At 42.3% G+C, this 140,722-nt stretch overlaps 13 protein-coding genes and 3 pseudogenes across 17 annotated transcripts in view; 15 read left to right on the top strand and 1 right to left on the bottom strand.

Moving 5' to 3' along the window:
- Nucleotides 1-13,161, bottom strand: part of paqr4a (progestin and adipoQ receptor family member IVa) — a 16,054-nt gene extending 2,893 nt beyond the window's left edge. Inside the window, exons 1-2 of the mRNA XM_026916889.3 lie at nt 11,318-13,161; nt 4,197-4,415 (exon numbers count right to left, since the gene is read on the bottom strand). Coding sequence (XP_026772690.3) covers nt 4,197-4,415; nt 11,318-11,531 — 433 coding nt within the window. The 5' untranslated portion in view covers nt 11,532-13,161. The remainder of the gene's footprint in view (nt 1-4,196; nt 4,416-11,317) is intronic.
- A 3,897-nt stretch (nt 13,162-17,058) lies between these two features.
- On the top strand, nt 17,059-25,427 carry LOC113528093 (perforin-1). The gene is made up of 5 exons (XM_026916425.3): nt 17,059-17,176; nt 22,215-22,770; nt 22,896-23,034; nt 23,200-23,414; nt 24,387-25,427. The coding sequence occupies exons 2-5, from the start codon at nt 22,241-22,243 to the stop codon at nt 25,264-25,266; spliced, it is 1,764 nt and encodes a 587-aa protein (XP_026772226.3). The 5' UTR covers nt 17,059-17,176; nt 22,215-22,240; the 3' UTR covers nt 25,267-25,427.
- A 3,003-nt stretch (nt 25,428-28,430) lies between these two features.
- LOC113528094 (perforin-1) lies at nt 28,431-31,205 on the top strand. Its single transcript, XM_026916426.3, has 5 exons — nt 28,431-28,531; nt 28,793-29,385; nt 29,502-29,640; nt 29,789-30,006; nt 30,182-31,205. The coding sequence occupies exons 2-5, from the start codon at nt 28,868-28,870 to the stop codon at nt 31,059-31,061; spliced, it is 1,755 nt and encodes a 584-aa protein (XP_026772227.3). The 5' UTR covers nt 28,431-28,531; nt 28,793-28,867; the 3' UTR covers nt 31,062-31,205.
- A 3,670-nt stretch (nt 31,206-34,875) lies between these two features.
- Nucleotides 34,876-39,049, top strand: LOC113528235 (perforin-1-like; annotated as a pseudogene).
- Nucleotides 39,050-39,453: 404 nt separating this feature from the next.
- Nucleotides 39,454-43,175, top strand: LOC113528095 (perforin-1-like). 2 transcript variants are annotated; one of them, XM_034309711.2, is made up of 5 exons: nt 39,454-39,563; nt 40,764-41,316; nt 41,435-41,573; nt 41,727-41,944; nt 42,130-43,175. In XM_034309711.2, exons 2-5 carry the CDS (start codon nt 40,790-40,792, stop codon nt 43,007-43,009), a joined length of 1,764 nt encoding a protein of 587 aa, XP_034165602.2. In that variant the 5' UTR covers nt 39,454-39,563; nt 40,764-40,789; the 3' UTR covers nt 43,010-43,175. The 2 variants fall into 2 exon arrangements, with proteins under 2 accessions (XP_034165602.2, XP_026772229.3); XM_026916428.3 differs by having other exon boundaries at nt 39,504-39,563; nt 40,770-41,316.
- Nucleotides 43,176-53,474: 10,299 nt separating this feature from the next.
- On the top strand, nt 53,475-58,537 carry LOC113528092 (perforin-1-like). The gene is made up of 5 exons (XM_034309720.2): nt 53,475-53,532; nt 56,148-56,700; nt 56,819-56,957; nt 57,111-57,328; nt 57,514-58,537. Exons 2-5 carry the CDS (start codon nt 56,174-56,176, stop codon nt 58,391-58,393), a joined length of 1,764 nt encoding a protein of 587 aa, XP_034165611.2. The 5' UTR covers nt 53,475-53,532; nt 56,148-56,173; the 3' UTR covers nt 58,394-58,537.
- Nucleotides 58,538-61,015: 2,478 nt separating this feature from the next.
- On the top strand, nt 61,016-66,056 carry LOC113528236 (perforin-1-like; annotated as a pseudogene).
- A 759-nt stretch (nt 66,057-66,815) lies between these two features.
- On the top strand, nt 66,816-70,960 carry LOC113528097 (perforin-1-like). Its single transcript, XM_053239330.1, has 5 exons — nt 66,816-66,887; nt 68,014-68,569; nt 68,690-68,828; nt 68,994-69,208; nt 69,926-70,960. The coding sequence occupies exons 2-5, from the start codon at nt 68,040-68,042 to the stop codon at nt 70,803-70,805; spliced, it is 1,764 nt and encodes a 587-aa protein (XP_053095305.1). The 5' UTR covers nt 66,816-66,887; nt 68,014-68,039; the 3' UTR covers nt 70,806-70,960.
- A 12,324-nt stretch (nt 70,961-83,284) lies between these two features.
- Nucleotides 83,285-87,385, top strand: LOC128319895 (perforin-1-like). The gene is made up of 5 exons (XM_053239327.1): nt 83,285-83,355; nt 84,441-84,996; nt 85,117-85,255; nt 85,421-85,635; nt 86,373-87,385. The coding sequence occupies exons 2-5, from the start codon at nt 84,467-84,469 to the stop codon at nt 87,250-87,252; spliced, it is 1,764 nt and encodes a 587-aa protein (XP_053095302.1). The 5' UTR covers nt 83,285-83,355; nt 84,441-84,466; the 3' UTR covers nt 87,253-87,385.
- A 9,548-nt stretch (nt 87,386-96,933) lies between these two features.
- On the top strand, nt 96,934-98,384 carry LOC128319922 (perforin-1-like). The gene is made up of 3 exons (XM_053239374.1): nt 96,934-97,469; nt 97,589-97,727; nt 97,863-98,384. The coding sequence occupies exons 1-3, from the start codon at nt 96,940-96,942 to the stop codon at nt 98,382-98,384; spliced, it is 1,191 nt and encodes a 396-aa protein (XP_053095349.1). The 5' UTR covers nt 96,934-96,939.
- A 442-nt stretch (nt 98,385-98,826) lies between these two features.
- Nucleotides 98,827-103,006, top strand: LOC113528091 (perforin-1-like). Its single transcript, XM_026916422.3, has 5 exons — nt 98,827-98,892; nt 100,075-100,630; nt 100,750-100,888; nt 101,054-101,268; nt 101,970-103,006. Exons 2-5 carry the CDS (start codon nt 100,101-100,103, stop codon nt 102,847-102,849), a joined length of 1,764 nt encoding a protein of 587 aa, XP_026772223.3. The 5' UTR covers nt 98,827-98,892; nt 100,075-100,100; the 3' UTR covers nt 102,850-103,006.
- An 8,748-nt stretch (nt 103,007-111,754) lies between these two features.
- On the top strand, nt 111,755-113,205 carry LOC117598761 (perforin-1-like). The gene is made up of 3 exons (XM_034309767.2): nt 111,755-112,290; nt 112,410-112,548; nt 112,684-113,205. The coding sequence occupies exons 1-3, from the start codon at nt 111,761-111,763 to the stop codon at nt 113,203-113,205; spliced, it is 1,191 nt and encodes a 396-aa protein (XP_034165658.2). The 5' UTR covers nt 111,755-111,760.
- Nucleotides 113,206-113,647: 442 nt separating this feature from the next.
- Nucleotides 113,648-117,843, top strand: LOC128319740 (perforin-1-like). The gene is made up of 5 exons (XM_053239064.1): nt 113,648-113,713; nt 114,914-115,469; nt 115,589-115,727; nt 115,893-116,107; nt 116,809-117,843. Exons 2-5 carry the CDS (start codon nt 114,940-114,942, stop codon nt 117,686-117,688), a joined length of 1,764 nt encoding a protein of 587 aa, XP_053095039.1. The 5' UTR covers nt 113,648-113,713; nt 114,914-114,939; the 3' UTR covers nt 117,689-117,843.
- Nucleotides 117,844-121,257: 3,414 nt separating this feature from the next.
- Nucleotides 121,258-130,705, top strand: LOC128319932 (perforin-1-like; annotated as a pseudogene).
- A 521-nt stretch (nt 130,706-131,226) lies between these two features.
- On the top strand, nt 131,227-135,107 carry LOC113528609 (perforin-1). Of its 2 annotated transcripts, XM_053239065.1 has the most exons (6): nt 131,227-131,316; nt 132,155-132,300; nt 132,716-133,267; nt 133,386-133,524; nt 133,678-133,895; nt 134,079-135,107. In XM_053239065.1, exons 3-6 carry the CDS (start codon nt 132,741-132,743, stop codon nt 134,956-134,958), a joined length of 1,764 nt encoding a protein of 587 aa, XP_053095040.1. In that variant the 5' UTR covers nt 131,227-131,316; nt 132,155-132,300; nt 132,716-132,740; the 3' UTR covers nt 134,959-135,107. The 2 variants fall into 2 exon arrangements, with proteins under 2 accessions (XP_053095040.1, XP_034165606.1); XM_034309715.2 differs by lacking the exon at nt 132,155-132,300 and having other exon boundaries at nt 131,251-131,316.
- A 601-nt stretch (nt 135,108-135,708) lies between these two features.
- LOC117598757 (perforin-1-like) lies at nt 135,709-140,564 on the top strand. Of its 3 annotated transcripts, none has more exons than XM_034309712.1 (5): nt 135,709-135,781; nt 138,156-138,713; nt 138,832-138,970; nt 139,119-139,336; nt 139,523-140,564. In XM_034309712.1, the coding sequence occupies exons 2-5, from the start codon at nt 138,187-138,189 to the stop codon at nt 140,400-140,402; spliced, it is 1,764 nt and encodes a 587-aa protein (XP_034165603.1). In that variant the 5' UTR covers nt 135,709-135,781; nt 138,156-138,186; the 3' UTR covers nt 140,403-140,564. The 3 variants fall into 3 exon arrangements, with proteins under 3 accessions (XP_034165603.1, XP_034165605.1, XP_034165604.1); XM_034309714.2 differs by having other exon boundaries at nt 135,740-135,781; nt 138,161-138,713; XM_034309713.2 differs by lacking the exon at nt 135,709-135,781 and adding an exon at nt 137,806-138,073.
- The last annotated feature ends 158 nt before the right edge of the window (nt 140,565-140,722 follow it).

The raw sequence follows: 140,722 nt of genomic DNA, 5'->3' as shown, positions 1-140,722 counted from the left end.
TGTGTGTGAGAATTAGTATAATCTGAAAGCAAGTTTTGTATTTGTGAAAGTCGGTTCCACCAGCGTCTTAGAGATCTGAAGTCGACTCGGATATCAGAAACAAACAGAAATGCAAAAGCTTTATTTATATACTGTTTGAATGTTAAAAGTTTAATCATTTTGCTATATTTTAGAATTTTTGGTTTAAAATCTCTCACTTTAAATACTTTAACATTTCAAAATCTAACGAAGGAGCGTGGTATATATGAGTTATCTATAGGCTTACAGTAGGTTTCACCCTCCGAGTGCTCCTGCCTTTAATAAAACATCCACATTAGGAGCTGAAAGTTCAACACAGGTTTATCTTTCCTTATTTAATTCCTAATTATAGTGAGGCATAAAAGGAATAAAACACTTTAGAACATGCTGTTATAGGAAAATAATCAATTTCAGGTCATTAACAGTAACTCCGCTTCACCACACCACGCCGTCAATCAATAAAACACAGATGAGTGTTTTATTCCTCTTACACCACAGCAATTTTCCAATGTTTACATTTTTTTTATTAATTAAAGAGCATCTTTTTTTTAACGAGTTTATAGTTACATTTAATGTTCCTGTTCTCACTTATGTTATAGCAGCTATAAACAGTCGTTCCCTCACCAGTCTCTCTCTCTCTTTTTTCTCTCTTGAAGTTAATAAACAAACAAACAAAAAAAAAAACGCAGCTTGTTACATCACGTTACCGAGAAACCGCAAAGAAGCGTAAACTCCTCTGTCCTGAAGATGTCGGAAAACTTAAAGTCACAGCTTCACCTCTGACTGTTTCAAAGCACTGACACTGGAGACTCCTTCCATAAACCTTTACATAAACATCTCCTCACTGAAAACTTCCCCATATCGACGATGAGCTGTTACTATAGAAACGATGACGTATTAGAACAAGCGCATTAATTATAAATAAACCTGTGATTTGCAGCTGCACTACTGTCAGAGCTGCTGTTATGGAGAATTAATCAACACCTTCTGACCAATCAGAGGCCAGAACTCGACAGCGCTCCACTGCCTCTTTATCTGGGATCACAGTAAATCACAGTAAAAATGTTTTGTTGGTGTAAATTAATTTATCTTGACACAACGTGATTATGCAACATTTTATTTTTCAATGTTAGACAACTTCTCTTAGATTTTACTTTAATTTCTTTGTTTTGCGTCTTGTAAATGTCGTAAACAAACACCTCGGGATGTTTTATAGGTTTTAAATGAATGACGTGAAGCACTGCTTTTTTTTTTTGGTGCAAAACTTCCTCAGCAGTTAATTCTGAAAATAAATTTATCACAGATTTTATTTGATCCGTTCTGCTTGTTACCCAGCGAGCGGCTGCAGAACGGCGCTTATGATAACAGATTCCCATCTACACCGGTGAAAAAAATTAAAAAGCTGTGAATAAAATGCACCAGGCGTTTTTTTTCCCCAGGCATGCATGCGGTTTATGCTGAGCAAATCCACGCTCATCATTTTCTCATCCCGCTTATCAGAAAGGACGCTTCGACACGACGCAGCGGAACGTGCTGGAATCGGGGAAGACAAATCAATCGGTGCTGGAGAGCTAAAACCGGACCTGTGAATATAAATTACTAATAATAGTGCGCGAGAGGAGTGCAGCGAGTCAGCAGGAAAAGGAGAAAGAGAGAAAAGGGGTGTGGCTTGATGGTGTGATGTAATGAGTGTGCGTTAGTCTCGCCATGACGTCGTGTGACGTTGGTTGGTGTTATTTCTGATGATGAAAATACTGACAGCAGTATTTTTAAAAAATAGTCATGATTTTTTTTTTTAATCAATAATGCATTAAATCATCATTCAATTTCGATTTTTAAATTTTTTTATATTTAAAAAGTTCTAAATTATTTTTATTGATAAAAAGAGAATAAAATGAATTTTACAATTTTAAAAATGAAATACAAAATTTTAACACCACATCAGCTGCTTCCAGTCAGTTTGTAATTATTTAAAATAATAATTTAAATGTTAGAAAATAGATATCACGATCTACAAGATATATAAATAAAAATGTAGCGTGATGTAATTTATCACGATATCGATATTACACTTATCGCCCAGCCTGATTTTCCAGAACATGTGGAAACCCTGTAATGGGGGATGGCACCAATCCGATACCCAGTATCACTGTCAGTATCATTATCAGTATCAGTGATCAGTATTGCAATCGTTACAGTATCAGTATCAGTATCGTTATCGTTATCGTTATCAGTATCGTTATCAGTGATCAGTATCAGTATTAGTGTCGTTATCAGTATCGTGATCATTATCAGTATCAGTATCAGTATCGTGATCATTATCAGTATCAGTATCAGTGATCAGTATCAGTATTAGTGATCAGTATCAGTATCGTTATCAGTATCGTGATCATTATCAATATCAGTATCGTGATCATTATCAGTATCAGTATCGTTATCATTATCAGTATTGTTATCAGTATCAGTAACAGCATCGTTATCAGTATCGTGATCGTTATCAGTATCAGTATCGTTATCAGTATCGTGATCGTTATCATTATCAGTATCGTGATCATTATCAGTATCGTTATCAGTATCGTGATCATTATCAGTATCGTTATCAGTATCGTGATCGTTATCAGTATCATTATCAGTATCGTGATCATTATCAGTATCGTTATCAGTATCGTGATCGTTATCAGTATCAGTATCGTGATCATTATCAGTATCATTATCAGTATCGTGATCATTATCAGTATCGTTATCAGTATCGTGATCGTTATCAGTATCAGTATCGTTATCATTATCAGTATTGTTATCAGTAGTAGTATCCTGATCATTATCAGTATCGTGATCATTATCAGTATCAGTATCATTATCATTATCAGTATCAGTATCGTTATCATTATCAGTATCAGTGATCATTATCAGTATCAGTATCGCGATCATTATCAGTATCAGTATCGCGATCATTATCAGTATCAGTATTGTTGTCAGTAGTAGTATCGGGCCGATAACAGCAAAAAAAAAAGGTGGGTCGGATAGCTGAGAAAACATATCGGCTATCGGACCTATAACAATTTGTATTGGAAATGTATGTAATGTATTTTTGGAACTGGAAAACGTTTACATAAAATTATAAAGAGACTTAAATGTTTTTTTTTCTTTTGTTAGGATAAATTTTTATTATTTATACTTTATGTTTACAATGTACTAAATGATTTCTGTGTGAAGGAGTTTAACTGTGAAGTGCAGTTTAAAAAAAACATCTTAACATCATATAATATTTTAACATAATATCGGAAGCTTTCAGTATCGTTATCGGAAAAGAAAAAGTGACCGAGTTAAAATATACGAAGAGCGCACTTTGCGCAGTTGTATATGATACGATTCGCGATGTTACGAAGTTACCAATATGGCGTCCAAAACGGGAAACAATAACGTACGCCAGCATGCGTAGAACAGACAGCTAGCAGTGTACGCATTACGTAAATATTGCATACGCATATTAATTTTTTTGGCTGTATGCGACTATATAAGTTACAACAGCTTCAAGCTAGCACTAGCAGTTGTAGCTACTGCAGCGCAATCAGATTGAAAAAAAAAAAAACGATGACTTTGACCTGGAGAAAATGATCGATCGAAACAGAATGAGGTAGCTAAAATGGCCGACTTCCCCGACCTCTATCTCGTCGCACCATTTAACTGTTGTCACGATCCGGATCTTTCGAGTTATGAGTTACTTCACAAGTGCAGATGATTCCTGTTTCGTTAATAACGCAGGCTCTCTGCGGGAAAAAAACCTGATCACGTGACCGGTGCGCTCTCTTTATCTTTCACCTCTATGGCTGAAGTGTTCACACCTTTCCCTCTAGTGGAGTGAGAAGGAAATGCAGGTGAGATATAAAATATCAAAAATAATTCTTTCTGACCTGACAGAACAAAAGAATATGTCGATATGTCAATATGTCTTTTTTTTTTTTTTTCAGATGAGCCAATCAGGACATGAATCGAAAAATGATTGACAGCTGTGCAGGTGTTTTGAGCTCTCCGCTTGAAAGGTGCTCTGATGCGTTAAATTGGAGTTTTTTTAGTTCGTTAATGTGAAATAAAGTCTCTCAATTCTTTAAACTATCACAAGTAAATAGATATGTAATATCAGTTAACTATAATCGTTAGGTCGGTGTTGAGGCTCTTACCCAGAGTGGTAATCATGCAGATGCCGCACATGTCTAAGGTGAGCAGTTTTTTGTAGACGGGTTCTCCGCCCTCGTGGTTCATGAACAGGTGATAGAGGACGGAGCCGAGCTGAGGAGACAAACAGGCCAGGAAGTGGACCACGCCCAGCCACGTCACACTGATCTGAGACCAGGGCATGTTGAGGGGGAGCAGCACCAAGAAACACAGCAGAGGGATGCCTGTCGACAACACACACACACACACACACACACACACACAAACACACACACAAACACACACGCAAACATGTCAGATGTTTACTGCGCAAGAGAGACTTGAAGATGATGGAAGGAAGCAAAAGAAATGATATACTATGATGTAATGCATGTGTGTGTGTGTGTGTGTGTGTGTGTACAAGCACACGATGATTAGCTTATGCTGAGCTTTATGGCTTAAGCCGAATAATCACAATGCACACACACACACACACACACACACACACAGAATAAGAGTTATGGAGGTGAATGGAACAGTGCAGGGTTTAAAGAAATCGGTGATAAGCTTTACACACTACAGCGCTGCTGAATTCTGCATTCTGATTGGTCAGGAGGTGTTGATTAATTCTCCATAACAGCAGCTCTGACAGTAGTGCAGCTGCAAATCACAGGTTTATTTATAATTAAAGCGCTTCACAGAGACACAACGGCGCTCTAAATAAACGGATTTTGTAAGAAAATCGTTAAAATGGTGACGTTTATTTTGTAACATTTATGGAAGGAGTCTCCAGTGTCAGAATCCAGAATTCAACAGCGCTGTGGGAAAGGCAGTACAGCGTGACGCGAACATCGGAACATATTATAGATTTCTTTAACGCGACACTGCGTCACACTTTAGCTTTATACACAGTATTTTAAAAATGACTGTGCTTTTATAATAAAATAAATGTTCTAAACTGCCTTATGTTCTGCTGAATTATTCATCACTAATCGATCTCTCTCTCTCTCTCTCTCTCTCTCTCTCTCTCACTATCTATCGTTCTGCGCTCTAACCCGAGCTCCTAATGGACAACGATTTTTCCGAGGCAGGTAAAAGCACGCCGTCCATCCAGCACGTCTATTTCGAGGCGTTTATTTTTCCCCGAGAGAAGAAACCAACAGCTGGGCTGCTAAACATAGAACACAGAAAGACAAACGTGTGTGTGTGTGTGTGTGTGTGTGAGATCAAGGATATTGTTGCATTAGAAAGACTAATGAAACTCAACTCACTTTATTAAATATATTTTTACATTAGGTAACATGTTTATTGTGGTGTGTGTGTGTGTGTGTGTACGTTAGCTCTGTTTCTCCTCGTCTGTTTAAACAGTGACGCTGATGAACAAAAGTGGAATCTGAGCTGATGAATCATCCCGCAAACCGCAGACGTTTGTGTCGATTAGGATAATAACGCGGGGTACGGATCAGATGTCACACAAGCTGAACGTTTCGAGTTGAGTTAAGCGTACATAGTGAGGATTTAATACTGAAAAGTTAATGCACGTCGGATATACACATTCAGACCTCTGACGTAAGTACAGACTTAAGCACTAGACAGATGTTACGTAAGAGTTACACACATGTGGGCGGAGTTTATGATCTCTTTCGACACCAGCTCGGAGCAGTATTCAGAGCCACAGTCTGACAGTTTGACCACAATATGTCACACTGGAATTTATGTTTTGGCTGTAAATATACTCAAAAAGCACGAAGAGTTAAATTTAAAGACCATGAAAAGTATTTTTCCCGCACAGAAGACATCAGAAAAGACGCAGATTAATCAGAGGCATTTCTTTTTTCTCAAGGACTGAATATTTTAGGGATAAAATGATGATTTCTCTGTAAGCGTAGCAGATGAGCGAGCGCTTGAAACCGTGTGCACGTTTTCTTTACAGGAGAGCGCATCAGATTAACAACAGCAAAATAGCAAATTAAAAGGGTGATTTAAAAAAAATCGCCTACATCATGCATGCGTTGCGATTTCATGACATCAAGTATCTTAGTATCTTGTGACTTTGTTAAGTTGCGCGCACGAGTAGCAGTCGGAGCCCGACGTAAAAAAATAAAATGAGAAATATCAGTATGTGCTGGATCAACTGCTATTCTATAAGCTGGTGGAAGCCATTTTGTTAAATGTTACAGTGATTAATGTGATCATTATTTCAGAGCACGCTGTCTTCTCGTTCACATATCATCAGAAATATCTTTTTATTTATTTTTTAAAATTCTCTTGCTTTTAACAGTAAAGAAATAAACACTTCTAAATTTCCTTCTATCTGGGAATTTACTATCCCAGATTTTTTTTTTTTTCAGGGTTAAAGGCAAGTGTTTGATATAGACGCTACTGAAAAAAAACCCGTTTCGGACACTTCTACTCTAGAAAAATCTTGGATTCCTCAGAGATTTGAACTACACGCAGGTGATTTTAATAATCTGAATGTGGAGCTCTGAACTTTCTCTGCGTGAATATTGACGTAATTTCGGACGTCATTCAGAAATCTGAATAATTGTTTACGTACACATATATACTTATACACATATATATTCATTCTTCTACGTTGATTATTATCTTTGTCTCTTTGTCTGGTTATATTATCCACACTTTACTTGAAAACGATCAAAGTGTGAAAGACCAGGCGTGTCGGAAATGCTGTTCTGACCTTCCAGAACTTTCAAGATGAAACAAAACACAAGCTCTGAACAACGAAAAAGAGAAAAAACTTCCGTCACAGAAGAAAGACTCTGAATCTCGGCGTTGTCGTCCACATCCGCCTGGTGATGTGGAAAGCAAATGTGAGCTCCTTAAGGGTGTGTTCAAACAAAACGCATGCAAAAACACTAGGCCTGCTAACACACACACACACACACACACACACACAGACATTTCAGCTAATCATAATATACAGATTTACAGCTCATGGTTTCTAAAGTATATCTTGTTTTTAATAAACTCAATAAGCCTCGCTAAATCATGACGAATCTCAAAATGAGCTCAAAAAAAAGTAACGTTTTTTCCTCCACACAGGAAAAAAATCCTGCAACACAACACGTTTATTCTGCCGTTTCCTGAAGCAACGTCAGCGTGAGGCTCGAGTTCAGCTGCGTCGCTCGTTTAAAGATGCACTTTTCCTGCTCGCATGACAAGAAAAAAAAAACAGCGACAGCTCACAGAACGGAGAACGCAGCGAATGTCAAGGATTCCAGCGGAGATGATTCTGTATCATCAAATTATACGCAAAAGAGGCAAAAAAAAAAAAAAAAAAACAAGAGATGAAAGGTGAATAAATTAAAATAAAACAAACTCTAATATAAATGAATAAACTTGCAAAAAGGAGCTAAATGTTGAAGCCTCTCATTTACATTCACAGCGATCAAACTGCAAAATATAAAACTTAAATAAAATTTTAAAACAAAACTGAATGAATAAGTAAATAACAAACTTTAAATAAACTTAAGCATAAATTAATAAACTTAGAAGTTTATTAGAGTAAGTTTAAAAGACTTAAATAAATGTTGAAGCCTCTTATGTGTTTGCAATGGTTAAAAAATTCAATTAATTTAAATAAATAAATAAACTTAAACTTAAATATAAATTAATAAACATGCAAGACAGAACCCATATTAATTAATTAAATAAAATGAACTGAAAAAAAAATCATTGATTAAATATTTTTGGCACTTGGTTAATTAAAAATGCTTTTTTTTTCTTTCCTTTTTTTTTAAATCCAAATTTCTTACATCTCAACCAACTTTACCACATCAGCGTAAAAGTGTTTAAAAAAAAAAAACAAACACTTTTTTAGTTGCAATATTTTTTTTCCTGAATTTTTTTTGCCTGTTTACTGATTTTATTTACATATAACTTTTTACTGGTAAAAAAAAATACACAACTCAGTACTTTGTATTCATGCTTAATAATCAGTTATAACTCTGATATTTAAAAGGAAAAAAAAGTCGTCTTTTATAAATTATTAGTCGTCTGTTTTAAAATCAGGATGATGTCGTTGTCTTTTTATTCCACTTCAATAATTTTTTTAATTATAATTTTATCCAGACTGATCTACAGACGAGGCAGAAACTGACGGCGATGAACAAGTTTCCATCAGCTGACCAGAAACGTGAGAAACATGAGAAATGGCGGTTTAGAGGTGAAATCCTGAGAAAGCCACAGATAAACACTCTCTTTCTCTCTTTCACACACACACACACAGTCACACACACACACACACACACACACACACACACTCACACACTCACACACACACACACACACACTCCTATGGGCGAATATGTACTAAACAGACGAGATTAGTTTTACAGAAATACGTCTGTTAAGATCGAGATTAGTGTAAATCTTGTCTTCGTGATGTACACACACACACACACACACACACACAAACACACACACACTGATCGCTTGTCCTTTATTATACAGCGTTGTTGTAGGGGGCGTGGCCACGCTTCATCATTAGCAGGTCACATGACCATAACGTACAGTATGTAGCTTGTACCTCTGCTAGGAACTCAACAACTCACCTAAAACCCCGCGTCTTTTCAAACGTAGTCTGTATTTTATTGTTTCGAGTTTTAAACTTCGCCGAAAAACAGCGAACGCTTCTTTTAACGCAATCATTACCGACATGTCAGTTAAGACGGGATACGTATTACCTGGAGTTATTTGTACAGCTTTTATATTTTAAATACAGCGTAATCTTTCCAGACGCGTGAACGCACAGCCTGTTCAAAAAAAAAAGAACATGACGATTTCGGACTCCGGTCTTGAATAAGGCTAACGTGAACCTCAATTGATCGTCTTCAAATCATTTAATTGTCTATGAGTTTCTGTGTCTTTTATATATGTTTAAATCACTTATTTATTTCAGTTACACACCAATTTAATGACCATCTTCTGAAACTCAGTCGCTACATATTAATGACCTGAATCCAAAATAAATCCATAAGTTAAATAAGACAAATAAGACTAGCCGTTCAACGTTCAAGACAAAAGTATATATGTTATAAAAGTATAAAAGTAATGGCACCCTATAAAAGGACGAGGGGTTAGTGCGTGTCTGTGGTAGCTGATGCGCTGCAGTGGCTGAGCTGCGTTATTGGAAGACTTGGAAGCACACCGCGCTTAGGAGGCGCTCTTTCACCGTTTAGACTACGTCCACATTAATCCGGATAAATATGAAAACTACACTTTCAGTTTAAAATGCTCTCCAAAAATCGGTTTCAAACGTTTTCCAAAAATTGCTCGTCTACACCGAAATGTCTGAAAACGCTTACAGCCCTATACTGCGCATGCGTAAAAACGTAAGAAATTCTGGCCTGCGTTATTTCCGTCAGGCGTTTATTTACTTTCCGTCTCTTTCAATTGATGCGGCGATGTCGAGGAAATGCTCAGAGTTTTGTAAATGAACAGAGGAAGAGGTGGTGGAGATGTTGCTGTAGGTAACCCAAGACTATAAAGTTGTTTGTTTTGAGTTGAATGGGTCACATGACTAAAAATACGTCATTGTTTTTGAATATCTCCGTTTTCTCAGCCCACACTATAATGTGAAAACGCGTTTTCAAAATTAAGTTCCGTTTTTCATTGGAAAAAAAAAAACGTTGTCTCGGTGTGGACCGAAGACCAAAACATATAGAAAAGAATGTGCTTTCAAATTTTTACGGATTAATGTGGACGTAGCCTCAGTCGCCATTTTGTTGTTTTCAGCTCACTGTGAGCCTTTATGGCGCTTTGTGGGCGTGGCTAAATGTAAATCATCTGTGATTGTGCTTGGTAATTTACAGCATGAGCGAGTACGAAGAGGAAAATCAGACACTTTTGTAAATATTGTGGGAATTTTTTTAGTTTGTTTTGACCACAAAAACATTTAAACACAACTTTAGTAAAAGACTGATTAATGAGGTCCAGTGCGTAACTGATGACAAACACATACCTGAACTAAAAGTTATTAATTTCGACTTAATTTAAGAATAAACAGGTTTTAAATCTACGCATACGACAGGAGTTAAGCATTTCTTGTGAGAAATTCACAGAATGAAACAGACGATAATTCGGTGTGTCATTTTTCTCAGATGGAGAGAACGAAAAAAAATCACAAACACAAATGATTTTGGATGAAAGTAAACTCACACAGGTCCACATTTAAATCTAATGCCGTCCGAATAGGGCTTCAGGTCACGGACAGGAGGCACATACCCAAATGAGTCGTCTGGGTTTAGTTTAGCTGACGTGTCCAAGGTGTGACAGAGAAACTTGTTTTTCTTACTTGCAAATTGCAAATAGAAAAAAATGGTGAATAAATGAAGCCAAACGTTTCGAAGTCGTCCGAGTTAAACGGAAAACAAGCCGACGTTTGGCGCCGAACGATAAAACGTAAAACGGTTACGTTACACTTTTCTGAGAGCAAAATAAATAAAATATACCAAGCGTTTCTGTTTAACTCTGTTTCAATTAGAACTGTTTATTTTCTATTATGTAATCGATTTCAAATAAAAGAAAAGACTTTTTTGTCCTTCATGAGAACTGAATATCAAGACAAAATATCGAAAAAGTGTCGTGATGTGATGATTTTTTGCCACTTCGTCCAAACCTTGATGCCAAAGAGTTTCAGTATAACTTTCAATCCAGTTTAAATTTTTTTTTTTTAATCTGTAATATATATAAAATTTAAAAAACTTTTTTTAAGCCTTTTTTTTTCTTTTTTACACACGACACTTCTCGCACTCCAACAGAAGTGGATTCCGAGGACGAGAAAGTATCGAGAAAGTATCGTGATGTGATGATTTTTGCCACATTGTCCAGCCCTTGGTGTCAAAGTGCTTAAAGCGACACGCTTCAAGTGTTGAATTAAACATTAAGACTTCTCGGTGAACCCAATCTCACCGTGTTGCATTAATAATAAATGTTAAAGTAGTGTTTACAGTGTGTAATAAGCATGCACTGGTTTAACTCTCTTAAATATCTTTCAGAAGCATGCATGCTTAGTGTAAGGAAAAAAAAAAATCTTTGAGTTGATGGAGTAAGAGTGAAATGCATTTTCTCCAGAGGAGCATTCAGGCTTTGTTGTTGTTGTTGTTGTTGTTGTTGCAGCACTCACCGTGTGTGTAGATGTTTCCCAGCTCATTGTGCAGGTAAAACAGGCTCCTGATGCAGTCCTGCACGGAGGAGATGGGTCTGTAGCCGGTCAGGACGTATCTATTGAACTGGAGGTGAGGAGGAGAGTTCGCCCAGTCCAGTAATCTGGGTCCATTTAGATAGGCCATTGCACAAACAAAACCCACACACACACATACACACACATACACACACATACACACACAACATGCAACACAATACACTGCAGAATCTCTCAGTCTGTATTAAACACACTGCTGACTGGTGCGCGCGCATCGGGATGTGGAGCGCGCGCCTGCTGCCATGGCGAGCTGAGGGGAATTAAAAAAAAAAAAAAAAAATGGAGCCGTTTTCCTGACTTCAGCCACAATTATCTCAAATGTTTGATTTGTTTTTATAAAAACAAACAACAAAATGTCACCTACAAAATAAAATCTGACATCCGACCTCACAAACACATCGATCTTCCGACATCTCCACAAAGCAGAGCGCTAACTCTGCTAGCTTAGCTAGCGGGCTAACCGCTGCCTCCTGACCGGCTCGCGCCTAACTGTCATTTGCATAAACGCTAATTAGCAACATTAGCATGTTGGAACGAGAGGACGGTTTAAATCATTTTTTTTTTTAAAAAGCCGAATTGACTAATCTTTTTTCCTTCCTTTTCTTTCTTATAAAATCGCCACTTGCTTGGAAAGTTTGATAAAACACTTTAAAAATGAATTAAATCTCATTTTCATCCGCTTTGACTGACTTCTTCACATTCACCCCACCTGCTATGCTAATGCTAACCCTAAGTTTCAAGTTCAATAAGTTCACCGTGACCTCAGATTCACTTAAAACCTTTTAAAAAAATAACATTTTAAGTCTTTAGAGACTAAAATAAAATCATAAAAAAGGTTCTAAGGACTGAGGAGTGGATTTCGGTGAACAGAAATGAATTATCTGTTTATAACACGGTAATTAACCAACTGTTAAAGTTTATTTCACCAATTTTAGTCAATTTATACACTATACCGTGTCGAAATTAGGTCATTTATTAAATTTAGTGTATTTAAGCATATGATTTATGTCATATTTTAATCTTGGTGTTCATTTGTTAGATTTTTTTCACGTTTTCAGTGTAAACCGAATAAGATTAGTTATAGATTAACGCTCTCTCATAAACATTACAGCTTAATAAAGTCGTTGTAATTCTTTTGTATTCAGTATGTGGTATAGTAAATGGTGTGAAAATACCAAAAATAAAAACAACAAAGAACACAATTTATAATAAAAAAAAAATCTCCATTCAATCACATCTAGAGTCAGTTAAGCAGGGTGTCCCCATACACGTGCACGCGCACGCACGCGCGCGCACACAAACACATACATACATACAGGCATACATACACACACACTCATAGCTAGCTAACATGTAGCCGCACTTGCTAACCCCAAACCAGCTGATTCGGTCAGATTAGCGAAATCATAACGTGAGATTTAATCGATATTCCTATTAGAAAATCAGGCAGAAAGTCACAGTTCAGAGCCAGCGGTCATGCCCGGTGCTGTTCGCCGCTATGGGCCGCCAGGCAGAGGGACTGGAGCTGGGCAAAAACCATAACACACTCCCCGGCTAGCTTGATTTTATTCCGAAAAATGGAACTTGGCGTAAAAAACACACACACACACAGGATCCGACTTTTCTGTGTGATTATCCTCGAAACAAATTTTGACCTCCAATCCGCCTAAAATCCCCTGAACATCTCTCTTCTGCCATCTTCTACACCGGCGTCCATATCAGTCGGTTTTTACTCGGTGCAGCGATGAATGAATCGAATGAATGAATCTGTTCAATCTTTGTGAACGACTCTTTGAAGTGAGTCGACTCGCAAGCGCAAATGATTTTTTTTGTTTGTGTGTTTGTATAAAATTGCCTTTCTGTTATATATTATTTAAATCACATATTCTTCTTTCGTATTTAAAACGGGAATAAATGTTTTACATTAAATAGGTGTCCATGTCAATATTTCTGGATGCTGATTCGACTGGTGAATCGAATGAATCACTTTGTATAGAGTCACTTAAACGAGTCTGTTCAAAAGAATCGAATCAGTAAAATGAGTCATAATTGCAAGCCGTATGAAGCGCTGATGATCCGGATCAGTTCCTCCCTTACAGAAGGACTACAATGATGAAATACACCACACACTGGCACTCCGTTCATGACTTGCACGCTGTGTGAGATCAATATGGTATTTTTGAGTCGTGCAATTTAGCATATTGAGCTTAGTGCTGTGCATGTAAAATGACATGGACTAACAATAGCAGCATGCAGCATGCATGGGTCAAATCCGGCCTGTGAATAAAATTTCTTATATTAATTAAGAAGAAGTATAAAGCAGTTTATTGTAACTGGGGTTCAGGAGATTTAATAAGCTCTAGAGAGACTAGAGGGGCAAAGCTGCATATCATCAGCATAAATTCTCAATTCTCACATTTTCCTTTTCTCCTTTGTTTGCTGGACACATGACAAAAAAAATATTCCTCTGAAATGTCAGTGTTTAAGAACAAAAATCAGGCTTTCTTCATTCTTTGATAAGGTTAACATTCCTTCAACTGATGGTGAAACAGCAGCTGAACGCAAAGCACTCTTTTCAGCTGAAGAGTTTAGCCGCAGTAATGTCAGTGCGGCTCGGATGGGTTTCCAAGCGAACTTTATAAAAGAAAGAAATTACAAATGAATTGGCTCCACTTTTATTATGTGTTTTTGAGGAATCTTTTTCTTCTGTTACACTGCCTCCAACTATGCGACAAGCAGTCATATCGCTTATTCTTAAGAAAAAAAAAAAAAGACCCTCTTGACTGTGACTCTTATCGCCCTATTTCTCTTCTTAATGTAGATAGTAAAATTCTTGCTAAAATACTGGCTCATGTTCTGCCTTCTATAGCATCCAGTGATCAAACTGGATTTATCAATTTGTTTTTAATATACGCCGGCTCTTAAATATTCTCTATGATCCCACCCCATCTGATGTTCCTCAGGTACTACTATCACTCGATGCTGAGAAAGCGTTTGACCGGGTGGAGTGGGACTATCTTTTCAAGTTTTGAAGAACAAAAAATCAGATATATTCTTTGCAGAAACAATAGAAATATAAGCCACACTGGTTAGACCACTAATACACTAATAATGAAGTCAGTCTAAATATCATGGGAACAACACAATATATGGCTTTATTGCATATTAGAACAAAAAGAGCTTGTTTATAGCACATCTAAACTCTGCAAGATGGAGCTATGGAGGAAGAAATCTCAAGACAGAGCCCATTGTCCTCTGGCCAAAGTTGTGACTCATGAGTTATATTAATATCAGATAGTCTAGGAATCATAGTTTATATGAACTGTAAGTTAAAGTTAGCTATAAGGATATGAAAATAATATCATGTACTGTAAAAGGGACACACTGGTCATAGTCAGCTGTAAATAAAAGAAGAGGAAGCAGGAACTTGTCTAAAAATACTAAACTCGAGGGCGTGGCACATTTTTATGACTGCAGTTGGTTCAGATTCTTATCAGTGTGACTAATCCTGGCCTGACTAATCTGTCAGGGTTACAGGTACATCAGAGGTCTAAGATCAAAATGATTAGGTAAGAAATGAACATGTGCATCAATATTTTACAGGGGAATCCCACTGAATCTTTTATGATCCCATTGAAAACATTTTACACTCATTAAGAATTAAACATTAAACATTAGATAAATGGCTCATTCTGCAGGAATCTACCAACTGAAATGTCTTTTCAAAATTTGTGATAAGTACCAAGTGGACCTACAAGGTTTAAAATGCAAGAATAGCCATTTTGTTTGTTTGTTCAAACTACCATAGCTTCATATGTACAGTTTTTATATGTACAGTTAATGATGCTAAAACAGTAAATCTGTCAAATCTTAGTACTATTTGTCCTCACACTGACCTGCACATTTTCCTCCACCTTGCACCGTATTTCCTCCAGCTCATAAATATCATAAAACATTCTCTATGAATATAAATCAGTGCATATATGGATTTATTATGGAAGGAATAAAACCTGACTGGCCATTCTGTTACAGGAAAATAATCCATGACAGGGTGGTATGATACGGCCCGATGTGAAGTGGACTGGATTATTTCCCTAAAACAGCACATCATGAAATGTTGTATTCCTCTTATACCACAAGCAATTTGTCAAGTATTTGTCAAGTATTACACATTGTACTTTTTATCTGTTTATATTTGCATTTACTGTTGCGAAGTGCCAGCAAAACAACTTAGTTCCTGTTCTCACTTACGTTATAGCAGCTATAAACAGTTGTTCCCTCACCAGCCTCTCTTTTTACTCTCTTGAAGTTAATAAGCCAAAAAAAAATAACTTAAAGCAATGCGTAAACTCCTCTATCTTGAAGATGTCGGAAAACACAACGTTATAGCTTTAAATCCAAATGTTACAAAGCGCTGACACTGGAGATTCCTCCCAAAAAATAAACATTTCCTTACAGGTAAACGATTACACTTTTTTTAAAAAATCTGTTTATGTGGAGTGTCTGCTGTACGAGTCCCTGTGAATGAGCTGTTACCATAGAAACGATAATGTATTAGAACGAGTGCATTAATATAAACCTGCGATTTGCAGCTGCACTACTGTCAGAGCTGCTATTATAGAAAATTAATCAACACCTTCTGACCAATCACAATCCAGCATTCAAAAGCGGTGTAGTGTAAATGTTAAATAATAAGTCTAGCTTCTGTTTTACAAGCTATACACTGTCGATTGTAGATACACATCTCTTTTTCATCTTTTGTTATTCTCAAACCTTCTAAACGTTTTAAACTTTCTAAATTATTTATTTAAGGCATTAGGCTACCGATTGAAAGGTTGTAAATCCCAGCATCACCAAGCTGGGTCCTTGAGCAAGGTCTTTATCCCTCAGCCGCTTAGTTATATCCTGTCTCAGTTGTAAGGGTGTTTTTACACTTGGTCCTTTTCAGGGGTCTGAACACAGTTCACTGGATTTTTCGGCCCGTGTGTGAACACTCCAAACGATCTCAGACCCCTTTAAACGTGAACCGAACCGAGCCCATCTCAGGAGGTGGACTGAGTACGATTCACTCTCAGCTTACGTTACGGTTCGCTAAAAACATGCATCCTGAACAGAAACCTTTCTCAAGTGAGATCTGATACACAGAGATTGTCATACAGGCCTCCGTACAAATCGAGCTAATCAACATGGCTGCTTCTGCTGGAAGAGGGTTAGGGTTAACTGTGTGTTGGTTTTGTTACTTATTTATTTTAAATTATAATTTTGCAGAAAGTTAAGTTTATTTGGTTGTCTAGGAGCTCGCGGACTTTGAGTTCTTGCATTTTTTTAAATTGTGTTCTCTATTTCTCTTTTGTAATTTTAAAAACATGTTGTACGGGAAAAGTAGCACATGTTTAGGGTCAGCCCTCTTGCGCAATTTTGCTGTACCCACGATGTACAGCATTGCAAGAGGAAGAAAGCAACAGCATGAATGCAAAGAGGTCTGAGACCCCGTTACTGCTAAATGAGGTTACTGTAAACCACTGAGTATCGAAAACATCATCTCCGCTAAGACCCTAAAACACCTCTGACTTTTACACCAATCATCTTTTACAGCATCCATCTTTCACACCATTCTGTCCAAACACCCACAAACCTAGACCTGAACATCCTGTCCCATGTCCTGCACAGGTATAAATAGCCCATGTAGAACTGAAGAAGAACATTTAGAAGGTTCTAGGAGGTTCATTTAGAAGACCTATTTAGCGTGCACAGGTCATATCTGCTCACACACGCATCAAGGTAAGTGCAACAACCCATAAGGTTGAATTACATCCACTCTTAATGGATATTTTCACAATTTTTATATAAAGATTACTTATTTATTTTATGCAAATCTGTTGAATGGTAAATATATTTTAGAACTATTGGTACAGATTTATTAATGTTTTGGGGGAAGAATCACTCTAATTATAAGCTACACAATGCTGATATCGAGCCACAAATTAATAAGGTAAGGACATAATAGTAAGAGCAATACTGAGAAATAACAAACTAGTAAAATGTGACACATCAAAATTCTCTATTTTTAGTCCCGGGGTTCGTCAGAACGAAGATCTATTTCTCTTGTATTACACACCCAATTTAATTACAGGCTTATAATTAATTAGGTTTTGTGCATTTGTCTTGGATTTACAATGCAAAAGTCACCAATAAAACACATGCATCATTGTGGAGCTGAGAGAAAAGTGTCCGTCTGGAGTTAAGCATGATGAGACACATCTCTAAGTGACAATGTCGTATATCTATCTTGAATATCTGCTGGTCTTACAGCCTGAGACACACTTTGCTTGCACAGCTGATGAGGGACATTTGTCTTAAACATCCTGTTTTACTGGAAAATATAGGTACTTTGCTTCACTTTTACTACATCCACAATCTGTACTAAAGTACACTATTTATTTAATGTGTGTAATGGATACAAAAAGTCTACACACCCTTGTTAAAATGGCAGGTTTTTGTGATGTAAAAAAATGAAACTAACATAAATCATGTCAGATCCTCACCTTTAATGTGAAATTGCAAAGTATACAAATAAAGGGAAAACGATCAGAAGCTTTTTTAGGGATAAAAGGGAAAATAAAAAAACTTACAATAACCTATTTGCATAACTGTACACACTCCTAAACTAATACTTTGTTGAAGCAGCTTTTGATTTTATTACACCACTCAGTCTTTTTGGCTAAGAGTCTATCAACGTGGCACATCTTGACTTGACTTGATATTTTCTCACTCTTTCTTGTAAAAACATTCTAGATCCGTCAGATTGTGAGGGCATCTCCTGCGCACAGCCCGCTTCAGATCACCCCACAGATTTTTAGTTGGATTCAGGTCTGGGGTCTGGCTAGGTCAATCAAAAACATTGATCTTACTTTGGTTAAGCCATTCCTTTGTTGATGTGGATGTATGCTTTGAGTCACTGTCATGCTGAACGATGAAATTCCGTTTCATTTTTAGCTTACTAGCAGACACCTGAAAGTTTGGCAGTAAAATCGTCATGATGCTGCCACCACCATGATTCACCAGGGGTATGGTGTTCTTTTGGTGATTTGCTATTTTTGCACCAAATATACCTTTTGGAATTTGTCTCATCAGACCATAACATATTTTTGCCACTTGGCTTGGGGTGATTTTGGGCTTGGATGTTTTTCTTGAGAAAGGGCTTCCATCTATCCACGATACACCATAGCCCAGACATGTGAAGAATATGAGAGATTGCTGTCACATGCAGAGAGTAATCAGTACTTGTCAGATGTTCCTGCAGCCCCTTTAATATTGCCATGTCTCTTTCCAGCCTCCTTGGTGTGATTTTGTCTTGTCTTTTTGTAAATTTTGGAGGGACGTCCTGTTCTTGGTGATATCACTGTGGTGCTCAATTTTCTCCTATTGGTGATGATGGCCTTTATGGTGTTCCATGGTATATCTAATGCTTTGGAAATTCTTTTGTACCCCTCTCCTGATCGATACTTTTCAACAAGTGAGATACCATGTGTAGACTTTTTATATCCATTATATATATATATTATTATATATATGGGGGCAGCCGTGGCCTAATGGATAGAGAGTCGGACTTGCAACGCGAAGGTGAACATGAAGGTCGTGTGTTCGAGTCTCAGGTCCGGCAGGGATTGTAGGTGGGGGGAGTGAATGACCAGCGCTCTCTCCCACCCTCAATACCACGACTGAGGTGAGACCCTTGAGCCAGGCACCGAACCCCCAACTGCTCCCCGGGCACCGCAGCAAAAAAAAAAAAAAAGGCTGCCCGCTGCTCCGGGTGTGTATTCACGGTGTGTGTCTGTGTTCACTACTGTGTGTGTGCACTTGGATGGGTTAAATGCAGAGCACAAATTCTGAGTATGGGTCACCATACTTGGCCACAAGTCACTTCACTTCACTTCACTATAGTGGATCGTAAAAATGAAAACTGATGTTCTTCTCAGCTGGATGAGTAAACTGCTTCTGAGGCTGTCAGAGATATAAATATACACTCACCATCCACTTTATTAGGAACACCTGCACACATCAGCCAATCATGTGAGAGCAGCACAATGCATAAAAAACCATGCAGATACAGATCTGGCACCAACAACCATGCCATGGTCAAAGTCATTGAGATCACATTTTTCCTTATTCTGATGTTTGATTTGAACATTAACTGAAGCTCTTGACCTGTATCTAGATGATTTTATTACATTGTGTTGTTGCTGTATATAAATTGTCCTTCCACTGGCAATTTTATTCCAACTGTATCATTTATAGTTAGCAGTATAATTAGCAGTTTTCTTTTTTTTTAAAGCAATCATAAATAGAGCTACCACACTTCACATTGTCTGAAAGTGCGAAAATGGCCCAGGAAGAAATCCCAGTAACACTTACTAATATGACTACATTTATAATAATAAAAAAAAAGAATATAGGGTGCCTATGGGTGCCTACTTAGGTGCTTGGCCCCCTAATAATCTATAAATATATTGATATATTTATAACAATATTTTTTATTTTAACATTTTATAAAACATTTATACATGTTAGAATTATTTACAAAAAAAAAAAGAAAATGCATTGCTCCTTATAATAGCAATGTCTATTATGCAAATGAATTCTTCTTATTATTATAAGCTATAAGTAGTCTACATAACACATTACCAGTAACAAAGAAACTTAGACGGTATGCCGTATTATGTTTAGACAGCTTACTAGTAGGCACCTGAAGGTTTTGCAGTAAAATTGACTGGTATTTGTAGCTATTCATGATTCCTTTCACCATGATAAATGCCCCAGTTCTGGCTGAAGAAAAGCATCCCTAAAGCATGATGCTGCCACCACCATGCTTCACCATCAGTAGTCCAATGTCCTATTACTTTTATTGTAGCATGTATTTGATCCAACACACACACATATATATGTGTATATATATACATATATATATATATATATATATACACACACACTGCCTGGCCAAAAAAAAGGTCACTGTTTGGGTTTAAATAAGCAAATACGTAAGAGTGATTTGAAAGAATTTGTAAGAAATGATTTGATCATTACTGCAGTGATTAATATGTTTCAGCTGGCAACAATTCTTTTAACCTTAACTGATGCAGTGTGTAGCTTCTCATTTCCATGGCAACCATGGCAGATTACGTATCCCGTGGTTGTGGAAAATTGTTGGCCTGCATCAAGCAAAGAAAACAACTGAAATGTCTAGTGCATTATTAAAGCCTGGAAGGATAGAGTGAAGTGAAGTGACTTGTGGCCAAGTATGGTGACCCATACTCGGAATTTGTGCTCTGCATTTAACCCATCCAAGTGCACACACACAGTAGTGAACACACACACACACACACACACACACCGTGAACACACACCCGGAGCAGTGGGCAGCCTTTTTTTTTTTTTTTTTGCTGCGGCGCCCGGGGAGCAGTTGGGGGTTCAGTGCCTTGCTCAAGGGTCTCACCTCAGTCAGACAGGATTTGGACTAAACAGCTGTGTGGCCACAAGAAAGCCATTTGTTAGTGAGGCTAATCGGAAAAAATGACTTCAATTTGCTAGGGAGCATAAAGACTGGACTGTGGAGGAATGGAAAAAGGTCATGTGGTCTGATAAAATCAGATTTACCCTATTCCAAAGCAATGGGCGTGTCAGGGTAAGAAGGGAAATGCATGAAGTGAAGTGACTTGTGGCCAAGTATGGTGATCCATACTAGGAATTTGTGCTCTGCATTTAACCCATCCAAGTGCACACACACAGTAGTGAACACACACACACCGTGAAGACACACCCGGAGCAGTGGGCAGCCTTTTTTGCTGCGCCGCCCGGGGAGCAGTTGGGGGTTCGGTGCCCTGCTCAAGGGTCTCACCTCAGTCGTAGTATTGAGGGTGGAAGAGAACGCTGGTCATTCACTCCCCCCCACCTAGAATCCCTGCTGGACCTGAGACTCGAACTCACGAACTTCAGGTTCACCTTCAGGTTGCAAGTCTAACTATCTATCCATTAGGCCATGACTGCCCCCTAAGTGATTCACCTGTCATGCATAGTGCCTACTGTACAAACCTCTGGAGGCAGTGTTTTGCATCAACTGGTCAGGTCTAGGCTCAGCCTCATTGTGTGGCAATAAAATGAAGTCAGCTGAGCACCTGAATGTACTGAATGACCAGGTTATGACCATGAATTGGCCACCACAGAGTCCTGACCTTAAACCCATTGAAAGTCTTTGGGATGTGCTGTCAATGAACAGACTTTACGGAGTGGTTAGACTCTCCTGTCCTCAATGCAAGATCTCAGCCAAAAATTAATAAATTAATGCAACTCTGGATGGAAATAAATGTTGTGAATTTGCATGAGGTTGTTAAAACAATGCCAGGACGAATGCATGCCGTAATCAAAGCTAAATGCAGTGCAACAAAATATTAGATTGTGTGACTTTTTTTTTGGCCAGGCAGCGTATATATATATATATATATATATATATATATATATATATATATATATATATATATATACATACATACATACATACATACATACATACAAGTTATTGTATTTATCCATTTTTATAAACATTATATTTATAAGGTTTTTCTTGAATTACATACAGTATGTACAGTAAATGGCTTCATTGAAAGTGTTATTGAAATTCCTAAGAAAAAGCAAAAAGTAAAAGAAATCATGTCACAGGAGAAATCTGCATTGAATTTAATTTCAGACTATGATGACTTCTACAAACTTGTTTTAAAGAACCAACAGCTACTGATACCAGCAATTTACAATTCTTTGATTACAGGAACTGGACAAGCGACAAATCCAGCCATGTTGCAGGCACTTCTGATTTGGGCCATGTTTGCCGCAACTCTCCCTCCCCCAACCAGACAGAGTTGCTTCAAGGCCAATGAGTCTCAGTGTCACGATGTGGACTTTGTTCCCGGATTTGACCTGGCAGGAGAAGGCTTTGACATCACCACCATGCAACGGAAAGGGGCCTTCGCCCTCGACATGAGCTCCTGGCTCCAGAAGGACAACTCCTGTACTCTGTGTAAAAACCCCTACATGGGAGGTCAAAAGCAGAAGCTCCCAGTTTCTGTGGTGGACTGGAGACCAAGTCAGAAGTGCAGAATTAAGGTGTCCAGCTCCGTCTACCAGTCCAGTGAGGCCCTGGTCAGCTCCAGCACCTCCTCTATCGAGAACAACTGGAAGTCATCCTTACAAATTTCCAGTATAAGAGGTGACGCATCACTGATGCTGGCAGGCAGTAACTCCAAGCTGGCTGAATATTCAATGGAGAAAACCAAAAAAGACAAGTTCAGCTTCACCCGCCATGCTGTCTCTTGTGGATACTACAGGTAGGATGTGAAAATTAGTTTTTTGTCAATTCCATATGTTGAAATATGTACAATTTATATTTAATTACATAAATGCTGCAAATTTGTTGTTATTTTTGTACTCTATTTTCTGGTCAAACTTCTAGATACAGGGTTTCGAGTCGTCCAATCCTGCACCCAGAGCTGAAGGATGAATTCAGAAGCCTCCCTGCGACATATGATAATCACACAAAGCAACTCTATTACAAGCTGATTGACAAGTTTGGTACTCATTACATCACAAAGGTGAATGAGATTTTCCACAGACTTTGAAACATACATGCAACTTGTTTTCTCCTAGCATGTAGGAAAGAAAGCCTTGTCAACTTCAGTTTTAGAGCAGTCCAACTTTTGTTCTAGAATGAATACAAGTGTGGTCTTCTTGACTGGAAATGCTGTGGCTGTGTGCAGGTGAGTCTGGGTGGAGAGGTTCGCTCTGTGACTAGCATCAAGCAGTGCCAGGCGTCCCTGCAGGGTATGACTGTGGACGAAGTGAAGACATGTCTGGACGTGGAGGCTTCTGCAAGTGTGGGAATTGTAAGCCTGCAGACTGAGGCGCATCACTGCAAGCAGGTCAAGGACAAGACTCTGAACAAAAAGAGCTTCTCCAGTAGCTTCAGTGACAGGTTTGTAGCATTGTTAACTTTTTCTGAGTAACTGTGGTTCAACAAACACCAGATTCCCAGAAGGGGCAGTGAAAATCACCTGGTAAATTTTTGTGCATGCCAAGACTTCAATAAAAGTCACAAAGCAGTAGCATTTGATGATACTACTGTAAGACCACAGAGAATTTGACCAGTCCTGGCCATGCCTGCAGAAAGTTTCACCGATCCTGCTCCCCTAGAAAATTTGGCCAACCCAAGCCGCTCCCACAGAAATTTTGACCAATCCTGCTACTGAAGAAAGTCTGACAAATTCTGCTTCCACAGAAAATTCCAAAGACCAATCTTAGCTGCTACCGTAGAAAGTTTCACCAATCCCTCTCCTGCTACTGAAAATTTGACCAGTCCCACCTGTTCCAACAGAAAGTCTGACCAATCCTTTGGGGAGTTTCACCGATCCCTCTCCTGCAGACGGTTTGACAACTCCTACTCTCTCAGAACGTCTGATTAATCCTGCTCCCATAGAAAATTTGGCCAATCCCACTACCACTGAAAATTTGACCAATCCCACCCGTTCCAACAGAAAGTCTGACCAATCCTGCTCCGACAGAAAGGTTGGCCATTCCCACCAACGTCTGCAGCAAGCTTGACCAATCCCACCTACTCCTGCAGAGTTTGACCAATCCTGCTCCAACAGTTATTATTATTTGAACCTACCTGTTATATTTTCTGACAGACAGCTGGTTCTACTTGTCAAAATCAAAATATAAAGAAATTAATTCAAGATGCCTTGACACTGATTAAGATAAAGCAGTTACTGAAGATGAATGAATGAAAGAAGTAAATGCATCATTAAGCACTGCATCATATTCACACTCTCATGATAGTGAATTTGGTCTTTGTTTGTCCTACAAACTTCATACCTGATTGATCTGCATTTATTTTAGAATTTATTCAGTACTGCTGACATCCATGTTTCTCTTCTCTTTCTTGAAGGGAAACAGATGTGATTGGTGGCCATATTCAGAATGTTGACCTCCTTTTCTCATCAAATAATGACCCAAAGGCCTATAAGGAGTGGATCTCATCTCTGCCCACTAACCCTGATGTCGTTACTTACTCACTTGAGCCCCTTCATGAGTTGATGCCAGCTAAGGAGCTGAGCCGAGAGCATTTGCGCAATGCCATCAAGGACTACATACTCCAGAGAGGCCTGTGGAAAAATTGCACGAGCCGTTGCAAGATCGGAGTGAAGACCGATCCTAAGGAGCCGTGCATCTGCAGCTGCCACAACAACCGGGATGTGGCCCTCAACTGCTGCCCCACTCAGAAAGGATTTGCTCAGGTCACTGTAACTGCAATCAAAGCCACAGGTTTATGGGGAGATTATTTTACACAGACGGACGGATTTGTCAAGCTCTTCCAAAATGGAAAGATCTTCCTGGGTCAGACACCCGTGATCTGGAACAAAAACTCTCCAACATGGAACTGGAATTTCAATCTTGGAACTGTGGACCTTACTCAGTTCAGTAGTGTGAATCTGGAGGTGTGGGACAGGGACAGCGGCTGGGATGATGACCTTCTCGGGAGGTGCACTGTTAAATTGAAATCTGGTGTTGAGAAAAATGTCTGTGCGCTCAATCACGGAATGCTGTATTATAAAGTGCAGGTGAAGTGCGTCCCTGGTTTGGCTGGTTCTTCATGCTTGGAGTACAATCCCTCTCCCATGGAGGCACAGCTGGATAAAGTGTACGTTTCCCGGCATGCTCGTCCGATTCCCAGAGGCATGCTGCTGGAGATGGGAGTGCTCCTTGATGAACGCATTCCCCGCTTCAACCAGAGCAACATTCGCAAAGCTGCAGGTTTTGAATTGTAGACCAATTGAGCAGTTTGTGAACCTATTGCAAATTCATGCCAGCTATTAAAATTTTTAAAGTACAATAGTTGCACATAATATTGGCACGTTATAACTAAATCTTTCCTGCTCATTTCTGCTGTCATTTACCTTTTTAAAGCCTAATAAATGTCTGAAGCAACCCTTTTGTTTTGTTTTTTTTTGTTTTTTTGTTGAAATATTCTTGAAAAATGCCAGACACTGTTTTGAGTGTCCGGTAATATTATGGGTTACATTTGCAATATGTAAAATGCATTCTTACATCTCAAGAACACCCACAAAGTCCACACGTCTTACAGAAAGTGAGAACTGCAACGTGTGGTTTTTATTTTGGCAGCCTGAGAGAAGACATTTCCACCAGGGCAGAACTGACTATTGCTTTCAAAAACTCTTTGGTTTTAGAGAGAGTTGTTCTATTAACATAAATAATTTTATATGTGTTCTTACACACATACACACACACACACACACACACACATTTTCATTACCTAGTGGGGGCACAAAGTAGAAACTGATACAGACTCCATTAGCACCCCCTAAATGCCAAATCATTTCAAAAAGTGAAAATTAGCTTTTCCCCCTCTTGTTGTTAATCTAGTTTACTATGGTAATTCTCATTAATTCTCACCTTAATCTGATTTACTATGGTAATTCTCATTAATTCTCACCTTAATCTGATTTACTATGGTAATTTTCATTAAACAGTGATTTCATTCAGATCACATTTGAATTTTTTGGTTTAATATGACTGGGCCTTTCTAATCTGTCCCAGCTCTCATCTGGTTTGACAGCTGCTAAGACATCCTTTTAAAAAGGAAAACTCAAAGAATCTGTACATGATCCTCACAAGCCCCACAACATTTTCTCTTCACTTCTTATCCACAGCATCTCCTCTGTCACCCTCCCACCTGACAGCTGATGACTTCACCACCTTCTTTGATGAGAAGCTGAAGTAAAATCTGCCTGCTCTTCACTCCTACCCCTGTTCCTACACTACACGTTCTGTTCTCTTCCTCTTTCTTTTGTATATTTTTCTCCTTTATTAACAAAATAGATCCTGCAGATTATCTTGTCCTGCAATCCCACCACCTGCCCACTGGATCCCATCCCTTCCACAATGATCCACACCATTTCACCAGACCTCTTCCCTTTCATCTTTACTATCATTAATGACTACATAACATCTGGTCATGTACCAACTCCACTTGAGGCAGCAAGGGTTATTCTTGGTATTTTTGGCACAGCATGGCAATGGTTTACTTCCTACCTGGAGGGATGGTCATATCAGGTGACATGGAAGGGATCCATATCTGCTCCATGCTGACTCTCCACTGGTGTCCCACAAGGCTCAGTGCTGGGTCCTCTACTATACTCCCTCTATATCTTGGTGAGGTCATAGTGGCAGCAGGGGTGTGGTCAAGCGTCAGCTGCAGACAGAAATGAGGCGGGTTGAACCCTGCAAGTAATGCGTGATGATTCTGTGTCGAGGTAATCCTCAAACTTAATGTCCGTGTGATTGATCAGTGGCTGCCGGCAGTTGCTGTTGTCTATGGCATCTTCAAATCCTGGTGATTGATCACATCGACAGTAAGTTTGAGGATTACGTCAATGCAAAATCATCAGGCATTACCTGCCGGTTCAACCCACCTCCTCTCCGCCCGCAACTGTCGCTCAACCACACCCCTGCTGCCACGGTCTTATCCTCACACGGGTTTTCATACTACTGCTATGTTGATGAAACTCAACTCATCCTCTAATTAGACATTCATGTTTCTGCATGGATTTCTGCATGTCTTGTGTACATCTCATCAGGGATGGCGGTTCATCAGCTGAATCTTAACCCCAGCAAAACTGAGCTGCTGTACATGGGTGAGCTTGCTGACATGGGAGATGCATTCCCTATGTCAAGATCTTGTGATCTCGCTGGGCAACTCGCAGATCTCTCCATCTGTCACTGCACACAACTTTGGGGTAACCATGGACAACCAACTCTCCCAACTGACAAATTTCTCCTAGCTGTCTGAACAGCTGTGTCACTGGCTGTCTTCAAATGAACACTGAAGACCTACCTTTTTACCAAGCACTTTCAGAGAAATGTCACCATTAAACTAGAATTAAATTTTTTTTTCTGATATTTATTGTTCTGTCACACAGTATTGTACTGTTAATTTTCGCACTTTAACAGAATTTGTGATTTCCTGTTTTTCACACCTCAATGCAGCAAAACTAGAATAGCCAACATGCATTTTGCAAAAATGCAATTCACTATTGGTAATCCCTACTTGTTCAACCGATTCGGACATCTAACTAAGACATGTCAAGACGTGGTAAAATAGGAAACAGCCCTCCTCACTTGCAAAAAGGACAGCAAGCCAGAATATGTTTTCTAAAACAAAAAAGACGATGCTAAATACAACAGTAATTCTATCAGTATTTAGTAAAAAAAAATGAGAGCAGAGAGATTTGCCTGCATGCAAGAGATTAAAAGGGATTTGAAAGCTGAGTTACTGGGTCTTATTAACTGTATTTATTGCATTTAGCTCTATGCCCAGAAAAAAAGTAGTGGAACTGTGGTAGGACAGCTAGTTTTCCATTAGCAAAAGCCTGTCTTCACCCATGTACCTACTAGTAATATGGCTACTAAGGTACTAACACAAAGATAATCATCTAACATTGCTAGCTAACATTATGGTAGCTACTTGTGTTGTTGCTAACCAGTTATTTAGCTAGGTGTAATTTTGAAAGTCCTACAGTTGCTTTCTGCTTGCCTACAAAGCAACTCTGTAAATCATGCTGGATAAGAGCATCTGATAAATGCCATTAATGCAAATGTAGTCCATACTCAAAAGGGTGAAAATATAAAGGGAATGCAAGGGTTAAATATCTTTACATGTACAAGCCTGAATTTGTTAAATACAAACTCAAAGTCTAGCCAAGCTTTAGTCACGTCTGATTTGGGACTTGGGAAAATGAGAACTGATATGTGTGGTTTTGATTTTGACAGCTTGTGGGAGGATGTGTCCAACAGCACAAACTGCAGACCAATTACTGCTTTTTAACTCTCTCATACCGCATTATTTCCCTTTTTTTCAAACCCGTCATTAAGTTATTGACATCTGCATAGACCATGTCTTGCACATGTGTATAAATACTCCATGAAGAACTCAAGATTTAGGAGGTTCTAGAAGGTTCGTTTAGAAGACCCACATAGGGTGCACAGGTTATATCTGCTCATACACACATCGAGGTAAGTGCAACAATCCCAAGTTTGAATTACATGCACTTTTAATGGATATTTTTGCAATTTTAATACATAGATTTAATACATATTGTATTTCAGGAAATCTGTTCAATGGTAAATGTGTTCCTATAAATACTGTCATGGATTAGAAACGATGTTTTGGGAACAAATCACTCTAATTATAAGTTACAGAATGCCTCAAATAAAGAAGGTAAGATCATAACAATGAAGGCAATACTGAAACACGTCAATGTTCTTTACTTTTAGTACCAGAGGTCCTCAGCACTTCATAGTCCTGTAATATTATATATCATAAGAACAGGACACACAACAAATCAAGCCATGCTGGTGATTTGGGCCATGCTTGCTGCAGCTCTCCCTCCTCCAACCAGCCAGACCTGCTTCAAGGCCAATTTGTCTCAGTGTCGCAACGTGGACTTCGCTCCAGGATCCAACCTAGCAGGAGAAGGCTTTGACATCACCACCATGCAACGGAAAGGGGCCTTTGTCCTTGACATGAGCTCCTGGATCCAGAACAACTCCTGCACTCTGTGTAAAAACCCCTACATGGGAGGTCAAGTGCAGAAGCTCCCAGTTTCTGTGGTGGATTGGAGACCAAGTCGGAGGTGCAACATGAAGTTGTCCAGCTCCGTCTACCAGTCCAGCGAGGCCCTGGTCAGTGCCAGCACCTCCTCTATCAAGAACAACTGGAAGGTAGGCTTGCAAATAATTACTCCAAAAGTCCAGGGATCACTGATGCTGGCAGGCAGTAACTCCAAGCTGGCCAAATATTCAATGGACAAAACCAAAAAAGACAAGTTCAGCTTCACCAGCCATGCTGTCTCTTGTGGATATTATAGGTAGGATGTGAAAACATGCATTTTGAAAAAGCCATATGTTGATTTCTATTTAATTATAAAAAAGACTGCATCATTTATCTTTCTTTGTGAGTTCTACTTTATGGTCTGACTTCTAGATACAGAGTTTCGAGCCGTGCACTCTTGCACCCTGAGCTAAGTAATGAATTTGAAAGTCTCCCTGCGACATACGATGAATCTACAAAGGACCTCTACTTCAGGCTGATTGACAAGTTTGGTACTCATTATATCACAAAGGTGAATGAGATAATAGATTTCTACAATAGAATATGGAGCAGACTCACCTACTGCAGTTTGAAAGTGATGAACAATGAATACAACTTCACAGTTTCAGAATGAATACACGTGTACTTTTGTTGACTGGAAACACTGTGGCTGTGTGCAGGTAAATCTGGGTGGAGAGGTTTACTCTGTGACCAGCATCAAGGAGTGCCAGGCGTCCCTGCAGGGTCTGAGTGTGGATGAGGTGAAGATGTGTCTGGATGTGGAGGCTTCTGTCAGTATGGGAATAGCTGCAAAACTGCAGACTGAGGCTCATCACTGCAAGCAGGCCAAGGACAAGATTCTGAGCAAAAAGAGCTTCTCCAGCAGCTTCAGTGACAGGTTTGTATCTCTTCCTCTCTGTAACCAACTTATTGTCGCATAATGTTGCAAATCACTGTTGATCAATAAGGCTCCCAAATGAACACTTGGGTCAGCTGGTTAAATTACTTCAAATAAATATTAAATTAAAATATTAGATTATTCCAAAAACATGTGCTTCTATCATCCCCAACAGGGAAACAAATGTGATTGGTGGCTACACTCAGAGTACTGACCTCCTTTTCTCATCAAGTAATGACCCAGAGGCCTATAAGGAGTGGGTCTCATCTCTGCCCGCTCACCCTGATGTGCTTTCCTACTCACTCGAGCCCCTTCACGAGTTGCTGCCCGCGAAGAAACCAATCCGAGTGCATTTGCGCAATGCCATCAAGGACTACATCCTCCAGAGGGCTCTGTTAAAAAACTGCACAAGCCCATGCAAGACCGGTGTGAAGACCAACCCTGAGGAGCCGTGCAGCTGCACCTGCCACAACAACCCGGGCGTGGCCCTCAACTGCTGCCCCACTCAGAGAGGATCTGCTCAAGTCACAGTAACTGCGATTAAAGCCACAGGTTTACATGGAGATTTCTTGGATGCGACAGATGCATTCGTGAAGATCCTCCTCAATGGTAAGATCAATGGAGGCCAGACATCTGTGATTCAGAATGACAACTCGCCCAGGTGGGACTGGGATTTCCATCTTGGAACTGTGGACCTTACTCATTTCAGCATTGTGAAGTTAGAGGTATGGGATGAGGACAGTAACTCAAATAATGACCTTCTTGGGGAATGCAATGTTCAACTGAAATCTGGAGTTGAGGAAAATGTCTGTGCACTCAATCACGGAGTGCTGTATTATAAAGTGCAGGTGAAGTGCATCCCTGGATTGACTGGTCCTTCATGCTTGGAGTACAATCCCTCTCCCATGGAGGCACAGCTGGAGAAAGCGTATGTCTCCCGGAACACTCACCCAATTCCCAGAGACATGCTGCTGGAGATGGGAGTGCTCCTTGATGAACGCATTCCCCGCTTCAACCAGAGCAACATTCGCAAAGTTAAAGGTCTTGAATTGTAGGCCAAATGTGTTCTTTGTACAACTAATACATATTCACACCAGCTATCATAATGTTTAAAGTAGAATAGCTGCAAATAATATTGGCACATTATTGCTAAACCTTTCCTGCTCATTTGTGCTGCCTTTTGCCTTTTTCAAAACTTAATAAAAGTCTAATGAAGCAAAATATTGCTACAATTGTGTAGTTTGTAAATTGCATATTAACACCAGCTATTATAATTTTTAAAGTAGAATATTTGCACATAATATTGGTGTATTATTACTATCTACTTTTCCTGCTCATTTGTGCTGCCATTGTCTTTTTTTTAAAGCCTAATAAGAGTCATGAAGCAATGTATTCTTGAAATATTGCTGAAGTATTCTTGAAAAAAAAAACAGATATTGTGTGGCATGTCCTATAAATGTTTTACATTTGCAAATTTTAAAAAGCATCAAGAAAACCTCCTCAAGAAAACCCGCAAGACTTACAGAATGTCAGAATTGCTACATGTGGTTTTGATTTTGAGAACTTGAGGGAAGATGTGTCCACCATGGCAGAACAACATAGTGGCTATTCTTTTCTCTCTTTGGTTCTAAAGAAAGCTTAGGTTAACATAAATCATATGTGTTTTGTTCTCCACTGAGTATCTAGATTTAGAGAATCTAGATTGAGAATCAACATCAACAACACTGCTGTAAAAAGGTAGACTTAAGAGGGTGGTTTGGATCCATGTGCAAGAAGTTTATTGCAAGCACACACACAATAGTCAAAGGAGTAATCCAAAAACAGAACCAGGTCATATGTGGTAGGTAAGAAATACTCAGAGTCCAAAACAATTCCAAAGTTTGATGTCAAGACACAGGCAGAGGTAGGTACACAGTAAATCCACAACAGGCCAAGATAAGGGCAGTTCCAAAAATCCACAAATAGAGATAGACAGGCAAAGCTCATACACAGGATCCAGTGAGAGTAACAAGGGCTCAGAACTTACTAGAATATATTGAGGCAGACTATAAGGCTTTGCTGTGAGTGCATGGTTTATATATGGTGCAAACAGTAAAATAGAAGCAGAAGAAGCCCTCCACAAAGTATCCCCTGAAGTAGTGGAACTAAGGAGCTCTCAGACACTGTAGGCAGGTGCTCCAACAACTGCCAGTGGGGGCAGAGGATTGGCTCTGGGTACCTGGTGTGAGCAAGTCTTTAGCATATTCAGCTTAGGATAAGTAGTGGCTCCACTCCTGCCGGTTGCTTGAGCAGTAGCTCCGCAGAAACCTCCCCACCTACCTATTCAGGAGTACACTCTGACTGTTAATCTGTGGATGATATCCTGAAGACAAACTGACAGTAATATTCAAGCATTTGCAGAAAGCTCAAAACTTGTGTGGTGCATTGAGCTCCCCTATCTGAGAATATATCTTCCAGGAGGCCGTAGAACCTAAATATCTCTTTAAAGTCAGTCACTGCAGTTTCCATGGCAGTGGAAAATTTAGGTAATAGCACAAGTCGGCAGGCTTTGGAAAAATAGTCAATGATGGTGAGGATTGTAGTATTGCCCTGAGATGGTGGGAGGTCAGTGATGAATTCACGTGCTATGTGAGATCAAGGACGTTGAGGAATAAATAAAGGTTCAAGGAGATCAGTGGGGAAATGTCTTGACATACATGATTGTGCACAAACTGAACATTCTCTCGCAAACCTCTCTACATCAGAGGCTAAATTTCTTCACCAGAATTTATAGTCAACTTACCTGGTGGTTCATTGGGTGCCTGGATGTCCCAAATTCAGCAAAATTGTGCACCCACTGGATGACATTTTCTCTCATGGAGTGGGGCACATAGGTTCTAGTAGGTGGACATTCTGGTGGAGGTGGATCACTGTGTTGCTCTCTGTTAATGTCGTCTATCATTTCCCAATGCACTGGGGCTACAATACAGGATTCTAGTCTTCTAGTGTCAGGAGAGGCATTTTCTAGAGGATTTTCATAAATACGCGACAAGACTACCTCTGTAGTTCTTTAGTTGTCTTTGGTTGCGGCTATGAAGTTAGTGCTTCCACTTTTGACTGGTCCATTTCCACACCTCTCTTATCCAGGATGTAAGCTAGGAACCTTACTGGTTTTTGGTGGAACACACATTTTTATATTTTTATGAATAGGTGATTGTCAAGAAGTTTTCTGAGCACTGATCTCACCTGCTGGACATGTTCCTCTTGGGATATCTGTACTTGACAGTGACATTGTTGAGGCTTCAATAGTGGATACAAGGCCAGAGTCCCCATCTTTTTTCTCTTCGAAGAAGAAACTTGTGACAGCTGAAGAAGTTGATGGGCAGATATACCCCTGTGCAAGTGCTTCACAATTGTATTCTTCCATTGATTTATTTTCTGGGATTGACAAAGGACATGCTCAGCATTTAGAGGGAGCAGCATCTGCCAGTAGGTTGATGACACAGTCCCAAGGACAATAAGGAGGTAGCTTGGAGGCCTTACCTTCACTAAAAACTTCAGCCAGGTCCTGATAGACTATGGGTATGTGCATCTAGATCAATAAACCAAGATGGCACCGCACGTGTGGCAGCCAGTCACAGTAGCTCTGCTTTCCTTTCTGCTTTTTTTGGTTTCTTATAATGTTTCTTGTCTTGTTTTTTGTATTTTTATGCACTTTATCAAACCCCTATGCAACTACACAACTAAGGGGTCCAAGCTGGCTACTTTTGCAGTATGCCTTGTACTCTTTTTTGGACTATTTGGAATTGCCTCTGGAGACCCCTTCAGTCACGGCTCCATTGTTTACACCCTGGATCAGCGGACTCACTGGTAACTCTGGATGGTTTTAAAATTCTATGGGCGGACAGGAAAGTTGCAGAAAGCAGTAAGAAGAAAGGAGGGGCCCTGGCGGTGTTTTTAAATGAGAAGTGGTGCAACCCAGCGCACATCAGTGTTAAGGAACAACGCTGCACCAAGGACATTGAGTTACTCGCTGTCAGCATTCAGCCATATTACCTTCCGAGGGAGTTTTCACACGTCATCACAATAAATGTGTACGTACCTCCTTCAGCCAATGCCACCGCTGCGTGCGAGCTATTACACAGTGTTGTAACTCAGTTACAGACCCGGCACCCGCAGTCTCTCCTTCTCATCTCTGGTGACTTCAAACATGCCTGTCTATCTTCCACTCTTCCCACATTCACACAATACGTCCAATGCCACACCAGAGACAATAAAACACTAGACCTGCTGTATGCAAATGTAAAGGGCACATACAGCTCCTTCTTGCTTTGTAAAAACAAGACAAATGTTCAAGGCTTAATCAATTATTAATGTTTATTTAAATTAGGTGTTGTTACACTCCTTATGTTACCAGGGGAATGAGGCCATGGGAGACAGGTGTGGCAAATCTCAAAAAGGGGCTTTAATGTAACAGAAGCTTTCTTTTCAGCCTTGTTCATCACACTCACCCTCACAGTTGGATGCACCTGCCCATGGCCCAAGTGGAAGTTCAGATACCATACGTCCACCCATCCAATTGCATTCATCCAACCTGAATGAAGGGTGACAAATTGGTGTAAACCAAACAGAGTGGAAAAGGTCACTGATAAAGTCACTGATAAAACAAAGACTGTGTGACTGTTAAGTGTAATACTTCTCTCTTTTTTAAATAAATATTATTATTATTATTTATTTATTTAGGATTTATTTTATTACAGACACAAAACTAACACCATAAAAAGTGGTCTAAGTATTTTATGCCTATGCAGTACAGTAACTATATATAGCTTTACATTTAAAAGCCTGAATTCTTTTATTACAGGAAAAGGATATGCAACAAGTCCCACCATGTTGCTGACTTGGGTAATGTTTGCCAAAACTCTCCCACCCCAACCAGCCAGAATTACTTCCAGGCTGATGAAACTCAATGTGTCAGTGTGGACTTCGCTTCAGGATCCAATCTAGCAGCAGAAGGCTTTAACATGAGCTCTTGGCTCCAGAACAACAAGTCCTGTATTCTGTGTAAAAACCCCTACATGAGAGGTCAAACACAGAAGCTCCTATTTGCGCAAGCCCCTTCATGAGTTGCTGCTAGCTAATAAACCAATCCAAGAGCCATCAATGGCTACATCCTCCAGATGGGCCTGTTGAAAAACTGCACAAGCCCATGCAAGACTGGTGTGAAGACCAACCCAGAGGAGCCATGCAGCTGCCACAACAACCTGGGTGTGACCCTCAACTGCTGCCCCACTTGGAAAGGATCTGCTCAAGTCGCCATAACTGTGATCAAAGATTTGTATGGAGATTCGTTTGGTCAGACAGACGCATTCATTAAGATCCTCCTCAACAAAAGTATCAACGCGGGGCAGATGTCCGTGATAGAGAGCAAAGTGCTCACTTGGAACTGGGATTTCCATCTTGAAATTGTGGACCTAATGCAGTACAGCAACTTGTAGCTGGAGGTGTGGGATGAGGACAGTGTCACAGATAACAATTTTCTCAGCGAATGCGCCACTCCACTTAAATCTGGAGTGGAGACGAATGTCTGTGCACTCGATTACAGAATGCTACATTATAAAATGGAGGTGAGAAACTGTATGTCTCCCGGCATGCTCGCCTGATTCCCAGAGGCATGCCGTTGGAGATGGGAGTGCTCCTCGATGAACGCATTCCCCGATTCAACCAGAGCAACATTCGCAAAGCTAAAGGTCTTGAATTGTAGACGAGTTGTGTTCTTTGCGCAGCTATTGCATATTCATGCCAGCTATCATAATGTTTAAAGTAGAATAGGTGCACATAATATTAGCAAATTATTACTAAACCTTTCCTACAGAAAATCTGTGTAGCTATGTGTGGTTTTTATTTTCACAGCCTGAGTGAACACATGTCCATGAGATCAGAATATCAGACTAACTATTGCTTTCAAAACTCTTCAGTTCTAAAGAAAGCTGTGAGATTAACATAAATCATATGTGTTTTGTTCTCTACACACACAATGAACACTCTACCAGTTCTGTACATCTAAGGTAATCTGAAAGCACTGATGAATAAACAAATCATGAGCAAAACGTACCAAAATGTAAGGTCTGAGCATCTAAGAAGCAAGTTGACAGTCGAAGTCTCCAGAAGAACTGTGGCTGCAAGATGCTCAGTAAAACTTACCGCTAATTATGTATATATATATATATATATATATATATATATATACATATATATATATATATATATATATATGTATATATATATAATCAGTGTGTGTGTGTGTGGATAAGTATTTACAAATAAATACATCAAACAATTACAAGATACAAGATTATTTCTTGCCACACACACACACACACATCTGTGTTGGTGGTGTACATTGTGATGTGTGATTAATGAAATGTTCATTAATGAGTCAGTACAAATTTAGGCAAAGAAAAAAGTGTTCAAATGTTGCGGTAGTACTGATGGATTAAACAGCAGCAGCAGTAGTGACTGGAGCTGATGTGTAACAGTAATGAATGCAGATATAACACAGTGTCACATTACGGTTTGTGTGAAAAAATACTATCGCAGTATAGACTGAGAGAAGCAGGGACTTTTCACCCGCGTCTGAAGAGCGAAGAGTTGAGTTCTCTGATGGCAGAAGGAAAGAAGCTCTTTCTGAAGCAGCATGTTTTTATCATCAAGAGTCTAAATGGGAGATTGCACTGATGGTTGATCATATCCAATTATTTTTAAGGCCTTGTGCACAGTGCCTTACTCTTGGTGTGTGAGTCAATATTGCCGTACCAGACAGTAATGTCAGCATATTTTGGATCATTGCTGAGTAGAACTCTATCAACAGCTACTTCTAAAGTCTATAATTCTTCAGTTTCCAGAGGATGTAGAGCTCTTTTGTGCCTTCTTGATGATGGTGGTGATATTGAGAAGTGCAAAAGTGCATGATCAGTATTACCAGGTGTGAAACAAGCATCTTTTCCTGTGGCCTTAAACTCACTTGTGCTGTGTTAATTTTAATTCCTCATGAAGGAGACAGATTTATTTTACTACAGATGCTAAATGAACACCATAAAAGTGGTGTAAGTATGTTTTGTCTATGCAGTGAAGCAACTTTAAAAAATTTTTTTTTTTAATACACAAACAGGACACGTCCCAAGTCCAGCCATGCTTTAGACACTTCTGATTTGGGCCTGATTGGACCTGCTTCAAGGCCAATGAGTCTCAGTGTGGCAATGTGGACTTCGCTCCAGGATCCAACCTAGCAGGAGAAGGCTTTGACATCACCACCATGCAACGGAAAGGGGCCTTTGACATGAGCTCCTGGATCCAGAACAACTCCTGTGGTGGATTGGAGACCAAGTCAGAAGTGCAACATGAAGTTGTCCAGCTCTGTCTACCAGTCCAGCGAGGCCCTGGTCAACGCCAGCACCTACCCTATTGAGAACAACTGGCAGTCAGACTTAATCGATCCAAAAGATCAGGAATCAAAGATACTGGCAGGCAGTAACTCCAAGCTGGCCAAATATTCAATGGAGAAAACCAAAAAAGACAAGTTCATCTTCACCAGGCATGCTGTCTCTTGTGGATACTAGAGACAGAAACCATTGGAGGCAGTAACTCCAAGCTGGGCAAATATTCCAAGGACAAGATTCTGAGCAAAAAGAGCTTCTCCAGCAGCTTCAGTGACAGGTTTGTATCTCTCATCACTGTCTCTCTCTGTAACCAACTTATTGTTGATATTGTTGCAAATCACTGTTGATCAATAAGGCACCCAAATGAACACTTAGTTCAGCTGGTTAAATTATTCCAAACATATAGAAAATATTAGATCATTCCAAAAACATGTTTTTGTCATCCCCAACAGGGAAACAAATGTGATTGGTGGCTACACTCAGAATACCGACCTCCTTTTCTCATCAAATAACGACCCAAAGGGCTTTAGAGAGTGGGTCTCATCTCTGCCCGCTCACCCTGATGTGCTTTCCTACTCGCTCGAGCCCCTTCACCAGTTGCTGCCGGAGGAGACAAAAATCCGAGAGCTTTTGTGCAATGCCATCAAGGACTACATCCTCCAGAGGGCTCTGTTAAAAAAACTGCACAAGCCCATGTAAGACTGGTGTGAAGACCAACCCTGATGCACCTGATGCACCTACCACAACGAACCAGGCGTGGCTCTCAACTGCTGCCCCACTCAGAGAGGATCTGCTGAAGTCAACATAACTGTGATCAAAGCCACAGATTTATATGGAGATTTCATGGGTACCACAGACGCATTTGTCAAGATCCTCCTCAATGGAGAGCTCAAAGGCCAGAGTGGGTCTCATCTCTGCCTGCTCACCCTGATGTGCTTTCCTACTCACTTGAGCCCCTTCACGAGTTGATGCCGGCTAAGGGGCGGAGGCGAGAGCATTTGCGTAACGCCATCAAGGACTACGTACTCCAGAGAGGCCTGTGGAAAAATTGCACGAGCCGTTGCAAGGTCGGAGTGAAGACCAATCCTAAGGAGCCATGCATCTGCAGCTGCCACCACATCAAGGGTGTGGCCCTCAACTGCTGCCCCACTCAGAGAGGAATTGCTCAGGTCACTGTAACTGCAATCAAAGCCACAGGTTTATGGGGAGATTACTTTAAACAGACGGATGGATTTGTCAAGCTCTTCCAAAAGGGAAAGATCTTCCGGGGCCAGACACCAGTGATCTGGAACAAAAACTCTCCAACATGGAACAGGGATTTCAATCTTGGAACTGTGAACCTTACGCAGTTCAGCAGTGTGAATCTGGAGGTGTGGGACAGGGACAACGGCTGGAATGATGACCTTCTTGGGAGGAGCACTGTTAAATTGAATTCTGGAATGCTGTATTATAAAGTGCAGGTGACATGCAACCCTCATTTGACTGGTCCTTCGTGCTCGAAGTACAATCCCTCTCCCATGGAGGCACAGCTGGAGAAACTGTACGTCTCCCGGAATGCTCGTCCGATTCCCAGAGGCATGCTGCTGGAGATGGGAGTGCTCCTCGATGAAAATTATTGTAGATAAGTGTGGTTTATTTTCACAGCCTGAGTGAACGCATGTCCATTAGATCAGAATATCAGACTGAATATTGCTTTCAAAAACTCTCTTTGGTTCTAAAGAAAGCTGTTAGATTAACATAAATCATATGTGTTTTGTTCTCTACACACACTATAAACACTCGACCAGTTCTGTACATCTAAGGTAATCTGAAAGCACTGATGAATAAACAAATCTTGAGCCAAACGTACCAAAATGTAAGGTCTGAGCATCTAGAATTCAACAGCATTGGAGTGTAATAATTGATAGTAACAGCCTAACACACAACACACACTCACGCATAAAATTTCACACTTTTTTTCAAGCCCCTCCAAATTTATAGACCTATTTATAGACCTATAAATCGTCCTGCCCCATGTCTTGCACATGGGTATAAATACCCCATGTAGAACTAAAGAAGAACATTTAAAAGATTCTAAAAGATTCATTTTGAAGGCCCATTTAAAGTGCACAGGTTTTATCTGCTCTCACACACATCAAGGTAAGTGAAACGAGCCCTACATTTGAATTAAGTCCACTTTTAATGGACATTTTCACAACTCGTTTTTTTTTTTTTCCCAATCACGTATATTGACTATTTGAGCAAATCTACTGAATGGTAAATATATTTCTAAACTATTTTCACAGATTAGGAACTATGTTTGGGGGTACAAGTCACTGTAATTATAAGCTACACAATGCTGATATCTATATCTATCTATCTATCTATCTATCTATATATATATATATATATATATATATATATATATATATATATATATATATAATATCTTACTCTTACATATATATATATATATATATATATATATATATATATATATATATACCAACATGTATATTGGTAGAACCAATATATATTGGTGTAAAGACCCCATACATTGTCATGACTGTATTATTTTTTTATAAATAAGTACATCAAACAATTACAAGATACAAGATTGTTTGTTGCCACACATCTGTGTTGGTGGTGATAATTTGGTTCACTAAACAAAGTGCAAGACAACAAGTGCATGAATGAAATATACATAAATGAGTCAGTACAAATTTTGCCAAAGACTGATGGACTGATGGTATTGATGGATTAAACAGCAGCAGCAGTGGTAACTCAAGTTGATGGGTAACAGTATTGAATGCAGATATAACACAGTGATACTTTCGCAGTATAGACTGTGAGTAGCAGGGACTTTTCACCCACGTCTGAAGAGCGAAGAGTTGAGTTCTCTGATGGCAGAAGGAGAGGCTCTTTCTCAAGCAGCATGTTTTTGTCATTAGGAGTCTGTGTCTTTAGCTAAATGGGAGATTGCACTGAGGGTTGATCATATCCAATTATTTTTAAGGCCTTGTGCACAGTGCCTTACTCTTGGTGTGTGAGTCAGTATTGCCATACTAGTAATGCAGGATGTCAGCATACTTTGGATCATTGCTGAGTAGAACTCTATCAGCAGCTGCTTCTATATTCTACAATTCTTCAGTTTCCAGAGGATGTAGAGCTTCTTTTGTGCCTTCTTGATGATGGTGGTGATATTGAGAAGTGCAAAAGTGCATGATCAGTATTAGCAGGTGTGACTATTTTATTACAGATGCTAAATGAACACCATAAAAGGTGGTGTATGTTTTGTCTATACAGTGAAGTAACTTGAAATTTTTTTTTATATTTACAAATCTGAATTTTTTAATGAAGAAACAGAACACACCGAAAGTCCAGCCATGCTTCAGACACTTCTGATTTGGGCCATCGTTGCCAATTTTTTCCCTCCTACAACCAGCCAGACCTGCTTCAAGGCCAATGAGTCTCAGTGTGGCAATGTGGACTTCGCTCCAGGATCCAACCTAGCAGGAGAAGGCTTTGACATCACCACCATGCAACGGAAAGGGGCCTTTGTCATTGACATGAGCTCCTGGATCCAGAACAACTCCTGTACTCTGTGTAAAAACCCCTACATGGGAGGTCAAGTGCAGAAGCTCCCAGTTTCTGTGGTGGACTGGAGACCAAGTCAGAAGTGCAGCATGAAGTTGTCCAGCTCTCTCTATGAGTCCAGCGAGGCCCTGGTCAGTGCCAGCACCTCCTCTGTCGAGAACAACTGGAAGGTAGACTTGCAAATAGTAACTCCAGCAGTTCAGGGATCACTGATGCTGGCAGGCAGTAACTCCAAGCTGGCCAAATATTCAATGGACAAAACCAAAAAAGACAAGTTCAGCTTCACCAGCCATGCTGTCTCTTGTGGATACTACAAGTAGGATGTGAAAGCTTTTATTTTGACAGTGCCCTCTAACGTTGCTTTCTATTTAATTATACAAATACAGCACCATTCATCATCGTTTTTGACTTCTACTTTATCATCTCTCTTTTAGATACAGAGTTTCGAGCCGTCCAGTCCTGCACCCTGAGCTAAATAATGAATTCGAAAGTCTCCCTAAGATATATCATGAGTCTACAAAGCACCTCTATTTCAGGCTGATTGACAAGTTTGGTACTCATTATATCACAAAGGTGAATGAGATCATTGTTTTCCACAGACTTTGAAGCAGCCTCGTCCACCTCAATTATAAAGTAGTCTATTTATGAACAATGAATACAACTTCACAGTTTCAAAATGAATACACGTGTCCTTTTGTTGACTGGAAACACTGTGGCTGTGTGCAGGTGACTCTGGGTGGAGAGGTTCGTTCTGTGACCAGCATCAAGGAGTGCCAGGCATCCCTGCAGGGTCTGAGTGTGGATGAGGTGAAGATGTGTCTGGACGTGGAGGCGTCTGTCAGTATGGGAATAGCTGCAAACCTGCAGACCGAGGCTCATCACTGCAAACAGGCCAAGGACAAGACTCTGAACAAAAAGAGCTTCTCCAGCAGCTTCAGTGACAGGTTTGTATCTCTCATCACTCACACTTTCTCTCTCTCTCTGTAACCAACTTATTGTTGATATTGTTGCAAATCACTGTTGATAAATAAGGCACCCAAATAAACATTTAGTTCAGCTGGATAAATTATTCCAAACATACATAAAATATTGGATGATTCCAAAAACGTGTTTTTGTCATCTCCAAAAGGGAAACAGATGTGATTGGTGGCTACACTCAGAGTGTTGACCTCCTTTTCTCGTCAAAAAATGACCCAAAGGCCTATAAGGAGTGGGTCTCATCTCTGCCCACTCACCCTGATGTGCTTTCCTACTCGCTCGAGCCCCTTCACCAATTGCTGCCGGCAAAGAAATTACTCCGAGTGCATTTGCGCAATGCCATCAAGGACTACATCCTCCAGAGGGCTCTGTTAAAAAACTGCACAAGCTCATGTAAGACCGGTGTGAAGACCAACCCTGAGGAGCCGTGTAGCTGCAGCTGCCACAACAACCCGGGCGTGGCCCTCAACTGCTGCCCCACTCAGAGAGGATCTGCTCAAGTCACCGTAACTGCGATCAAAGCCACAGGTTTATATGGAGATTACTTCACTCAGACAGACGCATTTGTCAAGATCCTCCTCAATGGTAAAATCAACGGAGGCCAGACGTCTGTGATCCCGGATAACAACTCGCCCACTTGGAACTGGGATTTCCATCTTGGAACTGTGGATGTAACTCATTTCAGCAGCGTGAAGCTGGAGGTGTGGGATGAGGACGGTGATTCAGATGATGACCTTCTCGGGGCATGCAACGTTCCACTGAAATCTGGAGTGGAGAAGAATGCCTGTGCACTCAATCACGGAGTGCTGTATTATAAAGTGCAGGTGAAGTGCATTCCTGGTTTGGCTGGTCCTTCGTGCACGGAGTACAATCCCTCTCCCATGGAGGCACAGCTGGAGAAACTGTACGTCTCCCGGAATGCTCGCCCGATTCCCAGAGGCATGCTGCTGGAGATGGGAGTGCTCCTCGATGAACGCATTCCCCACTTCAACCAGAGCAACATTCGCAAAGCTAAAGGTCTTGAATTGTAGACTAGTTGTGTTCTTTGCGCAGCTATTGCATATTCATGTCAGCTATCATAATGTTTAAAGTAGAATAGGTGCACATAATATTGGCACATTATTACTAAACCTTTCCTGCTCATTTGTGATGCCTTTTGCCTTTTTGAAAGCTTAGTAAATATCTCATGAAGCAAAATGTTGTGGAAATGTTCTTGATGAAAGTTAGATGTGCTCTTGACACCCACAAAGCCCATACAACCTACAGATAATTATTGTAGATAAGTGTGGTTTTTATTTTCATAGCCTGAGTGAACATGTGTCCATTAGATGTGAAGACCAACCCTGAGGAGCCATGAAGCTGCAGCTGCCACAACAACCCAGGCCAATAAAAATAATGGTTTACATTTGCAACTTTTAAAAAAAAAAGAATCTTCACACTGTTGGCACACCCACAAAGCCCACACAACCTACAGAAAATTATTGTAGATAAGTGTGGTTTTTATTTTCACAGCCTGAGTGAACACGTGTCCATTAGATCAGAATATCAGACTGAATATTGCTTTCAAAAACTCTCTTTGGTTCTAAAGAAAGCTGTTAGATTAACATAAATCATATGTGTTTTGTTCTCTACACACACTATAAACACTCTACCAGTTCTGTACATCTAAGGTAATCTGAAAGCACTGATGAATAAACAAATCATAAGCAAAACGTTCCACAATGTAAGGTTTGAGCAGCTAGAATTCAACAGCATTGCAATGTAATAATTAATAATAACAGCCTAACACACTACACACACTCACGCATATAATGCACGCTTTTGTTCAAGCACCTCCAAATTTATAGACCTATTTATAGACCTATAAATCTTCCTTCCCCATGCCTTGCAAATGGGTATAAAACCCCATGTAGAACTAAAGAAGAACATTTAAACAGTTCTAAAGGGTTCATTTTGAAGATCCATTTAAAGTGCACATGTTATATCTGCTCATACACACATCAAGGTAAGTGAAACGAGCCCTACATTTGAAATAAGTCCACTTTTAATGGACATTTTCACAACTTTTTTTTTCCCCCAATCACGTATATTGACTATTTGAGCAAATCTATTGAATGGTAAATATATTGCTAAACTATTTTCACAGATTAGAAACTATGTTTTGGGGTCCAAATCACTGTAATCATAAGCTACACAATCCTGATACTATATACAGTCAGGTCCATAAGTATTTGGACAGTGACAGTTTTAGTAATTATGCCTCTGTACTCCACCACAATGGATTTGAAATGAAGCAATCAAGATGTGACTGAAGTGTAGACTTTCAGCTTTAATTCAAGGGGTTTAACAAAAATATTGCATTAACCGTTTAGGAATTACAGCCAATTTTTACAGAGATCCTCCATTTTCATAGGCTCAAAAGTAATTGGACAAACTAATATAATCATAAATATTAGGATTATTTTTATTACTTGGAGGTAAATCCTTTGCAGTCAACGACTGCCCGAAGTCTGGACCCCATGGACATCACCAAATGCTGAATTTTCTCCCTTGAGATGCTTTGCAAGGTTTTTACTGCAGCCATCTTCAGTTGCTGCTTGTTTGTGGGTCTTTCTGCCTTCAGACTTGCCTTCAGTAAGTGAAAAGCATCTCAATTGGGTTGAGGTCAGGTGACTGACTCGGCCATTTAAGAACTCTACTGTGAAGCGCTCTCCTATCTGTGTTGCAGCATCTGACTGAATCTGAGCAGAAAGTAGCTCTATACACTTCAGAATTCATCCTCCTACTTCTATCAGCAGTCACATGATGTGGTATGCTTTGGATCATGAGCCCTTCCTTTCCTTCTCCATACTTTTCTCTTCCCATCATTCTGGTAAAAGTTAATCTTGCATCAGAACTGGTCAGGCTTTTTTTAGAGGTTTTTTTAACAAAGTCTAATCTGGCCTTTCTGTTCTTGAGTGTTACCAGTGGTTTGCATCTTGAGGCCATCCCCAAACTGTTCCCACAAATTTGGGAGCATGAAATTGTCCAAAATGTCTTGGTATGCTGAAGCATTAAGAGTTCCTTTCACTGGAACTAAGGGGCCAAGCCCAATCCCTGAAAAACATCCCCACACCATAATCCCCCTCCACCAAACTTTACACTTGGCGCAATGCAGTCAGGCAAGTACCGTTCTCCTGGCAACTGCCAAACCCAAACTCGTCCATCGGATTGCCAGACAGAGACGCGTGATTTGTTACTCCAGAGAACACGTCTTCACTGCTCTAGAGTCCAGTGGTGGCGTGTTTTACACCACTGCATCCGACGCTTTGCATTGCACTTGGTGATGTAAAGCTTGGATGCAGCCGCTCGGCCATGGAAACCCATTCCATGAAGCTCTCTACGCACTGTTCTCGAGCTAATCTGAAGGCCACACTAAGTTTGGAGATCTGTAGCTACTGACTCTTCAGAAAGTTGGTGACTTCTACGCACTGTGCGCCTCAGCATGCGGTGACGCTACTCTGTGATTTTACGTGGCCGACCACTTCGTAGCTGAGTTGCTGTTGTTCCCAATTGCTTCCACTTTGTTATAATACCACTAACAGTTGACCATGGAATATTTAGTAGTGAGGAAATTTCACAAATGGACTTATTGCACAGGTGGCAACCTATCACAGTACCACACTTGAATTCACTGAGCTCCGGAGAGTGATCCATTCTTTCACAAATGTTTGTAGAAGCAGTCTGCATGCCTAGGTGCTTGATTTTATACACCTGTGGCCATGGAAGTGATTGGAACACCTGAGTTTTTTTGCCGGGAGTTTCTTGCCTGCGTCGGCGTCTTAACTATACTGTTTCTTTCTTTTTTAAATCAATGATTTTGCCCTATCATTTTCTTCCATCTTCCATCCATCTCTTGTATGTTTCACGTTCTCTTGTACCGTATTTTGATTTTTTTTTCTCTCGAAGAGCGCTTTTGTATTTTGTCAAGACAGCGAGCGGAGAGCATCCACACTGGATCCACGCTGTCTAAAATAATATCAAGTCAAGTCAAGTCAAGTGGAGTTTATTGTCATTTCAGCCATATACAAGTACATAGTGAAATGAAACAATGTTTCTCCAGGACCAAGGTGCTACATAAGATGACACAGAACGACACAGAACTATGGGGACTACATCAATTAAAAATAAAGTGCACAAGTGCAAACGTGCGGAAGCACAAGACAGTACAATAACTACAACGCCAACAAGTACGCAGTTCTGTTTGAAAGTGACCAAGTGACAATAGTGCAAATAATACAGAGTTTGATATAAATAGCTGAAGTAATGTAAACATAATGGTATTGTATTATGTGTAAACATAATAGTAGCAGCAGCAGCATAAAACATGTGCAAAACGTGTAAAACATGTGCATGGAGGATGTTCAGTTGTGTGTATGTGTGTATATGTATGTGTGTGTGTGTGTTCCTTCCTTCAGTCCAGTTCTAGGTGTTGAGGAGTCTGATGGCATGAGGGAAGAAACTATTGCACAGTCTGGTCGTGAGGGCCCGAATGCTTCGGTACCGTTTACCAGACGGCAGGAGGGTGAAGAGTGTGTGAGAGAGGTGTGTGGGGTCATTCACAATGCTGGTGGCTTTGCGGATGCAGCTGGAGGTGTAAATGTCCGAGATGGAGGAAAGAGAGACCCCGATGATCTTCTCAGCTGTCCTCACTATCCGCTGCAGGGTCTTGCGATCTGAGACAGTGCAATTCCCAAACAAGGCAGTGATGCAGCTGCACAGGATGCTCTCAATAGTCCCTCTGTAGAACATGGTGAGGATGAAGGGTGGGAGATGTGCTTTCCTCAGCCTTCGCAGAAAGTACAGGCGCTGCTGGGCTTTTTTCGTTATGGAACTGGTGTTGAGCGACCAGGTGAGGTTCTCACAAAGAAACTTGGTGCTCTTGACGATCTCCATGGAGGAGCTGCCAATGTTCAGCGGAGAGTGGTCACTCTGTGCTCTTCTGAAGTCAACAACCATCTCTTTAGTTTTGTCCACATTCAGGGATAGGTTGTTGGCTCTGCACCAGTCCGTTAGCCGCTGCACCTCCTCTCTGTATGCTGACTTGTCGTTCTTGCTGATGAGACCCACCACGGTCGTGTCATCAGCGAACTTGATGATGTGATTTAAGCTTTGCATTGCTACACAGTCGTGAGTCAGCAGAGTGAACAGCAATGGACTGAGCACACAGCCCTGTGGGGCCCCAGTGCTCAGTGTGGTGGTGTTGGAGATGCTGTTCCCAATCCGGACTGACTGAGGTCTCCCGGTCAGGAAGTCCAGGATCCAGTTACAGAGGGAGGTGTTCAGGCCCAGCAGGTTCAGCTTTCCAATCAGGTGCTGAGGAATGATTGTATTGAATGCTGAACTAAAGTCTATGAACAGCATTCTAACATAAGTGTCTTTATTGTCCAGGTGGGTGAGGGCCAGAAGGAGGGCGGTGGTGATGGCGTCATCTGTTGAGCGGTTGGGGCGGTAAGCAAATTGCAGGGGGTCCAGTGAAGGGAGGCAGCAGGGTCTTGATGTGCCTCATGACGAGCCTCTCGAAGCGCTTCATGATGATGGGTGTAAGTGCAACGGGACGGTAGTCGTTGAGGCAGGACACTGAAGACTTCTTTGGCACGGGGACGATGGTGGTAGCCTTGAAGCACGTCGGAACAACGGTGCTGCACAGGGAGATGTTGAAGATGTCCGTGAAAACATCTGCCAACTGGTCTGCACATCCCCTGAGCACCCTGCCAGGAATGTTGTCTGGTCCAGCAGCCTTTCGTGGGTTAACTCTGTGTAGAGTCTTCCTCATGTCGGCTGTGGTTAGACACAGCACCTGGTCATTGGGAGAAGGGGTGGTCTTCCTCGCCGTCACGCCGTTCTGTGCCTCGAACCGAGCGTAGAAGTCGTTCAGCGCATCTGGGAGGGAGGCATCACTGTCACAGGCAGATGGTGGTGTCCTGTAGTTTGTGATGTTCTGGATGCCCTGCCACATGCGCCGTGTGTCTCTGCTGGCCTTGAAGTGGTTGTGGATTCTCTGAGCGTGTGTGCGCTTTGCTTCTCTGATGGCCCGGGACAGTTTGGCGCGCGTTCCTCAGTAGCGCGCGGACCTCTGCAGTCATCCACGGCTTCTGGTTGGAGCGTGAGGTGATGGTCGTGGAGACGGTGATGTCATCAATGCACTTGCTGATATAGCAGGTCACTGATGTTGCGTATTCCTCCAAGTCGGTGAAGTCTCCGTCAGTTGCCGCTTCCCTGAACATGTGCCAGTCAGTGTGTTCAAAACAGTCCTGAAGAGCAGAGATGGCTCCTGCTGGCCAGGTTTTCACCTGCTTCAGAACCGGTTTGGTTCGTTTGGAACAAATATCAACCCACCCATAGTGGTGGTTACACTTGATTTAATACTAACATTCAATATTAAATATTAAATAGGATTAAATATAGAAAATATAGTCTCATTTCCGCAGTCTGAAGCTATCTCAGATCATTACCTCATCTCATTTAAAATGTGTCTTAATCATAATATATGCACCTCACCACACTACCGCGTCAAACGTACTTTCACGTCAACAACTGCACAGAGTTTTATCAGTAATCTCCCAGATTTATCAACCATGATTGGATCACCGTCTGATCCCAAAGAACATGACCAGGCAACTGAATGCTTAGAATCAAAGTTCTGCAACTCGCTATATAAGGTAGCTCCACTTAAAAGAAAAATAATTAGGGAGAAAAAGCTAGCACCCTGGTATAGCGATCACACACGAACTTTAAAACAGACCACTCGAAAACTAGAATGTAAATGGCGTCAAACTAATGCAATAGTATTTCAAATAGCATGGAAGGAGAGCCGTCTGAGCTATAGGAAAGCTCTTAGTGCTGCTAGATCAATGTATCTCTCCACCCTAATTGAAGATAACAGAAATAATCCTAGATTCTTATTTAATACTGTAGTAAAATTAACTAGGAATAAAACCACAATAGAAACACACACACAATCATTATATAGCAGCAATGACTTCATGAATTTTTTCAATGGTAAAATTGAAAATATAAGGCAAGAAATTCAGACTACTAATTTAAAACCGGACAGTTTTATAACTAACCCTGTAGATGATAATATAATAATCTCAGATCAGCAATTACAATGTTTTACTCCCCTTGAAGAGACTGAACTAATTTCACTAATTTCATCATCAAAATCATCAACCTGTATGCTAGATCCTTTACCTACTTGTTTCTTCAAACAGATAATTCCTGAAACAATCAAACCTCTTTTAAAGATAGCCAATGCTAAGGGAAGAATTGATTATGTACCTAAATCTTTCAAATTAGCAGTTATCAAGCCCTTGATTAAAAAAACCTGACCTTGACCCCTGTCAGCTGTCTAACTATAGACCAATATCAAACCTCCCCTTTATCTCCAAGGTCCTAGAAAAGGTTGTAGCACAGCAGCTATGCTCATACTAACATACGAATAACAGTCAGGATTTAGCCCTCATCATAGCACAGAGACAGCACTGGTTAAACTTGTAAATGACTTACTACTGGCCTCTGATCAGGGTTGTGTCTCCTTGCTTGTGCTGCTTGACCTTAGTGCAGCTTTTTTTTTACCATTGATCATGCTATTCTCCTCGATAGACTAGAAAATGTAGTAGGCATTAAGGGAACAGCCCTTTCCTGGCTCAGGTCTTATTTGACTGATTGTTATCAGTTTGTAAACGTAAATGGTGACTTCTCTTCTCATACTAAGGTAAAGTTTGGTGTCCCGCAAGGCTCTGTTTTAGGCCCACTGCTCGTTTCTCTATATATGCTACCTCTGGGCAAAATTATTCGTAAACATGGCATTAGCTTCCACTGTTACGCTGATGACACACAGTTGTATGTTTCAGCAAATCCAGATGACAGATACCAGCTTAATAAAGTTGAGGAATGTGTAAAAGACATTAGAAACTGGATGCTTATTAACTTTCTCTTACTTAATTCTGACAAGACAGAAGTACTTGTACTAGGACCACATGCAGCTAGAAGTAAGCTTTATGATTACATAATGACTCTGGATGGCCTTTCTGTTTCATCATGTGCAGCAGTAAAAGACCTTGGTGTGATTATCGACTCTAGTCTTTCTTTTGAAGCTCATGTAGATAATATAACTAGGATCGCTTTCTTTCATCTCAGAAATATTGCTAAAATAAGAAATATATTGTCACTACACGATGCAGAAAAATTAGTTCATGCTTTTGTTACTTCTAGGTTGGATTATTGTAATGCCTTACTGTCTGGATGCTCCAGTAGATGCATAAACAAGCTCCAGTTAGTCCGGAATGCAGCAGCAAGAATCCTTACTAGAATCAGAAGATATGACCACATCACCCCTATCTTATCCACACTGCAGTGGCTCCCAATCAAATTTCACATTGATTATAAAATACTACTATTGACCTATAAAGCACTAAATGGACGCGCGCCACAGTACCTGAGTGAACTTTTGGTCTTTTATGATCCGCCACGCCTACTCAGATCAAAAGGTGCAGGCTATTTTTGGTACCTCGAATAATGCGTGCTACAGCTGGGGGTAGAGCTTTCTCTTACAAAGCCCCACAGTTATGGAACAGCCTTCCACTTAGTGTTCGGGACTCAGACACAGTCTCAGTGTTTAAGTCTAGGCTGAAAACATATTTGTTTAGTCACTATACAATGTATAGAGTGTTGTGGTGAACTGGATGTTTGGATGCTGTCGCCCCCCCACTCTCACGCGTTCACTCAGGTTTGTCGACGGTGGAATGGCTGGCTGCCTATTGTACTGTAATGGCTTGGGACTGCGGTTGCTGTGGTGGCTTTGGGGCTGCAGTTGCCACGAGCACCTTCATACTCAGGACTCCATCAGTGGACAGTGAATAGATTTTAACCAACCGGACTTCTTGCAAAAACTGTGATGAATTTACTGGCTGCACAATTGCATTATTTGTCCATATAGTACACAATAATAGAAGGGATTTATTTATAATTGCACTATCCGTTGCACCCAGATGAGGATGGGTTCCCTTTTAAGCCTGGTTCCTCTCAAGGTTTCTTCCTCATATCATATCAAGGAGTTTTTCCTTGCCACCGTCACCTCTGGCGTGCTCATTAGCGATAAATTCATATGTTTACAATATATTTTTTGTGAATCCATTTATTTCTGCAAAGCTGCTTTGTGACAATGTCCATTGTTAAAAGCGCTATACAAATAAAATTTAATTGAATTGAATAATTTGGAGGGGTGTCCCAAATCATTATGGGGCCTTTACACCTAGGAACCAGGCTTAAAAGGGAACCCATCCTCATCTGGGTGCAACGGATAGTGCAATTATAAATAAATCCCTTCTATTATTGTGTACTATATGGACAAATAATGCAATTGTGCAGCCAGTAAATTCATCACAGTTTTTGCAAGAAGTCCGGTTGGTTAAAATCTATTCACTGTCCACTGATGGAGTCCTGAGTATGAAGGTGCTCGTGGCAACTGCAGCCCCAAAGCCACCACAGCAACCGCAGTCCCAAGCCATTACAGTACAATAGGCAGCCAGCCATTCCACCGTCGACAAACCTGAGTGAACGCGTGAGAGTGGGGGGGCGACAGCATCCAAACATCCAGTTCACCACAACACTCTATACATTGTATAGTGACTAAACAAATATGTTTTCAGCCTAGACTTAAACACTGAGACTGTGTCTGAGTCCCGAACACTAAGTGGAAGGCTGTTCCATAACTGTGGGGCTTTGTAAGAGAAAGCTCTACCCCCAGCTGTAGCACGCATTATTCGAGGTACCAAAAATAGCCTGCACCTTTTGATCTGAGTAGGCGTGGCGGATCATAAAAGACCAAAAGTTCACTCAGGTACTGTGGCGCGCGTCCATTTAGTGCTTTATAGGTCAATAGTAGTATTTTATAATCAATGTGAAATTTGATTGGGAGCCACTGCAGTGTGGATAAGATAGGGGTGATGTGGTCATATCTTCTGATTCTAGTAAGGATTCTTGCTGCTGCATTCCGGACTAACTGGAGCTTGTTTATGCATCTACTGGAGCATCCAGACAGTAAGGCATTACAATAATCCAACCTAGAAGTAACAAAAGCATGAACTAATTTTTCTGCATCGTGTAGTGACAATATATTTCTTATTTTAGCAATATTTCTGAGATGAAAGAAAGCGATCCTAGTTATATTATCTACATGAGCTTCAAAAGAAAGACTAGAGTCGATAATCACACCAAGGTCTTTTACTGCTGCACATGATGAAACAGAAAGGCCATCCAGAGTCATTATGTAATCATAAAGCTTACTTCTAGCTGCATGTGGTCCTAGTACAAGTACTTCTGTCTTGTCAGAATTAAGTAAGAGAAAGTTAATAAGCATCCAGTTTCTAATGTCTTTTACACATTCCTCAACTTTATTAAGCTGGTATCTGTCATCTGGATTTGCTGAAACATACAACTGTGTGTCATCAGCGTAACAGTGGAAGCTAATGCCATGTTTACGAATAATTTTGCCCAGAGGTAGCATATATATATATATATACATATATAGGTGTAAAGGCCCCATGCATTGTCATGACTGTATTTGTTTTTATAAATAGGTAAAACATTGTGATTACAAGACACAAGATTGTTTGTTGTCACACATCTGTGTTGGGGGTAACAGTAATGAATGCAGATATAATACAGTGATACATTACGGTTTGTGTGGAAAAATAGCAGGGTAGCAGCAGGGACCTTTCACCCACATATGAAGAGTGAAGAGCTCTCTGATGGCAGAAGGAAATAAGCTCTTTCTGAAGCAGCATGTTTTTGTCATCACGAGTCTGTGTCTTTAGCTAAATGGGAGATTGCACTGATGGTTGATCATATACAATTATTTTTAATGCCTTGTGCACAATGCGGTACTCTTGAAAGTCCAATAAAATAATGGTTTACATTTGCAACTTCAGTTCACTGTGGGCTTTGTTGGCACAACCACGAAGCCCACACAACCTACAGAAAATTTCTGTAGCTACGTGTGGTTTTTATTTTCACAGCCTGAGTGAACGCATGTCCATTAGATCAGAATATCAGACTGAATATTGCTTTCAAAAACTCTCTTTGGTTCTAAAGAAAGCTGTTAAATTAACATAAATCATATGTGTTTTGTTCTCTACACACACTATAAACACTCTACCAGTTCTGTACATCTAAGGTAATCTGAAAGCACTGAAAAATAAACAAATCATGAGCAAAACGTACCAAAATGTAAGGTTTGAGCAGCTAGAATTCAACAGCATTGCAATGTAATAATTAATAATCTCAGCCTAACACACTACACACACTCACGCATATAATGCACACTTTTGTTCAAGCCCCTCCAAATTTATAGACCTATTTATAGACCTATAAATCGTCCTGCCCCATGTCTTGCACATGGGTATAAATACCCCATGTAGAACTAAAGAAGAACATTTAAAAGGTTCTAAAGAGTTCATTTTGAAGCTCCATTTAAAGTGCACAGGTTATATCTGCTCTCACACACATCAAGGTAAGTGAAACGAGCCCTACATTTGAAATAAGTCCACTTTTAATGGACATTTTCATAACTTGTTTTTTTTTTCAGTCTCGTATATTGACTATTTGAGCAAATCTATTGAATGGTAAATATATTTCTAAATTATTGTCACAGATTAGGAACTATGTTTTGGGGTCTAAATCATATAATCTAAATCATGTAATTATAAGCTACACAATGCTGATATCTATCTATCTTTCTATCTATCTTTCTATCTATCCATCTATCTGTGTGTGTATATAAATATATATATATATATATATATATATATATATATATATATATATATATATATATATATATATATATATACACACACACAGTCAGGTCCATAAGTATTCGGACAGTGACAATTTTGGTAATTTTGTCTCTGTACTCCACCACAATGGATTTGAAATGAAGCAATCAAGATGTTACTGAAGTGGAGACTTTCAGCTTTAATTCAAGGGGTTTAACAAAAATATTGCATTAACTGTTTAGGAATTACAGCCATTTTTTAGAGAGTCTCTCCATTTTCACAGGCTCGAAAGTAATTGGACAAACTAATATAATAATAAATATTACGATTATTTTTATTACTTGGAGGTAAATCCTTTGCAGTCAATGACTGCCTGAAGTCTGGACCCCATGGACATCACCAAATGCTGACTTTTTCTCCCTTGAGATGCTTTGCCAGGTTTTTACTGCAGTCATCTTCAGTTGCTGCTTGTTTGTGGGTCTTTCTGCCTTCAGACTTGCCTAAGTGAAAAGCAGCTCGATTGGGTTGAGGTCAGGTGACTGACTTGGCCATTTAAGAACATTTAATTTCCAAGCTTTTGGTTTGCTTTTACAGTATGTTTTGGGTTGTTATCTATCTCTACTGTGAAGCGCTGTCCTATCAGTTTTTCAGCATTTGACTGAATCTGAGCAGAAAGTAGCTCTATACACGTCAGAATTCATCCTCCTACTTCTATCGGCAGTCACATGATGTGTTATGCTTTGGATCATGAGCCCTCCCTTTCCTTCTCCATACTTTTCTCTTCCCATCATTCTGGTACAAGTTAATCTTGCATCAGAACTGGTCAGGCTTTTTTTTAAGAGGTTTTTTAGCAAAGTCTAATCTGGCCTTTCTGTTCTTGAGTGTTACCAGCAGTTTGCATCTTGAGGTAAACCATGTGTATTTGCATTCATGTAGGTGGCTCTTGATTGTAGACTTTGACAATGATATGCCTACCTCCTCCAGAGTGTTCCTGACTTGGCTTGATGTTGTGAAGGGGTTTTTCTTCAATAAGAAAAGAATTCTGCAATCATCCACTTCAGTTGTTTTTCTGTGGTCTTCCAGGCCTTTTGGTGTTGCTGAGCTCGCCAGTGCATTCCTTCTTTTTAAGAATGTACCAAATTGTTGATTTGGCCCTCCTAAATTTTCTGCTATCTCTCTGATAGGTCTGTTTTGGTTTTTCAGCCTAACGATGGCCTCCTTCAATTGCATCAACAGCTCTTTGGACTGCCCTAGTGGGAGTTCCCATAAACATCTATGAAATGCAAATTCAACACTTGGAATGAGCTCCAGACCTTTCACTCCTTAATTTATCATGAAATATGGAGGAAACAGGCCACAGCTGGCCATGAAAATGCTTATCAGCCAATTACTTTTGACCCTGTGAAAATGGAGGGACTCTGTAAAAAAATCACCAATGTATATGTATAGGTGAAAAGGCCTCATACATTGTCATGACTGTATTTTTTTTATAAATAAGTACATCAAACAATTACAAGACACAAGATTCGTTGCCACACATCTGTGTTGGTGGTGGTAATTTGGTTCACTAAACAAAGTGCAAGACAAAATGTGCATGAATGAAATATACATTAATGAGTCAGTACAAATTTTGCCAAAGCCTGATGGACTGATGGTATCGATGGATTAAACAGCAGCAGCAGTGGTAACTGAAGTTGATGGGTAACAGTGTTGAATGCAGATATAACACAGTGATACTTTCGCAGTATAGACTGTGAGTAGCAGGGACTTTTCACCCACGTCTGAAGAGCGAAGAGTTGAGTTCTCTGATGGCAGAAGGAAAGAAGCTCTTTCTGAAGCAGCATGTTTTTGTCATCAGGAGTCTGTGTCTTTAGCTAAATGGGAGAGTGCACTGATGGTTGAACATATCCAATTATTTTTAAGGCCTCGCACACAATGCCTTACTCTTGGTGTGTGAGTCAGTATTGCTGTACCAGACAGTAATGCAGGATGTCAGCATACTTTGGATCATTGCTGAGTAGAACTGTATCAGCAGCTGCTTCTATACTCTACAATTCTTCAGTGTGCAGAGGAAGTAGAGCTCTTTTGCGCTTTCTTGATGATGGTGGTGATATTGAGAAATGCAAAAGTGCATGATCAGTATTAGCAGGTGTTACACAAGCATCTGTTCCTGTGGCCTGAAACTCACTTGTGCTGTGTTAATTTTAATTTATCATAAAGGAGACAGATTTATTTTATTACAGATGCTAAATGAACACCATAAAAGTGGTGTAAGTATGTTTTGTCTATGCAGTGAAGTAACTTAATTTTTTTTTTTTATATATTTACAAATTTGAATTTTTTAATACAGAAACACGACACAGTGAAAGTCCAGCCATGCTGCAGACACTTCTGATTTGGGCTGTCTTTGCCAATTTTCTCCCTCCTCCAACCAGCCAGACCTGCTTCAAGGCCAATGAGTCTCAGTGTCGCAATGTCGACTTCGCTCCAGGATCCAACCTAGCAGGAGAAGGCTTTGACATCACCACCATGCAACGGAAAGGGGCCTTTGTCATTGACATGAGCTCCTGGATCCAGAACAACTTCTGCACTCTGTGTAAAAACCCCTACATGGGAGGTCAAGTGCAGAAGCTCCCAGTTTCTGTGGTGGACTGGAGACCAAGTAAGAAGTGCAAAATGAAGGTGTCCAGCTCTGTCTACCAGTCCAGCGAGGCCCTGGTCAGTTCCAGCACCTCTTCTATTGAGAACAACTGGCAGTCAGACTTGCAAATAGTAACTCCAAAAGTTCAGGGATCACTGATGCTGGCAGGCAGTAACTCCAAGCTGGCCGAATATTCAATGCAGAAAACCAAAAAAGACAAGTTCAGCTTCACCAGTCATGCTGTCTCTTGTGGATACTACAAGTAGGATGTGAAAATTTGTATTTTGACAGTGCCTTCTAACGTTGATTTCTATTTAATCATACAAATACAGCATCATTCCTCATTGTTTTTGACTTATACTTTATGGTCTGTCTGTTAGATACAGGGTTTCGAGCCATCCACTCCTGCACCCAGAGCTGATTAATGAATTCGGAAGTCTCCCTGAGACATATGATGAGTCTACAAAGCACCTCTATTTCAGGCTGATTGACAAGTTTGGTACTCATTATATCACAAAGGTGAATGAGATCATTGTTTTCCACAGACTTTGAAGCAGTCTCGTCCACCTCAGTTATAAAGTAGTCTATTTATGAAGAATGAATACAACTTCACAGTTTCAGAATGAATACACGTGTGCTTTTGTTGACTGGAAACACTGTGGCTGTGTGCAGGTGACTCTAGGTGGAGAGGTTCATTCTGTGACCAGCATCAAGGAGTGCCAGGCGTCCCTGCAGGGTCTGAGTGTGGACGAGGTGAAGATGTGTCTGGATGTGGAGGCTTCTGTCAGTATGGGAATAGCTGCAAACCTGCAGACTGAGGCTCATCACTGCAAGCAGGCCAAGGACAAGACTCTGAACAAAAAGAGCTTCTCCAGCAGCTTCAGTGACAGGTTTGTATCTCTCATCACTCACACTTTCTCTCTCTCTCTGTAACCAACTTATTGTTGATATTGTTGCAAATCACTGTTGATAAATAAGGCACCCAAATAAACATTTAGTTCAGCTGGATAAATTATTCCAAACATACATAAAATATTGGATGATTCCAAAAACGTGTTTTTATCATCTTCAAAAGGGAAACAGATGTGATTGGTGGCTACACACAGAGTGTTGACCTCCTTTTCTCATCAACTAATGACCCAAGGGCCTATAAGGAGTGGGTCTCATCTCTGCCCGCTCACCCTGATGTGCTTTCCTACTCACTCGAGCCCCTTCATGAGTTGCTGCTGGCGAAGAAACCAATCCGAGTGCATTTGCGCAATGCCATCAAGGACTACATCCTCCAGAGGGCTCTGTTAAAAAACTGCACAAGCCCATGTAAGACCGGTGTGAAGACCAACCCTGAGGAGCCGTGCAGCTGCAGCTGCCACAACAACCCAGGCGTGGCCCTCAACTGCTGCCCCACTCAGAGAGGATCTGCTCAAGTCACCGTAACTGCGATCAAAGCCACAGGTTTATATGGAGATTACTTCACTCAGACAGACGGATTTGTCAAGATCCTCCTCAACGGACAGATCCCCAGAGGCCAGACATCTGTGATCCCGGATAACGACTCACCCTACTGGGACTGGGATTTCCATCTTGGAACTATGGACATTACTCATTTCAGCAGCGTGAAGCTGGAGGTGTGGGACGAGGACAGTGATTCAGATGATGACCTTCTTGGGGCATGCAACGTTCCACTGAAATCTGGAGTGGAGAAGAATGCCTGTGCACTCAATCACGGAGTGCTGTATTATAAAGTGCAGGTGAAGTGCATCCCTGGATTGGCTAGTCCTTCGTGCACAGAGTACAATCCCTCTCCCATGGAGGCACAGCTGGAGAAACTGTACGTCTCCCGGAATGCTCGCCCGATTCCCAGAGGTATGCTGCTGGAGATGGGAGTGCTCCTCGATGAACGCATTCCCCACTTCAACCAGAGCAACATTCGCAAAGTTAAAGGTCTTGAATTGTAGACCAGTTGTGTTCTTTGTGCATCTATTGCATATTCTCATCATAATGTTTAAAGTAGAACAGGTGCACATAATATTGGCGTATTATTACTAAACCTTTCCTGCTCATGTGTGATGCCTTTTGCCTTTTTGAAAGCTTAATAAATGTCTCATGAAGCAAAATGTTGTGGAAATATTCTTGATGAAATTTAGATGTTGTGTTGAGAATACAATCAAATAATGGTTTACTTTTGCAACTTTTAAAAAGCATCTTCACACTGTTGGCACACCCACAAAGCCCACACAACCTACAGAAAATTTGTATAGCTATGTGTGTTTTTTATTTTCACAGCCTGAGTGAACACATGTCCATTAGATCAGAATAACAGATTGAATATTGCTTTCAAAAACTCTCTTTGGTTCTAAAGAAAGCTGTTAGATTAACATATGATTTATGTGTTTTGTTCTCTACACACACAATAAACACTCTACCAGTTCTGTACATCTAAGGTGCTCTGAAAGCACTGAAAAATAAACAAATCATAAGAAAAACGTACCAAAATGTAAGGTTTGAGCAGCTAGAATTCAACAGCATTGCAATGTAATAATTAATAATAACAGCTTAACACACTACACACACTCACGCATATAATGTCAAACTTTTGTTCAAGCCCCTCCAAATTTATGGACCTATTTATAGACCTATAAATCATCCTGCCCCATGTCTTGCACATGGGTATAAATACCCCATGTAGAACTAAAGAAGAACATTTAAAAGGTTCTAAAAGATTCATTTTGAAGACCCATTTAAAGTGCACAGGTTATATCTGCTCATACACAAGTCAAGGTAAGTGAAACGAGCCCTACAGGAAATAAGTCCTCTTTTAATGGACATTTTCATAACTCGTTTTTTTTCCAATCACGTATATTGACTATTTGAGCAAATCTACTGAATGGTAAATATATTTCTAAATTATTGTCACAGATTAGGAACTATGTTTTGGGGTCTAAATCACTGTAATTATAAGCTACACAATGCTGATATGTATATCTATCTATATCTATCTATCTATCTATCTATCTGTATATATATATATATATACACACACACACTTATATATATATATATATATATATATATATATATATATATATATATATATATATATATATATATATATATATAGATAGTCAGTAAGTATTTGGACAGTGACAATTTTGGTAATTTTGCCTCTGTACTTCACCACAATGAAATGAACTACATGAATGAAGCAATCAAGATGTGACTCAAGTGTAGACTTTCAGCTTTAATTCAAGGGGTTTAACAAAAATATTGCATTAACTGTTTAGGAATTACAGCCATTTCTTTTACAGAGTCCCTCCATTTTCATAGGCTCAAAAGTAATTGGACAAACTAATATATTAATAAATATTAGGATTATTTTTATTACTTGGAGGTAAATCCTTTGCAGTCAATGACTGCCCGAAGTCTGGACCCCATGGACATCACCAAATGCTGACTTTTTCTCCCTTGAGATGCTTTGCCAGTTTTTTACTGCAGCCATCTTCAGTTGCTGCTTGTTTGTGGGTCTTTCTGCCTTCAGGTTTGCCTAAGTGAAAAGCAGCTCGATTGGGTTGAGGTCAGGTGACTGACTCGGCCATTTAAGAACATTTAATTTCCAAGGTCTTGGGCTGCTTTCACAGTATGTTTTGGGTTGTTATCCATCTCTACTGTGAAGCGCTGTCCTATCAGTTTTTCAGCATTTGACTGAATCTGAGCAGAAAGTACAGCTCTATACACTTCAGAATTCATCCTCCTACTTCTATCGGCAGTCACATGATGTGTTATGCTTTGGATTATGAGCCCTCCCTTTCCTTCTCCATCCTTTTCTCTTCCCATCATTCTGGTACAAGTTAATCTTGCATCAGAACTGGTCAGGCTTTTTTTAGAGGTTTTTTAGCAAAGTCTAATCTGGCCTTTCTGTTCTTGAGTGTTACCAGCAGTATGCATCTTGATGTAAACTGTCTGTATTTACATTCATGTGGTTCTTGATTGTAGACTTTGACAATGATATGCCTACCTCCTCCAGAGTGTTCCTGACTTGGCTTGATGTTGTGAAGGGATTTTTCTTCAATAAGAAAAGATATATATAAGCGTTGAGTTCTCCGATGGCAGAAGGAAATAAGCTCTTTCTGAAGCAGCATGTTTTTGTCACTGGGAGTCTGTGTCTTTAGCTAAATGGGAGATTGCACAGATGGTTGATCATATCCAATTATTTTTAAGGCCTGGTGTGTGAGTCAGTATTGCTGTACCAGACAGTAATGCAGGATGTCAGCATACTTTGGATCATTGCTGAGTAGAACTGTATCAGCAGCTGCTTCTGTACTCTACAATTCTTCAGTTTCCAGAGGATGTAGAGCTTCTTTTGCACCTTCTTGATGATGGTGGTGATATTGAGAAGTGCAAAAGTGCATGATCAGTATTAGCAGGTGTGACACAAGCATGTTTTCCTGTGGCCTGAAACTCACTTGTCCTGTGTTAATTGTGCTAAAAACAAACCTAGCCGGCCGGCTCTCCCGTCCATCCTGCTCTCCAATGTCTGCTCCCTGGACAATAAATTGTATTACATCCGACTCCAGCAAACTATGTCGTGTGAATTCAGAGACTTCTGCGTGTTTGTTTTCATGGAGACGTGGCTCAGCGACAGAGTTCCGGACGCCGCCATTCAGCTAGACAGGCTAGCCTCATTTCGTGCCAACAGAAACACAGCTCTGTGTGGTAAGGCTCGTGGCGGCGGCTTGTGTGTTTACATCAACACGGAATGGTGCAAGAACTCAGTGCTAGTTTCTAGTTACTGCTCATCGCTGGTGGAGTTTGTGACAGTTAGATGCAGATAATTTTTTTACCATGGGAATTCACCACTGTCCTCTTAATCGGTGTGTACATTCCCCCCAGCGCTAATGCACTAATGCGCTCTGTGAACTGTATGGGGCTATTAGCGAGCTGCAGAATTCAAACCCTGACGGACTGTTTATTGTTGCTGGAGATTTCAACCATGCAAATCTCAAGTCAGTGCTCCCTAAATTCCATCAGCATGTGGACTTTGCAACAAGAGGGAAGAATATGCTGGATCTTGTTTACACAAACATCCCTGGCGCGTATCGGGCAGAGCCCCGCCCCCACCTCGGCTACTCAGATCACATCTCTGTTATGCTAATCCCAGCATACAGACCACTCGTCAGACGCTCTAAACCGGTTCTGAAGCAGGTGAAAACCTGGCCAGCAGGAGCCATCTCTGCTCTTCAGGACTGTTTTGAACACACTGACTGGCACATGTTCAGGGAAGCGACAACTGACGGCAACTTCACCAACTACAGGATAATATCACCTGCCTGTGACAGTGATGCTTCCCTCCCAGATGCGCGAGGAAGACCACCCCTTCTCCCAATGACCAGGTGCTGTATCTAACCACGGCCGGTGTGAGGAAGACTCTACACAGAGTCAACCCACGGAAGGCTGCTGGACCAGACAACATTCCAGCTGGCAGATGTTTTCACGGACATCTTCAACACCTACCTGAGCAGCACCGTTGTTCGGATGTGCTTCAAGGCCACCACTATCGTCCCCGTGCCAAAGAAGTCTCCATTGTCTTGCCTCAACGACTACCGTCCCGTTGCACTTACACCCATCATCATGAAGTGCTTTGAGAGGTTCGTCATGAGGCACATTAAGACCCTGCTGCCCCCCTTCACTGGACCCCTGCAATTCACTTACCACCCCAACTGTTCAACAGATGACGCCATCACCACCACCCTCCATCTGGCCCTCACCCACCTGGACAATAAAGACACTTATGTTAGAATGCTGTTCATAGACTTTAGTTCAGCATTCAGTACAATCATTCCTCAGCACCTGATTGGAAAGCTGAACCTGCTGAGCCTGAACACCTCCCTCTGTAACTGGATCCTGGACTTCCTGACCGGGAGACCTCAGTCAGTCCAGATCGGGAACAGCATCTCCAACACCACCACACTGAGCACTGGGGCCTCACAGGGCTGTGTGCTCAGTCCACTGCTGTTCACTCTGCTAACTCATGACTGTGTAGCAATGCACAGCTCGAATCACATCATCAAGTTCGCCGATGACACGACTGTGGTGGGTCTCATCAGCAAGAACGACGAGTCAGCATACAGAGAGGAGGTGCAGCGGCTAACGGACTGGTCCAGAGCCAACAACCTGTCTCTGAATGTAGACAAAACTAAAGAGATGATTGTTGACTTCAGAAGAGCACAGATTGACCACTCTCCGCTAAACATCGGCAGCTCCTCTGTGGAGATCGTCAAGAGCACCAAGTTTCTTGGTGTTCACCTGGCGGAGAACCTTACCTGGTCGCTCAACACCAGTTCCATAACTAAGAAAGCCCAGCAGCACCTGTACTTTCTGAGAAGACTGAGGAAAGCCCATCTCCCACCCCCCAACCTCACCATGTTCTATAGAGGGACTATCGAGAGCATCCTGAGCAGCTGCATCACTGCCTGGTTTGGGAATTGCACCATATCGGATCGCAAGACCCTGCAGCGGATAGTGAGGACAGCTGAGAAGATCATCGGGGTCTCTCTTCCCTTCATCACGGAAATTTACACCTCCCGCTGCATCCGCAAAGCCACCAGCATTGTGGATGACCCCACACACCCCTCTCACACACTCTTCACACTCCTGCTGTCTGGTAAACGGTACTGAAGCATTCGGGCCCTCACAACCAGACTGTGCAATAGTTTCTTCCCCCATGTCATCAGACTCCTCAATACTCAGAAACTGGACTGAAGGAACACACACACACACACACACACACACACACATACATATCTACACACACAACTGAACATCCTCCATCCTCTCTGCAATTTTTTTGCAAGTTTTTGCACATGTTTATGCTGCTATAAATACTCATTATATTATACTGTTCATAGGCTGCTAGTCTTATGTTTACACTTAAGTTTACACTATTTCAACTACTTATATTGTACTCTTGTACTCTTTGCACTATTTGTCACTAGGTTCACGTTTAAACAGAACTGTGTACTGGTTGGCACTATTGTCATTGTACTGTCTTGTACTGTCTTGTGCTGTCTGCACTTGTTTGCACTTGTGCACTTTATGTATATATTATGTAGTCCCTTGTAGTTCTGTGTTGTTCTGTGTCATCTTATGTAGCACCTTGGTCCTGGAGAAACATTGTTTCGTTTCACTATGTACTTGTATATGGCTTCACGGCCAATGAGTCTCAGTGTCACAATGTGGACTTGTTTTGACAGTGCCCTCTAATGTTGATTTCCAATTACTTATACAAATACAGCATCATTCATCATTGTTTTTGACTTCTACTTTATTGTCTGACTTCTAGATACAGGGTTTCACAAAGGTGAATGAGATGATTGTTTTCCACAGACTTTGAAGCAGCCTCGTCCACCTCAGTTTTAAAGTAGTCTATTTATGAACAATGAATACAACTTCACAGTTTCAGAATGAATACACATGTGCTTTTGTTGACTGGAAACACTGTGGCTGTGTGCAGGTGACTCTGGGTGGAGAGGTTCACTCTGTGACGAGCATCAGGGAGTGCCAGGTGATCCTGGAGGGTCTGAGTGTGGACGAGGTGAAGATGTACCTGGGACAGGTGATCCCAGGTAACGACTTGCCAAAATGGAACAGGAATTTCAATCTTGGAATTGTGGACCTTAATCAGTTCAGCAGTGTGAATCTGGAGGTGTGAAGACAGCGATTCAGATGATGACCTTCTCGGGAGGAGCACTGTTAAATTGAATTCTGGAGTTGAGGAAAATGTCTGTCCACTCTATTACGGAATGCTGTATTATAAAGTGCAGGTGACATGCAAACCTCTGTTCTTTGTGCAGGTATGGCATATTCTTGTCAGTTATCATAATGTTTAAAGTAGAATAGGTGCACATAATATTGGCACATTATTACTAAACCTTTCCTGCTCATTTGTGCTGCCTTTTGCCTTTCTTCAGTTGACAATTCTTCAGTTTCCAGAGGATGTAGAGCTGTTTTGCGCCTTCTTGATGATGGTGGTGATATTGATAAGTGCAAAAGTGCATGATCAGTATTAGCACATGTGACACAAGTATCTGTTCCTGTGGCCTGTGTTAATTTTAATTTATCATAAAGGAGACAGATTTATTTTATTACAGATGCTAAATGAACACCTTGAAAAGTGGTGTATGTTTTGTCTATGCAGCAAATTAAATTAAATTTTTTTAATATTTACAATTCTTAATTTTTTAATACAGAAACACGACACAGTGAAAGTCCAGCCATGCTTTAGACTCTTCTGATTTGGGCCGTCGTTGCTAATTTGCTCCCTCCTCCAACCAGCCAGACCTGCCTCAAGGCCAATGAGTCTCAGTGTTGCAATGTGGACTTCGCTCCAGGATCCAACCTAGCAGGAGAAGGCTTTGACATCACTACCATGCAACGGAAAGGGGCCTTTGTCCTTGACATGAGCTCCTGGATTCAGAACAACTTCTGCAATCTGTGTAAAAACTCCTACATGGGAGGTCAAATGCAAAAGCTCCCAGTTTCTGTGGTGGATTGGAGACCAAGTAAGAAGTGCACCATGAAGTTGTCCAGCTCTGTCTACCAGTCCAGCGAGGCCCTGGTCAGCACCAGCACCTCCCATATTGTGAACAACTGTCAGTCAGACTTGCAATTAATACCTCCAAAAGACCAAGAAATCAATGTTACTGGCAGGCAGTAACTCCAAGCTGGCCAAATATTCAATGGACAAAACCAAAGAAAACAAGTTCATCTTCACCAGGCATGCGGTCTCATGTGGATACTATGGGTAGGATGTGAAAAATTTGTGTTTTGACAGTGCCCTCTAATGTTGATTTCTATTTAATTATACAAATACCCCATGTATTCATCATTGTTTTTGAGTTCTACTTTATGGTCTGACTTCTAGATACAGGGTTTCGAGCCGTCCACTCCTGCACCCAGAGCTAAATAATGAATTCGAAAGTCTACCTGAGACATATGATGAGTCTACAAAGCACCTCTATTACAAGCTGATTGACAAGTTTGGTACTCACACAGAGTGTGAAGCAGCCTCGTCCACCTCAGTTTTAAAGTAGTCTATTTATGAAGAATGAATACAACTTCACAGTTTCAGAATGAATACACGGGTGCTTTTGTTGACTGGAAACACTGTGGCTGTGTGCAGGTGACTCTGGGTGGAGAGGTTCACTCTGTGACCAGCGTCAAGGAGTGCCAGGTGATCCTGGAGGGTCTGAGTGTGGACAAGGTGAAGATGTACCTGGGACAGGTGATCATTTGGCACGACTTGTCAAAATGGAACAGGGATTTCAATCTTGGACGAGGAGCACTGTTAAATTGAATTCTGGAGTTGAGGAAAATGTCTGTCCACTCTATTATGGAATGCTGTATTATAAAGTGCAGGTGACATGCAACCCTCATTTGACTGGTTCTTCGTGCTCGAAGTACAATCCCTCTCCCATGGAGGCACAGCTGGAGAAACTGTACGTCTCCGGGAATGCTCACCCGATTCCCAGAGGTATGCTGCTGGAGATGGGAGTGCTCCTTGATGAACGCATTCCCCGCTTCAACCAGAGCAATATTCGCAAAGCTAAAGGTCTTGAATTGTAGACTAGTTGTGTTCTTTGTGCAGCTATTGCATATTCATGTCAGCTATCATAATGTTTAAAGTAGAATAGGTGCACATAATATTGGCACATTATTACTAAACCTTTCCTGCTCATTTGTGCTGCCTTTTGCCTTTTTCAAAGCTTAATAAATGTCTCATGAAGCAAAATGTTGTGGAAATATTCTTGATGAAAGCTAGATGTTGTTTTGAGAATACAATCAAATAATGGTTTACATTTGCAACTTTTAAAAAAGCATCTTCACACTGTTGGCACAACCACAAAGCCCACACAACCTACAGAAAATTTGTGTAGCTATGAGTGGTTTTTATTTTCATAGCCTGAGTGAACACATGTCCATTAGATCAGAATATCAGACTGATTAGTGCTTTCAAAAACTCTCTTTGGTTCTAAAGAAAGCTGTTAGATTAACATAAATCATATGTGTTTTGTTCTCTACACACAAAATAAACACTCTACCAGTTCTGTACATCTAAGGTAATCTGATAGCACTGATGAATAAACAAATCTTAAGCAAAACGTACCAAAATGTAAGGTGTGAGCGTCTAGAATTCAACAGCATTGCAATGTAATAATTAATAATAACAGCCTAACACACTACACACACTGATGCATATAATGTCACACTTTTGTTCAAGCCTCTCCAAATTTACAGACCTATTTATAGACCTATAAATCGTCCTGCCCCATGTCTTGCACATGGGTATAAATACCCCATGTAGAACTAAAGAAGAACATTTAAAAGGTTCTAAAAGATTCATTTTGAAGACCCATTTAAAGTGCACAGGTTATATCTGCTCATACACACATCAAGGTAAGTGAAACGAGCCCTACATTTCAATTAAGTCCGCTTTTAATGGACATTTTCATAACTCATTTTTTTCCCCAATCACATATATTGACTATTTAAGCAAATCTACTGAATGGTAAATATATTTCTAAACTATTGTCACAGATTAGGAACTATGTTTTGGGGTCCAAATCACTGTAATTATAAGCTACACAATGCTGATATCTATATCTACCTACTGTTCTCTCTCTCTCTCTCTCTCTCTCTCTATATATATATATATATATATATATATACATATATATATATATATATATATATATATATATATGTATTGGTGTAAAGGCACCATACATTGTCATGACTGTATTAATTTTTTATAAATAAGGACATCAAACAATTACAAGATACAAGATTGTTTGTTGCCACACATCTGTGTTGGTGGTAATCTGGTTCACTAAACAAAGTGCAAGACCACAAGTGGATGAATGATACTGATGGTACTGATGGATTAAACAGCAGCAGTAGTGTGTAACAGTAATGAATGCAGATATAACACAGTAATACATTACGGTTTGTGTGGAAAAATACCATTGCAGTATAGACTGAGAGCAGGGAAGTTCTTTCTGAAGCAGCATGTTTTTGTCATCAGGAGTCTGTGTCTTTAGCTAAATGGGAGGTTGCACTGATGGTTGATCATATCCAATTATTTTTAAGGCCTTGTGCACAATGCCTTACTCTTGGTGTGTGAGTCAGTACTGCCGTACGAGACAGTAATGCAGGATGTCAGCATACTTTGGATCATTGCTGAGTAGAACTCTATCAACAGCTGTTTCTACACTCTACGATTTTTCAGTTTCCAGAGGATGTAGACCTTTTTTGCACTTTCTGGATGATGGTGGTGATATTGAGAAATGCAAAAGTGCGTGATCAGTATTAGTAGATGTGACACAGCATCTTTTCCTGTTGCCTGAAACTCACTTGTGCTGTATTAATTTTAATTTATCATTAAGGAAACAGATTTATTTTATTACAAATGCTAAATGAACACCATAAAAAGTGGTGTAAGTATGTTTTGTGTATGTGAAGTAACTTAAAGTGAAGTAACTTAAATTTTTTTTAGATTTACACTCTTACTTTTTTAATACAGAAAAAGGACACACTCCAAGTCCAGCCATGCTGCAGACACTTCTGATTTGGGCCGTCGTTGCCAATTTGCTCCTTCCTCCAACCAGCCAGACCTGCTTCAAGGCGAAGGAGTCTCAGTGTCGCAATGTGGACTTCGCTCCAGGATCCAACCTAGCAGGAGAAGGCTTTGACATCACCACCATGCAACGGAAAGGGGCCTTCGCCCTCGACATGAGCTCCTGGCTCCAGAAGGACAAGTCCTGCACTCTGTGTAAAAACCCTTACATGGGAGGTCAAAAGCAGAAGCTCCCGGTTTCTGTGGTGGATTGGAGACCGAATCAGAAGTGCAAAATGAAGTTGTCCAGCTCCGTCTACCAGTCCAGTGAGGCCCTGGTCAGCTCCAGCACCTCCTCTATCGAAAACAACTGGAAGACAGGCTTAAAAATACCCACTAAAAAAGGTCCCGCATCACTGATGCTGGCAGGCAGTCACTCCAAGCTGGCTGAATATTCAATGCAGAAAACCAAAAAAGATAAGTTCAGCTTCACCCGCCATGCTGTCTCCTGTGGATACTACAGGTACGATATGACAGTTTGTTTTGTCAATTCCATATGTTGAAATATGCACAATTTATATTTAACTAAATAAATGCTGCACATTTATTATTTTTGTACTCTATTTCCTGGTGAACCTTTTAGATACAGGATTTCGAGCCGTCCAGTCCTGCACCCAGAGCTGAGGGATGAATTCAGAAGCCTCCCTGCGACATATAATCGTCGTACAAAGCAACTCTATTACAAGCTGATTGACAAGTTTGGTACTCATTACATCACAAAGGTGAATGAGATTTTCCACAGACTTTGAAACACACATGCAAATTGTTTTCTCCTAGCATGTAAGAAAGAAAGCCTTGTACACTTCAATTTTAGAGTAGTCCAACTTTTGTTCTAGAATGAATACAAGTGTGGTCTTCTTGACTGAAAATGCTGCGGCTGTGTGCAGGTGACTCTGGGTGGAGAGGTTCGCTCTGTGACCAGCATCAAGGAGTGCCAGGCATCCCTGCAGGGTCTGAGTGTGGACGAAGTGAAGATGTGTCTGGACGTGGAGGCTTCTGCCAGTATGAAAACTGCAAGCCGGCAGGCCGAGGCACGTCACTGCAAGCAGGTCAAGGACAAGACTCTGAACAAAAAGAGCTTCTCTAGCAGCTTCAGTGACAGGTTTGTAGCATTGTTAACTTTTTCGGAGTAACTGTGGTTCAACGAACACCAGACTCCCAGCAGGAGCAGTGAAAATCACCTGGTAACTTTTTATGCATGCCAAGACTTTTAACAAAAGTCACAAAGCTGTAGCATTTGATAACAATACTTTAAGACCACAGAGAATTTGACCAGTCCTAGCCATGCCCACAGAAAGTTTCACAAATCCTGCTCCCACAAAAAATTAGACCAATCTTAACTGCTCCCGTAGAAAGTTCCAACAATCCCTCTCACCTTGCACAGAAAGTTTGACCAATCCCACTCTTGCAGAAAGTTTGGCCAATCGTGCTCCAACAGTTATTATTATTTGAACCTGCCTGTTATATTTTCTGACAGACAGCTGTTCAAAATCAAAATATAAAGAAATTAATTCAAGCCACCTTGACAATGATTAAGATAAAGCTGTTACTGAAGATGAATGAAAGAAGTAAATGCATCATTAAGCACTGCACCATATTCACACTCTCATGATAATGAATTTGGTCTTTGTTTGTCCTACAAACTTCATACCTGATCGATCTGCTGTGATGTAAAAATGCCCACTTCCACAACTTTTTGTGACTTCTACTTCTATCCAGAGGCCCGCTATTAATAATTTAATAACCAGTTGAACAAAGCATTTATTTTGGAATTTATTCAGTACTGCTGACATACATGTTACTCCTCTCTTTCTTGAAGGGAAACAGATGTGATTGGTGGCCATGTTCAGAACGCTGACCTCCTTTTCTCATCAAATAATGACCCGAAGGCCTATAAGGAGTGGGTCTCATCTCTGCCTGCTCACCCTGATGTGCTTTCCTACTCACTTGAACCCCTTCATGAGTTGATGCCGGCTAAGGGGCGGAGGCAAGAGCATTTGCGTAACGCCATCAAGGACTACGTACTCCAGAGAGGCCTGTGGAAAAATTGCACGAGCCGTTGCAAGGTCGGAGTGAAGACCAATCCTAAGGAGCCATGCATCTGCAGCTGCCACCACATCAAGGGTGTGGCCCTCAACTGCTGCCCCACTCAGAAAGGATTTGCTCAGGTCACTGTAACTGCAATCAAAGCCACAGGTTTATATGGAGATTATGTTACACAGACGGATGGATTTGTCAAGCTCTTCCAAAATGGACATATCTTCCGGGGCCAGACACCAGTGATCTGGAACAAAAACTCTCCAACATGGAACTGGGATTTCAATCTTGGAACTGTGGTCCTTACTCAGTTCAGCAGTGTGAATCTGGAGGTGTGGGACAGGGACAGCGGCTGGGATGATGACCTTCTCGGGAGGTGCACTGTTAAATTGAAATCTGGCGTTAAGAAAAATGTCTGTGCACTCAATCACGGAGTGCTGTATTATAAAGTGCAGGTGAAGTGCGTCCCTGGTTTGGCTGGTTCTTCGTGCATGGTGTACAAGCCCTCTCCCATGGAGGCACAGCTGGAGAAAGTGTACGTTTCCCGGCATGCTCGTCCGATTCCCAGAGGCATGCTGCTGGAGATGGGAGTGCTCCTTGATGAACGCATTCCCCGCTTCAACCAGAGCAACATTCGCAAAGCTGCAGGTTTTGAATTGTAGACCAATTGAGCAGTTTGTGAACCTATTGCAAATTCAGGCCAGCTATTAAAATCTTTAAAGTAGAATAGTTGCACTTAATGTTGCCACGTTATGACTAAATCTTTCCTGCTCATTTCTGCTGCAATTTACCTTTTTAAAGCCTAATAAATGTCTCATGAAGCAACACCTTTGGGGTTTTTTTTGGGGGGTTTTTTTTGGCTGAAATATTCTTGAAAAAATGCCAGACACTGTTTTGAGTGTCCGGTAATATTATGGGTTACATTTGCAACTTGTAAAATGCATTCTTACATCTCAAGAACACCCACATTACCTAGTGGGGGCAAAAAGTACAAACTGATACAGACTCCATTAGCACCGCCTAAATGGCATATCACTTAAAAAAGTGAAAATTAGCTTTCACCCTCTTGTTGTTTGATTATGAGTATGAATCCTGATGATGTCACAAGGGAAGGAAATTGGCCATGCTCTCTGGGTGGGAGGGGAATACTCTCTCTCTCCACTGTCAATCACAGTGGGTGGCACTGTGGAACTGTTCTGATGTTGTTGAATGACAGGCATCTCTGGGTTGTCAGGGCAAAGTTTACATTAAATTTGGTTAATAAATATCCAACTTCATCATATGACATGACCACAATAGATAATAACCAAACTTAATCTAGTTTACTATGGTAATTCCCATTAAACAGTGATTTCATTCAGATCAGATTTGAAATTTTTGGTTTAATATGACTGGGCCTTTTTAACCTGTCCCAGCTCTCATCTGGTTTGACAGCTGCTAAGACATCCTTTTAAAAGGAAAACTGGAAGCAACTGTACATGATCCTCACAAGCCCCACAACATTTTTTCTTCACTTCTTAGTCCACAGCACTACTCCATCACCCTCCCCCCGACAGCTGATGACTTCACCACCTTCTTTGATGAGAAGATGAAGTAAAATCTGCCTGCTCTTCGCTCCTACCCCTATTCCTACACTACACATTCAGTCTTCTCTTCCTCTTTCTTCTGTACATTTTTCTCCTTTATTAACAAAATAGATCCCGCAGATTATCTTGTCCTGCAATCCCACCACCTGCCCACTGGATCCCATCCCTTCCACAATGATCCACACCATTTCACCAGACCTCCACGCTTTCATCTCTACTATCATTAATGACTACATAACATCTGGTCATGTACCAACTGCATTCAAGGCAGCAAGGGTTATTCCCATCCTGAACTACTGTATCACTTCTTTCTTTTCTTTCTGAAATCCTCATGAGTCTTGGTATTTGTGGCATAGCATGACAATGGTTTGCTTCCTACCTGGAGGGATGGTCATATCAGGTGACATGGAGGGGATCCACATCTGCTCCATGCTGACTCTCCACTGGTGTCCCACAAGGCTCAGTGCTGGGTCCTCTTCTGTTCTCCCTCTATATCTTGGTGAGGTCATAGTGGCAGCAGGGGTGTGGTCAAGCGTCAGCTGCAGACAGAAATGAGGCGGGTTGAACCCGGCAAGTAATGCGTGATGATTCTGTGTTGAGGTAATCCTCAAACTTAATGTCCGTGTGATTGATCAGTGGCTGCCAGCAGTTGATTTGTCTATGGCATATTCAAATCCTGGTGATCGATCACATCGACAGTAAGTTTGAGGATTACGTCAATGCAGAATCATCACGCATTACCTGCCGGTTCAACCCACCTCCTCTCCGTCCGCAGCTGACGCTCGACCACGCCCCTGCTGCCACAGTCTTATCCTCACATGGGTTTTCATACTGCTGCTATGTTGATGAAACTCAACTCATCCTCTAATTAGACATTCTTGTTTCTTGTCTTGTTTACATCTCATAACGGATGGCAGTTCATCAGCTGAACCTTAACCCCAGCAAAACTGAGCTGCTGTACATGGGAGAGCTTGCTGACATGGGAGATTCAATTCAATTAGATTTTATTTGTATAGCGCGTTTAACAATGAACATTGTCTCAAAGCAGCTTTACAGAACATAAGAAACAAAAAGCATGCAAACAGAAACAAAAACATGCAAACAGTCCTAGATGTTAGACAAAATTATCCCTAGTGAGCAAGCCTGAGGCGACTGTGGCGACTGTGGCCTTAGATGATATGAGGAAGAAACCTTGAGAGGAACCAGACTCAAAAGGGAACCCATCCTCATTTGGGTGACACTGGAGAGTGTGATATGAACAATGTCCTTTCTGCATTTATTTATAGTCATGTAGAATTTTATGTGTATATTAATTTGGAGGTTGTTGTCTTCCTCAAAGTCCAGATAGGGTTGGCAGCGTTGCTTTGAATACCCAAGTCCTCACGAGGCAGAAACCAGCTAGAGCAGGTCCATCTCTGGATGCCTCAGGATCCTCGTAGGGTTGGCCTCTGTCTACTGGGGTAACCTTGGGGTAACCATGGACAACCAACTCTCCCAAGCTGACAAATTTCTCCTAGCTGTCTGAACAGCTGTATCACTGGCTGTCTTCAAATGAACACTGAAGACCTACCTTTTTACCAAGCACTTTCAGAGAAATCCCACCATTAAACTAGAATTTAATTTTTTATTGTTCTGATATTTATTGTTCTGTCACACAGTATTGTATTGTTAATTTTCACACTTTAAAAGAATGTGTGATTTCCTGTTTTTCCACACCTTGATGTAGTAAAACTAGAATAGCCAACATGCATTTTGCAAAAATGCAATTCACTATTGGTAATCCCTACTTGATCAACCGATTCGGACATCTAACTAAGACGTCAAGACGTGCTAAAACAGGAAACAGCCCATCTCACTTGCAAAAAGGACAGCAAGCCAGTTTGTTTTCTAAAACAAAAAGGAAGATGCTAAATACAACAGTAATTCTATCAGTATTTAGTAAAAATGGAGTAAAAATTTAGTAAAAAGCTGCGTCGAAATGCTATGGAAACGCCTTCAGCGTGACCACGCTCTGAATAACATGTGTAATCAGTCCAATGTATGGGCGAGACGTCACGGGCGGGGTGACATAGCGACCCGGAAGCATAAAAGCCCGAGCGGCAAACGCCGCGCTAGCTTTCTGTCATTCAGCAAGCGCTCTGTGTGATATTGTCTGTCTATTGTTTGTCTTTCTGTGTTGTCTGCGGCATGCTTAAGGCCAAGGACAAAACGAAACTGAAACGGGGCGAGAGCGGACAGCGTTTTAGGCGCTCTGGGCCCGGTCCCTCTGACACGAAGACGGATCTGAGGACCGTTCTTTTGGCAAGGAGGGCCGTGGCTAAGAAGTCCTGACGCCTTGGGCCCAGGGCTTCCGAGGGCGGGCCCCTCTGGGGCGGGACGGTGTACACCTCATTATACGGTGCCCGTCTCGCCTCAGTGCCCTCGGGAGGTCGGTCTGCCAACCCTGCCACCTATGGTGCTTCAGGGCGCAGCGTTCTCCGGCGAGCGTTTCTCCCAGTTCTCGCCCGGGAACATAGCGGGTCTGGGAGGCTCGCGGCCTCTTTGGAGGCCTTCGGAGCAGCTAGTTCCGTCGTTCCCTGTCGGTTCGCCGCTCCAGGGCACCAAGCTAGCCGCTCTCGCCGTACCAGAGGTCAGTCTCGAGAGGATGATCCCCTTAGTGAGCTATTTGGCAGCGTGGAAACTTCTGCCGAATGTCTCTCAATGGGTCCTGCGTACTGTAGAGAGAGGCTACCGAATTTAGTTCGGCTCTCCTCCGTCTCGCTTTTCCGGGGTTCTTCCCACTCTGGTGGGTCCCGAGCAGGCTGTGGTAATGGAACAGGAAGTACACACTCTCCTGAGGAAGGAGGCCATCGAGGTGGTCCCTCCTCGTGACAGAGAGTCCGGGCTCTACAGCCGGTACTTCATTGTTCCCAAGAAGGGTGGAGGGCTGCGTCCCGTTTTGGGACTTGCGGCAGTTGAACCTCTCAGTCGCACGACTGAAGTTCAGGATGCTCCCGGTAACACAGGTCGTGTCTCAGATCAGCTCCGAGGACTGGTTTGTCACGATCGACCTAAGGGATGCATATTTCCATATCTCCATCCTTCCTCAATACAGGAAGTTCCTGAGGTTCGCTTTAGGGGGCGAAGCTTACCAATATCGGGTTCTTCCGTTCGGCCTAGCACTCTCACACCACACCTTCACGAAGTGTGTGGATGCTGCTCTGGCTCCTATGCGACTCTGGGGCATCCGCATACTGAATTATATCGACGACTGGTTGATATTAGCTCGATCGGAGCAGATGGCAGTTCGGCGTCGAGATGTCGTTCTCGCCCATATGAAGGAGCTGGGGTTAAGACTGAACGCCGAGAAAAGTGTGCTTCCTCCAGTACAGAGAATCACTTATCTGGGCGCGGTGTGGGATTCGACCGCGATGCAGGCACGTCTGTCTCCTGCTCGGATCGAGTCGATCCTCACAGCAGCCGCGACAGTGAGAGAAGGCCGGTCACTCACTGTGAAGCAGTTTCAGAGACTGCTGGGTCTGATGGCAGCTGCATCCAACGTAATACCTTTTGGCCTGCTGTACATGAGACCCCTACAGTGGTGGCTCAAGACCAGGGGGTTCTCCCCGAGGGGAAACCCGCTCCGCAAGATCAAGGTCACGCGGCGGTGCCTACGTGCCTTAGACATGTGGAGGGAACCTGGGTTCTTGTCTCAGGGCCCGGTGCTGGGAGCTCCTTGTCGCCGCGTAATGCTAGCGACGGATGCATCTCTCACCGGATGGGGAGCAGTCATGAGTGGCCGCTCTGCCCGTGGTCTGTGGAGCGGCTACCATCTCACTTGGCACATCTACTGCCTGGAGATGCTGGCCGTGTTTCTAGCACTGAAACACTTTCTCCCGGACCTAAAAGGTCGCCACGTGTTGGTGCGCACCGACAACATGGCAGTGGTCTCTTATATCAACCACCAGGGAGGTCTGTGCTCTTGCCCCCTTTACAGGCTGGCGCTCCAGATCCTTGTGTGGTCCCAGGGGAAACTCCTCTCGCTGAGAGCAGTTTATATCCCTGGCCATCTCAATATGGGAGCAGACGCCCTGTCGAGGCAGGGGCCGATGCCCGGGGAATGGAGGCTCCACCCCAAGGTGGTGGAGCAGATATGGCGTATGTTCAGATGAGCTCAGGTGGATCTGTTTGCGACTCAGGAGACGTCGCACTGTCCCCTCTGGTTCTCTCTGACTCATCCAGCTCCCCTAGGACTGGATGCTATGGTACAGAGTGCGCCAGGACGGGGTCTGCTTGCTGCTAGTAGCCCCGTTCTGGCCGGGCCGAGTATGGTTCTCGGACCTGATTTCCCTTCTCGACGGCTCTCCATGGGAGATTCCCGTCAGGAGGGACCTCCTCTGACAGGCGAGGGGCAACATCCTTCGTCCCCGCCCGGAGTTGTGGAAGCTGTGGGTGTGGCCTCTGAGGGGGCACAACTCAGAGCTTCCGGTTCAATTCAATTCATTTCAATTCATTTTTATTTGTATAGCGCTTTTTTACAAAGGTCATTGTCTCAAAGCAGCTTTACACAAACAAAGGTAAACTGAAGTGTGTGTGTGTGTGTGTGTGTGTGTGTGTGACGTCTCTGATGAGCAAGCAGGGCGACGGTGGCAAGGAAAAACTCCCTGAGATGGTGATAGGAAGAAACTCAACAGACTCAACAGAGAACCCATCCTCATATGGGTTTACACTGTAGTGCGCGTGTGTGTGTGTACAATGTGTGTTGGTGTAGTCTATAGAAAACAGCTGAAGCGTCTTTGTGGCAGTGTGAAGCATTGCCGGTGGACAGGTCCAGTGTGAAGGGTGAAGAGGGGGGGGGTCTGGATTACCAGCAGCTCAGGAGTGATGCTCATCTGGTCCAGAGCGTAGGGGGGTCTGGATCACCAGCAGCTCAGGAGTGTAGCTCAGCAGAAAGAGAAGGAAAGTGGTTAGGTACACTCACAGTCACCGTGTGGTCTCTCAGCCGAGGTTGTTGAGACCATCCTCCAGTCCAGAGCTCCCTCAACGAGGAAACTGTACGCCCTGAAGTGGAAAATTTTCACTTCCTGGTGCGGAGACCGCTGGCTCGACCCTGTTCACTGCCCAGTTGGTGCAGTGCTGGAGTTCCTGCAGGCCCGTCTCTCCGCAGGGCTGACCCACTCCACCCTGAAGGTCTACGTGGTGGCTATTGCGGCAGACCACGCCCCTCTCGGTGGTCAGTCAGTGGGCAGGCACCCCCTGGTTACACGTTTCCTCCGCGGTGCGCTGAGGCTCAGACCTCCAGTGCGATCTCGGGTCCCTCCTTGGGACCTGGCCCTGGTTTTAGAGGCTCACTGTAACCTCTCCTTCGAGCCTAAAGAGGAGAACGTCCACAGAGCTGCCCTGTGGAGGAGGGCGGACCAATTGCTTATATGCTTTGGTCCCCCGAAGAGGGGTCTTCCTGCTACCAAGCAGGCCCTCAGCCGGTGGATTGTGGAGGCCATTTCCCTGGCTTATGAGTCCTCTGGTCTCCCCTCACCCTTGGGGGTCAAGGCTCACTCTACACGAGGTGTGGCGGCCTCGAAGGCCTTTCTGGCAGGTGTGTCCATGCAGGACATCTGCAACGTGGTGGGTTGGTGCACGCCCCGGACGTTTGCCAGGTTCTACAGCCTGGATGTGCAAGCAACTCCCGGCTCTACTGTCCTTTTGCCTTGAGCTGTGCCTTTTCCACACTAGGCAGGGATTTGTAAGTCTGGCAGCGTGGGCATACTCGTTCCCATAGCGTTTCGACGCAGCTCGAGTTCCTGAAGGGGAACGTCTCCAGGTTACGCATGTAACCATGGTTCCCTGAGGGAACGAGACGCTGCGTCTCAGTGCCACACTTCCGGCATCCCTGCCGCGCTTGCCTCATTTCTCAGAAGCTAGCGTGGCGTTTACCGCTCGGGCTTTTATGCTTCCGGGTCGCTACATCACCCCGCCTGTGACGTCTTGCCCATCCATTGGAATGATTACACATGTGATTCAGAGCGCGGTCACACTGAAGGCGTTCCCATAGTGTTTCGACGCAACATCTTGTTCCCTCGGGGAACCATGGTTACATGCATAACCTGGAGACGATTTCTTGGATGCGACAGATGCATTCATGAAGATCCTCCTCAACGGTAAGATCAACAGAGGCCAGACATCTGTGATTCAGAATGACAACTCACCCAGGTGGGACTGGGATTTCAATCTTGGAACTATGGACCTTATTCATTTCAGCAGTGTGAAGTTAGAGGTATGGGATGAGGACAGTAAGTCAAATATTGACCTTCTCGGGGAATGCAATGTTCCACTGAAATCTGGAGTTGAGGAAAATGTCTGTGCACTCAATCATGGAATGCTGTATTATAAAGTGCAGGTGAAGTGCATCCCTGGATTGACTGGTCCCTTCATGCTTGGAGTACAATCCCTCTCCCATGGAGGCACAGCTGGAGAAAGCACATGACTCCCGGAATGCTCACCAGATTCCCAGAGGTATGCTGCTGGAGATGGGAGTGCTCCTCGATGAATGCATTCCCTGCTTCACCCAGAGCAACATTCGCAAAGTTAAAGGTCTTGAATTGTAGGCCAAATGTGTTCTTTGTACAACTAATACAAAGTCACACCAGCTATCATAATGTTTAAAGTAGAATAGGTGCAAATAATATTGGAACACTATTACTAAACCTTTCGTGCTCATTTGTGCTGCCTTTTGCCTTTTTCAAAGCTTAATAAAAGTCTAATGAAGCAAAATATTGGTACAATTGTGTAGTTTGTAAATTGCATATTAACACCAGCTATTACAATTTCTAAAGTAGAATATTTGCACATAATATTGGTGTATTATTAGTATCTACTTTTCCTGCTCATTTGTGCTGCCATTGTCTTTTTTTAATGCCTAATAAGAGTCATGAAGCAATGTATTCTTGAAATATTGCTGAAGTATTCCTGAAAAAAAAAACAGATATAGTGTGGCATGTCTAATAAAGCTTACATTTGCACATTTTAAAAAGCATCAAGAAAACCTCCTCAAGAAAACCCGCAAGACTTACAGAATGTCAGAATTGCTACATGTGGTTTTGATTTTGAGAACTTGAGGGAAGATGTGTCCGCCAGGGCAGAACAACATAGTGGCTATTGTTTTCTCTCTTTGGTTCTAAAGAAAGCTTAGGTTAACATAAATCATATGTGTTTTGTTCTGCACTGAGAATCTAGATTTAGAGAATCTAGATTGAGAATCAACATCAACAACACTGCTGTAAAAAGGTAGACTTTAGGGGGTGGTTTGGATCCATCTGCAAGAAGTTTATTGCAAGCACACACACAATAGTCAAAGGGGTAATACAAAAACAGAACCAGGTCATATGTGGTAGGTAAGAAATACCCAGAGTCCAAAACAATTCCAAAGTTTGATGTCAAGACACAGGCAGAGGTTGGTACACAGTAAATCCACAACAGGCCAAAAATCCACAAATAGAGATAGACAGGCAAAGCTCATACACAGGATCCAGTGAGAGTAACAAAGGCTCAGAACTTACTAGAATATATTGAGGCAGACTATAAGGCTTTGCTGTGAGTGCATGGTTTATATATGGTACAAACAGTAAAACAGAAGCAGAAGAAGCCCTCCACGAAGTATCCCCTGAAGTAGTGGAATTAAGGAGCTCTCAGACACTGTAGGCAGGTGCTCCATCAACTGCCAGTGGGGGCAGAGGATTGGCTCTGGGTACCTGGTGTGAGCAAGTCTTTAGCATATTCAGCTTAGGATAAGTAGTGGCTCAACTCCTGCCGGTTGCTTGAGAAGTAGCTCCGCAGAAACCTCCCCACCCCCCTACTCAGAAGTACACTCTGACTGTTAATCTGTGGATGATATCCTGAAGACAAACTGACAGTAATATTTAAGCATTTGCAGAAAGCTCACCAAACTAATGAGGTGCATTGAGCTCCCCTATCTGAGAATATATCTTCCGGAAGGCCGTAGAACCTAAATATCTCTTTAAAGTCAGTCAATGATGGTGAGGATTGTAGTATTGCCCTGAGGTGATGGGAGGTCAGTGATGAATTCACGTGCTATGTGAGATCAAGGATGTTGAGGAATAAGTAAAGGTTCAAGGAGATCAATGGGGAAATGTCTTGACATACATGATTGTGCACAAACTGAACATTCTCTTGCAAACCTCTCTACATCAGAGGCTAAATTTCTTCACCAGAATTTATACTCAACTAACCTGGTGGTTCATTGGGTGCCTGGATGTCCCAAACTCAGCAAAGTGTGCACCCACTGGATGACATTTTCTCTCATGGAGTGGGGCACATAGGTTCTAGTAGGTGGACATTCTGGTGGAGGTGGATCACTGTGTTGCTCTCTGTTAATGTCGTCCGTCATTTCCCAATGCACTGGGGCTACAATACAGGATTCTGGGATGATAGTGTCAGGAGAGGCATTTTCTAGAGGATTTTCATAAATACGCACAAGGCATCGGCTTTGACGTTCTTAGAAGCAGGTCTTTAGGTAAGGATAAAATAAAAACTCTCTTTTTCCTCATTTCACTCTGCAGGAGTTAGTTTCTTTGAAAAGAAGGCACAAGAATGCATTTTGGCAGGAGACCCATGTCATAGTGATAATAATGCACCAACCCCATTTTCATGATGCATCAACCTCCACAATGAAGAGAAAGTTCAAGTTAATGCAGGATGTGGGTGGAAGCAGGACTTGAGCAGTGAATGCCTGAGTGGATTCCTCAGTCCATTTGAGGGTTCTGGATTTTCCTCTCTGGAGTGATGTTAAGGTTGCGGCCACAGAGCTGAACCCTCATATGAACTGGCGGTAGAAATTCACAGACCATAAGAACTTCTGTAGTTCTTTAGTTGTCTTGGGTTACGGCTATGAAGGTGATGCTTCCACTTTTGACTGGTCCATTTCGTCATCAATACTGGTTTTTGGTGGAACTCACATTTTTATATTTTTAAGAATAGGTGATTGTCAAGAAGTTTTCTGAGTACTGATTTCACCTGCTGGACATGTTCCTCTTGGGATATCTGTACTTGACAGTGACATTGTTGAGGCTTCAATAGTGGACACAAGGCCAAAGAAGACAGCTGAAGAAGTTGATGGGCAGATATACCCCTGTGCAAGTGCTTCACAAATGTATTCTTCCATGGCTTTAGTTTCTGGGATTGATAGAGGATATGCTCAGCATTTAGAGGGAGTAGCATCTGCCAGTAGGTTGAAGACACAGTCCCAAGGACAATGAGGAGGTAGCTTGGAGGCATTATCTTCGCTAAAAATTTCAGCCAGGTCCTGATAGACTATGGGTATGTGCATCTCTTGGGTGGTTCCTGTATGGTATAACATATATAATTTTTCATATTTTTAACATAATTTCTAATTATATTATATAAACATATTTATATTTTAAACATTTCTGGTTAATGCTTGAATAAAATCTAAATGATGCTAAATGAACACCTTGAAAAGTGGTGTAAGTATATTTTGTCTATGCAGCAAATTAACTTAAATTTTTTTAATATTTAAAAAATTTGAATTTTTTAATACAGAAACAGGACACAGTGAAAGTCCAGCCATGCTGCAGACACTTCTGATTTGGGCTGTCTTTGCTAATTTGCTCCCTCCTCCAACCAGCCAGACCTGCTTCAAGGCAAATGAGTCTCAGTGTCGCCATGTGGACTTCGCTCCAGGATCCATCCTAGCAGGAGAAGGCTTTGACATCACCATCTTGCAACTGAAAGGGGCCTTCGCCCTCGACATGAGCTCCGGGCTCCAGAAGGACAAGTCCTGCACTCTGTGTAAAAACCCCTACATGAGAGGTCAAATGCAGAAGCTCCCAGTTTCTGTGGTGGATTGGAGACCAAGTAAGAAGTGCACCATGAAGTTGTCCAGCTCCGTCTACCAGTCCAGTGAGGCCCTGGTCAACGCCAGCACCTCCTCTATTGAGAACAACTGTCAGTCAGACTTGCAATTAATACCTCCAAAAGACCAGGAATCAATGTTACTGGCAGGCAGTAACTCCAAGCTGGCCAAATATTCAATGGAGAAAACCAAAGAAGACAAGTTCATCTTCACCAGGCATGCTGTCTCATGTGGATACTATGGGTAGGATGTGAAAAATTTGTGTTTTGACAGTGCCCTCTAATGTTGATTTCCAATTACTTATACAAATACAGCATCATTCATCATTGTTTTTGAGTTCTACATTATGGTCTGACTTCTAGATACAGCATTTCGAGTCATCCACTCCTACACCCAGAGCTAAATAATGAATTCGAAAGTCTCCCTGAGACATATGATGAGTCTACAAAGCACCTCTATTACAAGCTTATTGACAAGTTTGGTACTCACACAGAGTGTGAAGCAGCCTCGTCCACCTCAGTTTTAAAGTAGTCTATTTATGAACAATGAATACAACTTCACAGTTTCAGAATGAATACACGGGTGCTTTTGTTGACTGGAAACACTGTGGCTGTGTGCAGGTGACTCTGGGTGGAGAGGTTCACTCTGTGACCAGCATCAGGGAGTGCCAGGTGATCTTGGAGGGTCTGAGTGTGGACGAGGTGAAGATGTACCTGGGACAGGTGATCATTTGGCACGACTTGCCAAAATGGAACAGGGATTTCCATCTTGGAACTGTGGACCTTACTCAGTTCAGCAGTGTGAATCTGGAGGTGTGGGATGAGGAAAGCGATTCAGATGCTGCTGGAGATGGGAGTGCTCCTCGATGAACGCATTCCCCGCTTCAACCAGAGCAATATTCGCAAAGCTAAAGGTCTTGAATTGTAGACTAGTTGTGTTCTTTGTGCAGCTATTGCATATTCATGTCAGCTATCATAATGTTTAAAGTAGAATAGGTGCACATAATATTGGCACATTATCACTAAACCTTTCCTGCTCATTTGTGCTGCCTATTGCCTTTTTGAAAGCTTAATGAATGTCTCATGAAGCAAAATGTTGTGGAAATATTCTTGATGAAAGCTAGATGTTGTGTTGAGAATACAATAAAATAATCGTTTACATTTGCAAATTTTAAAAAAGCATCTTCACACTGCTGGCACAACCACAAAGCCCACACAACCTACGGAAAATTTCTGTAGCTATGAGTGGTTTTTATTTTCATAGCCTGAGTGAACACATGTCCGTTAGATCAGAATATCAGACTGTCTATTGCTTTCAAAAACTCTCTTTGGTTCTAAAGAAAGCTGTTAGATTAATATAAATCATATGTGTTTTGTTCTCTACACACAAAATAAACACTCTACCAGTTCTGTACATCTAAGGTAATCTGATAGCACTGATGAATAAACAAATCATAAGAAAAACGTACCAAAATGTAAGGTGTGAGCGTCTAGAATTCAACAGCATTGCAATGTAATAATTAATAATAACAGCCTAACACACTACACACACTCATGCATATAATGTCACACTTTTGTTCAAGCACCTCCAAATTTATAGACCTATTTATAGACCTATAAATCGTCCTGCCCCATGCCTTGCACATGGGTATAAATACCCCATGTAGAACTAAAGAAGAACATTTAAAAGGTTCTAAAAGCTTCATTTTGAAGACCCATTTAAAGTTCACAGGTTATATCTGCTCTCACACACATCGAGGTAAGTGAAACGAGCCCTACATTTCAATTAAGTTCGCTTTTAATGGACATTTTCATAACTCATTTTTTTTTTTCCCCAATCACGCATATTGACTATTTGAGCAAATCTATTGAAAGGTAAATATATTTCTAAACTATTGTCACAGATTAGGAACTACGTTTTAGGGTCCAAATCACTGTAATTATAAGCTACACAATGCTGACATCTATATTTACCTATCGTTATATATATATATGTATATATATATATATATATATATATATATATATATATATATATTTTTTTTTTTTTTTTTTTGTGTAAAGGCACCATACATTGTCATGACTGTATTATTTTTTTTTATAAATAAGTACATCAAACAATTACAAGATACAAGATTGTTTGTTGCCACACATCTGTGTTAGTGGTAATTTGGTTCACTAAACAAAGTGCAAGACCACAAGTGGATGAATGAAATATACAGTAGTAGCAGCAGTAGTGTGTAACAGTAATGAATGCAGATATAACACAGTAATACATTACGGTTTGTGTGGAAAAATACCATTGCAGTATAGACTGAGAGCAGGGAAGTTCTTTCTGAAGCAGCATGTTTTTGCCATCAGGAGTCTGCGTCTTTAGCTAAATGGGAGGTTGCACAGATGGTTGATCATATCCAATTATTTTTAAGGCCTTGTGCACAGTGCCTTACTCTTGGTGTGTGAGTCAGTATTGCCGTACCAGACAGTAATGCAGGATGTCATTGCTCATTAGAACTCTATCAACAGCTGTTTCTATACTCTACAATTCTTCAGTTTCCAGAGGATGTAGAGCTTTTTTGCACTTTCTGGATGATGGTGGTGATATTGAGAAATGCAAAAGTGCGTGATCAGTATTAGAAGATGTGACACAGCATTTTTTCCTGTTGCCTGAAACTCACTTGTGCTGTATTAATTTTAATTTATCATTAAGGAAACAGATTTATTTTATTACAAATGTTAAATGAACACCATAAAAAGTGGTGTAAGTACGTTTTGTGTATGTGCAGTAACTTAAAGTGAAGTAACTTAAATTTTTTTTATATTTACACTCTTAATTTTTTAATACAGAAACAGGACTCACTGAAAGTCCAGCCATGCTGCAGACACTTCTGATTTGGGCCGTCATTGCCAATTTGCTCCTTCCTCCAACCAGCCAGACCTGCTTCAAGGCCAAAGAGTCTCAGTGTCGCAATGTCGACTTCGCTCCAGGATCCAACCTAGCAGGAGAAGGCTTTGACATCACCACCATGCAACTGAAAGGGGCCTTCGCCCTCGACATGAGCTCCTGGCTCCAGAAGGACAAGTCCTGCACTCTGTGTAAAAACCCCTACATGGGAGGTCAAAAGCAGAAGCTCCCGGTTTCTGTGGTGGACTGGAGACCGAATCAGAAGTGCAAAATGAAGTTGTCCAGCTCCGTCTACCAGTCCAGTGAGGCCCTGGTCAGCTCCATGACCTCCTCTATCGAGAACAACTGGAAGACAGGCTTAAAAATAATCAGTACAAAAGGTGACGCATCACTGATGCTGGCAGGCAGTCACTCCAAGCTGGCTGAATATTCAATGGAGAAAACCAAAAAAGACAAGTTCAGCTTCACTAGCCATGCTGTCTCCTGTGGATACTACAGGTAGGATATGACAGTTTGTTTTGTCAATTCCATATGTTGAAATATGCACAATTTATATTTAATTAAATAAATGCTGCACATTTATTATTTTTGTACTCTATTTTCTGGTCAAACTTCTAGATACAGGATTTCAAGCCGTCCAATCCTGCACCCAGAGCTGAGGGATGAATTCAGAAGCCTCCCTGCGACATATAATCGTCATACAAAGCAACTCTATTACAAGCTGATTGACAAGTTTGGTACTCATTACATCACAAAGGTGAATGAGATTTTCCACAGACTTTGAAACACACATGCAAATTGTTTTCTCCTAGCATGTAGGAAAGAAAGCCTTGTACACTTCAATTTTAGAGTAGTCCAACTTTTGTTCTAATATGAATACAAGTGTGGTCTTCTTGACTGAAAATGCTGTGGCTGTGTGCAGGTGACTCTGGGTGGAGCGGTTCGCTCTGTGACCAGCATCAGGGAGTGCCAGGCATCCCTGCAGGGTCTGACTGTGGACGAAGTGAAGACATGTCTGGACGTGGAGGCTTCTGCCAGTATGAAAACTACAAGTCAGGAGGCCGAGGCTCATCACTGCAAGCAGGTCAAGGACAAGACTCTGAACAAAATGAGCTTCTCTAGCAGCTTCAGTGACAGGTTTGTAGCATTGTTAACTTTTTCGGAGTAACTGTGGTTCAACGAACACCAGATTCCCAGCAGGGGCAGTGAAAATCACCTGGTAACTTTTTATGCATGCCAAGACTTTCAACAAAAGTCACAAAGCTGTAGCATTTGATAACAATATTGTAAGACCACAGAGAATTTGACCAGTCCTGACCATGCCCGCAGAAAGTTTCACAAATCCTGCTCCCACAGAAAATTAGACCAATCTTAACTGCTCCCGTAGAAAGTTTCAACAATCCGTCTCACCTTGCACAGAAGGTTTGACCAATCCCACTCTTGCAGAAAGTTTGGCCAATCGTGCTCCAACAGTTATTATTATTTGAACCTGCCTGTTATATTTTCTGACAGACAGCTGGTTCTACTTGTCAAAATCAAAATATAAAGAAATTAATTCAAGCCACCTTGACACTGATTAAGATAAAGCTGTTACTGAAGATGAATGAAAGAAGTAAATGCATCATTAAGCACTGCACCATATTCACACTCTCATGATAATGATTTTGGTCTTTGTTTGTCCTACAAACTTCATACCTGATCGATCTGCTGTGATGTAAAAATGCGCACTTCCACAACTTTTTTGTGACTTCTACTTCTATCCAGAGGCCCTCTATTAATAATTTAATAACCAGTTGAACAAAGCATTTATTTTGGAATTTATTCAGTACTGCTGACATCCATGTTTTACTGCTGACATCTTCTCTTTCTTAAAGGGAAACAGATGTGATTGGTGGCCATGTTCAGAATGCTGACCTCCTTTTCTCATCAAATAATGACCCGAAGGCCTATAAGGAGTGGATCTCATCTCTGCCTGCTCACCCTGATGTGCTTTCCTACTCACTTGAGCCCCTTCATGAGTTGATGCCGGCTAAGGGGCGGAGGCGAGAGCATTTGCGTAACGCCATCAAGGACTACGTACTCCAGAGAGGCCTGTGGAAAAATTGCACGAGCCGTTGCAAGGTTGGAGTGAAGACCAATCCTAAGGAGCCGTGCATCTGCAGCTGCCACCACATCAAGGGTGTGGCCCTCAACTGCTGCCCCACTCAGAAAGGATTTGCTCATGTCACTGTAACTGCAATCAAAGCCACAGGTTTATATGGAGATTACATCAAACAGACGGACGGATTTGTCAAGCTCTTCCAAAATGGAAAGATCTTCCTGGGCCAGACACCCGTGATCTGGAACAAAAACTCTCCAACATGGAACTGGGATTTCGACCTTAGAACTGTGGCCCTTACTCAGTTCAGTAGTGTGAATCTGGAGGTGTGGGACAGGGACAGTGGCTGGGATGATGACCTTCTCGGGAGGTGCACTGTTAAATTGAAATCTGGCGTTGAGAAAAATGTCTGTGCGCTCAATCACGGAATGCTGTATTATAAAGTGCAGGTGAAGTGCGTCCCTGGTTTGGCTGGTTCTTCGTGCTTGGAGTACAAGCCCTCTCCCATGGAGGCACAGCTGGAGAAAGTGTACGTTTCCCGGCATGCTCGTCCGATTCCCAGAGGCATGCTGCTGGAGATGGGAGTGCTCCTTGATGAACGCATTCCCCGCTTCAACCAGAGCAACATTCGCAAAGCTGCAGGTTTTGAATTGTAGACCAATTGAGCAGTTTGTGAACCTATTGCAAATTCAGGCCAGCTATTAAAATCTTTAAAGTAGAATAGTTGCACTTAATATTGCCACGTTATAACTAAATCTTTCCTGCTCATTTTTCCTGCCATTTACCTTTTTAAAGCCTAATAAATGTCTCATGAAGCAACACTTTTGCTTTTTTTGTTTTTTTTTGGCTGAAATATTCTTGAAAAAATGCCAGACACTGTTTTGAGTGTTACATTTTGAGGGTTACATTTGCAACTTGTAAAATGCATTCTTACATCTCAAGAACACCCACAAAGTCCTCACGTCTTACAGAAAATGAGAACTGCAACGTGTGGCTTTTATTTTGGCAGCCTGAGAGAAGACATTTCCACCAGGGCAGACTATTGCTTTCAAAAACTCTCTTTGGTTGTAAAGACAACTGTTCTATTAACATAAATAATTTTAAATGTTTTTATATATATATATATATATATATATATACACACACACACACATTTTCATTAACTAGTGGGGGCAAAAAGCAGAAACTGATACAGACTCCATTAGCACTGCCTAAATGGCATATCACTTAAAAAAGTGAAAATTAGCTTTCACCCTCTTGTTGTTTGATTATGAGTATGAATCCTGATGATGTCACAAGGGAAGGAAATTGGCCATGCTCTCTGGGTGGGAGGGGAATACTCTCTCTCTCCACTGTCAATCACAGTGGGTGGCATTGTGGAACTGTTCTGATGTTGTTGAATGACAGGCATCTCTGGGTTGTCAGGGCAAAGTTTACATTAAATTTGGTTAATAAATATCCAACTTCATCATATGACATGACCACAATAGATAATAACCAAACTTAATCTAGTTTACTATCGTAATTCCCATTAAACAGTGATTTCATTCAGATCAGATTTGAAATTTTTGGTTTAATATTAATGGGCCTTTCTAACCTGTCCCAGCTCTCATCTGGTTTGACAGCTGCTAAGACATCCTTTTAAAAGGAAAACTGGAAGCATCTGTACATGATCCTCACAAGCCCCACAACATTCATCTTAGTCCACAACATCTCCTCCGTCACCCTCCCACCTGACAGCTGATGACTTCACCACCTTCTCTGATGAGAAGATGAAGTAAAATCTGCCTGCTCTTTGCTCCTACCCCATTCCTACACAACACATTCAGTCTTCTCTTCCTCTTTCTTCTGTACATTTTTCTCCTTTATTAACAAAATAGATCCTGCAGATTATCTTGTCCTGCAATCCCACCACCTGCCCACTGGATCCCATCCCTTCCACAATGATCCACACCATTTCACCAGACCTCCTCCCTTTCATCTCTACTATCATTAATGACTACATAACATCTGGTCATGCACCAACTGCATTCAAGGCAGCAAGGGTTATTCCCATCATGAACTACTGTATCACTTCTTTCTTTTCTTTCTGAAATCCTCGTGAGTCTTGGTATTTGTGGCACAGCATGACAATGGTTTGCTTCCTACCTGGAGGGATGGTCATATCAGGTGACATGGAGGGGATCCACATCTGCTCCATGCTGACTCTCCACTGGTGTCCCACAAGGCTCAGTGCTGGGTCCTCTTCTGTTCTCCCTCTATATCTTGGTGAGGTCATAGTGGCAGCAGGGGTGTGGTCAAGCGTCAGCTGCAGACAGAAATGAGGCGGGTTAAACCCGGCAAGTAATGCGTGATGATTCTGTGTTGAGGTAATCCTCAAACTTAATGTCCGTGTGATTGATCAGTGGCTGCCAGCAGTTGCTTTTGTCTATGGCATATTCAAATCCTAGTGATCGATCACATCGACAGTAAGTTTGAGGATTACGTCAATGCAGAATCATCACGCATTACCTGCCAGTTCAACCCACCTCCTCTCCGTCCGCAGCTGACGCTCGACCACGCCCCTGCTGCCACAGTCATATCATCACACGGGTTTTCATACTACTGCTATGTTGATGAAACTCAACTCATCCTCTAATTAGACATTCTTGTTTCTTGTCTTGTCTTAACCCCAGCAAAACTGAGCTGCTGTACATGGGAGAACTTGCTGACATGGGAGATTCAATTCAATTCAATTCAATTCAATTTTATTTGTATAGCGCGTTTAACAATGAACATTGTCTCAAAGCAGCTTTACAGAACATAAGAAACAAAAAGCATGCAAACAGAAACAAAAACATGCAAACAGTCCTAGGTGTTAGACAAAATTATCCCTAGTGAGCAAGCCTGAGGCGACTGTGGCGGCTGTGGCAAGGAAAAACTCCATTAGATGATATGAGGAAGAAACCTTGAGAGGAACCAGACTCAAAAGGGAACCCATCCTCATTTGGGTGACACTGGAGAGTGTGATATGAACAATGTCCTTTCTGCATTTATTTATAGTCGTAAAATTTTATGTGTATATTAATTTGGAGGTTGTTGTCTTCCTCAAAGTCCACATAGGGTTGGCAGCGTTGCTTTGAATACCCAAGTCCTCACGAGGCAGAAACCAGCTGGAGCAGGTCCATCTCTGGATGCCTCAGGATCCTCGTAGGGTTGGCCTCTGTCTACTGGAGCTGGCACAATCTCTATGTGCCTCGGAATGGGTAGAAGAAGGGAAACAAGTGAAAAGGAATTAGCGTAGCTGCTGTACATAATATTAGTAAGCCCTAAATCATAATGTGCAATTAATCAGATGTACTGAAGTACAAGGTTATGGTATATGTTAAGTGTTAAGTGTGTGCCTGGCTAAAGATACATGTCTTTAATCTACGTTTGAACTGGGAGACTGTGTCTGAGCCCCGAACACTGTCAGGAAGGCTATTCTAAAGTTTAGGAGCTAAATACAGAAACGCTCTACCCCCTTTTGTAGACTTTGATATTTGAGATGCATCCCCTATGTCAAGATCTTGTGATCTCGCTGGGCAACTCGCAGATCTCTCCATCTGTTACTGCACACAACCTTGGGGTAACCATGGACAACCAACTCTCCCAAACTAACAAATTTCTCCTAGCTGTCTGAACAGCTGTATCACTGGCTGTCTTCGAATGAACACTGAAGACCTATCTTTTTACCAAGCACTTTCAGAGAAATCCCACCATTAAACTAGAATTTAATTTTTTATTGTTCTGATATTTATTGTTCTGTCACACAGTATTGTATTGTTAATTTTCACACTTTAACAGAATGTGTGATTTCCTGTTTTTCCACACCTTGATGTAGTAAAACTAGAATAGCCAACATGCATTTTGCAAAAATGCAATTCACTATTGGTAATCCCTACTTGATCAACCGATTCGGACATCTAACTAAGACGTCAAGACGTGCTAAAACAGGAAACAGCCCACCTCACTTGCAAAAAGGACAGCAAGCCAGTTTGTTTTCTAAAACAAAAAGGAAGATGCTAAATACAACAGTAATTCTATCAGTATTTAGTAAAAATGGAGTAAAAATTTAGTAAAAAGCTGCGTTGAAACGCTATGGAAACGCCTTCAGCGTGACCGCGCTCTGAATAACATGTGTAATCAGTCCAATGTATGGGCGAGGCGTCACGGGCGGGGTGACGTAGCGACCCGGAAGCATAAAAGCCCGAGCGGCAAACGCCGCGCTAGCTTTCTGTCATTCAGCAAGCGCTCTGTGTGATATTGTCTGTCTATTGTTTCTCTTTCTGTGTTGTCTGCAGCATGCTTAAGGCCAAGGACAAAACGAAACTGAAACGGGGCGAGAGCGGACAGCGTTTTAGGCGCTCTGGGCCCGGTCTCTCTGACACGAAGACGGATCTGAGGACCGTTCTTTTGGCAAGGAGGGCCGTGGCTAAGAAGCCCTGACGCCTTGGGCCCAGGGCTTCCGAGGGCGGGCCCCTCTGGGGCGGGACGGTGTACACCTCATTATACGGTGCCCGTCTCGCCTCAGTGCCCTCGGGAGGTTGGTCTGCCAACCCTGCCACCTATGGTGCTTCAGGGCGCAGCGGTCTCCGGCGAGCGTTTCTCCCAGTTCTCGCCCGGGAACATAGCGGGTCTGGGAGGCTCGCGGCCTCTTTGGAGGCCTTCGGAGCAGCTAGTTCCGTCGTTCCCTGTCGGTTCGGCGCTCCAGGGCACCAAGCTAGCCGCTCTCGCCGTACCAGAGGTCAGTCTCGAGAGGCTGATCCCCTTAGTGAGCTATTTGGCAGCATGGAAACTTCTGCCGAATGTGTCTCAATGGGTCCTGCGTACTGTAGAGAGAGGCTACCGAATTTAGTTCGGCTCTCCTCCGTCTCGCTTTTCCGGGGTTCTTCCCACTCTGGTGGGTCCCGAGCAGGCTGTGGTAATGGAACAGGAAGTACACACTCTCCTGAGGAAGGAGGCCATCGAGGTGGTCCCTCCTCGTGACAGAGAGTCCGGGCTCTACAGCCGGTACTTCATTGTTCCCAAGAAGGGTGGAGGGCTGCGTCCCGTTTTGGGACTTGCGGCAGTTGAACCTCTCAGTCGCACGACTGAAGTTCAGGATGCTCCCGGTAACACAGGTTGTGTCTCAGATCAGCTCCAAGGACTGGTTTGTCACGATCGACCTAAGGGATGCATATTTCCATATCTCCATCCTTCCTCAATACAGGAAGTTCCTGAGGATCGCTTTAGGGGGCGAAGCTTACCAATATCAGGTTCTTCTGTTCGGCCTAGCACTCTCACCCCACACCTTCACGAAGTGTGTGGATGCTGCTCTGGCTCCTATGCGACTCCGGGGCATCCGCATACTGAATTATATCGACGACTGGTTTATATTAGCTCGATCGGAGCAGATGGCAGTTCGGTGTCGAGATGTCGTTCTCGCCCATATGAAGGAACTGGGGTTAAGACTGAACGCCGAGAAAAGTGTGCTTCCTCCAGTACAGAGAATCACTTATCTGGGCACGGTGTGGGATTCGACCGCGATGCAGGCACGTCTGTCTCCTGCTCGGATCGAGTCGATCCTCACAGCAGTCGCGACAGTGAGAGAAGGCCGGTCACTCACTGTGAAGCAGTTTCAGAGACTGCTGGGTCTGATGGCAGCTGCATCCAACGTAATACCTTTTGGCCTGCTGTACATGAGACCCCTACAGTGGTGGCTCAAGACCAGGGGGTTCTCCCCGAGGGGAAACCCGCTCCGCAAGATCAAGGTCATGCGGCGGTGCCTACGTGCCTTAGACATGTGGAGGGAACCTGGGTTCTTGTCTCAGGGCCCGGTGCTGGGAGCTCCTTGTCGCCGCGTAATGCTAGCGACGGATGCATCTCTCACCGGATGGGGAGCGGTCATGAGTGGCCGCTCTGCCAGTGGTCTGTGGAGCGGCCACCATCTCACTTGGCACATCTACTGCCTGGAGATGCTGGCCGTGTTTCTAGCACTGAAACACTTTCTCCTGGACCTAAAAGGTCGCCACGTGTTGGTGCGCACCGACAACATGGCAGTGGTCTCTTATATCAACCACCAGGGAGGTCTGTGCTCGCGCCCCCTTTACAGGCTGGCGCTCCAGATCCTTGTGTGGTCCCAGGGGAAACTCCTCTCGCTGAGAGCAGTTTATATCCCTGGCCATCTCAATATGGGAGCAGACGCCCTGTCGAGGCAGGGGCCGATGCCCGGGGAATGGAGGCTCCACCCCAAGGTGGTGGAGCAGATATGGCGTATGTTCAGTCGAGCTCAGGTGGATCTGTTTGCGACTCAGGAGACGTCGCACTGTCCCCTCTGGTTCTCTCTGACTCATCCAGCTCCCCTAGGACTGGATGCTATGGTACAGAGTGCGCCAGGACGGGGTCCGCTTGCTGCTAGTAGCCCCGTTCTGGCTGGGCCGAGTATGGTTCTCGGACCTGAATTCCCTTCTTGACGGCTCTCCATGGGAGATTCCCGTCAGGAGGGACCTCCTCTGACAGGCAGGGGGCGACATCCTTCGTCCCCGCCCGGAGTTGTGGAAGCTGTGGGTGTGGCCTCTGAGGGGGCACAACAGAGCTTCTGGTCTCTCAGCCGAGGTTGTTGAGACCATCCTCCAGTCCAGAGCTCCCTCAACGAGGAAACTGTACGCCCTGAAGTGGAAAATTTTCACTTCCTGGTGCGGAGACCGCCGGCTCGACCCTGTTCACTGCCCAGTTGGTGCAGTGCTGGAGTTCCTGCAGGCCCGTCTCTCCGCAGGGCTGACCCACTCCACCCTGAAGGTCTACGTGGTGGCTATTGCGGCCGACCACGCCCCTCTCGGTGGTCAGTCAGTGGGCAGACACCCCCTGGTTACACGTTTCCTCCGCGGTGCGCTGAGGCTCAGACCTCCAGTGCGATCTCGGGTCCCTCCTTGGGACCTGGCCCTGGTTTTAGAGGCTCTCTGTAAACCCCCCTTCGAGCCCATAGAGGAGATTTCGGACCGTCTTTTGACATTGAAAACTGCCTTTCTCTTTGCTATTTCCTCTCTTATGAGAGTGGGGGATCTTCAGGCCCTCTCTGTGGCCCCCTCTTACTTAGACTTTGCGCCTGGTCTGGCCAAAGCGTTCTTGTACCCCTGAGTGGGGTACGTACCGAAAGTTCCCTCCTGTCATGCTGCAGGCCTTCTGTCCTCCTCCCATTCAGGAGCCCGACCATCGGAAGCTTAACTTTACATGTCCAGTGCGAGCACTGGATGCGTACGTCCACAGAGCTGCCCTGTGGAGGAGGGCGGACCAATTGCTTATATGCTTTGCTTATATGCTTTGGTCTTCCTGCTACCAAGCAGACCCTCAGCCGGTGGGTTGTGGAGGCCATTTCCCTGGCTTATAAGTCCTCTGGTCTCCCCTCACCCTTGGGGGTCAAGGCTCACTCTACACGAGGTGTGGCGGCCTCGAAGGCCTTTCTGGCAGGTGTGTCCATGCAGGACATCTGCAACGCGGCGGGTTGGTCCACGTCCCTGACGTTTGCCAGGTTCTACGGCCTGGATATGCGAGCCACTCCCGGCTCTACTGTCCTTTTGCCTTGAGCTGTGCCTTTTCCACACTAGGCAAGGATTTGTAAGTCTGGCAGCGTGGGCATACTCGTTCCCATAGTGTTTCGACGCAGCTCGAGTTCCTGAAGGGGAACGTCTCCAGGTTACGCATGTAACCATGGTTCCCTGAGGGAACGAGATGCTGCGTCTCCTTGCCACACTTCCGGCATCATTTCTCAGAAGCTAGCGTGGCATTTACCGCTCGGGCTTTTATGCTTCCGGGTCGCTACGTCACCCCGCCCGTGACGTCTTGCCCATCCATTGGAATGATTACACATGTGATTCACGCTGAAGGCGTTCCCATAGTGTTTCGACACAACATCTCGTTCCCTCGGGGAACCATGGTTACATGCATAACCTGGAGACGATTTCTTGGATGCGACAGATGCATTCGTGAAGATCCTCCTCAACGGTAAAATCAACAGAGGCCAGACATCTGTGATTCAGAATGACAACTCACCCAGGTGGGACTGGGATTTCCATTTTGGAACTATGGACCTTACTCATTTCAGCAGTGTGAAGTTAGAGGTATGGGATGAGTAAGTCAAATAATGACCTTCTCGGGGAATGCAATGTTCCACTGAAATCTGGAGTTGAGGAAAATGTCTGTGCACTCAATCACGGAGTGCTGTATTATAAAGTGCAGGTGAAGTGTATCCCTGGATAGACTGGTCCCTTCATGCTCGGAGTACAATCCCTCTCCCATGGAGGCACAGCTGGAGAAAGCATACGTCTCCCGGAACACTCACCCAATTCCCAGAGGTATGCTGCTGGAGATGGGAGTGCTCCTCGATGAATGCATTCCCCGCTTCAACCAGAGCAATATTCGCAAAGCTAAAGGTCTTGAACTGTAGGCCAAATGTGTTCTTTGTACAACTAATACATATTCACACCAGCTATCACAATGTTTAAAGTAGAATAGGTGCAAATAATATTGGCACATTATTACTAAACCTTTCCTGCTCATTTGTGCTGCCTTTTGCCTTTTTCAAAGCTTAATAAATGTTTCCTGAAGCACAATGTTGCAGAAATATTCTTGATGAAAGCTAGATGCTGAGTTCAGAATACAATAAAATAATGGTTTACATTTGCAAATTTTAAAAAAGCATCTTCACACTGCTGGCACACCCACAAAGCCCACACAACCTACAGAAAATCTGTGTAGCTATGTGTGGTTTTTATTTTCACAGCCTGAGTGAACACATGTCCATTAGATCAGAATATCAGACTGACTATTGCTTACAAAAACTCTCTTTAGTTCTAAAGAATGCTGTTAGATTAACATAAATCATGTGTTTTGTTCTCTACGCACACAATAAACACTCTACCAGCCCTGTACATCTCACACATACATCATTTCACACTTTTTTTTATTAAACTTCTCCAAATTTATGCACCTATTTATATACCTATAAACTGTCCTGCCCCATGCCTTGCACGTGGGTATAAATACCCCATGTAGAACTAAAGAAGAACATTTAAAAGGTTCTGAAAGGTTCATTGAGAAGACAAATGTAAAGTGCACAGGTTATATCTGCTCATACACACGTCAATGTAAGTGAAACGAAAGCTACATTTGAATTACATCCACTTTTAATGGACATTTTCACAATTTTTTTTTTTTTCAATCATGCATATTGACTGCTGAATGGTAAATATGTTTTGGGGGACAAATCACTGTAATTATAAGCTACACGATGCTGAAATTGATCCACAAATTAATTAGGTAAGAACATACTGAAACACTGTTAAAATAAAAACTAGGAAACTGTGATTCATCTATGCTCTATATTTTTAGTCCCGGGGGTCCTCAGCGCTGCACATATGTATATATGGTGTAAAGGCCACATACTTTATCATGATTGTATATAAATAAGTACATCAAACAATTACAAGTTACAAGATTATTTCTTGCCACACATCTGTGTCAGTTGTGTACTGTGATGTGTGATTGTGATGTGTGATTGATGAAATGTTCATTAATGAGTACAAATTTTGCCAAAGAAAAACAGTGAACATATGTTGCAGTAGTACTGACAGCAGCAGCAGTAGTGACTGGAGTTGATGTGTAACAGTAATGAATGCAGATATAACACAGTGTCACATTACGGTTTGTGTGGAAAAATACTATTGCAGTATAGACTGGGAGAAGCAGGGACTTTTCTCCTGCGTATGAAGAGCGAGGAGCTGAGTTCTCTGATGGCAGAAGGAAAGAAGCTCTTTCTGAAGCAGCATGTTTTTGTCATCAGGAGTCTGTGTCTTTAGCTAAATGGGAGATTGCACTGATGGTTGATCTTATCAAATTATCCAATTACAATGCCTTACTCTTGGTGTGTGAGTCAGTATTGCCATACCAGACAGTAATCCAGGATGTCAGCATACTTTGGATCATTGCTGAGTAGAACTGTATCAGCAGCTGCTTCTCAACTCTATAATTCTTCAGTTTCCAGAGGAAATAGAGCTCTTTTGCACTTTCTGGATGATGGTGGTGATATTGAGAAGTGCAAAAGTGCATGATCAGTATTAGCAGGTGTTACACAAGCATCTGTTCCTGTGGCCTGAAACTCACTTGTGCTGTGTTAATTTTAATTTATCATAAAGGAGACAGATTCATTTTATTACAGATGCTAAATGAACACCTTGAAAAGTGGTCTAAGTATGTTTTGTCTATGCAGCAAAGTAACTTAAATTTTTTTAATATTTAAAAAATTTGAATTTTTTAATACAGAAACAGGACACAGTGAAAGTCCAGCCATGCTTCAGACACTTCTGATTTGGGCTGTCTTTGCCAATTTTCTCCCTCCTCCAACCAGCCAGACCTGCTTCAAGGCCAATGAGTCTCAGTGTCGCCATGTGGACTTCGCTCCAGGATCCATCCTAGCAGGAGAAGGCTTTGACATCACCATCTTGCAACGGAAAGGGGCCTTCGCCCTCGACATGAGCTCCGGGCTCCAGAAGGACAAGTCCTGCACTCTGTGTAAAAACCCCTACATGAGAGGTCAAATGCAGAAGCTCCCAGTTTCTGTGGTGGATTGGAGACCAAGTAAGAAGTGCAAAATGAAGTTGTCCAGCTCCGTCTACCAGTCCAGTGAGGCCCTGGTCAACGCCAGCACCTCCTCTATTGAGAACAACTGGCAGTCAGACTTGCAATTGATACCTCCAAAAGACCAGGAATCAATGTTACTGGCAGGCAGTAACTCCAAGCTGGCCAAATATTCAATGGAGAAAACCAAAGAAGACAAGTTCATCTTCACCAGGCATGCTGTCTCATGTGGATACTATGGGTAGGATGTGAAAAATTTGTGTTTTGACAGTGCCCTCTAATGTTGATTTCCAATTACTTATACAAATACAGCATCATTCATCATTGTTTTTGAGTTCTACATTATGGTCTGACTTCTAGATACAGCGTTTCGAGTCATCCACTCCTACACCCAGAGCTAAATAATGAATTCGAAAGTCTCCCTGAGACATATGATGAGTCTACAAAGCACCTCTATTACAAGCTTATTGACAAGTTTGGTACTCATTATATCACAAAGGTGAATGAGATCATTGTTTTCCACAGACTTTGAAGCAGCTCGTCCACCTCAATTTTAAAGTAGTCTATTTATGAACAATGAATACAACTTCACAGTTTCAGAATGAATGGCTGGAAACACTGTGGCTGTGTGCAGGTGACTCTGGGTGGAGAGGTTCACTCTGTGACCAGCATCAGGGAGTGCCAGGCGTCCCTGGAGGGTCTGAGTGTGGACGAGGTGAAGATGTACCTGGGACAGGTGATCCCAGGTAACGACTTGCCAAAATGGAACAGGGATTTCAATCTTGGAATTGTGGACCTTACTCAGTTCAGCAGTGTGAATCTGGAGGTGTGGGATAAAGACAGCGATTCAGATGATGACCTTCTTGGGAGGAGCACTGTTAAATTGAATTCTGGAGTTGAGGAAAATGTCTGTGCACTCTATTACGGAATGCTGTATTATAAAGTGCAGGTGACATGCAACCCTCATTTGACTGGTCCTTCGTGCTTGGAGTACAATCCCTCTCCCATGGAGGCACAGCTGGAGAAACTGTACATCTCCAGGAATGCTCACCTGATTCCCAGAGGTATGATGCTGGAGATGGGAGTGCTCCTCGATGAATGCATTCCCCGCTTCAACCAGAGCAATATTCGCAAAGCTAAAGGTCTTGAATTGTAGACTAGTTGTGTTCTTTGTGCAGCTATTGCATATTCTTGTCAGAATATCAGACTGATTATTGCTTTCAAAAACTCTCTTTGGTTCTAAAGAAAGCTGTTAGATTAACATAAATCATATGTGTTTTGTTCTCTACACACACAATAAACACTCTACCAGTTCTGTACATCTAAGGTACTCTGATAGCACTGATGAATAAACAAATCATAAGAAAAACATACCAAAATGTAAGGTTTCAGCGTCTAGAATTCAACAGCATTGCAATGTAATAATTAATAATAACAGCCTAACACACTACACACACTCATGCATATAATGTCACACTTTTGTTCAAGCCCCTCCAAATTTATAGACCTATTTATAGAGCTATAAATCGTCCTGCCCCATGCCTTGCACGTGGGTATAAATACCCCATGTAGAACTAAAGAAGAACATTTAAAAGGTTCTAAAAACTTCATTTTGAAGACCCATTTAAAGTGCACAGGTTTTATCTGCTCTCACACACATCGAGGTAAGTGAAACGAGCCCTACATTTCAATTAAGTCCGCTTTTAATGGACATTTTCATAACTCGGGTTTTTTTTTTCCAATCTGTATACTGACTATTTGAGCAAATCCATTGAATGGTAAATATATTTCTAAATTATTGTCACATATTAGAAACTATGTTTTAGGGTCCAAATCACTGTAATTATAAGCTACACAATGCTGATATCTATATCTCTCTATCGTTATAGATATACATAAATATAATGTACAATGTACATTACATGTAAAATGTACAAAATATATATATACATACACACACACACACACACACACACACACATATATATATATATATATATATCTATATATACATTGTCATGACTGCATTATTTTTTTATAAATAAGTACATCAAACAATTACAAGATACAAGATTGTTTGTTGCCTGTGTTAGTGGTAATTTGGTTCACTAAACAAAGTGCAAGACAATAAGTGCATGAATGAAATATACATAAATGAGTCAGTACAAATTTTGCCAAAGACTGATGGACTGATGGTACTGATGGATTAAACAGCAGCAGCAGTGTGTAACAGTAATGAATGCAGATATAACACAGTGACACATTAGGGTTTGTGTGGAAAAATACTATTGCAGTATAGATTGAGAGCAGGGAAGTTCTTTCTGAAGCAGCATGTTTTTGTCATCAGGAGTCTGTGTCTTTAGCTAAATGGGAGGTTGCACTGATGGTTGAACATATCCAATTATTTTTAAGGCCTCGCACACAATGCCTTACTCTTGGTGTGTGAGTCAGTATTGCCGTACCAGACAGTAATGCAGGATGTCAGCATACTTTGGATCATTGCTGAGTAGAACTCTATAAACAGCTGCTTCTATACTCTACAATTCTTCAGTTTCCAGAGGATGTAGAGCTTTTTTGCACTTTCCTGATGATGGTGGTGATATTGAGAAATGCAAAAGTGCATGATCAGTATTAGCAGGTGTGACACAAGCATCTTTTCCTGTTGCCTGAAACTCACTTGTGCTGTATTAATTTTAATTTATCATAAAGGAAACAGATTTATTTTATTACAGATGTTAAATGAACACCATAAAAAGTGGTGTAAGTATGTTTTGTGTATGTGAAGTAACTTAAAGTGAAGTAACTTAAATTTTTTTTGTATTCACACTCTTAATTTTTTAATGCAGAAACAGGACACAGTGAAAGTCCAGCCATGCTGCAGACACTTCTGATTTGGGCTGTCTTTGCCAATTTGCTCCCTCCTCCAACCAGCCAGACCTGCTTCAAGGCCAAAGAGTCTCAGTGTCGCAATGTGGACTTCGCTCCAGGATCCAACCTAGCAGGAGAAGGCTTTGACATCACCACCATGCAACTGAAAGGGGCCTTCGCCCTCGACATGAGCTCCTGGCTCCAGAAGGACAAGTCCTGCACTCTGTGTAAAAACCCCTACATGGGAGGTCAAAAGCAGAAGCTCCCGGTTTCTGTGGTGGACTGGAGACCGAATCAGAAGTGCAAAATGAAGTTGTCCAGCTCCGTCTACCAGTCCAGTGAGGCCCTGGTCAGCTCCAGCACCTCCTCTATCGAGAATAACTGGAAGACAGGCTTAAAAATACCCACTAAAAATGGTCACGCATCACTGATGCTGGCAGGCAGTCACTCCAAGCTGGCTGAATATTCAATGCAGAAAACCAAAAAAGACAAGTTCAGCTTCACTAGCCATGCTGTCTCCTGTGGATACTACAGGTAGGATATGACAGTTTGTTTTGTCAATTCCATATGTTGAAATATGCACAATTTTATTTAATTAAGTAAATGCTGCACATTTATTATTTTTGTACTCTATTTCCTGGTCAACCTTCTAGATACAGAATTTCGAGCCGTCCAATCCTGCACCCAGAGCTGAGGGATGAATTCAGAAGCCTCCCTGCGACATATAATCGTCACACAAAGCAACTCTATTACAAGCTGATTGACAAGTTTGGTACTCATTACATCACAAAGGTGAATGAGATTTTCCACAGACTTTGAAACACACATGCAAATTGTTTTCTCCTAGCATGTAGGAAAGAAAGCCTTGTACACTTCAATTTTAGAGTAGTCCAACTTTTGTTCTAGAATGAATACAAGTGTGGTCTTCTTGACTGAAAATGCTGTGGCTGTGTGCAGGTGACTCTGGGTGGAGCGGTTCGCTCTGTGACCAGCATCAAGCAGTGCCAGGCATCCCTGCAGGGTCTGAGTGTGGACGAAGTGAAGATGTGTCTGGACGTGGAGGCTTCTGCCAGTATGAAAACTGCAAGCCGGCAGGCCGAGGCGCATCACTGCAAGCAGGTCAAGGACAAGACTCTGAACAAAATGAGCTTCTCTAGCAGCTTCAGTGACAGGTTTGTAGCATTATTAACTTTTTCGGAGTAACTGTGGTTCAACGAACACCAGATTCCCAGCAGGAGCAGTGAAAATCACCTGGTAACTTTTTATGCATGCCAAGACTTTCAACAAAAGTCACAAAGCTGTAGCATTTGATAACAATGCTGTAAGACCACAGAGAATTTGACCAGTCCTGACCATGCCCGCACAAACTTTCACAAATCCTGCTCCCAAAGAAAATTAGACCAATCTTAACTGCTCCCGTAGAAAGTTTCAACAATCCCTCTCACCTTGCACAGAAAGTTTGGCCAATCGTGCTCCAACAGTTATTATTATTTGAACCTGCCTGTTATATTTTCTGACAGACAGCTGGTTCTACTTGTCAAAATCAAAATATAAAGAAATTAATTCAAGCCACCTTGACACTGATTAAGATAAAGCTGTTACTGAATATGAATGAAAGAAGTAAATGCATCATTAAGCACTGCACCATATTCACACTCTCATGATAATGAATTTAGTCTTTGTTTGTCCTATAAACTTCATACCTGATCGATCTGCTGTGATGTAAAAATTGCCCACTTCCACAACTTTTTTGTGACTTCTACTTCTATCCAGAGGCCCTCTATTAATAATTTAATAACCAGTTGAACAAAGCATTTATTTTGGAATTTATTCAGTAGTGCTGACATCCATGTTTCTCTTCTCTTTCTTAAAGGGAAACAGATGTGATTGGTGGCCATGTTCAGAATGTTGACCTCCTTTTCTCATCAAATAATGACCCAAAGGCGTATAAGAAGTGGGTCTCATCTCTGCCTGCTCACCCTGATGTGCTTTCCTACTCACTTGAGCCCCTTCATGAGTTGATGCCGGCTAAGGGGCGGAGGCAAGAGCATTTGCGTAACGCCATCAAGGACTACATACTCCAGAGAGGCCTGTGGAAAAATTGCACGAGCCGTTGCAAATTCGGAGTGAAGACCGATCCTAAGGAGCCGTGCATCTGCAGCTGCCACAACAACCCGGGTGTGGCCCTCAACTGCTGCCCCACTCAGAAAGGATTTGCTCAGGTCACTGTAACTGCAATCAAAGCCACAGGTCTATGGGGAGATTACCTCAAACAGACGGATGGATTTGTCAAGCTCTTCCAAAAGGGAAAGATCTTCCGGGGCCAGACACCCGTGATCTGGAACAAAAACTCTCCAACATGGAACTGGGATTTCAATCTTGGAACTGTGGTCCTTACTCAGTTCAGCAGTGTGAATCTGGAGGTGTGGGACAGGGACAACGGCTGGGATGATGACCTTCTCGGGAGGTGCACTGTTAAATTGAAATCTGGCGTTGAGAAAAATGTCTGTGCGCTCAATCACGGAATGCTTTATTATAAAGTGCAGGTGAAGTGCGTCCCTGGTTTGGCTGGTTCTTCGTGCATGGTGTACAAGCCCTCTCCCATGGAGGCACAGCTGGAGAAAGTGTACGTTTCCCGGCATGCTCGTCCGATTCCCAGAGGTATGCTGCTGGAGATGGGAGTGCTCCTCGATGAACGCATTCCCCGCTTCAACCAGAGCAACATTCGCAAAGCTGCAGGTTTTGAATTGTAGACCAATTGAGCAGTTTGTGAACCTATTGCAAATTCAGGCCAGCTATTAAAATCTTTAAAGTAGAATAGTTGCACTTAATATTGCCACATTATAACTAAATCTTTTTTGCTCATTTCTGCTGCAATTTACCTTTTTAAAGCCTAATAAATGTCTCATGAAGCAACACCTTTGGTTTTTTTTTTGTTTTTTTTTTTGGCTGAAATATTCTTGAAAAAATGCCAGACACTGTTTTGAGTGTCCGGTAATATTATGGGTTACATTTGCAACTTGTAAAATGCATTCTTACATCTCAAGAACACCCACAAAGTCCACACGTCTTACAGAAAATGAGAACTGCAACGTGTGGCTTTTATTTTGGCAGCCTGAGAGAAGACATTTCCACCAGGGCAGAACTGACTATTGCTTTCAAAAACTCTCTTTGGTTGTAAAGACAATTGTTCTATTAACATAAATAATTTTAAATGTTTTTTTATATATATACACACACGTTTTCATTACCTAGTGGGGGCAAAAAGTACAAACTGATACAGACTCCATTAGCACCCCTAAATGGCATATCACTTAAAAAAGTCAAAATTAGCTTTCACCCTCTTGTTGTCTGATCATGAGTATGAATCCTGATGATGTCACAAGGGAAGGAAATTGGCCATGCTCTCTGGGTGGGAGGGGAATACTCTCTCTCTCCACTGTCAATCACAGTGGGTGGCATTGTGGAACTGTTCTGATGTTGTTGAATGACAGGCATCTCTGGGTTGTTAGGGCAAAGTTTACATTAAATTTGGTTAATAAATATCCAACTTCATCATATGACATGACCACAATAGATAATCACCAAATTTAATCTAGTTTACTATGGTAATTCCCATTAAACAGTGATTTCATTCAGATCAGATTTGAAATTTTTGGTTTAATATGACTGGGCCTTTCTAACCTGTCCCAGCTCTCATCTGGTTTGACAGCTGCTAAGACATCCTTTTAAAAGGAAAACTGGAAGCATCTGCACATGATCCTCACAAGCCCCACAACTTTTTTTCTTCACTTCTTAGTCCACAGCATCTCCTCCGTCACCCTCCCACCTGACAGCTGATGACTTCACCACCTTCTTTGATGAGAAGATGAAGTAAAATCTGCCTGCTCTTTGCTCCTACCCCTATTCCTACACAACACATTCAGTCTTCTCTTCCTCTTTCTTCTGTACATTTTTCTCCTTTATTAACAAAATAGATCCTGCAGATTATCTTGTCCTGCAATCCCACCACCTGCCCACTGGATCCCATCCCTTCCACAATGATCCAGACTATTTCACCAGACCTCCTCCCTTTCATCTCTACTATCATTAATGACTACATAACATCTGGTCATGCACCAACTGCATTCAAGGCAGCAAGGGTTATTCTCATCCTGAACTACTCTATCACTTCTTTCTTTTCTTTCTGAAATCCTCATGAGTCTTGGTATTTATTGGTATTATACCAAGTCTTGGTACTTGGTACTCTCCACTGGTGTCCCACAAGGCTCAGTGCTGGGTCCTCTTCTGTTCTTTCTGCATTTATTTATAGTTATTTATATTTATTTATCTGCATTAGCAATGTCCTTTCTGCATTTATTTATAGTCATGTAGAATTTTATGTGTATATTAATTTGTTGTCTTCCTCAAAGTCCCCATAGGGTTGGCAGCGTTGCTTTGAATACCCAAGTCCTCACGAGGCAGAAACCAGCTGGAGCAGGTCCATCTCTGGATGCCTCAGGATCCTCGTAGGGTTGGCCTCTGTCTACTGGAGCTGGCACAATCTCTATGTGCTTCGGGATGGGTAGAAGAAGGGAAACAAGTGAAAAGGAATTAGCGTAGCTGCTGTTCATAATATTAGTAAGCCCTAAATCATAATGTGCAATTAATCAGATGTACTGAAGTACAAGGTTATGGTATATGTTAAGTGTTAAGTGTGTGCCTGGCTAAAGATACATGTCTTTAATCTACGTTTGAACTGGGAGACTGTGTCTGAGCCCCGAACACTGTCAGGAAGGCTATTCTAAAGTTTAGGAGATAAATACAGAAACGCTCTACCCCCTTTTGTAGACTTTGATATTTGAGATGCATCCCCTATGTCAAGATCTTGTGATCTCGCTGGGCAACTCGCAGATCTCTCCATCTGTTACTGCACACAACCTTGGGGTAACCATGGACAACCAACTCTCCCAAACTAACAAATTTCTCCTAGCTGTCTGAACAGCTGTATCACTGGCTGTCTTCGAATGAACACTGAAGACCTATCTTTTTACCAAGCACTTTCAGAGAAATCCCACCATTAAACTAGAATTTAATTTTTTATTGTTCTGATATTTATTGTTCTGTCACACAGTATTGTATTGTTAATTTTCACACTTTAACAGAATGTGTGATTTCCTGTTTTTCCACACCTTGATGTAGTAAAACTAGAATAGCCAACATGCATTTTGCAAAAATGCAATTCACTATTGGTAATCCCTACTTGATCAACCGATTCGGACATCTAACTAAGACGTCAAGACGTGCTAAAACAGGAAACAGCCCACCTCACTTGCAAAAAGGACAGCAAGCCAGTTTGTTTTCTAAAACAAAAAGGAAGATGCTAAATACAACAGTAATTCTATCAGTATTTAGTAAAAATGGAGTAAAAATTTAGTAAAAAGCTGCGTTGAAACGCTATGGAAACGCCTTCAGCGTGACCGCGCTCTGAATAACATGTGTAATCAGTCCAATGTATGGGCGAGACGTCACGGGCGGGGTGACGTAGCGACCCGGAAGCATAAAAGCCCGAGCGGCAAACGCCGCGCTAGCTTTCTGTCATTCAGCAAGCGCTCTGTGTGATATTGTCTGTCTATTGTTTCTCTTTCTGTGTTGTCTGCAGCATGCTTAAGGCCAAGGACAAAACGAAACTGAAACGGGGCGAGAGCGGACAGCGTTTTAGGCGCTCTGGGCCCGGTCTCTCTGACACGAAGACGGATCTGAGGACCGTTCTTTTGGCAAGGAGGGCCGTGGCTAAGAAGCCCTGACGCCTTGGGCCGAGGGCTTCCGAGGGCGGGCCCCTCTGGGGCGGGACGGTGTACACCTCATTATACGGTGCCCGTCTCGCCTCAGTGCCCTCGGGAGGTTGGTCTGCCAACCCTGCCACCTATGGTGCTTCAGGGCGCAGCGGTCTCCGGCGAGCGTTTCTCCCAGTTCTCGCCCGGGAACATAGCGGGTCTGGGAGGCTCGCGGCCTCTTTGGAGGCCTTCGGAGCAGCTAGTTCCGTCGTTCCCTGTCGGTTCGGCGCTCCAGGGCACCAAGCTAGCCGCTCTCGCCGTACCAGAGGTCAGTCTCGAGAGGCTGATCCCCTTAGTGAGCTATTTGGCAGCATGGAAACTTCTGCCGAATGTGTCTCAATGGGTCCTGCGTACTGTAGAGAGAGGCTACCGAATTTAGTTCGGCTCTCCTCCGTCTCGCTTTTCCGGGGTTCTTCCCACTCTGGTGGGTCCCGAGCAGGCTGTGGTAATGGAACAGGAAGTACACACTCTCCTGAGGAAGGAGGCCATCGAGGTGGTCCCTCCTCGTGACAGAGAGTCCGGGCTCTACAGCCGGTACTTCATTGTTCCCAAGAAGGGTGGAGGGCTGCGTCCCGTTTTGGGACTTGCGGCAGTTGAACCTCTCAGTCGCACGACTGAAGTTCAGGATGCTCCCGGTAACACAGGTCGTGTCTCAGATCAGCTCCAAGGACTGGTTTGTCACGATCGACCTAAGGGATGCATATTTCCATATCTCCATCCTTCCTCAATACAGGAAGTTCCTGAGGATCGCTTTAGGGGGCGAAGCTTACCAATATCAGGTTCTTCTGTTCGGCCTAGCACTCTCACCCCACACCTTCACGAAGTGTGTGGATGCTGCTCTGGCTCCTATGCGACTCCGGGGCATCCGCATACTGAATTATATCGACGACTGGTTTATATTAGCTCGATCGGAGCAGATGGCAGTTCGGTGTCGAGATGTCGTTCTCGCCCATATGAAGGAACTGGGGTTAAGACTGAACGCCGAGAAAAGTGTGCTTCCTCCAGTACAGAGAATCACTTATCTGGGCACGGTGTGGGATTCGACCGCGATGCAGGCACGCCTGTCTCCTGCTCGGATCGAGTCGATCCTCACAGCAGTCGCGACAGTGAGAGAAGGCCGGTCACTCACTGTGAAGCAGTTTCAGAGACTGCTGGGTCTGATGGCAGCTGCATCCAACGTAATACCTTTTGGCCTGCTGTACATGAGACCCCTACAGTGGTGGCTCAAGACCAGGGGGTTCTCCCCGAGGGGAAACCCGCTCCGCAAGATCAAGGTCACGCGGCGGTGCCTACGTGCCTTAGACATGTGGAGGGAACCTGGGTTCTTGTCTCAGGGCCCGGTGCTGGGAGCTCCTTGTCGCCGCGTAATGCTAGCGACGGATGCATCTCCCACCGGATGGGGAGCGGTCATGAGTGGCCGCTCTGCCAGTGGTCTGTGGAGCGGCCACCATCTCACTTGGCACATCTACTGCCTGGAGATGCTGGCCGTGTTTCTAGCACTGAAACACTTTCTCCTGGACCTAAAAGGTCGCCACGTGTTGGTGCGCACCGACAACATGGCAGTGGTCTCTTATATCAACCACCAGGGAGGTCTGTGCTCGCGCCCCCTTTACAGGCTGGCGCTCCAGATCCTTGTGTGGTCCCAGGGGAAACTCCTCTCGCTGAGAGCAGTTTATATCCCTGGCCATCTCAATATGGGAGCAGACGCCCTGTCGAGGCAGGGGCCGATGCCCGGGGAATGGAGGCTCCACCCCAAGGTGGTGGAGCAGATATGGCGTATGTTCAGTCGAGCTCAGGTGGATCTGTTTGCGACTCAGGAGACGTCGCACTGTCCCCTCTGGTTCTCTCTGACTCATCCAGCTCCCCTAGGACTGGATGCTATGGTACAGAGTGCGCCAGGACGGGGTCCGCTTGCTGCTAGTAGCCCCGTTCTGGCTGGGCCGAGTATGGTTCTCGGACCTGAATTCCCTTCTTGACGGCTCTCCATGGGAGATTCCCGTCAGGAGGGACCTCCTCTGACAGGCAGGGGGCGACATCCTTCGTCCCCGCCCGGAGTTGTGGAAGCTGTGGGTGTGGCCTCTGAGGGGGCACAACAGAGCTTCTGGTCTCTCAGCCGAGGTTGTTGAGACCATCCTCCAGTACAGAGCTCCCTCAACGAGGAAACTGTACGCCCTGAAGTGGAAAATTTTCACTTCCTGGTGCGGAGACCGCCGGCTCGACCCTGTTCACTGCCCAGTTGGTGCAGTGCTGGAGTTCCTGCAGGCCCGTCTCTCCGCAGGGCTGACCCACTCCACCCTGAAGGTCTACGTGGTGGCTATTGCGGCCGACCACGCCCCTCTCGGTGGTCAGTCAGTGGGCAGACACCCCCTGGTTACACGTTTCCTCCGCGGTGCGCTGAGGCTCAGACCTCCAGTGCGATCTCGGGTCCCTCCTTGGGACCTGGCCCTGGTTTTAGAGGCTCTCTGTAAACCCCCCTTCGAGCCTATAGAGGAGATTTTGGACTGTCTTTTGACATTGAAAACTGCCTTTCTCTTTGCTATTTCCTCTCTTATGAGAGTGGGGGATCTTCAGGCCCTCTCTGTGGCCCCCTCTTACTTAGACTTTGCGCCTGGTCTGGCCAAAGCGTTCTTGTACCCCTGAGTGGGGTACGTACCGAAAGTTCCCTCCTGTCATGCTGCAGGCCTTCTGTCCTCCTCCCATTCAGGAGCCCGACCATCGGAAGCTTAACTTTACATGTCCAGTGCGAGCACTGGATGCGTACGTCCACAGAGCTGCCCTGTGGAGGAGGGCGGACCAATTGCTTATATGCTTTGCTTATATGCTTTGGTCTTCCTGCTACCAAGCAGACCCTCAGCCGGTGGGTTGTGGAGGCCATTTCCCTGGCTTATAAGTCCTCTGGTCTCCCCTCACCCTTGGGGGTCAAGGCTCACTCTACACGAGGTGTGGCGGCCTCGAAGGCCTTTCTGGCAGGTGTGTCCATGCAGGACATCTGCAACGCGGCGGGTTGGTCCACATCCCTGACGTTTGCCAGGTTCTACGGCCTGGATATGCGAGCCACTCCCGGCTCTACTGTCCTTTTGCCTTGAGCTGTGCCTTTTCCACACTAGGCAAGGATTTGTAAGTCTGGCAGCGTGGGCATACTCGTTCCCATAGTGTTTCGACGCAGCTCGAGTTCCTGAAGGGGAACGTCTCCAGGTTACGCATGTAACCATGGTTCCCTGAGGGAACGAGATGCTGCGTCTCCTTGCCACACTTCCGGCATCATTTCTCAGAAGCTAGCGTGGCATTTACCGCTCGGGCTTTTATGCTTCCGGGTCGCTACATCACCCCGCCCGTGACGTCTTGCCCATCCATTGGAATGATTACACATGTGATTCACGCTGAAGGCGTTCCCATAGTGTTTCGACACAACATCTCGTTCCCTCGGGGAACCATGGTTACATGCATAACCTGGAGACGATTTCTTGGATGCGACAGATGCATTCGTGAAGATCCTCCTCAACGGTAAAATCAACAGAGGCCAGACATCTGTGATTCAGAATGACAACTCACCCAGGTGGGACTGGGATTTCCATTTTGGAACTATGGACCTTACTCATTTCAGCAGTGTGAAGTTAGAGGTATGGGATGAGTAAGTCAAATAATGACCTTCTCGGGGAATGCAATGTTCCACTGAAATCTGGAGTTGAGGAAAATGTCTGTGCACTCAATCACGGAGTGCTGTATTATAAAGTGCAGGTGAAGTGTATCCCTGGATAGACTGGTCCCTTCGTGCTCGGAGTACAATCCCTCTCCCATGGAGGCACAGCTGGAGAAAGCATACGTCTCCCGGAACACTCACCCAATTCCCAGAGGTATGCTGCTGGAGATGGGAGTGCTCCTCGATGAATGCATTCCCCGCTTCAACCAGAGCAATATTCGCAAAGCTAAAGGTCTTGAACTGTAGGCCAAATGTGTTCTTTGTACAACTAATACATATTCACACCAGCTATCACAATGTTTAAAGTAGAATAGGTGCAAATAATATTGGCACATTATTACTAAACCTTTCCTGCTCATTTGTGCTGCCTTTTGCCTTTTTCAAAGCTTAATAAATGTTTCCTGAAGCACAATGTTGCAGAAATATTCTTGATGAAAGCTAGATGCTGAGTTCAGAATACAATAAAATAATGGTTTACATTTGCAAATTTTAAAAAAGCATCTTCACACTGCTGGCACACCCACAAAGCCCACACAACCTACAGAAAATCTGTGTAGCTATGTGTGGTTTTTATTTTCACAGCCTGAGTGAACACATGTCCATTAGATCAGAATATCAGACTGACTATTGCTTACAAAAACTCTCTTTAGTTCTAAAGAATGCTGTTAGATTAACATAAATCATGTGTTTTGTTCTCTACGCACACAATAAACACTCTACCAGCCCTGTATATCTCACACATACATCATTTCACACTTTTTTTTATTAAACTTCTCCAAATTTATGCACCTATTTATATACCTATAAACTGTCCTGCCCCATGCCTTGCACGTGGGTATAAATACCCCATGTAGAACTAAAGAAGAACATTTAAAAGGTTCTGAAAGGTTCATTGAGAAGACAAATGTAAAGTGCACAGGTTATATCTGCTCATACACACGTCAATGTAAGTGAAACGAAAGCTACATTTGAATTACATCCACTTTTAATGGACATTTTCACAATTTTTTTTTTTCAATCATGCATATTGACTGCTGAATGGTAAATATGTTTTGGGGAACAAATCACTGTAATTATAAGCTACACGATGCTGAAATTGATCCACAAATTAATTAGGTAAGAACATACTGAAACACTGTTAAAATAAAAACTAGGAAACTGTGATTCATCTATGCTCTATATTTTTAGTCCCGGGGGTCCTCAGCGCTGCACATATGTATATATGGTGTAAAGGCCACATACTTTATCATGATTGTATATAAATAAGTACATCAAACAATTACAAGTTACAAGATTATTTCTTGCCACACATCTGTGTCAGTTGTGTACTGTGATGTGTGATTGTGATGTGTGATTGATGAAATGTTCATTAATGAGTCAGTACAAATTTTGCCAAAGAAAAACAGTGAACATATGTTGCAGTAGTACTGACAGCAGCAGCAGTAGTGACTGGAGTTGATGTGTAACAGTAATGAATGCAGATATAACACAGTGTCACATTACGGTTTGTGTGGAAAAATACTATTGCAGTATAGACTGGGAGAAGCAGGGACTTTTCTCCTGCGTATGAAGAGCGAGGAGCTGAGTTCTCTGATGGCAGAAGGAAAGAAGCTCTTTCTGAAGCAGCATGTTTTTGTCATCAGGAGTCTGTGTCTTTAGCTAAATGGGAGATTGCACTGATGGTTGATCTTATCAAATTATCCAATTACAATGCCTTACTCTTGGTGTGTGAGTCAGTATTGCCATACCAGACAGTAATCCAGGATGTCAGCATACTTTGGATCATTGCTGAGTAGAACTGTATCAGCAGCTGCTTCTCAACTCTATAATTCTTCAGTTTCCAGAGGAAATAGAGCTCTTTTGCACTTTCTGGATGATGGTGGTGATATTGAGAAGTGCAAAAGTGCATGATCAGTATTAGCAGGTGTTACACAAGCATCTGTTCCTGTGGCCTGAAACTCACTTGTGCTGTGTTAATTTTAATTTATCATAAAGGAGACAGATTCATTTTATTACAGATGCTAAATGAACACCTTGAAAAGTGGTCTAAGTATGTTTTGTCTATGCAGCAAAGTAACTTAAATTTTTTTAATATTTAAAAAATTTGAATTTTTTAATACAGAAACAGGACACAGTGAAAGTCCAGCCATGCTTCAGACACTTCTGATTTGGGCTGTCTTTGCCAATTTTCTCCCTCCTCCAACCAGCCAGACCTGCTTCAAGGCCAATGAGTCTCAGTGTCGCCATGTGGACTTCGCTCCAGGATCCATCCTAGCAGGAGAAGGCTTTGACATCACCACCTTGCAACGGAAAGGGGCCTTCGCCCTCGACATGAGCTCCGGGCTCCAGAAGGACAAGTCCTGCACTCTGTGTAAAAACCCCTACATGAGAGGTCAAATGCAGAAGCTCCCAGTTTCTGTGGTGGATTGGAGACCAAGTAAGAAGTGCACCATCAAGTTGTCCAGCTCCGTCTACCAGTCCAGTGAGGCCCTGGTCAACGCCAGCACCTCCTCTATTGAGAACAACTGGCAGTCAGACTTGCAATTGATACCTCCAAAAGACCAGGAATCAATGTTACTGGCAGGCAGTAACTCCAAGCTGGCCAAATATTCAATGGAGAAAACCAAAGAAGACAAGTTCATCTTCACCAGGCATGCTGTCTCATGTGGATACTATGGGTAGGATGTGAAAAATTTGTGTTTTGACAGTGCCCTCTAATGTTGATTTCCAATTACTTATACAAATACAGCATCATTCATCATTGTTTTTGAGTTCTACATTATGGTCTGACTTCTAGATACAGCGTTTCGAGTCATCCACTCCTACACCCAGAGCTAAATAATGAATTCGAAAGTCTCCCTGAGACATATGATGAGTCTACAAAGCACCTCTATTACAAGCTTATTGACAAGTTTGGTACTCATTATATCACAAAGGTGAATGAGATCATTGTTTTCCACAGACTTTGAAGCAGCTCGTCCACCTCAATTTTAAAGTAGTCTATTTATGAACAATGAATACAACTTCACAGTTTCAGAATGAATGGCTGGAAACACTGTGGCTGTGTGCAGGTGACTCTGGGTGGAGAGGTTCACTCTGTGACCAGCATCAGGGAGTGCCAGGCGTCCCTGGAGGGTCTGAGTGTGGACGAGGTGAAGATGTACCTGGGACAGGTGATCCCAGGTAACGACTTGCCAAAATGGAACAGGGATTTCAATCTTGGAATTGTGGACCTTACTCAGTTCAGCAGTGTGAATCTGGAGGTGTGGGATAAAGACAGCGATTCAGATGATGACCTTCTTGGGAGGAGCACTGTTAAATTGAATTCTGGAGTTGAGGAAAATGTCTGTGCACTCTATTACGGAATGCTGTATTATAAAGTGCAGGTGACATGCAACCCTCATTTGACTGGTCCTTCGTGCTTGGAGTACAATCCCTCTCCCATGGAGGCACAGCTGGAGAAACTGTACATCTCCAGGAATGCTCACCTGATTCCCAGAGGTATGATGCTGGAGATGGGAGTGCTCCTCGATGAATGCATTCCCCGCTTCAACCAGAGCAATATTCGCAAAGCTAAAGGTCTTGAATTGTAGACTAGTTGTGTTCTTTGTGCAGCTATTGCATATTCTTGTCAGAATATCAGACTGATTATTGCTTTCAAAAACTCTCTTTGGTTCTAAAGAAAGCTGTTAGATTAACATAAATCATATGTGTTTTGTTCTCTACACACACAATAAACACTCTACCAGTTCTGTACATCTAAGGTACTCTGATAGCACTGATGAATAAACAAATCATAAGAAAAACATACCAAAATGTAAGGTTTCAGCATCTAGAATTCAACAGCATTGCAATGTAATAATTAATAATAACAGCCTAACACACTACACACACTCATGCATATAATGTCACACTTTTGTTCAAGCCCCTCCAAATTTATAGACCTATTTATAGAGCTATAAATCGTCCTGCCCCATGCCTTGCACGTGGGTATAAATACCCCATGTAGAACTAAAGAAGAACATTTAAAAGGTTCTAAAAACTTCATTTTGAAGACCCATTTAAAGTGCACAGGTTTTATCTGCTCTCACACACATCGAGGTAAGTGAAACGAGCCCTACATTTCAATTAAGTCCGCTTTTAATGGACATTTTCATAATTCGGGTTTTTTTTTTCCAATCTGTATACTGACTATTTGAGCAAATCCATTGAATGGTAAATATATTTCTAAATTATTGTCACATATTAGAAACTATGTTTTGGGGTCCAAATCACTGTAATTATAAGCTACACAATGCTGATATCTATATCTCTCTATCGTTATAGATATACATAAATATAATGTACAATGTACATTACATGTAAAATGTACAAAATATATATATACATACACACACACACACACACACACACACACATATATATATATATATATATATATATATATATATATATATACATTGTCATGACTGCATTATTTTTTTATAAATAAGTACATCAAACAATTACAAGACACAAGATTGTTTGTTGCCTGTGTTAGTGGTAATTTGGTTCACTAAACAAAGTGCAAGACAATAAGTGCATGAATGAAATATACATAAATGAGTCAGTACAAATTTTGCCAAAGACTGATGGACTGATGGTACTGATGGATTAAACAGCAGCAGCAGTGTGTAACAGTAATGAATGCAGATATAACACAGTGACACATTAGGGTTTGTGTGGAAAAATACTATTGCAGTATAGACTGAGAGCAGGGAAGTTCTTTCTGAAGCAGCATGTTTTTGTCATCAGGAGTCTGTGTCTTTAGCTAAATGGGAGGTTGCACTGATGGTTGAACATATCCAATTATTTTTAAGGCCTCGCACACAATGCCTTACTCTTGGTGTGTGAGTCAGTATTGCCGTACCAGACAGTAATGCAGGATGTCAGCATACTTTGGATCATTGCTGAGTAGAACTCTATAAACAGCTGCTTCTATACTATTCTTCTAGACAATTCTTCAGTTTCCAGAGGATGTAGAGCTTTTTCGCACTTTCCTGATGATGGTGGTGATATTGAGAAATGCAAAAGTGCATGATCAGTATTAGCAGGTGTGACACAAGCATCTTTTCCTGTTGCCTGAAACTCACTTGTGCTGTATTAATTTTAATTTATCATAAAGGAAACAGATTTATTTTATTACAGATGTTAAATGAACACCATAAAAAGTGGTGTAAGTATGTTTTGTGTATGTGAAGTAACTTAAAGTGAAGTAACTTAAATTTTTTTTGTATTCACACTCTTAATTTTTTAATGCAGAAACAGGACACAGTGAAAGTCCAGCCATGCTGCAGACACTTCTGATTTGGGCTGTCTTTGCCAATTTGCTCCCTCCTCCAACCAGCCAGACCTGCTTCAAGGCCAAAGAGTCTCAGTGTCGCAATGTGGACTTCGCTCCAGGATCCAACCTAGCAGGAGAAGGCTTTGACATCACCACCATGCAACTGAAAGGGGCCTTCGCCCTCGACATGAGCTCCTGGCTCCAGAAGGACAAGTCCTGTACTCTGTGTAAAAACCCCTACATGGGAGGTCAAAAGCAGAAGCTCCCGGTTTCTGTGGTGGACTGGAGACCGAATCAGAAGTGCAAAATGAAGTTGTCCAGCTCCGTCTACCAGTCCAGTGAGGCCCTGGTCAGCTCCAGCACCTCCTCTATCGAGAATAACTGGAAGACAGGCTTAAAAATACCCACTAAAAATGGTCACGCATCACTGATGCTGGCAGGCAGTCACTCCAAGCTGGCTGAATATTCAATGCAGAAAACCAAAAAAGACAAGTTCAGCTTCACTAGCCATGCTGTCTCCTGTGGATACTACAGGTAGGATATGACAGTTTGTTTTGTCAATTCCATATGTTGAAATATGCACAATTTTATTTAATTAAGTAAATGCTGCACATTTATTATTTTTGTACTCTATTTCCTGGTCAACCTTCTAGATACAGAATTTCGAGCCGTCCAATCCTGCACCCAGAGCTGAGGGATGAATTCAGAAGCCTCCCTGCGACATATAATCGTCACACAAAGCAACTCTATTACAAGCTGATTGACAAGTTTGGTACTCATTACATCACAAAGGTGAATGAGATTTTCCACAGACTTTGAAACACACATGCAAATTGTTTTCTCCTAGCATGTAGGAAAGAAAGCCTTGTACACTTCAATTTTAGAGTAGTCCAACTTTTGTTCTAGAATGAATACAAGTGTGGTCTTCTTGACTGAAAATGCTGTGGCTGTGTGCAGGTGACTCTGGGTGGAGCGGTTCGCTCTGTGACCAGCATCAAGCAGTGCCAGGCATCCCTGCAGGGTCTGAGTGTGGACGAAGTGAAGATGTGTCTGGACGTGGAGGCTTCTGCCAGTATGAAAACTGCAAGCCGGCAGGCCGAGGCGCATCACTGCAAGCAGGTCAAGGACAAGACTCTGAACAAAATGAGCTTCTCTAGCAGCTTCAGTGACAGGTTTGTAGCATTATTAACTTTTTCGGAGTAACTGTGGTTCAACGAACACCAGATTCCCAGCAGGAGCAGTGAAAATCACCTGGTAACTTTTTATGCATGCCAAGACTTTCAACAAAAGTCACAAAGCTGTAGCATTTGATAACAATGCTGTAAGACCACAGAGAATTTGACCAGTCCTGACCATGCCCGCACAAACTTTCACAAATCCTGCTCCCAAAGAAAATTAGACCAATCTTAACTGCTCCCGTAGAAAGTTTCAACAATCCCTCTCACCTTGCACAGAAAGTTTGGCCAATCGTGCTCCAACAGTTATTATTATTTGAACCTGCCTGTTATATTTTCTGACAGACAGCTGGTTCTACTTGTCAAAATCAAAATATAAAGAAATTAATTCAAGCCACCTTGACACTGATTAAGATAAAGCTGTTATTGAATATGAATGAAAGAAGTAAATGCATCATTAAGCACTGCACCATATTCACACTCTCATGATAATGAATTTAGTCTTTGTTTGTCCTATAAACTTCATACCTGATCGATCTGCTGTGATGTAAAAATTGCCCACTTCCACAACTTTTTTGTGACTTCTACTTCTATCCAGAGGCCCTCTATTAATAATTTAATAACCAGTTGAACAAAGCATTTATTTTGGAATTTATTCAGTAGTGCTGACATCCATGTTTCTCTTCTCTTTCTTAAAGGGAAACAGATGTGATTGGTGGCCATGTTCAGAATGTCGACCTCCTTTTCTCATCAAATAATGACCCAAAGGCGTATAAGAAGTGGGTCTCATCTCTGCCTGCTCACCCTGATGTGCTTTCCTACTCACTTGAGCCCCTTCATGAGTTGATGCCGGCTAAGGGGCGGAGGCAAGAGCATTTGCGTAACGCCATCAAGGACTACATACTCCAGAGAGGCCTGTGGAAAAATTGCACGAGCCGTTGCAAATTCGGAGTGAAGACCGATCCTAAGGAGCCGTGCATCTGCAGCTGCCACAACAACCCGGGTGTGGCCCTCAACTGCTGCCCCACTCAGAAAGGATTTGCTCAGGTCACTGTAACTGCAATCAAAGCCACAGGTCTATGGGGAGATTACCTCAAACAGACGGATGGATTTGTCAAGCTCTTCCAAAAGGGAAAGATCTTCCGGGGCCAGACACCCGTGATCTGGAACAAAAACTCTCCAACATGGAACTGGGATTTCAATCTTGGAACTGTGGTCCTTACTCAGTTCAGCAGTGTGAATCTGGAGGTGTGGGACAGGGACAACGGCTGGGATGATGACCTTCTCGGGAGGTGCACTGTTAAATTGAAATCTGGCGTTGAGAAAAATGTCTGTGCGCTCAATCACGGAATGCTGTATTATAAAGTGCAGGTGAAGTGCGTCCCTGGTTTGGCTGGTTCTTCGTGCATGGTGTACAAGCCCTCTCCCATGGAGGCACAGCTGGAGAAAGTGTACGTTTCCCGGCATGCTCGTCCGATTCCCAGAGGTATGCTGCTGGAGATGGGAGTGCTCCTTGATGAACGCGTTCCCCGCTTCAACCAGAGCAACATTCGCAAAGCTGCAGGTTTTGAATTGTAGACCAATTGAGCAGTTTGTGAACCTATTGCAAATTCAGGCCAGCTATTAAAATCTTTAAAGTAGAATAGTTGCACTTAATATTGCCACATTATAACTAAATCTTTCCTGCTCATTTCTGCTGCAATTTACCTTTTTAAAGCCTAATAAATGTCTCATGAAGCAACACCTTTGGGTTTTTTTTGTTTTTTTTTTTGGCTGAAATATTCTTGAAAAAATGCCAGACACTGTTTTGAGTGTCCGGTAATATTATGGGTTACATTTGCAACTTGTAAAATGCATTCTTGCATCTCAAGAACACCCACAAAGTCCACACGTCTTACAGAAAATGAGAACTGCAACGTGTGGCTTTTATTTTGGCAGCCTGAGAGAAGACATTTCCACCAGGGCAGAACTGACTATTGCTTTCAAAAACTCTCTTTGGTTGTAAAGACAATTGTTCTATTAACATAAATAATTTTAAATGTTTTTTTATATATATACACACACGTTTTCATTACCTAGTGGGGGCAAAAAGTACAAACTGATACAGACTCCATTAGCACCCCTAAATGGCATATCACTTAAAAAAGTCAAAATTAGCTTTCACCCTCTTGTTGTCTGATCATGAGTATGAATCCTGATGATGTCACAAGGGAAGGAAATTGGCCATGCTCTCTGGGTGGGAGGGGAATACTCTCTCTCTCCACTGTCAATCACAGTGGGTGGCATTGTGGAACTGTTCTGATGTTGTTGAATGACAGGCATCTCTGGGTTGTTAGGGCAAAGTTTACATTAAATTTGGTTAATAAATATCCAACTTCATCATATGACATGACCACAATAGATAATCACCAAATTTAATCTAGTTTACTATGGTAATTCCCATTAAACAGTGATTTCATTCAGATCAGATTTGAAATTTTTGGTTTAATATGACTGGGCCTTTCTAACCTGTCCCAGCTCTCATCTGGTTTGACAGCTGCTAAGACATCCTTTTAAAAGGAAAACTGGAAGCATCTGCACATGATCCTCACAAGCCCCACAACTTTTTTTCTTCACTTCTTAGTCCACAGCATCTCCTCCGTCACCCTCCCACCTGACAGCTGATGACTTCACCACCTTCTTTGATGAGAAGATGAAGTAAAATCTGCCTGCTCTTTGCTCCTACCCCTATTCCTACACAACACATTCAGTCTTCTCTTCCTCTTTCTTCTGTACATTTTTCTCCTTTATTAACAAAATAGATCCTGCAGATTATCTTGTCCTGCAATCCCACCACCTGCCCACTGGATCCCATCCCTTCCACAATGATCCAGACTATTTCACCAGACCTCCTCCCTTTCATCTCTACTATCATTAATGACTACATAACATCTGGTCATGCACCAACTGTATTCAAGGCAGCAAGGGTTATTCTCATCCTGAACTACTCTATCACTTCTTTCTTTTCTTTCTGAAATCCTCATGAGTCTTGGTATTTATTGGTATTATACCAAGTCTTGGTACTTGGTACTCTCCACTGGTGTCCCACAAGGCTCAGTGCTGGGTCCTCTTCTGTTCTTTCTGCATTTATTTATAGTTATTTATATTTATTTATCTGCATTAGCAATGTCCTTTCTGCATTTATTTATAGTCATGTAGAATTTTATGTGTATATTAATTTGTTGTCTTCCTCAAAGTCCCCATAGGGTTGGCAGCGTTGCTTTGAATACCCAAGTCCTCACGAGGCAGAAACCAGCTGGAGCAGGTCCATCTCTGGATGCCTCAGGATCCTCGTAGGGTTGGCCTCTGTCTACTGGAGCTGGCACAATCTCTATGTGCTTCGGGATGGGTAGAAGAAGGGAAACAAGTGAAAAGGAATTAGCGTAGCTGCTGTTCATAATATTAGTAAGCCCTAAATCATAATGTGCAATTAATCAGATGTACTGAAGTACAAGGTTATGGTATATGTTAAGCGTTAAGTGTGTGCCTGGCTAAAGATATAATCTACGTTTGAACTGGGAGACTGTGTCTGACCTCCGAACACTGTCAGGAAGGCTATTCCAAAGTTTAGGAGCTAAATACAAAAATGCTCTACCCCCTTTTTGTAGACTTTGATATTTGAGATGCATCCCCTATGTCAAGATCTTGTGATCTCGCTGGGCAACTCGCAGATCTCTCCATCTGTTACTGCACACAACCTTGGGGTAACCATGGACAACCAACTCTCCCAAACTGACAAATTTCTCCTAGCTGTCTGAACAGCTGTATCACTGGCTGTCTTCAAATGAACACTGAAGACCTACCTTTTCACCAAGCACTTTCAGAGAAATCCCAACATTAAACTAGAATTTATTTATTTTTTGTTCTGATATTTATTGTTCTGTCACACAGTATTGTATTGTTAATTTTCACACTTTAACAGAATTTGTGATTTCCTGTTTTTCACACCTTGATGTAGTAAAACTAGAATAGCCAACATGCATTTTGCAAAAATGCAATTCACTATTGGTAATCCCTACTTGATCAACCGATTCGGACAACTAACTAAGACGTCAAGACGTGCTAAAACAGGAAACAGCCCTCCTCACTTGCAAAAAGGACAACAAGCCAGTTTGTTTTCTAAAACAAAAAAGAAGATGCTAAATACAACAGTAATTCTATCAGTATTTAGTAAAAAATGGAGAGCAGAGAGATTTGCCTGCATGCTCAACCTGACAAAAGAAGCTGAACTGAGGCAGGGCAGCTAGTCTATACAATGCCCAGAAATTATTGATATTTATGACTGTGCAGCAAAAAAGAGATTTTAAAAAGAGAGATTAAAAGGGATTTGAAAGCTGAGTTACTGGGTCTTATTAACTGTATTTATTGCATTTAGCTCTATGCCCAGAAAAAAAAGTAGTGGAACTGTGGTAGGACAGCTAGTTTTCCACCAGCAAAAGCCTGTCTTCACCCATGTACCTACTAGTAATATGGCAAATAAGGCACTAACACAAAGATAATCATGTAACATTACTAGCTAACATTATGGTAGCTACTTGTGTTGTTGCTAACCAGTTATTTGGCTCAGTGTAATTTTGAAAGTTCTACAGTTGCTTTCTGCTTGACTACAAAGCAATTCTGTAAATCATGCTGAATAAAAGCGTCTGATAAATGCCATGAATGCAAATGTAGTCCATGCTGTAAAGGGTGAGAATATAAAGGGAATGCAAGGGTTAAATATCTTTACATGTACAAGCCTGAATTTTTTAAATACAAACTCAAAGTCTAGCCAAGCTGTAGTCACTTCTGATCTGGGACTTGGGAAAATGAGAACTGATATGTATGGTTTTGATTTTGACAGCTTGTGGGAGGATGTGTCCAACAGCACAAACTGCAGACCAATTACTGCTTTTTAACTCTCTCATACCACATTATTTCCCTTTTTTTCAAACCAGTCATTAAGTTATTGACATCTGCATACACCAATAAATCTTTCTGCCCCATGTCATGCACATGTGTATAAATACTCCATGAAATACTCAAGATTTAGGAGGTTCTAGAAGGTCCGTTTAGAAGACCCACATAGCGTGTACAGGTTATATCTGCTCATACACACATCGAGGTAACACTGTGGCTGTGTGCAGGTAACTCTGGGTGGAGAGGTTCACTCTGTGACCAGCATCAAGGAGTGCCAGGCGTCTCTGCAGGGTCTGAGTGTGGACGAGGTGAAGATGTGTCTGGATGTGGAGGCTTCTGTCAGTATCGGAATAGCTGCAAAACTGAGGCTCATCACTGCAAGCAGGCCAAGGACAACATTCTGAGCAAAAAGAGCTTCTCCAGCAGGTTCAGTGACAGGTTTGTATCTCTCATCACGCTCTCTCTCTGTAACCAACTTATTGTCGCATATTGTTGCAAATCACTGTTGATCAATAAGGCGTCCAAATAAGGCGTCCAAATGAACACTTGGGTCAGCTGGTTAAATTACTTTAAATAAATATTAAATTAAAATATTAGATTATTCCAAAAACATGTGTTTCTATCATCCCCAACAGGGAAACAAATGTGATTGGTGGCTACACTCAGAGGACCGACCTCTTTTTCTTATGAAATAATGACCCAAAGGCCTATAAGGAGTGGGTCTCATCTCTGCCCGCTCACCCTGATGTGCTTTCCTACTCGCTCGAGCCCCTTCACGAGTTGCTGCCGGCAAAGAACCCAATCCGAGTGCATTTGCGCAATGCCATCAAGGACTACTTCCTCCAGAGGGCTCTGTTAAAAAAACTGCACAAGCCCATGTAAGACCGGTGTGAAGACCAACCCTGAGGAGCCGTGCAAATGCACCTGCCACAATAACCTGGGCGTGTCCCTCAACTGCTGCCCCACTCAGAGAGGATCTGCTCACAGTAACTGCGATTAAAGCCACAGGTTTACATGGAGATTTCTTGGATGCGACAGATGCATTCGTGAAGAGCCTCCTCAACGGTAAGATCAACAGAGGCCAGACATCTGTGATTCAGAATGACAACTCACCCAGGTGGGACTGGGATTTCCATCTTGGAACTATGGACATTACTCATTTCAGCAGCATGAAGTTAGAAGTATGGGATGAGGACAGTAAGTCAAATAATGACCTTCTCGGGGAATGCAATGTTCCACTGAAATCTGGAGTTGAGGAAAATGTCTGTGCACTCAATCACGGAGTGCTGTATTATAAAGTGCAGGTGAAGTGCATCCCTGGATTGACTGGTCCCTTCATGCTCGGAGTACAATCCCTCTCCCATGGAGGCACAGCTGGAGAAAGCATATGTCTCCCGGAATGCTCACCAGATTCCCAGAGGCATGCTGCTGGAGATGGGAGTGCTCCTCGATGAATGCATTCCCTGCTTCAACCAGAGCAACATTCGCAAAGCTAACGATCTTGAATTGTAGCCCAAATGTGTTCTTTGTACAACTAATACATATTCACACCAGCTATCATAATGTTTAAAGTAGAATAGGTGCAAATAATATTGGCACATTATTACTAAACCTTTCCTGCTCATTTGTGCTGCCTTTTGCCTTTTTCAAAGCTTAATAAAAGTCTAATGAAGCAAAATATTGCTACAATTGTGTAGTTTGTAAATTGCAACACCAGCTATTACAATTTCTAAAGTAGAATATTTGCACATAATATTGGTGTATTATTAGTATCTACTTTTCCTGCTCTTTTGTGCTGCCATTGTCTTTTTTTTAAAGCCTAATAAGAGTCATGAAGCAATGTATTCTTGAAATATTGCTGAAGTATTCTCGGAAAAAAAAAACAGATATTGTGTGGCATGTCCTATAAATGTTTTACATTTGCAAATTTTAAAAAGCATCAAGAAAACCTCCTCAAGAAAACCCACAAGACTTACAGAATGTCAGAATTGCTACATGTGGTTTTGATTTTGAGAGCTTGAGGGAAGATGTGTCCGCCAGGGCAGAACAACATAGTGGCTATTCTTTTCTCTCTTTGGTTCTAAAGAAAGCTTAGGTTAACATAAATCATATGTGTTTTGTTCTCCACTGAGAATCTAGATTTAGAGAATCTAGATTGAGAATCAACATCAACAACACTGCTGTAAAAAGGTAGACTTAAGAGGGTGGTTTCCATCCATGTGCAAGACGTTTATTGCAAGCACACACACAATAGTCAAAGGGGTAATACAAAAACAGAACCAGGTCATATGTGGTAGGTAAGAAATACTCAGAGTCCAAAACAATTCCAAAGTTTGATGTCAAGACACAGGCAGAGGTAGGTACGCAGTAAATCCACAACAGGCCAAAAATCCACAAATAGAGATAGACAGGCAAAGCTCATACACAGGATCCAGTGAGAGTAACAAAGGCTCAGAACTTACTAGAATATATTGAGGCAGACTATAAGGCTTTGCTGTGAGTGCATGGTTTATATATGGTACAAACAGTAAAACAGAAGCAGAAGAAGCCCTCCACAAAGTATTCCCTGAAGTAGTGGAATTAAGGAGCTCTCAGACACTGTAGGCAGGTGCTCCATCAACTGCCAGTGGGGGCAGAGGATTGGCTCTGGGTACCTGGTGTGAGCAAATCTTTAGTATATTCAGCTTAGGATAAGTAGTGGCTCGACTCCTGCCGGTTGCTTGAGAAGTAGCTCCGCAGAAACCTCCCCACCCCCCTACTCAGGAGTACACTCTGACTGTTAATCTGTGGATGATATCCTGAAGAAAAACTGACAGTAACATTTAAGCATTTGCAGAAAGCTCACCAAACTAATGAGGTGCACTGAGCTCCCCTATCTGAGAATATATCTTCCGGAAGGCCGTAGAACCTAAATATCTCTTTAAAGTCAGTCAATGATGGTGACGATTGTAGTATTGCCCTGAGGTGGTGGGAGGTCAGTGATGAATTCACGTGCTATGTGAGATCAAGGATGTTGAGGAATAAGTAAAGGTTCAAGGAGATCAGTGGGGAAATGTCTTGACATACATGATTGTGCACAAACTGAACATTCTCTCGCAAACCTCTCTACATCAGAGGCTAAATTTTTTCACCAGAATTTATACTCAACTAACCTGGTGGTTCATTGGGTGCCTGGATGTCCCAAACTCAGCAAAGTGTGCACCCACTGGATGACATTTTCTCTCATGGAGTGGGGCACATAGGTTCTTGTAGGTGGACATTCTGGTGGAGGTGGATCACTGTGTTGCTCTCTGTTAACGTCGTCCATCATTTCCCAATGCACTGGGGCTACAACACAGGATTCTGGGATGATAGTGTCAGGAGAGGCATTTTCTAGAGGATTTTCATAAATACGCACAAGGCATCGGCTTTGACGTCCTTAGAAGCAGGTCTTTAGGTAAGGATAAAATTAAAACTCTCTTTTTCCTAATTTCACTCTGCAGGAGTTAGTTTCTTTGAAAAGAAGGCACAAGAATGCATTTTGGCAGGAGACCCATGTCATAGTGATAATAATGCATCAACCCTATTTTCATGTTGCATCAACCTCCACAATGAAGAGAAAGTTCAGGTTAATGCAGGATGTGGGTGGAAGCAGGACTTGAGCAGTGAATGCCTGAGTGGATTCCTCAGTCCATTTGAGGGTTTTGGATTTTCCTCTCTGGAGTGATGTTAAGGTTGCGGCCACAGAGCTGAACCCTCATATGAACTGGCGGTAGAAATTCACAAACCATAAGAACTTCTGTAGTTCTTTAGTTGTCTTGGGTTGCGGCTATGAAGGTGATGCTTCCACTTTTGACTGGTCCATTTCCTCATCAATACTGGTTTTTGGTGGAACTCACATTTTTATATTTTTATGAATAGGTGATTGTCAAGAAGTTTTCTGAGCACTGATCTCACCTGCTGGACATGTTCCTCTTGGGATATCTGTACTTGACAGTGACATTGTTCAGGCTTCAATAGTGGATACAAGGCCAGAGTCCCCCATCTTTTTTCTCCTCAAAGAAGAAACTTGTGACAGCTGAAGAAGTTGATGGGCAGATATACTCCTGTGCAAGTGCTTCACAAATGTATTCTTCCATGGCTTTAGTTTCTGGGATTGATAGAGGATATGCTCAGCGTTTAGAGGGAGTAGCATCTGCCTGTAGGTTGGAGACACAGTCCCAAGGACAATGAGGAGGTAGCTTGTAGGCCTTACCTTCACTAAAAACTTCAGCCAGGTCCTGATAGACTATGAGTATGTGCATCTCTTGGGTGGTTCCTGGGCGTTTGATCTGTATGGTATAACATATATAATTTTTCATATTTTTAACAATTTATAATTATATTATATGAACATATTTATATTTTAAACATTTTCTGGTTAATGCTTCAATAAAATCTCATTACTGCAACAGAAAAATATTTGACAAAAATGGTAAAGCAGCTTTGGTAAAGCAGCTTTGGTAGTGAGACTGAATATTCTTTCTTTCTTTCTTTCTTAAACTCTTCTGCATAGGTGAAGTCTAATCAGTCTGCTTTAAAGATTTAAAGATATTAATGACCTTTTAAAAGAATACTTTTACAACATGCTAACTAAAACATGCTATATGTAAAATCAGGATTCCTGTGCTTTTCTCTTTTAATACCAAATGATAACGTTCAGTGGTCCAGATGGTGGGTACTGCAGCAGTGGCCATGGTGGCCGCCAAGCCCGTGCCCCACATCAAGCTCTAGAAGATGGGACCACGGGACGACCCGGAATCCTTCATGGAGCCATTCGAGCATTCAGCGGGCACATAGAGTCACATAGAGAGTTGGGGACATCGACTATGAGATAAGGCAAACAGATAAAGGTGGCACACAGCAGATATACCATAAAAGCCATGGAGAGAGGTGGTCTGTGTGGCTCTGATGATGGTAGTTCCGGAGAGGAAGGAGCTGGGACCTGAAGGGAACCTAAAACGTGTGGCTCAATCCACTTCTATCCCCCGTGGAGACCACCTCTCCCCATCCCAAATCATGGAGGTGGCCAATTTGGAATTTTCCAACATGTTTTCACCTCTACTAGGTCGCAATAATGTCATAGAACTCCACATTGAGATGCCCCTGGGGGTGGCTGTACACAGCCAGTCCTATGGTTTGCACAAACACAAAAAACAAGTGGCGCAGGAGGAGCTCGTGGCCATGCTCGTTATGGGTGTAATCGAGGACTTCCACAGTGACTGGTCCAGTCTGGTGGTCCTGGTTCCTAATGCAGATGGGTCAGTCTGGTTCTGTGTGGACTTTAGAAAAGTCAACGTGGAGTCTAAATTTGATGCGAATCCAATGCCACAAATTGACAAACTGTTCAATCAACTAGGTGCGGCTTGCTTTTTTCAACATTAGATTTGACAAAGGGATATTGACAGCCTGCCATATCTCGTGAGAAAATGACCTTTTCCACTCTTTTTGGTTTACACCAATTTGTCACCCTTCATTCAGGTTTTCTCACTGCAAACCCAAAGAAATGTGCAGTTGGATGGGTGGAAGTATGGTATCTGGACTTCCACTTGGGCCATGGGCAGGTGCATCCAGCCATGTGGGTGAATGTGATTTTGATGAACAAGGCTGAAAAGCAAGCTTCTGTTACATTAAAGCCCCTTTTTGAGATTTGCCACACCTGTTTCCCATGGCCTCATTCCCCTGGTAACATAAGGAGTGTCACAACACCTAATGTAAATAAACATTAATAATTGATTAAGCCTTGTACATTTGTCTTGTATTTACAATGCAAGAAGCAGCACCAAAGTCACTGATAAAACACAGAGTGCATTTCTGTTAAGTGTAATACTTCTCTCTTTTGTAAATAAATAAATACATCAAACAACTGAGTGATCATATTAACAGCTGTCACACAAACATCTTTTCTTGTCCGGAAACTTGCTTGTGCTGTGGAGACACAGATTTATTTTATTACAGACACAAAACTAACACCATAAAAAGTGGTCTAAGTACTTTATGCCCATGCAGTAAGGTAACTATAAATAGCTTTACATTTAAAAGCCTGAATTCTTTTATTAAACAAACAAACAAACAGCAAATTAAACAGCTTCGCCAGGCCAAAGAGGACACCTACAAAAGTGGGGACAAAGCCTTGTACAAACAGGCCAAATACACACTAAATAGGGAGATAAGAGTGGCAAAGCAAAACTACTCTGAAAAGCTGAAAAAACAGCTCTCAAGTAATGACTCTACATCAGTGTGGAAAGGCCTGAAAGCCATCACCAGCTACAAGACCCTATACCCCAGCACTGAGGCCAATCAACAACTGGCTGAAGACCTGGACGTGTTCTACTGTAGGTTTGAAAAGCCTGGTCTGACACCCCACACCCACTCTGACCGTCTCACAACACAGCTATCAACACCCCCTCCTGCTTCAAACGCTCCACCATCATCTCTGTACCCAAGAAACCAAAAATCACAGGACTAAATGACTACAGACCTGTTGCTTTAATGTCTGGGGACTTATGCAAGGATCCTGTTTGTGGACTTCAGCTCTGCTTTCAACACCATCACCCCAGATTCCCTTCTAAATAAACTGACACAGCTCTCTGTACCCACCTCCATCTGTCAGTGGATCACCAGCTTCCTGACAGACAGACAGCAGCTAATGAGGCTGAGAAAATTCACATCCAACACCCGCACCATCAGCACTGGAGCTCCTCAGGGCTGCATTCTCTCCCCACTGCTTTTCTCCCTCTACACAAATGACTGTACCTCTAAAGACCCCTCTGTCAAACTCTTGAAGTTTGCAGATGACACTACAGTCATCAGTCTCATCCAGGACAGCAATGAGTCTGCTTACAGACAAGAGGTTGAGCAGCTGGCTGTCTGGTGCAGTCACAACAACCTGGAGCTAAACACACTCAAAACTGATGATAGTGAACTTCAGGAGAAACCCCCCCTCCTCTCCCCCTTCTCACCATCATGGACAGCACTGTGACTGCAGTGGAGTCATTCAAGTTCCTGGGCACCACCATCTCACAGGACCTGAAGTGGGACATCCACATTGACTCCATTGTGAAAAAGGCCCAGCAGAGGTTGTTCTTCCTTTGTCAACTGAAAAAGTTCAACCTGTTATTGAGTCGGTTCTGTGCTCTGCTATAACTGTCTGGTTTGGGTCAGCCAGCAAATCAGATATAAGAAGACTGCAACGGACTGTTAGGACAGCAGAAAGGATCATTGGTGTGCACCTGCCCAACCTTCAGGACTTGTACAACTCTAGAGTGAAGAAACGGGCAAGTAACATCATCACAGACCCCTCTCACCCCGGCCACAACCTGTTTGCACTTCTTCTTTCAGGCAGACGTTACAGATCTCTGTGCACTGCAAAATCTAGGCATAAAAGCAGTTTTTTCCCCCATGCCATCTCCAGCTTAAACAGCTAACACAGGAATCATTACCTGTGTTCTGTAATTCATTCCTGTAATTCATCCTCCAGCTCTAATTACTGCCTCTTTTTCTAGTATTATGTTAATACATATGCATATCTCTTTATTTATATAGCTGTATATAGAGTTAATAACCCTAATCATACACATTATTATTATTATTATTTTATTATTTTATTGTCTTACTATTTAAGTGTTTTCTGTTCTTATGTGTTATGTTCTGGGGTATGTCCACATGTTTTTGTGTTTTGTTCTCTCCCCTTTTCTCTCGCCCGCCCTCTCTTTCTCTGCCCCATTGGATAACATTTCTGTCTGTCTCGATTATCCCCGCTGATGTCATCAGTCGTGACAACCAATCCACCTCTGACCCCGCCTATTTAAAACCCACAGCCATTCATTCATGCAGAAGGAGTTGTTGTGGCTGTTAAAACCTAAAACCCTGTTGTACCTCTGTTTTCTGTGTTCTAGTTACGCTGCCTTACTGTGTTTTTGTTCTTGTATGTCATTTGTTCCATGTTTCCCCCACTTTGTTCTAGACACTTGTTTGTATAGTTAAACTTAGTGTTCGTTACCCTGGTTTGTGACTCTGTTAGTGTTGGGGAAAAGTGGACAGTTAAGTACGTCACGTGACATACATTGTACAGCACGTAGGAATTCCGTTTTTTTGTATTAGACACATTAGGTTAGGCACCACCCTCTGTACTTTTGGTTTGCACAGATAGAGTAGGTAGTTCCTGGACACTGAAGATTTATTTCTATCTTTTGTTATAGTTAGGTTAGAAGGTTTGAAAATAGTTAGACTTGTTTTGTTTTGTTCCTTTCTTTGTTTTGGTGCCGTTCGCGTCCCTTTTCCCCTTTTGTGTCTTGTTACGTGTTATTGTAAATAATTTGTAAATATTACCACTCTCACTTGGCACCACACACTTTACCACTTGTATATAGATAAATAAATCACCTGGATTGATTTGCTTTACTGGTTGTTGGTCCCTGACTACACACCCACAACTGATATTTTTAATAATCAAATAAGTGTTATTCCCCACATACCCTTAGACTAATTGGGGTTGTAACATCATGTAAGATATGTATGTATGTATGTATGCATGTATGTACCAAGGAGTACCTTAAAAAAAACACAACAATTCCTTGTGTGTCTGTGAAGCTAATTCTGATTCTGATTCTGATTATTATAGGAAAAGGACATGCAACAAGTCCCACCATGTTGCTGACTTGGGTAATGTTTGCCAAAACTCTCCCACCCCAACCAGCCAGAATTACTTCCAGGCTGATGAAACTCAATGTGTCAATGTGGACTCCGCTCCAGGATCCAATCTAGCAGCAGAAGGTTTGGACATGAGCTCTTGGCTCCAGAACAACAAGTCCTGGATTCTGTGCAAAAACCCCTACATGGGAGGTCAAACACAGAAGCTCCTATTTGCTCGAGCCCCGCCATTTGCTGCTAGCTAATAAACCAATCAAAGAGCATTTGCACAAAGCCATCAATGGCTACATCCTCCAGAGGGGACTGTTGAAAAACTGCACAAGCCCATGCAAGACTGGTGTGAAGACCAACCCAGAGGAGCCGTGCAGCTGCAGCTGCCACAACAACCTGGGTGTGACCCTCAACTGCTGCCCCACTCAGAGAGGATCTGCTCAAGTCACCGTAACTGCGATCAAAGATTTGTATGGAGATTTGTTTGATCAGACAGACAAATTCATTAAGATCTTCCTCAACAAAAATATCAACGTGAGCCAGAGGATGTCAATCGTGGAATTGTGGACCTAATGCAGTACAGCAACTTGTAGCTGGAGGTGTGGGACGAGGACAGTGTGTCAATTTTCTCAGCGAGTGTGAAATCTGGAGTGGAGAAGAATGCCTGTGCACTCAATAACGGAGTGCTGTATTATAAAGTGCAGGTGAAGTGCATCCCTGGTTTGGCTGGGCCTTCGTGCTCGGAGTACAATCCCTCTCCCATGGAGGCACAGCTGGAGAAACTGTACGTCTCCCGGAACACTCACCCAATTCCCAGAGGTATGCTGCTGGAGATGGGAGTGCTCCTCGATGAATGCATTCCCCGCTTCAACCAGAGCAATATTCGCAAAGCTAAAGGTCTTGAACTGTAGGCCAAATGTGTTCTTTGTACAACTAATACATATTCACACCAGCTATCATAATGTTTAAAGTAGAATAGGTGCAAATAATATTGGCGCATTATTACTAAACCTTTCCTGCTCATTTGTGCTGCCTTTTGCCTTTTTGAAAGCTTAATAAATGTTTCCTGAAGCACAATGTTGCAGAAATATTCTTGATGAAAGCTAGATGTTGTGTTGAGAATACAATAAAATAATGGTTTACATTTGCAACTTTCAAAAAAGCATCTTCACACTGTTGGCACACCCACAAAGCCCACACAACCTACAGAAAATCTGTGTAGCTATGTGTGGTTTTTATTTTCACAGCCTGAGTGAACACATGTCCATTAGATCAGAATATCAGACTAACTATTGCTTACAAAAACTTTCTTTAGTTCTAAAGAATGCTGTTAGATTAACATAAATCATATGTGTTTTGTTCTCTACGCACACAATAAACACTCTACCAGCCCTGTACATCTCACACATACATCATTTCACACTTTTTTTTAAACTCCTCCAAATTTATAGACCTATTTATATACCTATAAACTATCCTGCCCCATGCCTTGCACATGGGTATAAATACCCCATGTAGAACTAAAGAAGAACATTTAAAAGGTTCTGAAAGGTTCATTGAGAAGACAAATGTAAAGTGCACAGGTTATATCTGCTCATACACACGTCAAGGTAAGTGAAACGAGCCCTACATTTGAATTACATCCACTTTTAATGGACATTTTCACAATTCTTTTTTTTTTCAGTCATGCATATTGACTACTGAATGGTAAATATGTTTTGGGGGACAAATCACTGTAATTATAAGCTACACGATGCTGAAATTGATCCACAAATTAATTAGGTAAGAACATACTGAAACACTGTTAAAATAAAAACTAGGAAACTGTGATTCATCTATGCTCTATATTTTTAGTCCCAGAGGTCCTTGGCACTGCATATATGTATATATGGTGTAAAGGCCACATACTTTATCATGATTGTATATAAATAAGTACATCAAACAATTACAAGATACAAGATAATTTCTTGCCACACATCTGTGTTGGTGGTGTACATTGTGATGTGTGATTGACGAAATGTTCATTAATGAGTCAGTACCAAAGTCAGTCAAGGAAAAAAAGTGTACAAATGTTACGGTAGGACTGATGGATTAAACAGCAGCAGCAATAGTGACTGGAGTTGATGTGTAACAGTAATGAATGCAGATATAACACAGTGTCACATTACGGTTTGTGTGGAAAAATACTATCGCAGTAAAGACTGGGAGAAGCAGGGACTTTTCACCTGCGTCTGAAGAGCGAAGAGTTGAGTTCTCTGATGGCAGAAGGAGACTAAATGGGAGATTGCACTGATGGTTGATAATATCCAATTATTTTTAAGGCCTTGTGCACAATGCGTTACTCTTGGTGTGTGAGTCAGTACTGCAGTACCAGTAATGCAGGATGTCAGCATACTTTGGAACATTGCCAATTAGAACTCTATCAACAGCTGCTTCTACATTCTACAGGGCAGGGATTGTAGGTGGGGGGAGTGAATGACCAGCGCTCTCTCCCACCCTCAATACCACGACTGAGGTGAGACCCTTGAGCAAGGCACCAAACCCCCAACTGCTCCCCGGGCGCCGCAGCAAAAAAAGGCTGCCCACTGCTCCGGGTGTGTTTTCACGGTGTGTGTGTGTGTGTGTGTGTGTGTTCACTACTGTGTGTGTGCACTTGGATGGGTTAAATGCAGAGCACAAATTCCGAGTATGGGTCACCATACTTGGCCACAAGTCACTTCACTTCACTTCACTTCACTACAATTCTTAAGTTTCCAGAGGATGTAGAGCTCTTTTGCGCTTTCTTGATGATGGTGGTGATATTGAGAAGTGCAAAAGTGCATGATCAGTATTAGCAGGTGTGACACAAGCATCTTTTCCTGTGGTCTGAAACTCACTTGTGCTGTGTTAATTTTAATTTATTACAGATGCTAAATGAACACCATAAAAAGTGGTGTAAGTATGTTTTGTCTATGCAGTGAAGTAAGTTAAAAAATGTTTACATCTGCAAATCTGAATTTTGTAATGAAGAAACAGAACACACCGCAAATCCACCATGGTTCAGACTCTTCTGATTTGGGCCGTCGTTGCCAATTTGCTCCCTCCTCCAACCAGCCAGACCTGCTTCAAGGCCAATGAGTCTCAGTGTGGCAATGTGGACTTCGCTCCAGGATCCAACCTAGCAGGAGAAGGCTTTGACATCACCACCATGCAACGGAAAGGGGCCTTTGTCATTGATATGAGCTCCTGGATCCAGAACAACTCCTGCACTCTGTGTAAAAACCCCTACATGGGAGGTCAAGTGCAGAAGCTCCCAGTTTCTGTGGTGGACTGGAGACCAAGTCGGAAGTGCAAAATGAAGGTGTCCAGCTCTGTCTACCAGTCCAGCGAGGCCCTGGTCAGCTCCAGCACCTCTTCTATTGAGAACAAGTGGCAGACAGACTTGCAAATAGTAACTCCAAAAGTTCAGGGATCACTGATGCTGGCAGGCAGTAACTCCAAGCTGGCCGAATATTCAATGCAGAAAACCAAAAAAGACAAGTTCAGCTTCACCAGCCAGACTGTCTCTTGTGGATACTACGGGTAGGATGTGAAAGCTTGTATTTTGACAGTGCCCTCTAACGTTGCTTTCTATTTAATTATACAAATACAGCATCATTCATCATTGTTTTTGAGTTCTACTTTATGGTCTGTCTTTTAGATACAGGGTTTCGAGCCGTCCACTCCTGCACCCAGAGCTGATTAATGAATTCGGAAGTCTCCCTGAGACATATGATGAGTCTACAAAGCACCTCTATTACAAGCTTATTGACGAGTTTGGTACTCATTATATCACAAAGGTGAATGAGATCATTGTTTTCCACAGACTTTGAAGCAGCCTCGTCGACCTCAATTATAAAGTAGTCTATTTATGAACAATGAATACAACTTCACAGTTTCAGAATGAATACACGTGTGCTTTTGTTGACTGGAAACACTGTGGCTGTGTGCAGGTGACTCTGGGTGGAGAGGTTCGTTCTGTGACCAGCATCAAGGAGTGCCAGGCGTCCCTGCAGGGTCTGAGTGTGGACGAGGTGAAGATGTGTCTAGACGTGGAGGCTTCTGCCAGTACGGGAATATCTGCAAACCTGCAGACCGAGGCTCATCACTGCAAGCAGGCCAAAGACAAGACTCTGAACAAAAAGAGCTTCTCCAGCAGCTTCAGTGACAGGTTTGTATCTCTCATCACGCTCTCTCTCTGTAACCAACTTATTGTCGCATATTGTTGCAAATCATTGTTGATCAATAAGGTGCCCAAATGAACACTTGGGTCAGCTGGTTAAATTACTTCAAATATATATAAACCAAAATATTAGATTATTCCAAAAACATGTGTTTCTATCATCCCCAACAGGGAAACAGATGTAATTGGTGGCTACACTCAGAGTACCGACCTCCTTTTCTCATCAAATAATGACCCAAAGGCCTATAAGGAGTGGGTCTCATCTCTGCCCGCTCACCCTGATGTGCTTTCCTACTCGCTCAAGCCCCTTCACGAGTTGCTACCAGCAAAGAACCCAATCCGAGTGCATTTGCGCAATGCCATCAAGGACTACATTCTCCAGAGGGCTCTGTTAAAAAACTGCACAAGCCCATGTAAGACCGGTGTGAAGACCAACCCTGAGGAGCCGTGCAGCTGCAGCTGCCACAACAACCCAGACGTGGCCCTCAACTGCTGCCCCACTCAGAGAGGATCTGCTCATGTGACCGTAACTGCGATCAAAGCCACAGGTTTATATGGAGATTACTTGACTCAGACAGATGCATTCGTCAAGATCCTCCTCAACGGTAAAATCAACGGAGGCCAGACGTCTGTGATCCCCGATGACAACTCGCCCAGTTGGGACTGGGATTTCCATCTTGGAACTATGGACATTACTCATTTCAGCAGCGTGAAGCTGGAGGTGTGGGACGAGGACAGTGATTCAGATAATGACCTTCTCGGGGCATGCAACGTTCCACTGAAATCGGGAGTGGAGAAGAATGCCTGTGCACTCAATCACGGAGTGCTGTATTATAAAGTGCAGGTGAAGTGCATCCCTGGATTGACTGGTCCTTCGTGCACGGAGTACAATCCCTCTCCCATGGAGGCACAGCTAGAGAAACTGTACGTCTCCCGGAATGCTCGCCCGATTCCCAGAGGTATGCTGCTGGAGATGGGAGTGCTCCTCGATGAACGCATTCCCCACTTCAACCAGAGCAACATTCGCAAAGTTAAAGGTCTTGAATTGTAGACCAGTTGTGTTCTTTGTGCATCTATTGCATATTCTCATCATAATGTTTAAAGTAGAACAGGTGCACATAATATTGGCGTATTATTACTAAACCTTTCCTGCTCATGTGTGATGCCTTTTGCCTTTTTGAAAGCTTAATAAATGTCTCATGAAGCAAAATGTTGCAGAAATATTCTTGATGAAAGCTAGATGTTGTGTTGGGAATACAATAAAATAATGGTATACATTTGCAACTTTTAAAAAAGCATCTTCACACTGTTGGCCCACCCACGAAGCCCACACAACCTACAGAAAATTTGTGTAGCTATCTGTGGTTTTCATTTTCACAGCCTGAGTGAACGCATGTCCATTAGATCAGAATATCAGACTGAATATTGCTTTCAAAAACTCTCTTTGGTTCTAAAGAAAGCTGTTAGATTAACATAAATCATATGTGTTTTGTTCTCTACACACACAATAAACACTCTACCAGTTCTGTACATCTAAGGTACTCTGATAGCACTGATGAATAAACAAATCATGAGCAAAACGTACCAAAATGTAAGATTTGAGCATCTAGAATTCAACAGCATTGCAATGTAATAATTAATAATAACAGCCTAACACACTACACACACTCACGCATATAATGCACACTTTTGTTCAAGCCCCTCCAAATTTATAGACCTATTTATAGACCTATAAATCGTCCTGCCCCATGTCTTGCACATGGGTATAAATACCCCATGTAGAACTAAAGAAGAACATTTAAAAGGTTCTAAAGGGTTCATTTTGAAGCTCCATTTAAAGTGCACAGGGTTTATCTGCTCATAGACACATCAAGGTAAGTGAAACGAGCCCTACATTTGAAATAAGTCTTCTTTTAGGGGACATTTTCATAACTCGTATTTTTTTAGTCACGTATATTGACTATTTGAGCAAATCTACTGAATGGTAAATATATTGCTAAACTATTGTCACAGATTAGGAACTATATTTTGGGGTCTAAATCACTGTAATTATAAGATACACAATGCTGATATCTATATTTATCTATCTGTACATATATATATATATATGTATATATATATATATATATATATATATATATATACGGTCCATGAGTATTTGGACAGTAACAATTTCGGTCGTTTTGTCGCTGTACTCCACCACAATGGATTTGAAATGAAGAAATCAAGATGTGATTGACGTGTAGACTTTCAGCTTTAATTCAAGGGGTTTAACAAAAATATTGCATTAACCGTTTAATAAATACAGCCATTTTTTACAGAGTCCCTCCATTTTCACAGGCTCAAAAGTAATGGGACAAACTAATATAAAAATAAATATTAGGATTATTTCTATTAATTGGAGGTAAATCCTTTGCAGTCAATGACTGCCTGAAGTCTGGACCCCATGGACATCACCAAATGCTGACTTTTTCTCCCTTGAGATGCTTTGCCAGTTTTTTACTGCAGCCATCTTCAGTTGCTGCTTGTTTGTGGGTCTTTCTGCCTTCAGGTTTGTCTTCAGTAAGTGAAAAGCAGCTCAATTGGGTTGAGGTCAGGTGACTGACTCGGCCATTTAAGAACATTTAATTTCCAAGCTCTTGGGCTGCTTTCACAGTATGTTTTGGGTTGTTATCCATCTGTACTGTGAAGCGCTGTCCTATCAGTTTTGCAGCATTTGACTGAATCTGATCAGAAAGTATAGCTCTATACATGTCAGAATTCATCCTGCTACTTCTATCAGCAGTCACATCAATCAATCAACCCCAGTGACCCAGTTGCATTGGCAGCCAAACATGCCCATGCTATAACACTGCCTCCACACTTTTGACGGATGATGTGGTATGCTTTGGATCATGAACCCTTCCTTTCCTTCTCCATACTTTTCTCTTCCCATCATTCTGGTACAAGTTAATCTTGCATCAGAACTGGTCAGGCTTTTTTTAGAGGTTTTTTTAGCAAAGTCTAATCTGGTCTTTCTGTTCTTGAGTGTTACCAGCAGTTTGCATTTTGAGGTAAACCGTCTGTATTTTCATATAGGTGGCTCTTGATTGTAGACTTTGACAATGATACGCCTACCTCCTCCAAAGTGTTCCTGACTTGGCTAGATGTTGTGAAGGGGTTTTTCTTCAATAAGAAAAGAATTCTGCAATCATCCACTTCAGTTGTTTTTCTGTGGTCTTCCAGGCCTTTTGGTGTTGCTGAGCTCACCAGTGCATTCCTTCTTTTTAAGAATGTACCAAATTGTTGATTTGGCCACTCCTAAATTTTCTGCTATCTCTCTGATAGGTCTGTTTTGGTTTTTCAGCCTAACGATGGCCTCCTTCAATTGCATCAACATTTGCTGGACTGCACTAGTGGGAGTTCCCATAAACATCTACCAAATGCAAATTCAACACTTGGAATCAGCTCCAGACCTTTTATCTCCTTAATTTATCATGAGATATGGAGGAAACAGGCCACAGCTGGCCATGAAACCAGCTGAACTATCAGGCAATTGTCCAATTACTTTTGAGCCTGTGAAAATGGAGGGACTCTGTAAAACATGGCTGTAATTCCTAAACCGTTAATGCAATATTTTTGTTAAACCCCTTGAATTAAAGCTGAAAGTCTACACCTCAATCACATCTTGATTGCTTCATTTCAAATCCACTGTGGTGGTCTACAGAGGCAAAAGGGCCAAAATTGTGTCATATATATATATATATATACATGTGTGTATTGATGAAAAGTTCTCATACATTGTCATGACTGTATTTTTTTTATAAATAAGTACATCAAACAATTACAAGATACAAGATTGTTTTTTTGCCACACATCTGTGTTGGTGGTGGTAATTTGGTTTACTAAACAAAGTGCAACACAACGTGTGCATGAATGCAATATACTATAAATATTCTATACTCTACAATTCTTAAGGTTCCAGAGGATGTAGAGCTCTTTTGTGCTTTCTTGATGATGGTGGTGATATTGAGAAGGTCAAAAGTGCATGATCAGTATTAGCAGGTGTGACACAAGTATCTGTTCCTGTGGCCTGAAACTCACTTGTGCTGTGTTAATTTTAATTTATCTTAAAGGAGGCAGATTTATTTTATTACAGATGCTAAATGAACACCATGAAAAGTGTTGTAAGTATGTTTTTTCTAAGCAGTGAAGTAACTTAATTTTTTTTTTTTTTTTTTTTGATATTTACAAATCTGAATTTTCTAGTACAGAAACAGGACACACCCCAAAACCAGCCATGCTGCAGACACTTCTGATTTGGGCCATCGTTGCCAATTTGCTCCCTCCTCCAACCAGCCAGACCTGCTTCAAGGCCAATGAGTCTCAATGTCACAATGTGGACTTCGCTCCAGGATCCAACCTAGCAGGAGAAGGCTTTGACATCACCACCATGCAACGGAAAGGGGCCTTTGTCATTGATATGAGCTCCTGGATCCAGAACAACTTCTGCACTCTGTGTAAAAACCCCTACATGGGAGGTCAAGTGCAGAAGCTCCCAGTTTCTGTGGTGGACTGGAGACCAAGTCGGAAGTGCAAAATGAAGGTGTCCAGCTCTGTCTACCAGTCCAGCGAGGCCCTGGTCAGCTCCAGCACCTCTTCTATTGAGAACAACTGGCAGTCAGACTTGCAAATAGTAACTCCAAAAGTTCAGGGATCACTGATGCTGGCAGGCAGTAACTCCAAGCTGGCCGAATATTCAATGCAGAAAACCAAAAAAGACAAGTTCAGCTTCACCAGTCATGCTGTCTCTTGTGGATACTACAAGTAGGATGTGAAAATTTGTATTTTGACAGTGCCTTCTAACGTTGATTTCTATTTAATTATACAAATACAGCATCATTCCTCATTGTTTTTGACTTATACTTTATGGTCTGTCTGTTAGATACAGGGTTTCGAGCCATCCACTCCTGCACCCAGAGCTGATTAATGAATTCGGAAGTCTCCCTAAGACATATGATGAGTCTACAAAGCACCTCTATTTCAGGCTGATTGACAAGTTTGGTACTCATTATATCACAAAGGTGAATGAGATAACAGATTTCTACAATAGAATATGGAGCAGACTCACCTACTGCAGTTTGGAAGTACTGAACAATGAATACAACTTCACAGTTTCAGAATGAATACACGTGTGCTTTTGTTGACTGGAAACACTGTGGCTGTGTGCAGGTGACTCTGGGTGGAGAGGTTCACTCTGTGACCAGCATCAGGGAGTGCCAGGCGTCCCTGCAGGGTCTGAGTGTGGATGAGGTGAAGATGTGTCTGGACGTGGAGGCTTCTGCCAGTACGGGAATAGCTGCAAACCTGCAGACTGAGGCTCATCACTGCAAGCAGGCCAAGGAAAAGACTCTGAGCAAAAAGAGCTTCTCCAGCAGCTTCAGTGACAGGTTTGTATCTCTCATCACTCTCACTTTCTCGCTCTCTCTGTACCCAACTTATTGTTGATATTGTTGCAAATCACTGTTGATAAATAAGGCACCCAAATGAACACTTAGTTCAGCTGGTTAAATTATTCCAAACTTATATAAAATATTTGGATTATTCCAAAAACGTGTTTTTGTTATCCCCAACAGGGAAACAGATGTGATTGGTGGCTACACTCAGAGTGTTGACCTCCTTTTCTTGTCAAAAAATGACCCAAAGGCCTATAAGGAGTGGGTCTCATCTCTGCCCGCTCACCCTGATGTGCTTTCCTACTCACTCGAACCCCTTCACCGGTTGCTGCCAGCAAAGAAATCAATCCGAGTGCATTTGCGCAATGCCATCAAGGACTACATCCTCCAGAGGGCTCTGTTAAAAAACTGCACAAGCTCATGTAAGACCGGTGTGAAGACCAACCCTGAGGAGCCGTGCAGCTGCAGCTGCCACAACAACCCAGGCGTGGCCCTCAACTGCTGCCCCACTCTGAGAGGATCTGCTCAAGTCACCGTAACTGCGATCAAAGCCACAGGTTTATATGGAGATTACTTCACTCAGACAGACGGATTTGTCAAGATCCTCCTCAATGGACAGATCCCCAGAGGCCAGACATCTGTGATCCCGGATAACGACTCACCCTACTGGGACTGGGATTTCCATCTTGGAACTATGGACATTACTCATTTCAGCAGCGTGAAGCTGGAGGTGTGGGACGAGGACAGTGATTCAGATGATGACCTTCTCGGGGCATGCAACGTTCCACTGAAATCTGGAGTGGAGAAGAATGCCTGTGCACTCAATCACGGAATGCTGTATTATAAAGTGCAGGTGAAGTGCATCCCTGGATTGACTGGTCCTTCATGCAGGGAGTACAATCCCTCTCCCATGGAGGCACAGCTAGAGAAACTGTACGTCTCCCGGAATGCTCGCCCGATTCCCAGAGGTATGCTGCTGGAGATGGGAGTGCTCCTCGATGAACGCATTCCCCGATTCAACCAGAGCAACATTCGCAAAGCTAAAGGTCTTGAATTGTAGACTAATTGTGTTCTTTGCGCAGCTATTGCATATTCACACCAGCTATCATAATGTTTAAGTAGAATAGGTGCACATAATATTGGCACATTATTACTAAACCTTTTCTGCTCATGTGTGCTGCCTATTGCCTTTTTAAAGCCTAATAAAAGTCTAATGAAGCAATACTTTTTTCTATATTCAGCAGTGGCCATAGATTTTGGTGTGCTAATATGACATTAATAAAGAAACAGAATTAAATAAAATGAAATAAACAGGCTATTACACTTGATTTATGCTATAGGCTACTACCTAATGAGTAACCCCATAATAGGCATTTGAGA

Source organism: Pangasianodon hypophthalmus, chromosome 13, assembly GCF_027358585.1.
Source record: "Pangasianodon hypophthalmus isolate fPanHyp1 chromosome 13, fPanHyp1.pri, whole genome shotgun sequence".
In the NCBI taxonomy this organism is placed as follows: Eukaryota; Metazoa; Chordata; class Actinopteri; order Siluriformes; family Pangasiidae; genus Pangasianodon; species Pangasianodon hypophthalmus.
The sequence above is the reverse complement of the archived record's forward strand: the minus strand, read 5'-3'. Positions and strand labels throughout refer to the sequence as shown.

Excerpts from the sequence above, each read along its gene's own strand:
- LOC113528091 (XM_026916422.3), top strand. The coding sequence starts at position 100,101 with ATGCTGCAGACACTTCTGATTTGGGCTGTCTTTGCCAATTTGCTCCCT. Across the intron at positions 100,631-100,749 it reads GTCTCCTGTGGATACTACAG|ATACAGAATTTCGAGCCGTC; the intron begins GTAGGATATGAC and ends TCAACCTTCTAG. Across the intron at positions 101,269-101,969 it reads TCTAGCAGCTTCAGTGACAG|GGAAACAGATGTGATTGGTG; the intron begins GTTTGTAGCATT and ends TCTTTCTTAAAG.
- LOC113528092 (XM_034309720.2), top strand. The coding sequence starts at position 56,174 with ATGCTGCAGACACTTCTGATTTGGGCTGTCTTTGCCAATTTTCTCCCT. Across the intron at positions 56,958-57,110 it reads GTACTCATTATATCACAAAG|GTGACTCTAGGTGGAGAGGT; the intron begins GTGAATGAGATC and ends GGCTGTGTGCAG. Across the intron at positions 57,329-57,513 it reads TCCAGCAGCTTCAGTGACAG|GGAAACAGATGTGATTGGTG; the intron begins GTTTGTATCTCT and ends CATCTTCAAAAG.
- LOC113528095 (XM_034309711.2), top strand. The coding sequence starts at position 40,790 with ATGCTTCAGACACTTCTGATTTGGGCCATCGTTGCCAATTTTTTCCCT. Across the intron at positions 41,574-41,726 it reads GTACTCATTATATCACAAAG|GTGACTCTGGGTGGAGAGGT; the intron begins GTGAATGAGATC and ends GGCTGTGTGCAG. Across the intron at positions 41,945-42,129 it reads TCCAGCAGCTTCAGTGACAG|GGAAACAGATGTGATTGGTG; the intron begins GTTTGTATCTCT and ends CATCTCCAAAAG.
- LOC128319895 (XM_053239327.1), top strand. The coding sequence starts at position 84,467 with ATGCTGCAGACACTTCTGATTTGGGCCGTCATTGCCAATTTGCTCCTT. Across the intron at positions 84,997-85,116 it reads GTCTCCTGTGGATACTACAG|ATACAGGATTTCAAGCCGTC; the intron begins GTAGGATATGAC and ends TCAAACTTCTAG. Across the intron at positions 85,256-85,420 it reads GTACTCATTACATCACAAAG|GTGACTCTGGGTGGAGCGGT; the intron begins GTGAATGAGATT and ends GGCTGTGTGCAG.
- LOC113528093 (XM_026916425.3), top strand. The coding sequence starts at position 22,241 with ATGTTGCAGGCACTTCTGATTTGGGCCATGTTTGCCGCAACTCTCCCT. Across the intron at positions 23,035-23,199 it reads GTACTCATTACATCACAAAG|GTGAGTCTGGGTGGAGAGGT; the intron begins GTGAATGAGATT and ends GGCTGTGTGCAG. Across the intron at positions 23,415-24,386 it reads TCCAGTAGCTTCAGTGACAG|GGAAACAGATGTGATTGGTG; the intron begins GTTTGTAGCATT and ends TCTTTCTTGAAG.
- LOC128319740 (XM_053239064.1), top strand. The coding sequence starts at position 114,940 with ATGCTGCAGACACTTCTGATTTGGGCTGTCTTTGCCAATTTGCTCCCT. Across the intron at positions 115,470-115,588 it reads GTCTCCTGTGGATACTACAG|ATACAGAATTTCGAGCCGTC; the intron begins GTAGGATATGAC and ends TCAACCTTCTAG. Across the intron at positions 115,728-115,892 it reads GTACTCATTACATCACAAAG|GTGACTCTGGGTGGAGCGGT; the intron begins GTGAATGAGATT and ends GGCTGTGTGCAG.
- LOC117598761 (XM_034309767.2), top strand. The coding sequence starts at position 111,761 with ATGCTTCAGACACTTCTGATTTGGGCTGTCTTTGCCAATTTTCTCCCT. Across the intron at positions 112,291-112,409 it reads GTCTCATGTGGATACTATGG|ATACAGCGTTTCGAGTCATC; the intron begins GTAGGATGTGAA and ends TCTGACTTCTAG. Across the intron at positions 112,549-112,683 it reads GTACTCATTATATCACAAAG|GTGACTCTGGGTGGAGAGGT; the intron begins GTGAATGAGATC and ends GGCTGTGTGCAG.
- LOC117598757 (XM_034309712.1), top strand. The coding sequence starts at position 138,187 with ATGCTGCAGACACTTCTGATTTGGGCCATCGTTGCCAATTTGCTCCCT. Across the intron at positions 138,714-138,831 it reads GTCTCTTGTGGATACTACAA|ATACAGGGTTTCGAGCCATC; the intron begins GTAGGATGTGAA and ends TCTGTCTGTTAG. Across the intron at positions 139,337-139,522 it reads TCCAGCAGCTTCAGTGACAG|GGAAACAGATGTGATTGGTG; the intron begins GTTTGTATCTCT and ends TATCCCCAACAG.
- LOC113528609 (XM_053239065.1), top strand. The coding sequence starts at position 132,741 with ATGGTTCAGACTCTTCTGATTTGGGCCGTCGTTGCCAATTTGCTCCCT. Across the intron at positions 133,268-133,385 it reads GTCTCTTGTGGATACTACGG|ATACAGGGTTTCGAGCCGTC; the intron begins GTAGGATGTGAA and ends TCTGTCTTTTAG. Across the intron at positions 133,525-133,677 it reads GTACTCATTATATCACAAAG|GTGACTCTGGGTGGAGAGGT; the intron begins GTGAATGAGATC and ends GGCTGTGTGCAG.
- LOC113528094 (XM_026916426.3), top strand. The coding sequence starts at position 28,868 with ATGCTGGTGATTTGGGCCATGCTTGCTGCAGCTCTCCCTCCTCCAACC. Across the intron at positions 29,641-29,788 it reads GTACTCATTATATCACAAAG|GTAAATCTGGGTGGAGAGGT; the intron begins GTGAATGAGATA and ends GGCTGTGTGCAG. Across the intron at positions 30,007-30,181 it reads TCCAGCAGCTTCAGTGACAG|GGAAACAAATGTGATTGGTG; the intron begins GTTTGTATCTCT and ends CATCCCCAACAG.
- LOC128319922 (XM_053239374.1), top strand. The coding sequence starts at position 96,940 with ATGCTTCAGACACTTCTGATTTGGGCTGTCTTTGCCAATTTTCTCCCT. Across the intron at positions 97,470-97,588 it reads GTCTCATGTGGATACTATGG|ATACAGCGTTTCGAGTCATC; the intron begins GTAGGATGTGAA and ends TCTGACTTCTAG. Across the intron at positions 97,728-97,862 it reads GTACTCATTATATCACAAAG|GTGACTCTGGGTGGAGAGGT; the intron begins GTGAATGAGATC and ends GGCTGTGTGCAG.
- LOC113528097 (XM_053239330.1), top strand. The coding sequence starts at position 68,040 with ATGCTGCAGACACTTCTGATTTGGGCCGTCGTTGCCAATTTGCTCCTT. Across the intron at positions 68,570-68,689 it reads GTCTCCTGTGGATACTACAG|ATACAGGATTTCGAGCCGTC; the intron begins GTACGATATGAC and ends TGAACCTTTTAG. Across the intron at positions 69,209-69,925 it reads TCTAGCAGCTTCAGTGACAG|GGAAACAGATGTGATTGGTG; the intron begins GTTTGTAGCATT and ends TCTTTCTTGAAG.